This window comes from Apodemus sylvaticus, chromosome 1 (genome assembly GCF_947179515.1).
Source record: "Apodemus sylvaticus chromosome 1, mApoSyl1.1, whole genome shotgun sequence".
Classification (NCBI taxonomy): Eukaryota; Metazoa; Chordata; class Mammalia; order Rodentia; family Muridae; genus Apodemus; species Apodemus sylvaticus.
In genome coordinates, this window is record NC_067472.1 from 100,237,878 (window position 1) to 100,382,056 (window position 144,179).

Below are 144,179 nucleotides of genomic sequence, written 5' to 3' on the forward strand. Positions count from 1 at the left end.
TGGGTTGGCACCCCGATGGCCACCCGAACAGCCCAGGGCCTGGGTGCAGGCCAACGCTCGTCGGGCTCAGACCCCTGCGGTGTTGGCCTCGGATTATGTTTGTGTACCTCAGTCTGTCCGATCTCTGGAGTCCGAGATCAAGATGGAGGTGAGTCTCTCCTGACTGGCGGGAGGCCGCGTTCTGAAGTGGCTTCCGTGCAGCGAAAGGCACCGCACAACCGCAGCTGCTTGCTGCCCGGCTGGTCAGCGAAGGTCAGTGGTCGTGGGCGCAGGGCCTAACTGGACCCTGTGTCGCCTTGGTTCCACTGTTGATGGCCCTTCAGGTGGACCAGCCACTGCTGCACTGCTGCCGCCGCCGCCGCCCTTCTCTTTTGTCCGGAGGGATGTTTCTTACTGGGTTGCTCCCCCTGACTTGCTCAGCCTGGTTCTTATAGAACCCAAGAGCACCAGCCCAAAGGTGGTACCTCCCACAAAACTAGACTGCCGACGTTCTCCTTCTTTTAATTCGTGAAGTCTTAGCTCAAGCAATAGAGCAAGAGAAATAATAAAGATGAAAACAAGAAAGGACTATATATATAAACATGAATATATATATATATATATATATATATATATATATATATATATATATATCCCTCAGCATATCAGTATATACCAGAATAAATCCAAATCAACATATTGAAAAGATTTTTTTGAAAAGCATGTTCTTTTATTGAAAAAGGAAGTAAAAATATTTTATGATAAAATTGAAGATTTACATGGAAAATATTTCTGATAAAATAGAAGACATATATAGAAAACATGTTAAAATTGACAGTTTTCATGGAAAATTAAAGAGTAAAATGGTAGACATAAAAAAATACATTGCTAAATTAACTGAAAAAGGAAGTAGAAGCATTTTATGATAGAATTGAAGATTTGTATGGAATGTATTTCTAATAAAATTGTAGAAAACTGTAGAAAAACAGGTATAAAAATGATAGGCATAAAAGTATTCCTAAGTTAATTGAAAGTGGAATTACAACATTATCTGACAAAGTTGAAGATTTACATGAAAATATTTCTGATAAGATTGAAGAAATATATAGAAAAACATTTTAAATTCAAGATTGTCATGGAAAATTATACAGATAAAATGGTAGGCATAAAAATAATTCTAAGTTGAATGAAAGTGGATTTATAAACATTTTCAGGTAAAACTGAAGATTTACATGAAAAATATTTCAGATAAAATTCAAGCAATATATAGAAAAACACATTAAGATTGACTATTTCATGGAAAAATTATACAGATAAAATGGTAGGCATAAAAAATTCCTAAGCTGATTGAAAGTGGGATTATAAATATTTTCTGAAAAAATTGAAGATTTACATGGAAATTATTACTGATGAAATTGAAGAAATATATAGGAAAACTTATTAAAATTAAAGATTGTCATGGAAAATAATACAAATAAAATGGTAGACATAAAAAACATTACTAAATTAATTGAAAAAGGAATTACAAACATTTTCTGATAAAAATGAAGATTTACATGAAAAATATTTCTGTTAGTATATGTCTTTTTATTGGGAAATTGAGTCCATTGATGTTAAGAAATATTAAGGAATAGTGATTGTTGCTTCCTGTCATTTTTTATATTATTTTTGTTTGTGTGATTACTTTCTTTTGGGTTTGTTGGAAGAAGATGACTTTCTTGTTTTTTCTAGGGTGTAGTTTCCCTCCTTGTGTTGGCATTTTCCATCTATTATCCTTTGAAGGACTGGATTTGTGGACAGATATTGTGTAAATTTGGTTTTATCATTGTCTTGGTCAGGGTTTCTATTCCTGCACAAACATCATGACCAGGAAGCAAGTTGGGGAGGAAAGGGTTTATTGAGCTTACACTTCCAAGTTGCAGTTCATCACTAAAGGAAGTCAAGACTGGAACTCAAGCAGATCAGGAAGCAGGAGCTGATGCAGAGGCCAAGGAGGGATGTTTCTTATTGGTTTGCTTCCCCTGGCTTGCTCAGCCTGCTCTCTTATAGAACCCAAGAGCACCAGCCCAAAAGTGGTACCACCCACAAGGGGCCACCCACTTGATCACTAAATTGAGAAAATGCCCCACAACTGGATCTCATGGAGGCACTTCCCCAACTTAAGCGCCTTTCTCTGTGATAACAAAATAAATCAGGGCATTTTCAAACATGTTGGTGGAAAAACCAGATGTTTCCAATCCCAGCAGAAACATTTCTGGAATGCACTTCAGATCCCATCTGACAACATTCTTAGCTTGTTGGGAGGTGTTGGCCTGGTCATACATTCCATGAAAGATTACAGTCACATACACAAAGGCAAACAGCATTTGGCTCTTTGGGGGCTGTGAAATCCCAAGACTATTAGGTCTTGGGATATTATTGCAAGTCTCTACAGTTGTTGTGATTCATATCAATCAGCCTTGTAGATTCGCTAATGTTTACCATTAAACATTGTTTAAAATACTTAGATTTTCTTCTTTAAATTTCAGTTGACAGATACCTCCACGACACCAAACAAACCACAGGACTGATCAGAGACATTCAGTTTCATTTTTCAGTCAAACTACAATTCTCAGAAATGTTTTTCTTCCTTTCCCCTCCAACCTTCTCTCAAACAACAAGTAAATTTGGCAGTTCTCAGTCATGGGTCAGGAGTATACTGGTAATTAATCATTACTTTGGTAAGCTATTTTTTTCTAGGCATTTCTTATTTCTTCATTCTTTTCTCAGTTTCCAAATTTAAGGCTTATTTGAAAAATCCATGCAATGCTGTGATAAAGTACACAGGTTTAACAATATATTCCTTTTTTCTAGTTTAAACAAAAACAATTTAAAAGATTATTGAATCCTGAATGTTATTATTCATAGAGACTGCCATATTTTGTAATTTTATGAAGAAATAAATCTTTTCCCCTATGAATGAATACAAAATCAACAAACATATATTACAAAAACAGCTGCCTTAATTCTGTTTAAGAATTTTACATATAAACTACCATTGGAAACACAGTAATAATCTAGAAGAAAAATGTTTCATGTTCAACATTTCAAAGTATTTAAATCAATACAACAATATAATCTTTAGTTATCTTAAGGCTTTAGTGCTTAAAGTTTATTTCTTCTATGCCATTAATATGTATTAGATTAAAATATAATTTAATAAGTTATTTGTTTTATGTTATTTGGTTTGGCATCTCTGAATAGTATATCAAAATGTTTTTGAATACTACTGTTTTGGGATGCATACTATTGAGCTCAAAGATCAGATTTCAATTATTTTAAGCGCTTGATGACAGCAGCCTGGTATGGCTGTTCCCTGAGAGAGTCTACCAGCACCTGACTAATACAGATGCAGATACTCTTTGTTTTGTTTTTTGGATTTGGTTTTTTTTCGAGACAGGGTTTCTCTGTATAGCCCTGGCTATCCTGGAACTCACTCTGTAGACCAGGCTGGCCTCGAACTCAGAAATCCACCTGCCTCTGCCTCCCAGAGTGCAGATACTCACACCTAACCATTATATTGAGCCCAGGGACCCCAATGGTAGAGCTAAAGGAAGGACTAAAAGAACTGAAGGGAATTGCAACAGCATAGGAAGAACAATACCAACTAACCTGTTATTTTATATAGTAACTTATAATTAAAAATAATAATTTTCAGGGTTTTATTGAGAAAGATGAGACAGATTAGGAAAGATAGTATAATAGATACCGATGATATTAATTTATCAATATTAATTTCAAATGTTTATTCACCTAGAAAAATTTTCTAGTTAGGATAAAGTAGAGGTAACAGGAGTATTAAGAATAGAAAAGTTAGCCGGGTGGTGATGGCGCACGCCTGTAATCCCAGTACTCTGGGAGGCAGAGGCAGGCGGATTTCTGAGTTCTAGGCCAACCTGGTCTACAGAGTGAGTTCCAGGACAGCCAGGGCTATACAGAGAAACCCTGTCTCGACAAAAACAAATCCAAAAAACAAAACAAAACAAAAAAAGAATAGAAAAGTTAAGATTCATATAGTTACAAATAAAATCAAAAATTGATTTGCCTTGATCCTAATGTTAGCCTCAATTACCATATGTAAATAGAGTCACCTAAAGTACCAAAGACATGCAAATAAAACACACATGAATGGTTTCATTTTTCTGCTAAGATCACATTCACTATGAATACTCTTTTTTTTTCCTCAGCCTACCTGCTGATCGTGACCTCTGTCGTCTTACACCTGTGACATGGTTCACCAGCTCCCTTCTTGGTCTTCCTGCTGGTTTCCCTCTTCTAATACTCTTATACTGAGGAGTCTGGGCCACTGTTATGATGTTCATGTATTTATCGATTTGGGAGAGTTGTTTTTCCCACAGGATTCTATCCTTGGTTGCTTGTTTATATACTCTACTAGGTAAACTCACTCCAACCTAGACCTGTGTTTCTCCGAGGTTCTTCTAAGCCCTGGGATCACCTCTGGCTAAACATCCCTAGGAGAATCCCAGAATGCAACATGTCTGAAAATGATCTCACATTGTGACAGTTAATATTGATTATCAATCTCACAGCATCTAGGAGACAAAGAGACAAGTGTCTGGTCATGTCCAAGAGGGATTTCTAGATAAGGATACTTAAAGTAGGAGGACCCACCCTGAAGTGGGCGCCACTCTCCCATGGATGACCTCCTGGGTTGAATAAAAAGGAGAAAGCAAGGTGAGAACTAGCATTCTCTATCCTTTCCTGACCACAATTAAATGTGACCAACCACCTGGGACTCCTCCCAGCATGACTTCCTTGCAATGATGGGCTGTGCTCCATTGAGCTGTAAGGAGAACTAAAGCTTCCTCCCATAGAAGGTTTCTTCAGGATTCACAAAATGGAATGCAATTGGGAAGCATTCCTTCCTAACATCCTTGAAGACTTTACAGAGGAAGAGATGGGAAAGTTTAAATACCAACTGAAAAATATAACTCTTGCTAAAGACTACAGCCACATTAAATGAGGTACTCTACAGAAGGCTAACACAGCAGCATTACTTGCTGAAACACTGATCCAGCACTATGGAGAGGAATACTCCAAGACTGTGACCCATGATGTTCTGATAGCCATAAACCAACGAAATCTGGCAGAAATGATCATTTCAAAAATGGTAAAATGTGAGTCTTAAATGAATCCATCCCTCTTTTTACTAGACATGTTTAAGACACTTGCCAAAATCATCCTATCATAAATATTCCTAGAGATTTTGCCAGCATCACATATAAAGGGAGCTGTGTTTCTTGATGGTTTCAAACCAATAATCTTGGGCTAGTGAGTGAGCTCAGTAATCAAACACTTGCCACACAAGACTGAAAACCTAAATTCAATCCCTGGAATCCCTGTTAAGTAGAAAACAACAACAATGAGCTCCCTTAAATTGTCCGCCAATTTCCAGATGTACACATGACATAGATAACACATCATCATCAACATCACCACCATCATCTACTTAAAATAGTAATAATAAATCAGGTGAAATTCATATAATATAAGACAATATATTTTAAAAGAAACAATTTAATCCCATTTAGGAAATTCACAATATGGTTCATTACTCTAGAACACAGAACTCAGTAAGGAGGTTCTCCTGGCTCCTCACTCTCTACTCCTTCTAGATGTAGAAACCACTAATGATATATGTCTATGTACTTATACATTGTAGATATTTCATCCAAATAGAATGTGAGTATGATCTTTTGCTTTTTTTTAACTCTTCACTTTTGAGCTTCATTATTGCAGTGATAATTCATATTTTATAAGTGAATGATATTATTTGTATATATTTATAATACTTGATTTTTCCACTCCACTGCTAATGCATATTTAAGTTGCTACTACCTTTTGTCTACTGGGGATATTGCTATTATTAATATTCCCTTACAAGTACTTGCTAGAGTACCTAGTCTCTTGGGCATACATTTACAAGTGGAAATTCTAATATATATTATTTTACTACTGCTATGGCTCAATGACTCATAGAGGTAGAAGGAGGGAAGTGACTCCACAAAGCATGACTTCAATATATGCACAGTGGCACACATATTCCCCCTGACCATTAAGAGTAAATAAAATTTTTTTTTTAAAAAAAAAAGTTATATACATGGGGGGGGTGTTTAATGTTTAAAGGAAATATCAAATTTTTCTACAGAGGCTGAACCATTTTGGATTCCCTCTAGCTATGAACAAATTTTCAGATTTTTTTGCCACTCCTCTAGCATCTATTATTTTCCATTTTTTTTTTGATTGAAGGAATCTTATATGAAGTGTAAAGTAGTTCCTAATTGTAGTTTGATTTGCAATAGCATTTTTGGTACTTGACCACTTTTATAATCTTTTTGTTGTTGTTGTTTTGGACAATGTCTATTGAATTCTTTTGCCTATTTTTTTCCTTCCACCTAAGTGGGCATTTCATTTTCTTAAAGCCAATAGAGAATGCCTTACATGGGTAAGGAAAGACAGAGACACAATTTCACTAATGGGTTGTTTCAAGTTTTTGTTTGTTTGCCCTTAAGTTGTAAGATATTCTTAAATATTTAAAACATTAGCCCCTCATAAGATAGTTTGAAAATATTGTCTCTCTTCCCATATGTTGCCTTTTCACACTGTAATTCTGTTTCCTTTACTGTGCAGAGGCTTTTAATTTGAAGTAGGCTTATTTGACGATGATGGTAGTGGTGATGGTGATGATTGTCATTATTATTATTATTATTATTACTATTGTGTTTTTATGCCTCACACTCCAATCTCATGAGATTGTTACTCATATTTCCTAATCATTCCTATAAAAATAAAACATTCATGTATTTTCTTGGGTCATAACTGAGAAATATCAATGTTAAATTTATTTAGATTAAGCTGTTTGAGTCAAAAAGATTTATAGATAGGAAAAAGGTCTTTTATGCTTTATTAATTATAAAATTAATGAACATTATTTTACCCCTAAAGCTGAAACATCCATGGGAAAGTCTGGGAAAAAGCCAACAAGAGAAAACAAGACAATGAAATAAAGCCAGATGAAGCTGAATTGTCAAAGGTTTGTAATCAAATCTGGGCCAAGATTGTCTGTCTACTCTAGAAAAGAGTGAAATATCCAGACCATAAAGATGCCCAAAATCTCAGAAGTTTGTGGAAAACTGTATCCTACAATGTACCAGAGTCATTCTGTGTTGGTACCAATGTGCCTCCTAGGAGTCAGATCTGGAGGAGAACCAAGTCCTAAGGAAATCTAGCTTTCTGTTCATTTCTGAGTGCTTATATGCTTGGTGATAGATTTTCCTGAACCATTCTTCTCTAAAAATGGTTTATCCAAAGGATGAAGCTCAATTCAGTACTCAGTTAAAGGTTACTGAATAAAATCCCATTCATTTCCTTACTAATCCCAGGGTTTTATTCTGTACCTATGTTCACAATACCTTAATGTTACCTTAATGTATACAACTTTCATGCACGTTTGCCTTAGCTCTACTGTTTCTAGGAATCCTCACACTGTCGGAGAATAATCCAAATCCTTTAAGGATAATAATATGCAGAATATGTAATAAATATCTTCATTATAGTGGGTTTCTCTTAACTTCTCTCCAGATTCCATTTTATTCCCAAGAACGTTTTTTTAATCTGATACATCAGTTAAGTAGTCTTTCTTTCCCTTTGTGTCCCTGGAAAATCTAATTATTACTTTTTCTGTTACAAGTGCATTTTGAATTTGTTGTAATTATGACTTCACTTGCACAACAGTGTAGTCTGGTTAACCATATATTCATATATAGTTATATATAGTTTTATATATATATATATAGTTATATATATATATATATATATATATATCATATGTAAACATAACCATATTTAAAACTTTTAGTTTTAAGCCCTTCAATGCTAAGTTCTAAATTATGTTTCATCCCTTGATCAAACAAGTGCCCAACAGAAAATGAGCTAGATTTTCTAAATGATTAATATAGTCATTCATGCATAAATTATAAGCTTAAATAAGCCTTTTTATCATAGAGTGATAACAAATATTATCACTATTTCTGTTTGTTTCTAGAAGACTCAGAATTTAATTTTTTTCAATGAAACCCAGCGGATCTACTACTCATTGGGCAAAACCTCAAACAATCAATGATACAGAAGAAACAAATAAAAATCAATGCTTTAACGATTTGATCCAGCGGCTTAATCTAGAATGTTATTATGCCAAGAAGATGACCAAAGTCCATTTTCTTTTGATAAATAAGATCTCCTTCCTTGACATTCAACCTACAGCTGAGAGGGAGCTACCATATTGTTTTCTGGAGAAGCTATTGGCATTGGATTATAATTTAAGATTCCTTGTTTACAGAAAGACAATTTCTAATCTGTCCCAGGCAGTGACTATAGAGTCAGAAAGAAATTTGTCAAAGTTTGAAGGTTTTTTCATGACTAAGGAAGGACATTCAGCTCCAATACCAACTTGCATTCACCCAAAGGACATCCAAATGGCAATTTTCCACTGTGATGATGACTTCACAAGACAGTTTATCTTAACCAAACTTTCCATTTGTCAATTTGCTCTCCCATTTGGTGCCAAATCCACACAGTTCCCAAGTTGAAATCCCTCTTTGGTCTCTTGGACAAATCAGAAAAAGCTGGAAGGAGGTGGAAAAGTTAGGTTGGGAGACAAAAATTAAAAATTATGATAACCAACCAATTAGCTTACAGCCTACACACATTGTATCATTCATAAGAATTGGAAATTTTGTCTCTACATCTAAGTCACAGATTCTGAATTTACTCCTGAGTAAGGGCAAACATGACCATTTTTTTCATAATCATTTTGGGAAAAACAACAAAAACTGTCTGTTAATGGCAGGAATGGTGGAAATATGCTGGTTCTGTCCAGGAGGGAGAGCTGAGGACAGATTTGAAAACTGCATTGCCTTCACCAATCTCCATGGAAATGCTGAAATACATGAAAAGCAAGCTAAGTTCTTGCATGAGGTCTCCTCTGTCACTGTACTCCTCCTGTCAGCTTCAGAAAATGGTTCAGGAAGTGCTAAAATGAACACATCCATTTGGATTTGAGCTTAGTACAAGGAGACAAGGATGGATCAATTCGCATTCTTCTTCATGCTGACCTCCAGTTGAACCAGCACCATTTGTTGAAAAGGCTATCTTTTTTCCATTGGATGTTTTCAGCCCCTTTGTCGAGGATCAAGTGGCCATAGGTCTGTGGGTTCATTTCTGGATCTTCAATCCTGTTCCATTGATCTGCCTGCCTGTCACTGTACCAATACCATGCTGTTTTTAACACTATTGCTCGGTAATATTGCTTGAGGTCAGGGATACTGATTCCCCCAGAATTTCTTTTGTTGTTGAGAATAGTTTTAGCTATCCTGGGTCTTTTGTTATTCCAGATGAATTTGAGAATTGCTCTTTCTAACTCTATGAAGAATTGAGTTGGGATTTTGATGGGTATTGCATTGAATCTGTATATTGCTTTTGGCAAAATGGCCATTTTATCTATATTAATCCTGCCAATTCATGAGCATGGGAGGTTTTTCCATTTTTTGAGATCTTCCTCTATTTCCTTCTTCAGAGTCTTGAAGTTCTTGTCATATAGATCTTTCACAATTTTGGTAAGAGTCACCCCAAGGTACTTTATACTGTTTGTGGCTATTGTGAAGGGTGTCATTTCCCTAATTTCTTTCTCAGCCATGTTCATCACTGCCTTATTTGTAACAGTGAGAAACTGGAAACAACCTAGATGTCCCTCAACAGAAGAATGAAAAAAGAAAATGTGGAACACTTACATAAAGAAATATTACTCAGCTGTTTAAAACTTACATAATGATATATGCAGGTAAAAAATAGAACTAGAAAAAAATCATCCTAAGTATTCTCGGTCCAGAAAGACAAATGTAACATATACTCAATTATAAGTGGATGTTAGCTATTAAGTTAATGATAACCAGCTACAGTCCATAGAGCCACACAGGGTAAGGATACAGTAAAGTACTAATGGGTACAGATAGATTTTGTTTGGAAAGGGACATAGAATAGATACTTGTGGGTGGATGTGCTTGTGGACTGTAACAGGAGAATCAAGTCTGAAAGAGGAGGTGGAAAGCAGATGAAGGAAGGTATATGGGGAAAGATTGTTAAAATTAATGACCATTTGAGGAGCAGTATGGAAACCCAATTCAGTAGAAACTTCCTGAAATATGTTTATATGAAGGGAAAGTAAAGGAAATTACCAAATAATTAAGAGGCAAAGCCTCAACTGGGTATCTTTTGTCACAAAATGAAGCTTTCAGTAACAAGATTGGATGATACTGAATTGAGTTATGGGCCGAAGGGGTGCCATAAGAATCCCCAAACAACTCAAGCTGTTGCCAAGGCAACAATTCATTCTCCACGAACTAATACAGGTGAAGACAACCCCAATACAACTCATTGAATATGAAAAAGTCAGGCTAATGTCTGCATGGAGCGTTTAACACTACATTCTAGTGTCTTTGGCACAGGAAGGTATTCAGGAAGCTACCAAAAAAACGAAATGTAAACACCAAGCTACCCACAAACCCTTTGAGCCCAATGATGAGCACTCAGACATAGTTTATAGCCAATTGAAAAATCTTTATTTCAGGCAGCTGGGATCATGTTCTAGTATTTGGAGTTTGAGGTATGACTCTAAATGTCTGGAACCAGTTGTTTTTGTAGGAAAATCTATGTCCTGGTATCTCCTTCAGCAGCTTCATAGGAGAAGGAGGCTTCATGTAAGCAAGTAATATGACAGAAGTACTAACCTTTAGTTCCTACAAAATAGTTGGGTAATTTTCCATGGGATTCTCAATCAAGGAGATCAAACTGTAATTAAACTTTTAATGGCCTCAGAAATAATATACAATAGAGGAACTTTTCCACTGCTTTGCCCTGTCTCACGAGGACTTAAATTAAAACCAAATATTGCTGGTCTTTAAAAAAAATGCTGAGCCAGATATAGCTGTCACCTGGAGGCTCTGCTAGTGTGTGACAAATAGAGGGAAACACTCTCAGCCAGCCATTGAACTAAGCACAGGGTCCCCAATGGGGAAGCTAGAGAAAGGACCCAAGGAGCTGAAGGGGTTTGCAGCCCCATAGGAGGAAAAAAATGTGAGCCAACCAGTACTCCCAGAGTTCCCAGAGACAAAAACATCAACCAGAGAGTACACATGGTGTTACCCATGGCTCCAGATGCATAGGCAACAGAGGATGGCCTTGTTGGACATCAAAGGGAAGAGAGGCCTCTGGTCCTGGAAAGGCTCCATGCAGCAGTGTAGGGGAATACCAGGACAAGGAAGTGGAAAGGGGCTGATTGGGGAACAGGGGAAGGAGAGATGGCTTATGGGATATTCAGAAGGGAGGAACAAGGAGAGGGGAAATCATTTGAAATATAAATAAAGAATATATCTAATAAAAATTAAATTAAGAAAATGTAATGATAAAATGACACTTATATTCAAAGATCAGTGCTTTCCTCAGCCTTTGTCATCAAAGACACTTCAACCTGCTACAGTTGGGGAAAAATATGGAAACCTTCATCCAGACATGACTCAGAAAGAGACCTTGGAACACTCAACCTTAAACAGGATGTCTTTATCAAATTCCTCCCCTTTCATCTCAAGGAACATCAAGGAAGGGTCTAAGAACCAGAGAGGATGGACAACAAGAAAACAAGGCTTTCTAAATTCATATGATCAAAGCTCCTGTGACCTCACAGAGGCTAAGGCAGCATGCACAGGGCCTGCAGAAGTGTGCACCGGAACTTCTGAGTATATATTATAGTTTCTAGTTTAATTATAGTAACTAGTATAGTTAGTGCCATCACCTGGACTCTTTTTATTCTGTCTTTTCCAAATCCAATGTGATAGATTTTGTTTTATCATATTATATTTATTTTGACAAACCATTATTATCCCTTAGAAGTCTGTTCTTTTCTAGTATAACCAAAAGAGTGGACCCAGAAGAGAGGGAAGGTAGAGAGGAACTGTGAGGAGTGTTGGGGGATATAAACAGGAAATACTGTGTAGGAAAATAATCAATTCTCAATAAAAAGAAAATGAATAAAAATAATTTTGAAGCTTAAAATTTTCTTTGGCACTGCAACCAATGCATAGAAATTTAAAGTTATGGTTCAAAACCTTAGTTTTACAATTCACCAAAAGAAGTATCTCTTCATTCATTTAGATGTTTTTCATTTATGTTTGCAGTGTTTTTCAGTAGACTGAAGTCCAAAAGTAGCCTAATTCATATCATAACTTATGACAAAACTGTCAAAATTGGATAGGAAAAGACAGTGTTTTCAATAAATGGTGCCTGAAACTCTGTGTGCAATAAGAAGATTTACCATTTCATACCACAGGTAAAGGTTAAAGCAGAGTAGACCACGGGCTAAAGTTAAAAAGAATTAATAAATTGTTTTTTGAAAAGCCATGACAAAACATTTGAATTAAGGTAATTAGACAAGAAATGTTTAATATAAAAGTCCACTAGTTAGTTAATTAAAATTAAACAATGAAATAATTATTAAGTGGATCTCATTAAAATATTAAAGTTACTGTGGTAAGAAAAACAGTTAAGACAACGACATGTCCTTCCCCCTTCTTACCACACCCCCATCACTTTCCTGATCTGGCATTCCCCTACACCGGGTCATTGAGTCTTCATAGGATCAATGGCCTATGGATAGGAAAAGGGTTGCTCCATGTGTACTCTTTGGTTGGTGGTTTAGTCCCCGGGGTCTCTGGGGGTACTGGTTGGTACATATTATTGTTCCTCCAAGGAGCTGAAGAGGTTTGCAGCCCCACAAGTGGAACAATTACTATTTTTATAAATACACATATATAGTTTCAATGAACTTCTCTCACCAGGTCTGACAATACTCCCTCAACAAGTCAAATACTACCTGATAAACAAGTATGAAAAGTCCTATTTTGACTTGCTGAGCAAGGTTATTCATGAGACTCCCAAACTTACAGACTATTACTATATCCCTTGCATGTCCCCCAAAGATGGACTTACCCAAAGGTAAGTTCTTGTTGCTAAATATAGCATGTACTTCAGAAACAGGGTCCAGCAGCAAGCCCTGATCTGGAACTAACTTGAATGCACCCTCCCTGAGGATTAGCTTTCCTAGTACCAAAAGGCATCATGCAAGCTTCCAAATGAAAGAGGCAATCAACAGATTTGCCCAATTGTGATGACTGTGAACCACATCAACAACCACCTTGGTACAATAATCCTAAGAAGTGTTATGCATAAGAGGGGAAGAAGCTAGAATAAAAAAACAGAGAAAAAAAAACTAAAGAAGACAAAAAGAATAGCTGGGACCAGGAGATGTTGTGTAAACATTTATATCAAGAAAGTTGATTAAGAAGTGCACCACCATAAAACTATTTCCAGAGGGCAGGAGAGTACCCAAGGACAGAAAAGAACTAAGTTAGACAATTTTGTCAAAGGATATCTTAGACACAGCTGCCTATAGACTAATAACTACAGCCAAGGGGGAATAGTCTGGCTCCCAGAAGCTACAACCTTAACACCTCTGAGGAAGCAGTGTCTCCAGCCACAGATCTACCTTGCCAAGTCCACTCCTGAAGAAGGATACAGAACTGAAGTTTCTCTTTCTCCTTTCATCAGAGCTTCTGAGAAAGTCTTTAGTCAGTCTGTCTCCCCAAAGTTCAGTAAAGATCTCTTGATACACTTTCAAAGAAAATTGTTCTAGCTCCACTCACATAGATGTGGTGCTTTGAAATCACAACAAAAATAACACTAACAAAAAAAAAAAGATTGCTGGCATGAGCAAGTGTGATCGGCACGCTGCCATTAATTCTGCTTTATAGACATGAAAAGGTCAGGGATGTAGTTTTCTCTTCTCCTTCTTGTCCAGATGAGTAGTGTGGATAACTTTAGAGAAAGATATGAATTGAAAGTAGATAAGAAAGAGAGGTCCCAAGAAATTTCAGTCGTTACTGAGCTGAGACTTGTATGCTCTTATATCTGGGCTTAATCCAATCTCTCTTCCAAATTTCCATTAAAAAAAAAATCCTGCCCTGCAATGAATCTGAAGGGGCTGGGGCTAAGGGGATGCCTGAGAAGACCTCATAAGCAATGCAGGTCCACCACACAGCCCTCTTCCTAGGACCTCCCACATTTCTTGATGTATGGTCTGTCTTACTAGACTAGATGCACTTACAACCTTTACCCTAGCTTCCTTAAGCACCATTCTATGCCTACTCCCCATCCTGCACTCTCATGAGCTCCACTTGTATGCCTGAGTCTGCATTTTTAACTTCTGACCTTTTCAAAAAACTGGCCAAGAGAAGCATGAGTGAGGCAAGCTCCATCAAAGTGAGGCAGTCTCTGCTTGGAGCCTTAGATCCTAGCTGATGGCATTTAAAACCCTTTCACTGGTAGAAGTTAGGGGTTTGCTTGCATTTTCTGAAATACTTACCTAATAGTTACAAGGTTGTTAGGTCAAATGCAGAAGTGAACACAAATGACTTTTTAGGGGCTAAGACAAACCAAAGCAACTTGAGAGACATACAACATTCCAACTCTCCAAAATAGTTTGGTTCTAATCAGTCAGCCTGGTAGAAAGATTTATGTAGGTACATCCTCTTCTCCCCATAAACTTCCGTTAATAATTTCCTCCCATTTCTTTGGGCCAGTCCCCATCCTGTTACTAAACAGAGACATTCAGTTTCATTTCTCAGTCAAAGCCCATTTCTCAGAAGTGCCTATTTTTAACAAGTGAAAGGTGACTGTTCATTAGCTAGGTGTCTGTTGATATTTTTGCAAGCTATTTTTCCTTACATTTTCTTGTTTTTTCTATTTTTTTTTTCTTTGGCTGTTACTCCCCAAATTTATATACTGTTCAAAACTTTGAAGTAAGAAGACTTGATAACACAATCCTTTTTGATGTTCAGGGCTCTATGAAAGCTTAAGGAGTCCTCAACAATATTGTTTATAGAGGCTGACATCTTATGTGCCCTGAAGTCAGGAGGAAAGGAGAAAATGGATTTACTCCAGCTATCCCAGGATGGGATGAGCCCCAAAGGCCACTTTGGACAACAGCTGTGCAAATGGCCTGACCAAATGCTAGTAAAAAGCACATGGAATCTCTTCTCAGGGCAAGCCTTCCTTACCCTCTGTTAGATCTACACACCATGAAGGTGATTATTTGTTCTATAAACAAATATCTGAATTCATTTTTTTAATTTTTTTTATTTTTTATTTTATTTTTTATTTTCTATATTCTTTGTTTACATTCCAAATGATTTCCCCTTTACCAGTTCCCCCCTTCCCATAAGTCCCTCATAAGCGAAACAGAGCAGTGGGACGAAGAGCTGGTCAGAACAGTTTGAGTTCACACACTATTTTAGGCAAGTGTTGTTTGAGAACAGTATTGGTGTATTCTGCTTTTCTTGAGGACTGGGTTCTGTAGGGATATGAAAGGAATACTCAATACCAAAGGTGGGAGTGAGATATTGAGTTATCTCAGAATCAATATCAAGTCTGCTATCAAATTATAGATAGCTGGAAGCAGACCAAAATGAGGAAGGATGTAAGACAGGATGTGAACAAACTTTTTCTTGTTGTGCTCTCTCATACCTGGTAGAGAATGCTAACATCCAACCAGAAAATATGTCTATCAATGAGAGGAGATAGCAGAGGCACTAGAAGGAATTTTTCTCCTGTCTTGGGAGATGATCTCAGGCCTGGTGAGCAAAAAGGAGTGTCTGAGAGCCCCTTGGGTGACAGCTTGAGGGTGATTTGGAAAGCCTGTAGCAAGGAGGGGGAGAACAGAAAAAGCAAGGTGAGCTATTTCACATGGAACTTACCATATAATGTGCAAGTAAGAGCCTGTTCTTGAGCAGAAAAGAAAACATGATAGTTACTGAAAATGTACCTGAGTCTTTGAAAATGGCTCTTTTTTCTAGTTGAGAACGCTGTGATGAGGATAAATAGGCTAACATGAGACAAGGAATATGACATGTGCATTAGTAGAGGAGGACACTGACTATGGCTGTGTATTGGAAGGATATGAAGCAGGGGATAGTGCTTCCAGTCCAGCAATACCATCAGCTCCAGTGTTGCCTTTGGCTGTCTGCTCAGAAGTGCCGTGGGGGCCTCTGCAGTAGATGACAAAGGCAGGTTATAAGACCTTATAGTTTAATTTGCTTTTAATTAAATGAGCCTGCTCTGAGGTAAGAAAGCCTGACTTTTACCAAATTAAGACATGAGAGCAGAGAGTGTGGTGTGCATGATCATGGACAGTGTGGGCACTAACCTTTTGGCTTTAGACTGCTGGAATGTCAGTGAAGTCTGCCTGTTGTGAATTCAAATGTAGGCTTCTAAGATGGTGGTTTCTGTGACAATGACATAGCCTTCAGCTGGATGGAGTTTTCTTTAGGGTCTAGACTCTCTAAAACAGAAGAGGATATGGGATCTTTAAGCTTGAATCATAAAGGTTGGGGAGGTTAGGAGGGGCCTAGAGGGGATTATGAATAACTTGGTAAAGAATTTTAACTAAAACCCCAAATTTTGGGGTTCAAATACACACTTAACTCATTAGTCCCAAAAAGGAGAGAAGAGTGCATTTGATCTGGGAACAGGGGAAATATGTCCTTCTTTATACTTTCACAGATTTGATGTATGTTGACTGGAAAGGTGGAGTAAGGCTATGGTAAGATCATGGCGAAGCTATCTGATCCTTACAAGGGGGATGCCTGATATGATAGTTGATCTTAGTTGTCTACTTGTCTAAATATGGAATCACCTAAAATGTAAGCTACGGAGCACACATATGTGGGATTCTCTTGGTCAGATTATCTGAAGTTTGAAGGCCCACTCAAAACATGGTCAACACAACACAGATAAAAGAGAGATATAAAAAGGAAAATTTGCTTTTTGCCTTTTTATCTTCATGCTTGTGGGCAAGTTCATCTATTCTGCTGTCATTCTGCAATTCCCTCACTGTTATTAGAACCAGTTTCTTCAAGCATCCAGCATAAACTGAAGACTCTAGGAGTCATCTAAGCCTTCAGTACCAGATTGGGACTGCTGATATATATATATATATAGCATTGTAGAGTGAGCAACTACCTGATTCTTGGCCACTCTGGTATGAGACAGCAGTTTTGAACTATCCAGATAATGTCATATAAGCCAATATAACAAATCCTCATTCAATAGATATTTGTGCTATAGAATCTGTTCGTGCCTAATACAGCTGATAATACTGATCAAACAGGAAATTAAAGACAATAGAGTTTTACAGAGATGGCTCATGGGAGGGGATTCAGAAGAGGTCATTTGCATATTAAAGAAAAGTGCTGGAAGTAAGATTGCGGGTTAGCATGTGAAAGATGACCAAAGAAATAAGGGCCACCTGAAAATCCCTTTGGAAGTGTAATGCTTCTGCCAGAAATGAAGACTTTGTAAGGAGATTCTTCTGTCTCAATCTTTTTTATTATTAGATATATTCTTTACTTACATTTCAAATGATATCCCCTTTCCTGGTTCTCCTCCCCATACCCCCAGGTGAAAATGCCATAAGCCATTTCCCCCTGTCCCACAATCAACCCCCTACTGCTTCCCTGTCCTGGTATTTCCCTACACTGCTGCATGGAGCCTTTCCAGGACCAGGGGCCTCTCCTCCCTTTGATGTTCAACAAGGCCATCCTCTGCTGCCTATGCATCTGGACCCAGGTGTAACACCATGTGTACTATCTGGTTGATGGTTTTGTCCCTGGAAGCTCAGGGAGTACTGGGTGGCTCATATTCCTCCTATTGTTCCTCCTATGGCACTACAAACCCCTTCAGCAACTTGGGTCCTTTCTCTAGCTCCCCCATTGGGGACTCTGTGCTCAGTTCAATGGCTGGCTGAGAGTGTCCCCCTCTGTAGTGTATTTCTCATACACTAGCAGAACCTTCCAGGTGACAGCTATATCTGGCTCTAGTCAGCAAGTACTTGTGGGCATCAATAATAGTATCTGGGTTTTGAAACTGTATATGGAATGGAGCACTAGATGGGGGTAGTCTCTGGATGGTCTTTTCCTCAGACTCTGCTCCACACTTTGTCTCTCTATCTCCTTCTGTGGGTATCTTGTTCCCCCTTTCTAATAAGGACCAGAGTATCCATACTTTGTTCTTCCTTCTTCTTGGACATCTTTTGATATATGAATTGTGTCTTGGTTATTCTGAAATATCCATTTATCAATGAGTGCATACCATGTGTGTTCTTTTGTGAATGAGTCACCTCACTTAGGATGATATTTTCTGGTTCCACTCATTTGCCTAAGAATTTCATGAATTCATTGTTTTTAATAGCTGAGTAGTATTCCATTGGGTAAATATACCACATTTTCTGTATCCATTCCTCTGTGGAGGGACATCTGGGTTCTTTCTAACTTCTGTCTATTATAAATAGGGCTGCTATGAACATAGTGGAGCATGTGTCCTTATCACATGCTGGGGAATCCTCTGGGTATATGCCCAGGAGTGGTATAGCAAGAGTCTTCCAGTAGTAACATGCCCAGTTTTCTGAGGAACCACCAGACTGATTCCAGAGTGGTTGTACCAGCTTGCAATCCCACCAGCAGTATCTCAATCTTACTATCAGACTGCTGAAACAATTCAGACTGTTCACCAAAGAAATGGAAATTTCCACCAGCACACTCAGGCTGGAAAAAAAGGAATGTCAGCCAAAGGAAGAACATGTATTTTTGAGACTTCTCTCTGGTCAAATAAGTTGTCCAGCCACTCTGGAGATGAAGCCTAGATATTAATGGGTCAGTGGTAGGCAAAACTATACCTTGACTCAACTACTCACATGTGCTGATCTTTGTTTGCCCTCCATTTAACTCCGATAGCATTTCAAGATCCTGAAGATGGACTTGAGGGGCTTGCCGGGATCTCTTTGTACCTCTTCTCAAAGAGACCAAATTGGAAAGTCTCCTTTTTCTTCTTTCTTTTATTAGTAATGTTCTTTGAATTGGCTTGTTGATGATGGGTATGCAGACCTGGCTTAGAGCATAAGTTATGAACTTCAAATTTGATAACAAATGGACTAGCAAGATAAGAGGAGTAGATTTGTGGATGCGAGAGTCTGTTTAGAAGTGGAGAAATTGCATTTATGATCCAAACTTATGTGATATATATCATATTTATTCATATGTATCATATTTATATATCATATACTACATTTTTCTGTGATATGTGGAAACAGAAAAGAAAACCTGAGACAAAATCATAATTTCTAGAATGAGAGTGGAGGTGCAGAGATGTGAATGAGGGTAGAGAAAAGATGGGGGGTTGGTGAAGACAAAAGACATGAATGTATGGAAATAGTACAATGTGCCCCCTTAATTCTAATTTATAATAACCACTGGCAATTATAGATAAATATTTGAACAGTCAAAGAGAAAATAATAATTTAAGCATTTCATTGTCTTTGTATAAGTATTTTAATATTTAGTACAATTTTGATAAAGGAAATCTAATTTTTAAATTGCCAAAACGTATTTTAAATCTACCAAAGAAACTACATTTCAGTGCTATTTATATTTTGAATGCAAAATCTTTGTTTTCCAGTTACAACCTATTGTATTTTTTTTTAAAAACTAAGATATAGTGACCTACCGTCTCAAAGTCTCTATAACATTCCCAGATGCTTCACCAACATCAGCTTAAAATCTATTTACACTACTTAGAGATACCAAAGTTTTGGATTAGCTTGCCTTATCCAAATAACACAAAAGATAGCAATCTCAAATAATATTCACGACTCTTTTTTTTTTTTGCCTTTATTTTTTGTTATTGCTGTTGTTGTTGGGTTTGTTGTTGACGGTGGTGGTGGTGGTGGTGGTGGTGGTGGTGTGTGTGTGTGTGTATGTGTGTGTGTGTGTGTGTGAGAGAGAGAGAGAGAGAGAGAGAGAGAGAGAGAGAGAGAGAGAGAGGAACAGGGACAGGGAGAGAGAGAAAGAGAGAGAGACTCTCAGGTAGCTCTGGCTGTCCTGGAACTCATTCTGTAGACAATACTGGCCTCAAACCCACAGAGATATGCCTGCATTTACCTCCATGTGCTGGTATGAAAAGTGTGTGCCACTATGCCTGGCTCAAAAACATTTTATGTCTTTTTATTTTATTTCATTTTATTTTATTTAATCATTTTTTACAGTCCACATTTTATATCCCTCCTGGTCCAACCTCTGACTATTCCACATCCCAAACCTCCTCCCCCCTGTCTCCAGAAGGTTGTCTCCACCTCCCCATTCCCACCCTACCAGACCTCCCTTCTACTTGAGGTCCTCGTGTGTATAGAGAGTTAGGTGCATCTTCTCTGACTGAATCCAAACCAGGCAGTTGTCTGCTGTGTATGTCAGGGACCTCATATCAGCTGGTGTATGCTGCCTGGTTGGTGGCCCAATATCTGAGATATCTCAGGGGTCCAGGTTAGTTGAGACTGATGGTCCTCCTACAGGGTCTCCCTCTTCCTATGTTTCTTCCAGTCTTTCCCTAATTCAACCACAGGGGTCAGCTGCTTTTGTCCACTGGTTAGATATAAATACATGTATCTGACTCTTTGAGCTGCTTGTTGGGTCTTTCAGTGAGCAGTCATGATAGTCCCCATTTTGTGAGCACACAATAGCCTCAGCAATAGTGTCAGGTCTTGGGGCCTCCGCTTGAGCTGGATCCCACTTTGGGCCTGTCACTGGTCTAGCATTTTATGTTTTAAAAGCAGTTTTTCTTGCTTTTTTAAAAGTTGTTCTATGGTATTTTGTCCAGGAATTTTAAATATTCATATTTATGGCAAGAATTTTTTTAGAGAAGATATTGAATCTATACAAAAGTTAATAGTTTTCCACTCAGGAAGAAAGTGCAGTCTATCACACTAACACCAGCTAGGGTCCCATTTCCCTTGGTAACTATTAAATTTAAAGTTAGATATGATTATGTCTGTAAGACCTATAAAATTCTGATTTTTTTCATATTTAAATATATAGTAAAGTACTTCGTTTTCAAAGGTATAGTTATCTAGTCCCACCCACTTGCCGAAGAATTTCATGAATTCATTGTTTTTAATAGCTGAGTAGTATTCCATTGTGTAAATATATCACATTTTCTGTATCCATTCCTCCATTGAGGGATATCTGGGTTCTTTCTAGCTTCTGGCTATTATAAATATGGCTGCTATAAACATAGTGGAGAATGTGTCCTTATTAGTTGCTGGGGAATACTCTGGGTATATGCCCAGGAGTGGTATAGTGGGATCATCCAGTAGTATCATGCTCAGTTTTCTGAGGAACCGCCAGACTGATTTCCAGAGTGGTTGTACCAGCTTGCAATCCCACCAGCAGTGGAGGAGTGTTCCTCTTTCTCCACATCCTCACCAGCACCTGTTTTCTCCTGAGTTTTTGATCTTAGCCATTCTGACTGGTGTGAGGTGAAATCTCAGGTTTGTTTTGATTTGCATTTCCCTGATGACTAAGAATGTTGAACATTTCTTTAGGTACTTCTCATCCATTCGATATTACTCAAGTGAAAATTCTTTGTTTAGCTCTGTACCCCATTTTAATGGGGTTATTTGGCTCTCTAGAGTCTACCTTCTTGAGTTCTTTGTATATTTTGAATATTAGCCCTCTGTCAGATGTAGAGTTGGTAAAGATTTTTTCCCAATTTGTTGGTCTTCCTATACTCAAAGGATAAACAGGCTAAGAAAGAAATTAGGGAAATGACACCCTTCACAATAGCCACAAACAATATAAAGTATTTGGTGTGACTCTAACCAAACAAGTGAAAGATCTGTATGACAGGATCTTCAAGTCTTTGAAGAAGGAAATCCAAGAAGACCTCAGAAGATAAAAAAAATCTTCCATGCTCATGGATTGGCAGGATTAATAAAGTAAAAATGGCCATTTTGCCAAAAGCAATATACAGATTCAATGCAATCACCATAAAAATCCCAACTCAATTCTTATAGAGTTAGAGCAATTCTCAAATTCATCTGGTATAACAAAAGACCTAGGATAGCTAAAGCTATTCTCAACAGTAAAAGAACTACTGGGGAAATCAGTATCCCAGACCTCAAGCAGTACTACAGAGCAATCCTGTTAAAAACCGCATGTTGATGGTTCAGTGACAGGCAGGTAGAGCAATGGAATAAGACCCAGAAATGAACCCACACAATTATGGTCACTTGATCTTTGACAAAGGAGCTAAAACCATCCAGTGGAAAAAAGATAGTCTTTTCAACAAATGGTGCTGGTTCACTGGAGTTCAGCATGCAGAAGAATGCAAATCAATCCATTCTTATGTCCTTGTACTAAGCTCAAGTCCAAGTGGATCAAGGACCTCCACATAAAACCAGACACACTGGAACTAATAGAAAAGAAACTGGGGAAGAGCCTCGAGCACATGGGTACAAGGGAAAATTTCCTGAACAGAACACCAATGGCTTATGCTCTAAGATCAAGAATTGACAAATTGACCTCATAAAATTACAAAGTTTCTGTAAGGCAAAGGACACTGTCAAAAGGACAAAGCAGAAACCAACAAAATTCTAATTTCTAACTGAACTTCCCTTTAGTGGTATTAATAATATAAAGAACGTGAGAAAACACAGTTTTTGTTAAGAGAACATTTGAAAGGACATTCTTTTTCTACCTAAAATTTTTATTTCCTTTATTTTATTATTAATTTATTAATAATTTTCTGTTATTTTATACTTCATTTAATTCCTCACACTTAAATCTGAATTGGTAAAACAGATGAAGTGAGTAAGCACAATAAGAGCTATGAAATCCTCTAGCTATCAAAGATTAATCTTTTTTTAATTTATTGATATATTTATTTACATCTCAAATGATTTTCCCTTTTCTGGACCCCCACTCCCCAAAAGTCCCATCAGTCCCCTTCCCTCCCCGTTTTCCCACCCAACCCTTCCCACTTCCCTGTTCTGATTTTGTTCAATACTGCTTCACTGAGTCTTTCCAGAACCAGGGGCCACTCCTCCGTTCTTCTTGTACCTCATTTGATGTGTGGATTATGTTTTGGGTATTCCAGTTTTCTAGGTTAATATCCACTTATTAGTGAGTGCATACCATGATTCATCTTTTGAGTCTGGGTTACCTCACTTAGTATGATGTTCTCTAGCTCCATCCATTTGCCTAAGAATTTCATGAATTCATTGTTTCTAATGGTTGAATAGTACTCCATTGTGTATATATACCACATTTTTTGCATCCACTCTTCTGTTGAGGGATACCTGGGTTCTTTCCAGCATCTGGCAATTATAAATAGGGCTGCTATGAACATAGTAGAATATGTATCCTTATTACATGCTGGGGAATCCTCTGGGTATATGCCCAGGAGTGGTATAGCAGGATCTTCTGGAAGTGAGGTGCCCAGTTTTCGGAGGAACCGCCAGACTGATTTCCAGAGTGGTTGTACCAATTTGCAACCCCACCAGCAGTGGAGGAGTGTTCCTCTTTCTCCACATCCTCGACAACACCTGCTGTCCCCTGAATTTTTAATCTTAGCCATTCTGACTGGTGTAAGGTGAAATCTCAGGGTTGTTTTGATTTGCATTTCCCTAATGACTAATGAAGTTGAGCATTTTTTAAGATGCTTCTCCGCCATCCGAAGTTCTTCAGGTGAGAATTCTTTGTTTAACTCTGTACCCCATTTTTTAATAGGGTTGTTTGGTTTTCTTGAGTCTAACTTCTTGAGTTCTTTATATATATTGGATATTAGCCCTCTATCTGATATAGGATTGGTGAAGATCTTTTCCCAATTTGTTGGTTGCCGATCTGTCCTCTTGATGGTGTCCTTTGCCTTACAGAAACTCTGTAACCTTATGAGGTCCCATTTGTCAATTCTTGCTCTTAGAGCATACTCTATTGGTGTTCTGTTCATTCCATGTGAATCCCAGGGCTCAAATTCAGGTTATGAAGCTTGAGGGATGAAGCTTGAGGGAGTGTGTCTGAAGCTGAGCCATCTCACTTGCCTCTCTAATTTTTTTGGATAAAATCTAATGCTGTAAACCAAATGAAGGACAGGATACTCCTTCACTGTAAAGTAGTAGAAACTGAGAACTCTGATTGCAGCGGCCTCCAAACCAACCTATCATGCTACAACTACTGGGTGTATCAGGGACCAACAAGCAGAGAATTTCTGACTGTTCCTGAGTTTGAGCTTGGCTGGATCCCCTGCTGTTGATGTGACCTAATCACATGCTCACTTGGTGGACCTGAACACACCATTTTCTGCTACTTTCCTGAAGCCTGACTCTGTACATTGACTTGCCCACAGCTAGTTTTGGGTTCCTTATCCTACCAATACAGACTTGCATTTGTCACAGCCCATTTCTCAGACTTCTTGAACTCTTTCATTATAACTTCATTATATAAATTGCATATATGAAACGTTATTTATTATGTGTTGTATGATATGTGATATGAAGGTCAATATTTACCAGATAAAATTGAGATAAAAGACCCTGCATTTGCCATTCTCAGATTCACAAAATAGATGAGATTATCAGGCAAACAACAGCCATTAAAATTGGAGAACCTTGCCGGGCGTGGTGGCGCACGCCTGTAATCCCAGCACTTGGGAGGCAGAGGCAGGCGGATTTCTGAGTTCGAGGCCAGCCTGGTCTACAGAGTGAGCTCCAGGACTACACAGAGAAACCCTGTCTTGAAAAACCAAAAAAAAAAAAAAAAAAAAAAAAAAATTGGAGAACCTTGTGATTTTCTGTCACTCAATAAATTCTGACCCTGTGAAAAGACACAAATGTGTTTATCTGTTTCTAGAATGGTGTTCTCAGGATGAGGAACTTGCAGTCAGAAGCAGTGGCTGCCTTCCAGAGAAAGATTTACAAGTTGTCAAGTATTATATTAAGTCAGTATTCTTTAGAGGAGCAGAAACGATAGAGTGAATATATATTAGAGGGTAGTTTACATGATACAGTCTAGCTAATCCAATAATGGCTGTCTCGGATCACAGAAGCTAAGAATATGGTAAGTTGATCAATCCATAAGGGTCAACAGGCCCAATATGTTGCTGGGAGCCTGGAGGCCTGATAGCCTTTTCAGTTTATGTTAGGAGCCTGAAGAATCTGGTTCTAATATCAGCAAAGTAAGGCCACAGTGACAGCAACAGTAGAGCCAAACTTCCAACAGGAGTGAAGGCAGGCAGCTAAAAGCAAAACTTCCCTTCTCCCATATCCTCTTCTCTGGGCTGCCTCAGAACTTTGCTGCCCATATCTAGGGTAGGTCTTTCCAGTTCAAACATCTGATTAAGATAGACCCTCAGGAAAGTGCCCAGTCCTTCATGTGACCCTACAGGAGAGACTGGAGCTCAGATAATGGAAGGCATTGGACCACACCTTGACCAGACTGCTTAGTTATGCATTTCTTCCTTCTACTGAAAACTTTCTCTGACCACAAAAATAAACATTAGGGAGGATGGGCAGTCTCTGAATCTTCATGCTTTTTCCCAATGTGACCACACTGAATAAACCCTTTTCCTGCTTTTTGCTGTTAATTTGGCTTTTAGTGGTCTTACCAAGGACATGTCCCAGAATGTGTCCTGTTGGAGCACAAGCTGTGACCACAGGCCTGTTATCACCATTGCTGAAGATGCCTGGTTTTTTTTTTTTAAAAGCTCTGATTTCTGATTTAAAGCCCTACCCCCACTTGGCAGCTACTAAGATGAGCAGCTAGGCTGCTTTGGGTTTTGTTTTGTTTTGTTGGTTTTTTTCTCTAAAATTCTAATAAATCTTCCCAGACCATATTTAGCTACAAGAACTTACACAAGGGACCCAAGAAAGAAACGAAACCTCTGTGAACAGGAAGGAAAAGGGAGGTGCCTGATTCTGAGTGTGATTTCAGTCCCTGACCTCATAGAGCCCTATCTGAGCCTCAGCAGATGGGATGCAGCCTGGAAGGCTTGAGGAAGGTGCATGACCCCTCCAACTACTCTCTAGAACAACAATCTGAAGACGGGAACTGGACTTCAAGGACACAAGTAAGTGAACAGAGTGAAATGGGCAGACAGAAAAGTACAATAGACTTAGAAATTAGAGTAGAAAGAGAAAATATGAAAAGTAGGAACATTCGTGGATTGTGACATGATAAAGCCACAGATAGGAATTTAACATTTCCATGTTACTAGAACCTAAGGCTCACAGCAAAACCAGACTTTGGTCCATGCCACCTCCAAGAACTGACAACAAAACAGGATTTGTATCTTTAACCTGTGCTCTAATCAGAAAGCTAAATGCTAAAATCTGCCTTCTTTTGTTGGCTCTTTTAATTTCTCCTTAAAAGTCGTGCCTTTTGTTGGGATGGGTCAGGGGCTTGTTAACATGGCTTTCCTTGAAGGCATTGAAAACATTTCCTTCTGTGATGGTCCCAATCTTGTAGATGACATACTGGTTATAGTCAGATCTTTGAGATCTCACTCCTTGGCCTCTCAGATTAGGAAGGCAGCTGATTTACTGAGCTAGAAGAGTCTCAGAGACATCTTATTTTTCTCTGCTCCCTTGGTAATCTCTTGACCCAGGAGCAATGGACAAACTATTAATATTCCTTTTAGCCTCTATATTTTCATTGATTTGGGTCTTATTGAACAACCAGAGCTTCAGTTACAACAGTATTAGTGAATGAATAAAATTTGGTTCTATAACATTTAGATAAAGTTTGACAAATATTTTTAAACAAACCTTTATTCCTTTAAGACAGAGTTTCCTAATTAGAAACATATACAGCTATTTTAATAAAACACAAAATCCTTGCTCTTTAAGCAAATTTTTATGAACTATAATACTTTTACATTTACTCATGAGTGTGAGTGTGTGTGTGTGTGTGTGTGTGTGTGTGTGTGTGTGTGTGTTGGAATGTGGGTACCACATATATGTGGGGATCAGTTTCTTCTAGCATGTTAGTTCTGAGGCTCAAACTCAGTCCACTACTGCCTTTACCCACTGAGCTATCTCACTGACTCAGTATACTATTTTCAAGTTTTAAATTTTATAAACCATTATGTGATACACATAAACTTTCAGTTTTATGCAATCTCTTTCTTTTTATAAGAATGATCTTTTACATTAAAATCTACAAATCAAATGCCCTCTCATAAAATTATGCTTTTACTATTCTTACCAAAATATATTTTGTATTCATAACATTTTATATCTTTCATTTTACTTGATAGTACTTATTGTGTAATATATTTTTGAGCTGACAGAATTTAGAAAGCTCTTGCTTCCTAACAAGATTTCCATATTTCAAATAAATACACATGAAATTGTATTTAAACTCAGGCAAAACAAGTTAACAGAACTGGAGTCTGCTTTCTCTTTTCATCTTGTTTTTATCTTTCTGGTCTGAAATTGGTAGGATAAATTTAGGGAGAAAACTGTTTTGTTTTGTTTTGTTTTGTTTCTTTTAATGTGGGAAAATACATTCAGGTAGCAAATAGTTTTTACACATAAATGACACAGCTGTTGGTTAAAATTTGTCTTCAAGATGTACTACATTGTGTTAGCAACATTATATGAATAACCTTTTAAAAGCAGTCTTGCCTACGTATGAATCCTGCTGTTTGTGGGGTAGGATTGCTTCTGTAATTCCCAATATGAAAAGGAAAAATAACATTAAGATATTTTGCAAATGTATATGTATGTATAGTTATCATTTTTATGTATTACAACCTTGAAAATCTTACATTTATCATTTGCATATGAGGATTATTTTTTTAAAACAAATCCACTGTATTTAATCTAGTAAAAGTATTTATATGTATAGAAGTATATTTAACTAACATAAAACATAATTTTATGGTTTTTATTAGCCGTGACAGTTTTAAAAAATAAAATTTAATTTATTAATTCTTATGAATATGTTTACGGATGTTAAGATTTAGGTAGTCAATGTTTGAATTCATACCGTAATGAAATTTATTTAATGAATTAAAGAGTGCTGTTCTAAAAAACTAAGCCTTATGTAAAATAGTTTGGATGCTAATTTTCTCTTTTAAATATTTGCTTGAGGAGATCAGATACCATGTGAGGTACTTAAACCAATAGATTTTAAAATACCACTTCCCTGGGCTTATAGACATCAAGAGTACATAAGCAGCAGATGTATCTAATTTAGCAGTAGGTGTATAGATGTCATCTGTGATTTTCCTGTTCTCATAATCTTCTTTGAGTTCATTTTATAAAGAATCAGGTATATACCAAGCTTTTTAAAATATATGTGGATGTTAATATGAACATCTTCAGGGCCATATGCTGGGAAAAAAAACTTTTCCCCTGTGCCAATGTCTTTCCTCCTTGGTCAAAGATTAATAAATTCTATTTACATGGTATATTTTGGGCTCTATTATTTTTCATTGATTTTTAAAAGTCTTCATCAATGCTGTGTGTCATTCACTGACATATCTATTTATTAAGCCTTTATGTGTCAGTATTCTATTTTTCTTTTAATATTGGAATGGTTGTTCTGTTCCTTTTCTTCTTTCATATAAACTTCATTTGGTTGGTTATTTAGAGTTTTGTTAAGATTACAGTGAATCTATGATGATCAATCTGTAAAGAGCTACTGTGATAATTGATCTGCAGTGACTACATAAGTGGGTAGAAGATACCTAGAATGCTTGCACTGCAACTGAATGCCTGGGAAGAATTTTTCAGTTAGGGTTGACATGTGAGACAGTGAATAGTAAGGAAGAACCTGCCCTGATTAAGGGTGAAATTATCTCCAATGAAGAAGTGAGATGAAGCAAGATACACACTGCCTTTTTTTCCCAATGACTAATTCTATTGCTGTTGCCACCTGTTGACAGTAGAGTCCAAGTGTTCAACATGTACTCCATTTCAGCAACTCTTCAAGGCTTTATGCATTAAATTGCGAGTGCGAAGTCATGCCTCCTGGGTTGTGAACCTAGTTCTCAGCCACTGCAGCATGTCGTTGAGCATTGTACAATTGTCCCATTCGTACCACATGAGCCAATCTAATTAATCTATTTTTATAACTTAGATGTGTGTACATTCTGTTGACTCATTTCATCTAGAGATCCATAGGGCAATTAGAATTTTAACAGCATGAAATGTGGAGTATGGCTTCATTGTTTACATACTCTTCAATCTGTTCCATCAAAATTTTAGACATCTTCATATAAGCCTTGCACATGTTTTTTTTTAGATTTGCATTTAACTGCTTTAAATAGTAATGTGCTTCTAACTTGAAACACTATTCAATTATTTTTTTCTTTCTTTTTTTTTCTTTTTTTTATTTATTTTTTTTAATTTTTTTTATTCGATATAATTTATTTACATTTCAAATGATTTCCCCTTTTCTAGCCCCCCACTTCCCGAAAGTCCCGTAAGCCCCCTTCTCTTCCCCTGTCCTCCCACCCACCCCTTCCCACTTCCCCGTTCTGGTTCTAAGTGGGATGGAAGCATCCTCACTTGGACTTCCTACTTGTTAAAATTCTTATGGTCTGTGAGTTGTATCCTGAGTGCTGTATAAATTTTGGCTAATATGCACTTATCAGTGAAAGTCCTTTTATGTCTGAGTTACCTCAGTTAGGATAATATTTCCTAGTGCAGTCCATTTGCTTACAAAATTCATGATGCCCTCATTTTTAATAGCCTAATTGTATTTCACTATGTGAATGAACCACATTTTTCTATATCCATTATTCAGCTGAGGGACATCTAGGTTGCTTTCAACTTCTGGCTATTACAAATAAGGCTGCTATGAACATAGTGGAACATATATCCTTGTGGTGTGGTGGGGCATCTTTTGGGTATATGACCAGGAGTGGTATAGCTGAGTCTTCAGACATAACTATTTCTAATTTTCTGAGTAATCACCATGCCATATTGATTTCCAGAATGGTTGTACTAGTTTGTGATCCCAGCAGCAATGAAGGACTGTTCCTCTTTCTCCACATCCTTACCAGTACATGCTGTTACTCAAATTTTTGATCATAGCAATTTTGATTGGTGTGAGGTGAAATCACAGGTTTGATTTGATTTGTATTTCATTAAATACTAAGGGTGTTGAACATTTCTTTAAGTGTTTCTTGGTTATTAGAAACTTCCCTGCTGAGAATTCTCTGTTTAGCACTGTACCCCATTTTTTAACTGAGTTATTTGTTTTTTGTTAAGGTTAACTTCTTTTTTTTATTATTCGATATAATTTTTTATTTACATTTCAAATGATTTCCCCTTTTCTAGCCCTCCACTCCCCGAAAGTCTCGTAAGCCCCCTTCTCTCCCCCGTCCTCCCACCCACCCCTTCCCACTTCCCCGTTCTGGTTTTGCCGAATACTGCTTCACTGAGTCTTTCCAGAACAAGGGGCCACTCCTCCTTTCTTCTTGTACCTCATTTGATGTGTGGATTATGTTTTGGGTATTCCAGTTTTCTAGGTTAATATCCACTTATTAGTGAGTGCATACCATGATTCACCTTTTGAGTCTGGGTTGCCTCACTTAGTATGATGTTCTCTAGCTCCATCCATTTGCCTAAGAATTTCATAAATTCATTGTTTCTAATGGCTGATATTCAATTATTCTTTGTCGATATACAAAGAGTATTTTTTATTTTAATTTTATACCTGGAAATTTCTTATATTCATGTTAGTTCAAGGCAGTGTTTACTATTAACCCTTTAAGATTTTCTGCATAGTGAGTCATATTATCTATGAATGAAAGTAGTTTTATTTTTAGTTACTACTTTCCTATATATAGATTTTATTTGCTTTTATTACCTTATTTATTACCTACAAATTCAAGTTGGGTATTGAACAAGAGTGAAGAGAAAAATAACCCTTGCTTTGTTCCTAATCTTAACACAAAGACTCAGTTTCTCAATATTAAATATGATGTTACCTGTGTGTTTTTTTACATATGCCTTTTATAAAATTAAATGTTGTCCTCTCTTTTCCTATATGCTGAGATTTTTAAATCAGGATTAAGTGTTGGATTTGGTCAAAATGCTTTCTTATCTGATGGACATTACCATGTGATTTTCTTCTTTAGAGTACAGATATGAAATATGTTCATTGCTGTCCACCTATCAAGCCAGCTTGATATACCTAGATAAAGCCCACTTGGCCATGGTCAAAAATTCTATTCTGTGTGTGCGTGTGTGTGTGTGTGTGTGTGTGTGTGTGTGTGTGTGTGTGTGTGCTTTTTTATTCATTCTTTGTGAATTTCACATCATGTACCCCAATTCCACTCATCTCACCATCCCCTCATACCCACCTTCCACCCTTGCATCTGCACCCCCCAATAGAGAAAAAAATTCATTTTGAATGCTATTGTGTGTCACAGTGTATCCCACGGTAAAACCCTTTTGTTCACAATTCTTTGCTTGTAAATGTTTATTGCAATGAGCCATCCGGTTCAAGGCCTCTAGTTTCTGCTACTCTATCAATACTGAAACGTCACTGGGACTCTTCATCCTGATGTTGTCCTGGGTCATGGAGATTTGGGGGTTTTGGATCTATAAGACCAGCCCCTTCACTCACTCTAGCAGTTCATGAATGGGATAGACAGCAGGGTGGGCAAATTCATAGCCCTGGACCTGGGCCTGAAAGGTATCTAAGCTAGTCATCCAGCTGGCTCTCCTACTTTCACACCCTCAGGGCTTGCTCACCAGCAACATACCCCCCTACTCCCTACACCAGCTCTGCTCACCCCCCTGCAACCAGGACCAACTCTACCCTGATGCCCAAGTGAGATACAGGGCCTGCTCTCCCTAGTGTTGCTGCTTATGAGGAGTATGGCCAGTTCTCCCACTCTCTCTGGCATTAGAACCAGTTCTCTTGCCTACCATAGGTGGTTAGGGATGAGGGAAGAGAGGAGAGTGCCTCTCCCTCATCTATTCCACCTGCCAGCAGACAAGACTCTTCTTGGACCACTCACCTGCATTCATTCCTTTGGGGTTGCTCTTTGACACCTCTGCCACCAGGGTCAGCTTTTCTGTGCTGCCCAGGCAAGGTATTGGGTTATCTCTTCCAAATGCTGCAGCAGGTGAGGGGCAGGGCTAGCTGTTGGCTTTTTAAAACACAATCCCAATCATCTGATTTTATCAAATGAAGACTCAGGAGTTGGATGCTAGGGTGAAAGCATACTATCTCACAGAGGCACAGGAAGCACCCAGCGGACCTTTCTCCTCAAATGATGTACCAGGTGGAAAGAGCCCATTATCTGCCACAAGGTCTTAAAAACCCTTCTAACTGAACGTGCTCCCTTTCTGCTTCCTGTGCATCTGGCTATCTGTCCTCCTGACTTCCTCTCACTCTCTATGTTTAGTTTCTATATTAACTCCCTATCAACTGGTTGCTTGCTCTTGAACTATGGTTGACTTTATTTAATCTTGTTTACAATCAATAGTAAATTCTTGGATTAAAGATGTGTGCTAGGACTGAGTCACACCACAAATGAAAACAGAATTTTCCAGTATATAATCTCAGGGTTTACAGTGTGATCAAATATCCTGCAACAGCCAACTCCCTCTTGCTTTCCTGACCCCAGTGCCAGTTCTCCTGCATGCCATTGGTAGCAAAGGGTGAAGGTTAAGGAAGACATCTCTCCCTCATCCACACTGCTGCACAGCAGACAAGTTGCAGGGCCAGCGCACCCACACCCCTATCATCAGGTCCAGTTCTACTGTGCCCTTCAGGTGAGGGACAGTCTGCTCTCAAAAGTCCTGCAGCAGGAGAGGGGCAGGTCCAGATCTCCTGCTCTCATGACTCCATCAAGGCCATCTCTCCCACCCAGTGCTCGTGGTAAGGGCAAAAAGGGATCTCTCCCTCGCCAATGCCACCACCCACATAGCAAAGAAAAGACAGGGCCAGGTCTCCTACACTCACACCTTTGGGCCTGGCTTGCCCATGCCTCTACTACCAGGGTCAGCTTTTTTGTGCTACTCAGGCAAGGTGCATGGCCTACTCTCCCAAGTGCTGCAGCTGGTGAGGGGCAGGGACAGCTCTACTGCTCTCGTGACCCCAGGACCAGGCTTCCCACCTGTTAGTGGTGGTGAAAGAATAAAGAGGAGGAGAGTATCTCTCCCTCCTCTATACCACAGCATGGGAGATGTGTGGTAGGGCCAGCTTTCCCACATTTGTATCCTTGGGCCATCTCACTAGCAATTCTAGGGGCTCTCTGTTCTTTTGCCCTCAGAGCCAGCTCTCTCAAGATGCCCAGGTAAGGAATGCAGCCAGTTCTGCACAGCCCTCAAACCTCAAAATGACCCAGGAGGCAGCCCAGACCAGAGATGTCTACCTGGTCTTTGCTGCTGTAGGGCCATTAACCCAGTCATAGACCCTGGTGACAGACCAGGATAGGACCTTACCCTAGTCCCAGGTGGTATTACTGGTTACTCACATCAGGCTAGTCCTCGTTTCTCTCTTCACTGTGCCCAAATCCTTCTGTCTATTTTTCTCGTCCATTTCTCTACTACGTACTTGCTCCTCTCAGAGGCAGCCAAGGTCCCAGTGTCTGGGGTCTTCTCGGGAGTACTATGCCCTGTTTGTGAATTATAGCACCTGGCAAGGGTCATCTTGGGCATGGTCTGCTCGCCTCCAAGCACGCATAATGCCAGACTAGTGGTGATCTCAAGTGCTCTCTGCTCAGGCACCGTGGTGCCAGTCTGGTGGTTTTCTAGGACTTGCTCCTCACCCAGCCCACCCAAGTGGTCCCATGTGAGTCATCTGTCTCAGGCTCGCCCCTGCTTGGGGCCCACAATCCCAGGTGGGCTTCTTCTAGTCTCCACATTGCTCCCTTTGCTCTGGGCCTGTGAAGAGCTGGACTGGTGGGCATCTCAAGCTATTTTCAGGAAATGTTAGGCTACAGGTGATTCAGATGTTCCAAGGAGAGAACACTGAGTGGAGCATAGACATAGCCTCTTTCCTCTCTGCCACCTACACTGGCACACATGTGACACAGCAGTCATATTTACAATGCCTCTAGGAACAGAGTCTATTATGTATTGTTGAATTTCATATGATAATAATTGATTCTGAGAGATAAGAGATATTTGTTTGCAGATTTCCTGTTATATGATATCTCAATCATGATTTAGAAGGAAAGTTATGATGGCCTCTGAGAAGCAATTGAAAATTGTGATATGTTTTTATATTTTTAAAAATATATATTTTAAATTTAGTGTCATATCTTCTTATATATGTCATGTAATTCACTGCTGTAAACTAGGCCAAGTGTTTCTGGGTTTGAAATTTTACTCATGGTTGATTAATATGAAATATTATATAGGTTATTTCATATTATAATTTCATATTTTTCTTTGTTTGTTCTGCATATTAAACCTGGACCCTTGTGCATGCTGAGCACATGCCCCAAATCTGTGTTCATTGCCAACTGTATCCAATCCTTCTTCTAAGATCTTCATTCTTTTCTTCTATACTAACACAATTTAGCAAGATGAAATGGCAGGAATTAGGAATAGAGTAGGTGTAATTTTCATGGAAACTAATATAGAATAGCTAAAGAAATAATGTAACAAGTCTTGTCTAAGATATGATTTACAAAAAACCTAACACTTTAACATTTCAACCATTGCTTTGCTGATTGCCATACCATGGGGTTTATGGAGGATGAAGTGTTAAAAGCCCAGTCTATAGCACTGCACCTCACAGTGACTAGATACACTTGCTACCTTTAGTACAAATGTGGACAGTAATATGACAAAAATACTAATGAAAATACAAACTTCAACTTTAAAGGTAGGGATGAGAGGTTCCTTCAGACTTATAGACTTGAGACACTCATTCTATTGGCCAAAAAGTTAATGCTTACAAAAAGTAGGATTTTGACTGACTAAGTACCTGTTCTTCACACAGTCATGAACACAGCAGAGAAATTCCATGACAAGCCTCAGCTAAGAAGCAGAAGGAGGCATGATATCCAGGAGATGCTGACAGAAGTGGGACTGTCTGTTGACTACTGGATGCCTAAGCTTCAGGAAGACCTGGGTGTGACCTCTGTCCAGGCCTTACAATATTTAGACAACAGAGACCTCCAGAAGCTGAAGTCCCAGACACAACACATATGGGAGAAGAAGGCTCTGGAGAAGCTGCTTGAGCTCTCACAGACAAACGGTGTTGCAGAGCAGCAGGAGACTCCAGGGGAGATGATAAAGAACAGGCAGAGGCAGGCAGGACAGGCACTGCAGGCACTGAGAGCCTTGCAGTCAGAAGGGAAGCACAGAGAAGAAGAGGCAGTGAGGAGAGAAGAAGCAGACCTGAGGCGAGCAATGGGGATCCCTGAGGAGTGCTGGCCAGTGCCTGAAGTGCCCCTAAAAGTCATCACTGAAACTATGGAGAGACATCTCAGTCACATGGAACAGACCCTGTCTCACCGTGCAAACCTCTCAGATGGAGACCTGATAAGATGGGCATCTGGAGGGCTGGCCCTGCAGGGAGTTTATAAAACCAGCCACCAAAAGGACCTAGTGGCAAGGAGAGAAGAGCTTCTCAGGGTCCCCAAGGAATTCTTCCTCTTTGGACCTGAACAAGGAAAAAGGATGGAAGCTAAAGAATTCACATCTTCTCAAGAAGAATCCATGTTCACTGAAGCTATGGAGAAGCTGGGCTTTGGGGCAATGGTATCAACCAAGGATGGATTTAGTTCAGAATTTGGTATCAAGCAAAGCAAACATTCAGAATGGAAGGACACCCACCAGTCGTATTCAGAACATTCTTATTTCTGTTCAGCAAAATATAGCTATGTGCCCCTAGCCTCCTTCCACTTTCGAACTGATCAGCTCCAGCTCTCCACAGCTGCTCTCAAGGAATTGAAAATCATTGAAGAGCAACTGGAACACACTGAAAGACCAGACAGAATCCTCACATTGAGAAACAGGACTGAGAACTTCTTCAACAGATTTGGTTCTCATGCTAATCAAGGCCCTTTGCACCTTGGGGGAATCTACTGCTGGAAGGCCATTTCAGAGAGTTTCAAAAGTGACCAGCTGAATCATGTGAAGCAACAGGCAACAGAGACCTTAGATAGTTACATAAGGGGGAGCTACAATGGCTTTGGAGTTGAAGTTGGAGCGAGGATGAATACGTCAGATTCATATTCAGTAAGATCCTGCCAGAATGCAACTGATCAACAGTTCCAAAGCAATGTCCAAGTCTCTGTGGCACAGACAGGTGGACCAGCAGAAGCAAATGGAATTGTCCAGTGGACAGTTGGCCTTCTCACAAGCAACAAAACCTGGTCTGTCATTGACAAGGTACTTCACTTGGTGCCCATTTGGGACATCATCCTCAACAGCCACAGAAGTGATTTTAAGGACCCCTTTCAAGTGGCTAAATGTTTGAAAGACAACTATACTGCACTGACTGGCCTTTGTGCTCAGATACAAGATGAGGAATATGTGTACAGTACTGGGCAAAAAACTAGACTTTTTCAAAAGAATATGAAATCCCAAGGGGTTTCTGATTATGAGGGGAAACTGAAGACACTGATAAATTCCCTGAAAACACTGCATGAAAAAATTAAAAATTATGCCATTTGGATTTTTATGTTTTTCACAGACTGGCAATTGCAGAATTTTCTATTAAGCGTAGTCAATGTTCTGAAAAAGCCTGCCACATATATAACTCAATTTATTAATGTTCAGGTGTGTAGACTCAATGATGGGGGCTACAAAGCCCCCACTGCTTCTTTGCAGATGAAAAAACAGTTGCAATGGCTCTACCCTAATAAGAATCAGAATTATAACCAACAAAATCATGAAAACAACACAAAGGAAATGATAGAAGTGGGACCTTTCCTAGACTTACTCCAGCATCTAGGCCTAGCACATTTCTATCCAAAAAGGATGAGCAGAGCTGACTTCCATCTGATCTACAAGACAGCTGTACACAAGACCCAGCCAAGATCTGAACAGGAACTTCCTCACTATTTCTTACAAAAACTACTGATGTTGGATTGCAGGTTGAGAAAATTGACCTTCAAAGATGAAGAAAACCATGTCTCTAATAGTTCCTTCTGTCAGAAAAATGAGGCCTTTGACCCATATAAAGAATCCTTTGAAGACAGTGATGGCATCATGGAGTCATTAGCCAAAAAGTCACAGCCACACATTCACCCAATGGATATCCAGATGGCCATTTTGCATTGTGCAGATGATCTTACCAGGCAATATATTTTGTCTAAACTTTCCATTTGTCAATTTGCACTCCCCCTTGTGGTGCCAAATCCCAATACTTCTCAAATGGAATTCTTTCTCTGGTCACTCAGACAAATTAGGAAAAGTTGGCAAGAATCAAGTAAATCTCCACAGGACAAGAGCTACAGTCACAAGGATCAACAGATGTGTTGTGTCTCTACTCCCATTGTGTCCTTCATTAGAGTTGGGAATGGCCTCTCTGCTTCTAAATCTCAAATCATGAACTCTCTCCTCAGTAAACGTAAACATGATGTGTTTTTTCACAGACACTGCAGAGGAAGCAACAAACACTGTCTCCTGATGGAGGGAGTGCTGGAAATCTGCTGGTTCTGTCCTGGGGGGCAAGGAGAGGACATATTTGACAAATGTTTGACCTTCACCAATCTTCATGGAGATGCCAAGGAACATAGCCAACAACTCAGCTTCCTGCAAGATGTCTCTTCTCTCATTGTGGTCCTCATGTCAGCTTCTGATAACACTGAAGAAAACCAAAAGCTTGTCAGACACCTCTGTCAGTCATCAACACCTTTGATCTGTTTGATTGATGACAAAGGAAAGGCCATAGCAAATAATTCCGGTAAAAGAATGAGAATTGGCATCAAGAATAGAAATGAGGCAGAATTAACAGAGGAGCTCACCAATGCCATCAAACATTTTCTAGAACTCTCTAGCACTGCTCTCAGTTTAGAAGACTGTTCACAGAAAGCTCGAGAACAAGGATTCCTTATTGATGAAGACCAGAGAGACTGCAAGGAAGCCAAAGAAAAGGCTGAGATTATAATGGCTCTGCTAGCAGACTGGAAATTATCAAAGATAAAGAAAAATCTGCTTCCCCTTCAGGGAAAACTCTGGCATATTTGGTGTAAAAAAGACAAAGAACTCTATCATCTTAAAGAAAAGGGAAATCGCAGTATTGAACAACATAAAAGTGAGATTCATGCACAGAAACAAAAAATACGATATCAACAATTAGAAAAAGTCTTTCATCTCAATGATGTAATGCGTTCTTTCCTGGATATCCTTCAAGAATATGAAGAGGCTTCATTCAAATACTACTTCTTGCACTGGCTGAGTTGGTTTTTACACAATTTGACCATAGGACATTTGGTGAAATTACAGCAAGAACAAAGATCATTGTGGTCAATGGTACAAACAGAAAAACATAAGAAATGTAACAGCAACTCCTTGCAAGTCTGGCAAAATCAAATAGAAGCTATCTCCACAGAGATTGTCGCTTGTACATTTGGAATTGAGCATCTTCTCCGAGAAGTTGGCCAGATCTATGAAGCTCTGGAAGAAACTTCCTCCTCTAGAGATAGCCTTTTTCTCTCTCTCCCTGAGATTGCTGCAGACCTGATGATAGCTGGAGTTCCCATTGAGCTGATGGATGGGGATGCCTCATATGTGCCTTTAAAGTGGGTAGCAGCTATTTTTGACAAAATCTCAGAGAAAGTTGGAGACAGAAGGCTGTTTGTTCTCTCTGTCCTTGGCCTGCAGAGCTCAGGGAAGTCTACCCTGCTGAATGCCCTGTTTGGGCTGCAGTTCACAGTCAGTGCAGGCAGGTGTACCAAGGGGGCCTACATGCAGCTCCTCAAGGTGGAAGAGACATTCACAGAAGAACTTGGCGTTGACTTTGTGCTTGTTGTAGACACAGAAGGACTTCGGGCTCCAGAACTGAACAATAAATCACAGAAATGGGACAATGAGTTGGCAACCTTTGTGATTGGCCTTGGAAACTTGACTCTGATCAATATTTTTGGGGAGAATCCATCAGAGATTCAGGAAATCTTACAAATAGCCGTTCAAGCATTTCTGAGAATGAAACAAGTAAAAATCTCCCCCAGTTGCTTCTTTGTCCATCAGAATGTGGGGGAAATTACAGCAAAAGACCAAACTATGGAAGGACGAAGGAGGCTGGAGCAGAAACTGGATGATATGACAGCATTGGCTGCTGAGTTGGAAGAGTGCTCAAACATAACCCGCTTCAGTGATGTAATTAAGTTTGATGCCAATAGTCATGTCTACTACTTTGCTCACCTCTGGGAGGGGAATCCCCCAATGGCCCCTCCCAATCCTCAGTATAGCTACAATGTTCAGGAACTAAGGAGTAGGATTCTTTCAACTGCCCAGCAGGAATCTAGAGGAAGGATTTTGAAAATCTCAGATGTCAAATTCCGAGTTCAAGATCTGTGGAAAGCCCTTGTCAGTGAAAACTTCATTTTCAGTTTCAGGAACACCCAAGAGGTCATTGCCATGAGCAAGCTGGAAACCATGTATAATCACTGGACCTGGGAGCTGAGGAGTCATGTACTGGACTTACACAATCAGCTGAGCAATCAGATTCAAAATGGAAAAATTCTAATACTCACACCCAACTTACTAGAGGATCCAATTAGCAAGAAATATAAAACTATCAAACAAGAATTTGACAGATATTTTGAAGAAGACCCAGATAGTGAACTACAGGTACAATGGAAAGCAAATTTTGAACAGAAGCTACTAATCCTTAAAGATGCACTTATTTCAGAGACCACAAGGAAATGTAATGAACATATCAATCTTAAAAACAGTCAAGAAATACTAGATAATCAAAAGTCAAAATATGAAAATCAGTTATTAGAGAGGAGCCAAAAGTTAGCTTTAAGTGTGAAGGGTAAGGAATTAAGTGATGAACAGTTGCATGAGAAATTCAGTCAACTTTGGAAAGATTGGATCTACAATGTGTCTTTGAATGCCCCTTATGTCACAGAGCCTAACATTGATTTGGATGCTGAAAATATTCTTCTTGAACATTTCAAGAAGCAAAAAAATATCGTGGAAAGACTAAAAATAAAGTCTGGAGAAATATTTGAAATCAATTATGCAACGCATATCCAAATGAAAAAAAAATTTTGTATGATTAGCAGGAGTTTAGAAACATATCATAAAGAATCCATCAATAATACTACTAATAACATTAATTTAAAATGTAATGAAACAATTGAAAATATTTGGAAACAAAGTCGTGATTACAGTCAGAATTATTTTCATGAAATCTTGAATATCATAGAAAAGGAAGTGAACTCTCTGCCCTGTGCGATAGACTACACATTTACCAGAGACTACAGCATTGACTTAGCCTTGTGGTTATTCCAAAGAGCATCCAAGAGTTTCAAGGAAATGCACGAGGCATTCAAGAGTGTGAACGACCCTGTGAACTATCTGGAGAGAAAGAAAGATTATTTCTTTATGAGTTTTAAGATCTCCTGCCAGGGTGCCACCTCAATCACATCCTTTGTTGACTTCCTATGGCTCAAGCTCACTCCTGCTATTTCTGCCTCCATATGGAAAATGATGGGTCCTAAAATAGCTGGAGACATGCGAGCCACCTGCCCTGAATTCAATGGAAACAGGGCTAACCTGGAGAAACATATTCTCTACTCTCTAGCAGAAGAAGAAAATTTTGATAAATACTGGCAATACCTTCATCATCCAGAATCATTTTTCAGGAAATACATTAGAGATCACATTAGAAGATACTGTTCAGAAAAAGAAAGTGAAAAAATAAAAACTTTTTTAAACATAATTTTAGGTGACATCAAGAATACCATCCTGTCTGCCATTCATAAGTCCACAGCAGTAGCTAAAGATAAAGGCAGCACTGCATCTGGCTGGCTGGATTTGTTTTGTAACTTCCTAAAGTGCAACCTGATCTTCCCAAGAAGAGACCTGGTAAGCATTGAGCACCAGGAGATAACAGATACTGAGTTTCTGAAAGAAGCCATGAGTGCAGCTTTAGATCCTGCGATGAGGAAAGTAGAAGAGGACTGTTTAAGTAAGCCCATGGATGAAATTGTTCCTGACATTGAGAACATTCTCTCTGAACATCTCTGTGGCTGCTGGAAACAGTGTCCTTTTTGTCATGCAATTTGTACAAACACCATTCCCCAACATGCAGGAGACCATAGTGTGCCATTCCACCGTCCTCAGGCTGTCAGTGGTTGGCATTACTATGAAACAGACTACTTTGCCATTGATTGCTGTACTAGTTCAGTAGCAAGTGATCAAATATTTATGTTACATGACCTCAGAAAATTCCCGTACAAGAAATATCGAGAAGCAGGAGGTGATTTTGCGACATGGAGCATCACCCCAGACTCATCTACCCAGCCATATTGGAAATGGTTTGTCTGTCGTTTCAGATCACAGCTAGAAGAGAAATATGGCAAAAAATTTACAAAGATAGGTAGTATTCCAAACTTATGGACCAAAATAACAAAGCAAGAAGTCCTGGATGACTTAAAAAAATTATAATTGCCCCAAATAGAAGACTAGGCAGCTACAGAAATTTTCGCTTAACCAAGGGAACCTAATAGAGAATGCCGTGAAGGAGGAGCTGCAGTAGGCAGGTGAGCTTCCTTGAGATGGCCCACACTATTGGGTAATTTTCTTGCAGATAAATATAAAGATAAACTTTCATAAAATAAGATTGTTTAGATGAATTAATGATTTTATAAAATTCCTGATTTTATTTAAATAGTTTTATGGAGTTGGGGTAAATGATGGAAAGTTTAAGGAGATGTCTTAAGCTGTTTTAACAGATGGATACAAGAAAGTTAGAATTGAGAGCAGAATGTGCCCCCTCCCTTGTAGAATAGTGAGGACTACATAGGTTAGAAAAAGAGTTTTCATGCATTGCAAGTAAGTAATTGTGCTTGGAAGAAGAAAATAGGCTTGGGACAAGTTAATGCCCAAAACATTCATGCCATGTTGGGTATGAGTTCCTGGATTTTGTGATATAGAAATGTAGTCACAGGTTTTGGTGTGCACCATAAAAACGCAAGGTAATGAACAAAGAGTAAATAATTCTGAGTATAGAATAGAGAATAGATGATTAGCCAGTCTAGCTGAACAAAACTTCAAAAATAAGATGCAAGATAGTTTATTTGTTTCTTGGTAAATACAGATTGGTCATCATCTAACCATATGGAAACTTGTTACTGTAGACTTGGCTTGCTTAAATTTTGTTGATCAATGATAAAAAATTGGCTTTGGGATTACTATGGAGATAAAGATTGATGAGAGAAAAATGAGAAATGTTTATTAGGTATGAGGTTCAAAGGAAAAAAACACAATCAATAATCCTGTTGTAATTTCCTTTTATGGGATGATTTTATTCTGTTTTTTAAGAACATGGGTCTTGATGATGATTTTTAGAAAATTTGTAGCTTGTGACCATGATGTAACCTTTTTCTTATGTAGAGAACTTTGTCTTATATGGTGTTAAAAGGCTAAGAGAAAAGTAATGTTGTTGGAGCTCACGTGTTGGAGCTTGCTTCATCCACCAAGTGTGTGAGCTTGTGCCTGCTTTACATCTTCACCAACCCCACCTTCCCTCCTTGGATCAATGTTGTAGCTTGGCTTCAATATCCTAATAGCAATTTAGGTTGCATTATAAATGAAATAAGTAAAAATAAATTAGTTACTATTGCAAGACTTGAAGATTTTCTATTAAAATGATTTTCTCTCTGATTTGATATCTCCTGCATTATTCATATGTACTAAATATGTTGATGTTTTATTGTTTTGGCTTTCTTGCTTGTTTACTTTGATTTTGGTTGTTTTCTGGTTTTGTTCTTTTGGGAGTATATTCTCATGTGTTTCTTATTTTTTGCTTTTTTATTGCATGTTTGAGTTTTTGTTTGAAAGAAAGCCTGGCTGTAGCCAGGTGACTACAGAGGTGGAATGTAGTCAAAACACTAGGGGCCTAGCCACAGGTAACTGATAACCACACATCTCTCCTGCAGGGTGGAGAGAGTGGGGAGAGGGGTGCTATAGGGGCGGGGGGTGGGGGGAGGGACAGGAGGTGAGGCGTAACTGAACTCCTCCCATGCCAGTGGAAGCTCCACCTATAAAGTCAGCCACCACCCCCCAATCAGGTCTCCAGGGTTCAAAGTCATTGCTCTACCTGAAACCAGGCTGCCAACAAACTGTGAATAATCATAGAAGATAGATACAATTTTTCTAAAAAAGATTACCTATTTTAACCATAGCAGAATAGATGTTCCCATTTCAAAATGAGGAAAGAGTAAAGCAAAGCAAGCAGAAATCCAGATAAAATATCAAGTCATCATGTCCTGTAGCTCTACATCTAGTGTATAAAGTGTAGGTATATTTAGTCTCAAAGGACTTCAATGAATCCAACCCTCCAGCTTTGCTGCCTGCAACGTACAGTTCTTACTTATTCTACTCCCACTCTCTGTATGTGGCCCCCCTTGGCAAATATCTCATGCATCAGATGTCTTCAACATATTGGGAAGACGTATAAATGTTTTTGAGGAAGATTCACATCAATTCTTATACTGAATCCAAAAGATTGCACTCCCACCAACAAACAATAAAACTGTTCCCCTTTCTTTAAATCCTCACCAATATTTGTTGTGATTTGTATTTTGACTTCAGCCATTCTTACTGTCCTACAATTAAATCCAAAGTAGATTTATTTTACATTTCCCTGACATCTAAGGATATTGAATATTTTTAAACTATACTTTGGTCATTTCTATTTCTTCTTCTAAGAACTTTGTTTATCTCCATACTCCATTCTGTAATGGGGTAGTTTTCTTGGTATTTAGTGTATTAATGCTTTATGTATTCTAGGTAATAACCCTCTGTCAGATGCAAAATTGATGAAAACTTTTCCTTTCTTTCTTTTTACCATCATCATGGTGTATTTTTCTATCCAGAAGCTTTTTAGTTTCAAGAGGTCCTACTTGTCAATTTTTATCTTAATGTCTGTAATACCACAGTCCTTATTCAGAATGCCCTATCGTGTGCCTAAACATTGAAGTGCATTTTCTACTTTCTCCTCTGTAGAAATCATATTATCAAGTGGGGCTAATTAAATATTTTTCAACACACAAACTAGGGTCATATGGGAAACCCAGGAAAGAATTTCAGTTTGAGAATGGCCAGTTTCATATTGGTTTGTGGGTGTCTGACTATGGGACATTTTCTTAAATAATAATTGACAAAAATGGGCCAACCCACTGTTGTTATTGTCACTCCAGGACTAGAGATCCTAGATTAGACAAGAAAACAACTGAGCAAGCCATGAGAAAAAATGATAATAAGTAACAATCCTCCACAGTTTTGCTTCAGTTCTTCCTCTAAGTTCCTGCTTAATTTGCCCAGTAATGGACTGTAATGAGAAGCTGTAAGCCAAATAAACTGGTTCCTTTCCAAGTTGGATATATTCAATGTTTTATCACAGCAACAGAGAAGAAAACTAGGACACAGCTTTTATACTAAGGTTCTCCATCCATGAATGATTAAGTTTTTTGCCAGAGTCAGATAATGATATAGCTTATTTCTTCTAACTGGAATAATGAAAATGACCAGTAGTAAGTATCATTTGTTGAAGATGACATATTGTCTCCAATGATTATTTTTGGACTCTTTGTCAAGAATCAGGTGGCTAAAGGAGTGCAGACTTATATTTATGTTCTCAGGTCTATTACACTAATCGATGTGTCTGTTTTATGGTTGTACCATGCTATTCTTATTGCTAGTGCTCCATAGCATGACAAATACATGGAGATGAGAAAAAACAGAAGGTATGAAGGAGTTAAAATGATATGAAATAATGAGAAAGAAAGGCAAAGAAGAGAATATGGAAAAGAATAAATAATCCTAAAGCCCGTTGAAAACTGCATATAGAAACTGACTATTGAAAAAGCATCCAAAGAGACTTAAATATACACATATAAAATCAAGTAAAATTGGATTATGCTATAAAGGAGAGAGAACTTCCGTAAACAGCATAAGTTAAGGAACAGAAAACCCAGTGCCAGGTATGAGCTGACTAGTTTTGAAGTTGTTTGCCATTGGTTCCCCAGAACCCCTAAATATTAAAGACTATTGCCATTTATCTTGCTAATCATAGAGAACTTGATGGTAAGATGTCATTAGTGAGGGTGCTACATATTTGGGTCATCATTGTACAAAAAAGTCAAGCTGGTACTGACTTGGAAGCATAATTCTTGGTTAGCTTTCACAATATTAGAAGGTATTGTGCATGATATAAAGGGAGAAAAATAAAATAGCCTTATCCAGTAATGAACATAATGATCTATAATAAAAACTCTCTGGGCCCATCTAGTTTGCAAATGTACACAAACCCTGTGCTACAGCCAACCACACCCAATGACACAAATAGACAGCTTGACGCTCAGGACAATCCCAGGTTCACAGGAGGCTTAGACTCCTGTCAGAGACAACAAGTCCAGCTAACACCAGAGATAACCAGATGACTAAAGGCAAGAAAAAAAAACATAAGCCCAAGAACATATGCTGCTTGCCATCATCATAACACAGTTCTCCCACCACAGCAAGCCCTGGATACCACAACACACCTGAAAAGCAAGACTCTGATTTAAACTCTCACTTGAAGATGATGATAGAGGACTTTAAGGAGGATACAAATAACTTACTTTAAAAAGTACAAGAGAACACAGGGAAACAGGTAGAAGCCCTTAAAGAGGAAACACATAAATCGCTTTAAGAAATACAGAAAAACACAACCAAACAGTTAAAGGAATTGAAGAAAACTATCCAGTGATCCCAAAAAAGAAGCAAAAGTTTCAGTTGCCATTCTAAAATCCAATAAAATAGAATTTCAAACAAAAGTATCAAAAACATGAAGAAGGACACTTCATACTACTCACAAGAAAAATCTATAAAGATGAAATCTCAATTCTGAACATTGATGCCCCAAATGCTAGGGCACCCATATTCATACTAAAGCTCAAAGCACACATTGTACCTCACACAATAATAGTGGAAGATTTCAACACAGCACTCTCAGCAATGGACAGATCATGAAAACAGAAAGTAAACAGACACAGTGAAACTAACTGAAGTTACGGACCAAATGTATTTAACAGATATCTATTGAACATTTCATTCTAAAAATAAAAAATAAAACTTCTCAGCACCTCATGGTGCCTTCTCCAAACTTGAACATATAATTTGTCAGAAAACAAGCCTCAACAGATACAAGAAGATTGAAATAATCCCATGAATAATATCAGTAACCACAGACTAAGCATGGTCTTCAATAGCAACAAAAAACAACGGAAGACCCACATACACATGGAAGCTGAAAAACACTCTACTCAATGACAACATCAAATTAACAAAATCAGAAATGAAAATAGAGACAAAAACAACAGAAATGGAGGAAATTCAAAAAATTACCAGATCTTATCACAAAAGCCTATAATCTACAAAACTGAAAATTCTAAAATTGATTTTGTAGACAGATACCAAATACCAAAGTTAAATCAGGATCAAATAGACAATCTAAAGAGTCCCATAACCCCTAAAGAAATAAAAGCAGTCATTGAAAGTCACCCAGCCAAAAAAAAAGCACAGAACCAGATGATTTTAGTGCAGAATTCTATCAGACTTTCAAAGAAGACCTAACACCAATATTCTTCAAACTATTCCACAAAATAGAAAGAGAAAGAATGCTACCCAACTCATTCTGTGAAGCCACAATTGCACTGATACTAAAACCACACAAAGATTCAACAAAGAAAGAGAACTTCAGACCAATTTACCTTATGAATATCAGGGCAAAAAATGCTCAGTAAAATTCTTGCCAACCGAATCTAGAACACATCAAAACAATCATTCATCACAATCAAGTAGGCTTCATCCCAGGGATGCTGAGATGGTTCAATATACAGAAATCCTTCAATGTAATCCACTATATAAACAAACCCAAAGGAAAAAAACACATGGTTATTTCATTAGATGCTGAAAATGCATTTAACAAAATTCAGCATCCTTTCATGTTAAAAGACTTGGAAAGATCAGGAACACAAAGCCCATGCCTAAACATAGTAAAAGCAATATACAGCAAGCCAGTAGCCAACATCAAACTAAATGGAGAAAAACTTGAAGCAATCCCACTAAAATCAGGGACTAGACAAGGCTGCCCTCTCTCTGCATATCTATTCAATATAGTACTTGAAGTTCTAGCTAGAGCAATTAGATAACAAAAGGAGGTCAAAGGGATACAAATTGGAAAGGAAGAAGTCAAATTATCACTATTTGCAGATATATAGTATACTTAAGGGACCCAAAAAACTCCACCAGAGACCTCCTACAGCTGATAAACAACTTCAGCAAAGTGGACAGATATAAAATTAACTCAAGCAAATCAGTAGCCTTCCTATACTCAAACGATAAACAAGCTGAGAAAGAAATTAGGGAAATGACACCCTTCACAATAGCCACAAACAATATAAAGTATCTAGGTGTGACTCTAATCAAACAAGTGAAAGAACTATATGACAGGAGCTTCAAGTCTTTGAAGAAAGAAATCAAAGAAGACCTCAGAAGATGGAAAAATCTTCCATGCTCATGGATTGGCAGGATTAATATAGTAAAAATGGCCATCTTGCCAAAAGCAATATACAGATTCAATGCAATCCACATCAAAATTCCAACTCAATTCTTCATAGAGTTACAAAGAGCAATTTTCAAATTCATATAGAATAACAAAAAAACCAGGACAGCAAAAACTATTCTCAGCCATAAAAGAACTTCTGGTGGAATTAGTATCCTGGACCTCAAGCAGTACTACAGAGCAATAGTGTTTTAAAAAGAAAAAAGTGCATGGTATTAGTACAGTGACAGGCAGGTAGCTCAATGGAAGAGAATTGGAAACCGAGAAATGAACCCAAACACCTATGGTCACTTGATCTTTGACAAAGGAGCTAAAACCATCCAATGGAAAAAATATAGCCTTTTCAACAAATGGTGCTGGTTCAACTGGAGGTCAGCATGCAGAAGAATGCAAATTCATCCATTCTTATCTCCTTGTACTAAGTTCAACTCCAAGTGGATCAAGGACCTTCAAATAAAGCCAGACACACTGAAACTAATAGAAAAGAAACTGGGGAAGACCCTTGAGCACATGGGCACAGGCGAAATTTCCCTGAACAGAACACCAATAGCTTATGCTCTAAGATCAAGAATTGACAAATGGGACCTCATAAAATTACAAAGTTTCTGTAAGGCAAAGGACACAGTCAAAATGACAAAATGGCAACCAACAAATTGGGAAAAGATCTTTACCAACTCTACATCCAACAGAGGGCAAATATCCAACATATGTAAAGAATTCAAGAAGGTAGACTCCAGAGAGCCAAAGAACCCTATTAAAAAATGGGGTACGGAGCTAAAAAAGAATTTTCATCTGAGGAATATCGAATGGCTGAGAAGCACCTAAAGAAATATTCAACATCCTTAGTCATCAGGGAAATGCAAATCAAAACAACCCTGAGATTTCACTTCACACAGGTCAGAATGGCTAAGATCAAAAACTCAGGAAACAGCAGGTGCTGGAAAGGTTGTGGAGAAAGAGGAACACTCCTCCACTGATGGTGGGATTGCAAGCTAGTACAACCACTCTGGAAATCAGTTTGGCAGTTCCTCAGACAACTGGACATAATACTACCGGAGGACCCTGATATACCACTCCTGGGCATATACCCAGAGGATTCCCAAGCATGTAATAAGGACACATGCTCGACTATGTTCATACCAGCCCTATTTATAATAGCCAAAAGCTGAAAAGAACCCAGATGGCCCTCAACAGAGGAATGGATACAGAAAATATGGTATATATACACAATGGAGTACTATTCAGCCATTAAAAACAATGAATTCATGAAATTCTTAGACAAAAGGATGAAACTGGAAAATATCCTGAGTGAGGTAACCTAGTCGCAAAAGAACACACATCATATGCACTCACTGATAAGTGGATATTAACCCAGAAGCTTGGGATACCCAAGACACATTTCACATATCAAATGATGCTCCAGAAGAAGGAAGAACAAAGGATGGATAATTGGGTCCTTTGTAGAAAGGGGAACAAAGTACCCACAGAAGGAGATACAGAGACAAAAGGTGAAGCAGAGTCTAAAAGAAAGACTACCCAGAGACTACCCCACCTAGGGATCTATCCCATATACAGTTACAAAACCCAGACACGATTATCGATGCCCACAGTGCTTGCTGACTGGAGACGGATATAGCTGTCACCTGGGAGGCTCTGCTACTGCAAGAGAAATACAGAGGGAGCCTCTCTCAACCAACCATTGAACTGAGCACAGGTCCCCAATGGAGAAGCTAGAGAAAGAACCCAAGGAACTGAAGGGGTTTGCAGTGCCACAGGAGGAACAACAACATGAGTCACCCAGTACTCCCAGAGCTCCCAGGGACAAAACCATCAACCAAAGAGCCATGGAGTTACCCATGGCTCCAGACACAATGGCAGCAGAGGATGGACTTCTTAGACACCAAAGGGAGGAGAGGCCCTTGGTCCTGAAAAGACTTGATGTGGTAGTGTAGAGGAATACCAGGACAGGGACGCTGGGAAGGGCTGATTGGGGAAGGGGAGATGGCTTATGGGATTTTTCAGGGGAGGGGAGAACCAGGAAAGGTGACAACATTTGAAATGTAAATAAAGAATATATCTAATAAAAAAAAAACTGGGCATAATGCTACTGGAGGAGCGTGCTATACCACTCCTGCGCATATATACCCAGAATATTCTCCAGCTTCTAATAAGGACACATGCTCCACTATTTTCATATCAGCCTTATTTATAATAGCCAGAAGCTGGAAAGAACCCAGATGTCCCTCAACAGAGGAATGGATACAGAAACTGTGGTACATTTACACAAAGGAATACTACTCAGCTATTAAAAACAATGAATTCAACAAAGAATTTTCACCTAAAGAAATTCGGATGGCCGAGAGGCGCCTTAAGAAGTGCTCAACATCATTAGTCATTAGGGAAATGCAGATCAAAACAACCCTGAGATTTCACCTTACACCAGTCAGAATGGCTAAGATCAAAAACTCAGGAGACAGCAGGTGTTGGCAAGGATGTGGAGAAAGAGGAACACTCCTCCACTGCTGGTGGGGCTGTAAGATGGTACAACCACTGTGGAAATCAGTCTGGAGGTTCCTCAGAAAACTGGACATGACACTTCCAGAGGACCCTGCTATACCTCTCCTGGGCATATACCCAAAGGATTCCCTGGCATGCAATAAAGACACATGCTCCATTATGTTCATAGCAGCCTTATTTATAATAGCCAGAAGCTGGAAAGAACCCAGATGCCCCTCAAAGGAGGAATGGATACAGAAAATGTGGTATATTTACACAATGGAATACTACTCAGCAATTAGAAACAATGAATTCACAAAATTTTTAGGCAAATGGTTTGATCTGGAAAATATCATCCTAAGTGAGGTAACCCAATCACAAAAGAATACACATGGAATGCAATCTCTGATAAGTGGATATTAATTAGCCCAGAAGCCCTGAATACCCAAGGCACAAATTGCATAACAAATGACTCCCATGAAGAAGTATGGAGAGGGTCCTGATCCTGGAAAGGATTGATCTAGCATGGGAAGGGAATATAAGGACAGAGAAAAAGGAGGGAGGTGGTTGGAGAAGGGATGGAGAGAAGAAGGTTTATGGGACATATGGGGAGGGGGGGATCCGGGAAAGGAGAAATCGTTTGGAATGTAAACAAAGAATATAGAAAATAAAAATATTTAAAAAAAACAATGAATTCATGAAATTCTTAGGCAATTGGATGGAACTAGAAAATATCACCGTGAGTAAGGTTACCCAATCACAAAAGAACACATATGGTATGCACTTACTGATAAGTGGATATTAGCCCAGGAGCATGGAATACCCAAGATACAATTCACAGACAAAATGAAGGTCAAGAAGAAGGAAGAACAAAGTATGGATAATCTGGTCCTCCTTCCAAGGAGGAACAAAATACCCACAGGAGGAGATACAGAGACAAAGTATGGAGCAGAGACTGAGGGAAAGACCATCGAGAGGCTGCCCCACCTAGGGATCCATCCCATATATAGTTACTAAACCCAGACATTACTGTGGATGCCAACAAGTGCTTGCTGACAGGAGCCTAATATAGCTGTCACCTGGGAGGCTCTGCCAGTGCATGACAAATACAGAGGACACTCTCAGCCAAGCATTGAACTGAACACAGAGTCCCCAGTGGAGGAGCTAGAGAATGGACCCAAGGAGCTAAAGGGGTTTGCAGTGCCATAGGAGAAACAACAATATGAACCACCCAGTACCCCCAGAGCTCCCAGGGACTAAGTCATGAACCAAAGAGTACACATGGAGGGACCCACGGCTCCAGATGCATATGCAGCAGAGGATGGCCTTGTTGGACATCAAAGGGAGGAGAAGCCCTTGGTCCTGAGAAGGCTAGATGCCCCAGTATAGGGGAATGCCAGGACAGAGAAGCTGGAGTGGGTGGGTTGGTAAGCAGAGGGGGGCGAGGAATGGGTTAAGGGATTTTCAGGGGTGGGGGACAGGGAAAAGGAACCACATTTGAAATGTAAATAAAGAATATATCTAATTTAAAAACTCAGATTACACCAAATACTGTAAAGGACATAATATAACAAAGTATACAGAAAATGAAAAAAAAAAGAGTACACATGGAGGGACCCACACCTTCAGCTGTATATATAGAAAAGGTTGCCTTATCTGGCAACAATGGAAGGGGAGCCCTTTTGTCCTGTGGAGACTTGATGCCCCAGGGTAGGGGAATGCTAGGGTACTCAGACATGAGTGGGCAGACAGGTGGGCGAGCACCTTCATAGAGACAAGTAGACAAGGGAGTTGGTGGTTTTTGGAGGGGAAACTGGGAAGAGGGATAACATTTGAAATGCAAATAAATGAAATAGCCAATAAAAAATAAGAAAAAAGAATTGATAAATGGGACCTCATGAAACTGAAAAGCTTTTGTAAGTCAAAGGACATACTCAATAGAACAAATCAGCAACCTACAGATTGGGAAAACATCCTCACTAAACCCACATCCAATAAAGGGCTAATATCCAAAATATAGAAAGCACACCAAACATCTGAGTAGACAAATATACTTTGATCATCTTTATTATGACATTGGGATAACTGTTGGTACCAGGACCTTCGAAACCTGTGACATCACATAGGAGACAGGGGGACCTATACACCTGTTGCCAAGGCAACAGCCACCATATTTTCAGAATCCATTGGGCTCACCTTAACCTGCAACCACTTCACCATCCACGTATATATAAGAGAAGCACCACCCCCCTGCCCTCTTCTCTTTCCACCTTCATCTTTCCCCTTTCCCTTCTCATTAAACCTCACGTGGAACTATTTGACCTGGTGTGGTCTTTCTGGCGCTGCTGCTGCTGCCGCCACCGCCACAACCACTGTTGCCACTGCTGCCACCTGCCAACTCCAACAATAACAATATTAAATATAGAGTTACAACTTTTCTCAAAGATGCTAGTTTTATATATGCTTTATTATGTGGTAGATATCAACAGAGTCTTGTTCTAATAATTCATGTTTTATGGTTAGAGAATTTTAATGCACTTTTTTGTTTTGTGTTGTATTTCAAGAGGGTCTCTCTGAAGTCCTGGCTGTCTTGGAATTCAGTCTGTAGACCAAATTGGCCTCTAACTCACAGCGATCCACCTTCCTCAACCTCCCAAATGCTGTGATTAAAGGCATGCACCATCACTGCCCAAAATAACATTTTTGTGATTACTCTTCACAAGTTCAGTTTACTGTATGATATAATGATGGAGAAATAATAAAGTTATCACTATCCTCTGAGGGATCCCTGCAGGTGTTTGAGAGGGAAGCAATGTGTACAAAGAAATGAGAATGAAAACTTATTTGTCAGCCTAGAGGAGACTTTGGGGTGTCTACTGTACCCTCTGCAATCTGTATCATTCTGAGCTTGTGTGAATCCATTTGAGTTTGTGCTTTGTTCCTGCTCTGAATGGTGCTCACTGGTGCCCCTGAAACACCTCCTGTGGAGCTGCCAATACTTCCCATTTTACCGAAGGTAATGGAACTCCTCTCCAGAAGGCAAAAGAACCTGGAGATTTTAGTTAATACCTGTCAGGTTCCTATAGTTCAGTGATGAGAGACAGGATAAGAATAGAAATGGAGCAGTCACTACAGAAAGAATAATTGATTTAGCTTTGGTCCTTATGAGGGTGGTGACAGCAGGCAGAATTCTGAAAGGTATGGATCTAATCTTTATCTCTAAATATGCTGGGTACATTTAAAATTTTATAAAAAGAAAAGATATCAAGCACATAAGAACAAAAACTTTGGTGTTGACTCAATTGTTGAAGGATACTACCCAATATAGATGACTGAGGTTGTAAGTTGCCTTATTCTAACCATAATATTCACTTATATATTAATTCTGTTGTTGATTTGTGTGTTACTCTTTCTCCAAGGAAAACTTAAGAGAGTTAGAGACAGTAAGCTCAGTGTTAAAGGTGCTGTGACTCAGAACCCATGGAAGAGTTGAAGGTAAACACTAGCCTCACAAAGTTGTCCTATTCTTGGGTTCCAGACTGTGAACAAAAGGATGAGGTGCCTATTTATCATATCAAAGCAGACACTGGCCTACAAGTTCCCTCTGTGTCCCTCAGCTCCTACAAGTATAGGGCCCTCCTGCCTGGCTGGCTCACCCTGATCTCTCCAGCTGAGCTGCCCCATTTAACACAACCTATTTGGTTACCTGCCCACCCCCTTTTGCCTATTCTTTTGGGCTTCTTTGATGCTGCACCTGGTTCCTCTCACTCCATCAATTAAAAATATGCACCAAAAAGAAGCATAAAGAAAAGTGATAGATTGTTATATGTTTTATAAAAACACAACTGAAAGCAACCACATATGTGGTTCACAAGTCTGGAGTTTTTGTAGGGATAAAGCCATGATGTTTAGGGCCACAAATAAGGTGACTTTTATAGAGGGCATCTTTCTTTCCTTCCATGAGGTTTCTCAAGATGGGCTAATGTGGGTTCTTCTTAACATTATGACATCAACATAGTTGGATTTTTTTTCATGGCATCTCAGGTTCAAGATGGACTGGAAAACATCTGGGTGAAAGCTACAGGCCTTTCCTGTTCTAGCTCTGGGATCACCCACTTCCTCTTCCTACCACGTGCAGAGCCAGTCTGAATGCAATGTAGAATGAGACTATGTGCCCTATAAATGCTAGGAGTTATAAGCTATGAAAAGTAAAAGAATAACACTAAATCTACCACTTTGAAGAGGATCTAAACTGTATTCAAACTATAGTAATTGTAGCAATTCTCTACTAGCTACCATTTGCTGCCACACCAACTCCAGTGTCATCTGTGTGACATGACAGTATGTCATTAAGGCAGATGGGAGAAAAATGCCCCTTGGGGCTAGGCTCCCTGGAGGTCCCTGGCAGTGTGCCCACCTCTGGCCTAAGAAAGGGCCTTGATGTTCTCCAAGGATATGGCGCTTCCTGGGTTATGGGTTTTGTACTGTATCTTTCTTCGTCTCATTCGTAATTCTTTATACAGCACAATCCAAGCCTACAAGCTGGTTAATTGATAAAGGAGAACTTGGTATTCCGGTGGAAGAAAAAAGATGTGGCGATTACGCCTACCGCTTCCAGTCCTAAACTCAATGAACTCATCTTGAACCTTAGTGAAAGAAAGTCTTGGAAAGCTTTTTAATAGGGTCTGTCTTTATTACTAGCCTTAGTAAAGGTAATGATGAATAGTTTGTAGCAAGAAGAAAAACAATATAGAAAAGTATAGGACTACTGATGAGCTATTGCTTTATACAGGTACTTATGATAAGAAGGCAATAGATGGATAAAAAAATTGAAGGTTAGAAGGTCCTATAATTTTCTTGAGATTATGAACATAGATTAGCTTGAGCCAGACCACCATGGTGTTTGCTGTCCAAGGCAATAGAGAAGGTTCTTGTAATGTATATGTGTTCGTTTTTAAAGCATTTTGACTTTTGATGACAGAAGAAGGCTTTAAGCATACAAATTGGTCTGAAGGCCCAAGTTCTCCTGTTGATTATTAACACAACTTTAATAAGATAGAATCGAACACGATATGTCTGAGGTTTATGATCATAGTTTGCTTTTGATCACAGTTCACAGAGTAAAAGTTCCTGTGGGCATCATCTCATGTCTACTTGCTGTTCTAATTAAGATGGAAATGTACCTTGTTTAACAATTGTTTGAATATTTCTAGAGGTGTGCCAACCTCGATCTGTTCCTCAATGTATTATCAATATGCCGGACTAAAAAGTAAAGTTGCAGCAGATTCAAACCGCTCTCTGGTGTGTCTGTCTGTCATCTCGCTGCACCCGTGCCTTCCTGAATACCAAAGCCCTGATTTTCCCTCAGTCATGACTCCCCCGGCTGGGTCAGTCCGTGGCAGGTGGCGCCTTCAAACAGGGACTCTTTGGACAGGTAATCTTCCCCCCCCCTTTCTTTTTTCTTCAAGGTAACGGGTCAGCTCTTGCCAGGACGCTGCAGGTGAAGGATCACCGATTAAGTGCAAGTAATCTTGATATAACATGGAGCAATCTGGGTCAAAGAAGGAACGAATGTTCCTTTAGGTTTTTAAACATATGATGGCCAGTAGAGGTTTAAAGGTCGCAGAATGTACATTAAGGGACTTTTTTGAGTTCTTGAAAAAGGTGAGTCCTTGGTTCCCCGAGGGAGGCACCTTGACATTACCTGATTGGAAAAGAGTGGGTAAAGATATGAAGAAGTATGTTCAAAAGCACACAGAGAGAGAACTTCCTATGCATGCATATCCATTATGGTTACAGATGAGGGAATTATTAACAGATTCCACTGATTTTGAAGGCTTAGTTCATGAGACCTCGTCTGTTAAGGATGAAAAGGAAGCTAAGCCCATAAATGAGCCTGCTTGTAACTATGGTACAGGCTCTATGGAAAATTTGATAATATTTGATGATAAAGATATCAATGACAAGGATTTTGATGACTGGGACCTGTCTGAGGAAGCTGCTAACCATGGGCCTTTAGAAAATAGGGACCATTCTCATGGGAGAAATCCTCCTTTGACATCAAAGAAGGGAGCCCCTCGGCGATGCCCTTTAGCTTCTGTTGGATTTAGGGGAGCCATTGAGGAGGCTTGAAGGACAGGGGATGTAAGCTTCCTTTTTCCAGTAGTAGAAGGATTGGATGGAGAGGATCCCACCTGGGAGCCTCTGCCCTTAAAATTTTTAAAAAAACTACAAGCGGCTGTTAAGTCCTCTGGTCCCTCGACTCCATATACGATACAAGTTTCGGACATGGTGGCCAGCCATTGGCTGACCCCTCATGATTGGCATCAAACTGCTAAGGCAACTTTGAGTCCTGGAGATTATGTTCTCTGGAGGACTGAGTATGAAGATAGGTCTAGAACTACAATAGCACAGTTTCTTAGGAAAAGAGGCTCTAAGCCTGGAATGGATATGCTGCTAGAAACAGGTGCCTATGCTTCTCCTCAAGTTCAAGTAACCATCCCCAAGGATGTTTTAGAAGCAGTTACTTATAATGCTGTTCAAGCATAGAGGAAGTTGCCTCCTCCTGGGACCAAAGGGACTACCTTGTCTGGCATCAAACAAGCTAACGAGGAACCTTACCAGGACTTTGTTTCTCGGCTTGAAAAAGCTATAAATAGAATGATGCCTCCCTCAGAGGGTACTGAGATACTCCTTAAGCAATTAGCTTGGAAAAATGCTAATACTTTGTGTCAAGACCTCATAAGGCCCATCAGAAAAACAGGAACGGTGCAGGACTTTATAAAAGCCTGCATAGATGCCTCACCAGCCATAGTGCAAGGAATGGCCTACACTGCAGCTATGAAAGGTCAAAAGTTCAGCACCTATGTTAAGCAAGCATATAGAGGAGGAAGAGACTCCTCCAGCCCCACTTGTTATAAGTGTGGGGAAAAGGGACATATGCAAAGACAATGTCCTAGAGAAAACAATAGGGGTAATAAGAAAAGAGGACCTCCTCCAGGAGTGTGCTCTTGAAGTCAGAAAGGCAGACACTAGAGAAATGCATGCAAATCCAAGTTCCACAAGGATAGAACACCCCTTGCAGAGGAAAAGAGGGAAGAAAACTCAAAAAAATAGGTCAGGGGCAACCTCTCAGCCCCGGAATTAAAAGAGAGGACCAAGATGATGTTATTGAACAAGAATGTGCCCTTAACCCTGAGGCACCAGAATTTACTATTCATGATCTACCTAGAGCTACTCCAGGTAGTGCTGGGTTAGATCTAGCTTCCTGTGAGGATGTCATTTTGTCATCCTAGGAAGGAGTTACCTTGATCCCAACCTTAGTGATAGGGACATTGCCACAAGGAATAGTGGGACTTATAATTGGGCATAGTTCAAACTATAAAAAGAATTTTGAAGTATTGCCAGGAGTGACTGATGGAGACAGCACTGGAGACATAAAAGTGATGATAAGACCTTTGAGAGAAACAGTACAGATACATAAAGGATAAAGAGTAGCACAACTTATTTTGTTGCCATATCTTAAACTGCCTAACCCTGTGTTAAAATCAAAAAGGGGACAAGGACAGTTTGGATCCACTGATGTGGTAGCCTGGGTCCAAGATATTGGGGCCCAGAGGCCTTTTAAGATGGTAAAGATTAATGGAAGATTGCTTCGGGGTCTTTTAGACACTGGAGCTGATAGAACCTACATAGCAGGAAAAGACTGGCCTTCTTCTTGGCCTTGTCAGAGGACTTCCTCTTCCTTGCTAGGATTGGGAATGGCCTCGAATGTAGGTCAGAGCTCCAACCTCCTTAGATGGGAGTTGGAAGGTAAGACAGGAATGATTCAGCCTTATGTCATTCCTTCTCTTCCTTTTTCTTTATGGGGAAGAGACATTATGAAAGACATAGATTTAATATTGATATCATCTGATAATTTGAATGATCCGCATTTTTCATAGGGGCCACTGGGAGCTTGTTACATGCAGATAAAATAAGTTAGAAATCAGAGGAGCCTATGTGGCTCAATCAGTGGCCCCTGTCAGAAGAAAAAATACAGGCTATAGAACAATTGGTGCAAGAACAATTAGATAAAGGACATATTGAAGAAAGCACTAGCCCTTAGAATACACCAATCTTTGTTATAAAAAAAATCAGAAAAATAGAGATTGTTACAAGATCTGAGAGCAATTAATGCAACAATGATAGATATGGGTGCTCTGCAGCCAGGACTCCCCTCTCCTGTGGCAGTGCCTAAAGGTTAGAATATAATTATAATAGATTTACAAGATTGCTTCTTTACCATAAAATTACATCCTGAGGACTGTAAAGGGTTTGCATTTAGTGTACCATCAGTTAATTTTAAAAGGCCATATAGAAGATATCATTAGAATGTTTTCCCTCAGGGTATGAAAAATAGTCCTACATTATGTCAGAAGTTTCTAGATCAAGCTTTAGTTAAAGTTAGAGAACAATATTCAGATGCGTGCTTAATTCATTTCATAAATGATATATTGATAGCTCATCTTTCCAAAGGAATGACTGATCAGATTCTAGAATATACAATTGAACAATTGACAATATTTGGCCTGGTTATTGCTCCAAATAAAGTTCAAAAGAATAAACCTTTAAATTATTTAGGACAAATAATATATAATAAATTTATCAGTTCACAAAAGGTGTCTATAAGAATGGATAAATTACAAACATTAAATGATTTTCAAAAATTATTGGGGAATATTAATTGGATAAGACCTTATTTAAAAATCACAACTGGAGAATTAAGTCCTCTGTTTCAGCTATTACAAGGGGAAGCTGATCCAAAATCTCTTCGTGTTATGACACCAGAAGCTATTAAAGCTTTAGCTCTGGTAAAAGAGCAATTAAATAAAGCAAGAGTGAAACAAATTTCATATAATAGTGAAATTTAATTATATTTAGAACACCCTATACTCCCACTAGATGTCTATGGCAAACAGGGATTTTGGAATGGATTCATTTACCTCATATGCAACAAAAAGTACTGGCCTCCTACCCTTTTATGTGCTCACTCTTGATCTCTAAAGGAAGAATGAGGTCTAGAGAATTATTTGGGAAAGAAATATACAACATTATTCTCTATAATAAAAAACAGTTTAAAATGTTGCTTATAGAGGATAAAAACTGGAGAATATCTTTACAAGGGTACAGTGGTCAAATTAAATATCATTATCCCAGACATCCTTTAATAGAATTTTTAAAGAAACTGAGGTAATATTTCCTATTAAATGTTCTCTGCAGCCTTTGGAGTCTGCTTTATACATTTTTACAGATAGCTCCTCTAATAGAAAGTCTATGGTATACATACCTAGACATTCACCTCTGATAGAGGAAAAAATCCAGACTTCTACACAGCAAGCAAAAATTAGAGCGGTTATACTAGCTTTTAAAAATGTTACAGATAAATTTAATCTTTATACAGACTCTAAATATGTAGTAAACTTATTTCCAGCTCTGGAGACTGCTCTTCTGTCAGGGCACTCCCATGTCCTGGGTCTGCTCCAACAATTGCAGGGCCTGATTAGGGATCGAACAAAAAAATTTTACGTGGGACATATTAGAGGACATTCTAACTTGCCAGGTCCTCTTAGTAAAAGAAATTATATGGCCAATGCCCTTGCAAGAGTTATAAATATAGTAAAAGCAAAAGAGAGCCATTAACTACATCATCAAAATGCTCTCGCATTAAAGAAGATGTTTCACATCACAAGAGAACAGACTAGACAAATAATGAAGAATTATGACAATTGTCCTCAAATTTACCATCCCCCAAAGATGGGAATAAATCCCCGAGGCCTTAAAGCCTTAACATTATGGCAGATGGCTGTTACACATGTTCCGGAGTTTGGAAAACTAGCCTATGTTCATGTAACTGTAGATACTTACTCTCATATGATCTTTGCCTCAGCAAGAAGTGGTGAGACGATAAAAGATTTGATTCAAAGTTTCTTAACAATGGGGAAACCCATGAAAATTAAAACTGATAATGCTCTGGCTTATACATCAAAAGCCTTTACTTTATTTTTACAGGCGTAAAAAATCATACATGTCACTGAAATTCCCTATAACCCTCAGGGGCAGACTATTATTAAAAGATCACATCAAACTTTAAAAAATCAAATAACATGCCTTAGGGCTGCTAATAGTTATTTCTCTCCCCATCATTTATTGGGTCACTCTCCATTTGTCTTAAATCACTTGAACACTGATGAACAGGGGAATTCCCCCGCTTTAAAACACTGGGGAAGTTTAAATATAGAACAACTCCCCCGAGTCATATAGAAGGACCGGCACCTGGAAAGGGCCGGATGCTTTACCCCTCTGGAAGGGGGTATGCATGTGTGTTTCCACAGGGTGCTGACTCCCTAGTCTGGATCCCAGATCAGCTTGTGCGACCAGCGGCTGTCAAGGCGACAAAAAAACAAACAAACAAAAAAAAAAAAAACAAAAGCAAGAGAGACAGAGGATGAAAGCAAAACTACAAAAGCTTTCTCTGACTCCCAAGAAACTGCCAACATGGATCCAGCTAAAAAATTTGACAAGAGAAGCTATAACATTGGTGACTGCTCAACAGCAGTCACAGACTCTTGAATTTATTTTTCTGACAATGCTTTCTCTTCTGGCTGCCCGACCTACAGTTATGAGTAGAGAAAGTTATTGGGCTTATGTACCAAAGCCACCTCTTATACATCCTATAAGTTAGATAAGTCTAAATTACATAAAAGTTCTAATTAATGATACAGATCTCTATTAGGTGGTTTCCAGGACTACGAACAAAGGTTGAATAGCTCTACTTCCATAACTTTTGAGGGAAGGTCGGATTCTCTTCTGATTTGCCTAGCTTTTAAAGGCTCTCCTCCTTTTGGGTGCCTATCACTCAGCTATAGAACGCTTCTAACTGACACTCCTGATCCTACCACTAAAGGTAAAAATAAAAAAAAGGTTAATATGGCAAACACAGATTTCTACATTGGGGTCTGCTTCTTATAATGATACTTTTCAAAATGCTCCTTTTATGCCTTTGCCTGTCTGTACTAAAAAATTTAGAGATAAAAATCAATTTTGAGAAAATACCCTTACTGGTTTTCCAAAATGGTTAAAATATAGATTTCCTCGCTCAGCGGTAAAACATCATCCTTTGGGAACTCCTCTAGAAATTTGAGATTTCTCTATGTCATCTAAAACTTTTAATTATATTCAATACTTAAAAAATAATTCTAATAGATTTAATATATATACTCCATCTAAACTAAGAGAAAGAGTTCATCGATGGTTCAGTCCCAGATATGTAAAACCTATCTGGGTGGCTAGAGACCCAGACGATAACAAAATTACTATTCATCATGATATATTCAGATTGGCTGCTAATGCTAACATGATGTTATAAAAAAAAAAAAAAACTAAAGAGATTAGGTCCACTCCTCATGCTATAAGGGCTTATGTGGCCGATCCTTTTACATTATTATTAAGACATACTTCACAAATTAATATTACAAAAATAGGTCAATCCTATATGATTAATTGCTATACATACACACTTACAAATTGTGTAGATTCTGACATAAATAGACAGAAAACAGTTATGATTCTGATAAAGCGTCCTACATATGTCATGTTGCCAATAGTTAAAAGATAAATCATGATATAAAAATACAACTATACAGACTTTAAAAAAATTACAAAAATTAATAAGACCAAAAAGATTTATGGCTGCCCTTATCCTAGAGATCTCAACATTAATAGCTATACTCACTACATTTGCCATCTCTACTGCTGCCTTGGTTCAAAAAACACATACTACACAATTTGTCAATAATATAAATAAGAATATCTCATTGGCCTTGTCAAAACAAGCAATGATAGACAAAAAGTTAGAGTCAAAGATAAATGCTTTAGAAGAGGTGGTCTTAGCTTTAGGACAGGATATAATAAATATTAAGACCAGGATGGAGACTCGATGCCATGCTGCCTTTCTGTATATTTGTGTTACACCTTTACCTTATAATGCTACTGAGCAATGGGAAAAGGTAAAGAACCATTTACAGGGAGTTTGGGCAGATTCTGAGATTACTCATGACATAGAGATATTACAGAGGGATAGTACAACAATTAACAAAACACATCTAGATAATACTCAGCTTGACTCATTGGCTAAAGGACTAAAAGCAGGAATCAAGTCTTTGAATCCTCTAGATTGGGTACAATATTTTGTCTTAATTGGAATATTGATGTTCATGATTATTATGGTCGTGCTGTTATTTCCTTGCCTTTTCAGACTTGTGCTGAAGGCCATTTACTCAGTGAAGCGAGATCTAACAGAGTTGCGTCTTAAAAACAAAAAACTGGGAACTGCCACACCAACTCCAGTGTCCTCTGTGTGACATGACAGTATGTCATTCAGGCAGACAGGAGAAAAATGCCCCTCGGGACTAGGCTCCCTGGAGGTCCCTGGCAGTGTGCCCACCTCTGGCCTTAAGAAAGGGCCTTGATGTTCTCTAAGGATATTGCACTTCCTGGGTTATGGGTTTTGCACTGTGTCTTTCTTCTTCCCATTCGTAATTCTTTATACAGCACGATCCCAGCCTACAAGCTGGTTAATTGACAAAGGAGAACTTGGTATTCCAGTGGAAGGAAAAAGAGAATGTGGCGATTATGCCTACCACTTCCAGTCCTAAACTCAATGAACTCATCTTGAACCTTAGTGAAAGAAAGTTTTGGAATGCTTTTTAATAGGGTCCGTCTTTATTACTAGCCTTAGTAAAGGTAATGATGAATAGTTTGTAGCAAGAAGAAAAACAATATAAAAAAGTATAGGACTACTGATGAGCTATTGCTTTATACAGGTATGATAAGAAGGTAATAGATGGATAAAAAACATTGAAGGTTAGAAGGTCCTATAATTTTCTTGAGATTATGGACATAGATTAGCTTGAGCCAGACCACCATGGTGTTTGCTGTCCAAGGCAGTAGAGAAGGCTCTTGTAATGTATATGTGTTCATTTTTAAAGCATTTTGACTTTTGATGACAGAAGAAGGCTTTAAGCATACAAATTGGTCTGAAGGCCCAAGTTCTCCTGTTGATTATTAACACAACTTTAGTAAGTAACCACAACAAGTTAGAATCGAACACTATATGTCTGAGGTTCATGATCATAGTTTGCTTTTGATCACAGTTCACAGAGTAAAAGTTCCTGTGGGCATCATCTCATGTCTACTTGCTGTTCTAATTAAGATGGAAATGTACCTTGTTTAACAATTGTTTGAATGTTTCTAGAGGTGTGCCAACCTCTATCTGTTCCTCAATGTATTATAAATATGCCTGACTAAAAAGTAAAGTTGCAGCAGATTCAAACCGCTCTCTGGTGTGTCTGTCTGTTATCTCGCTGCACCTGTGCCTTCCTGAATACCAAAGCCCTGATTTTCCCTCGGTTGTGACTCCCCCAGCTGGGTCAGTCCATGGCAATTTGCTAGTACATTTTATGTTTTAGAGGCTATTTTAAACTATATGTAGGTAATTTATTTTATCCTCACAGTATTCCTAAGAGATAGATATTATCATAGATATCATTTTGGATGAGAAAATAAAGGCATAGAAAGCTTCAATTACTTGGCTAAATTCAGGAAGGAGGCCAGGACAGAGCAGCACTAGGATTCATATTAAAATTTTTTCTTTCTCCGCACCCTCTCCAACACCTGCTGTCTCCTGAATTTTTAATCTTAGCCGTTCTGACTGGTGTAAGATGAAATCTTAGGGTTGTTTTGATTTGCATTTCCCTAATGACTAATGAAGTGGAGCATTTTTTAAGATGCTTCTCCGCCATCCGAAGTTCTTCAGGTGAGAATTCTTTGTTTAACTCTGTACCCCATTTTTTAATAGGGTTGTTCGGTTTTCTGGAGTCTAACTTCTTGAGTTCTTTATATATATTGGATATTAGCCCTCTATCTGATGTAGGGTTGGTGAAGATCTTTTCCCAATTTGTTGGTTGCCGATCTGTCCTCTTGACGGTGTCCTTTGCCTTACAGAAACTCTGTAACCTTATGAGGTCCCATTTGTCAATTCTTGCTCTTAGAGCATACGCTATTGGTGTTCTGTTCAGAAACTTTCTCCCTGTACCGATGTCCTCAAGGGTCTTCCCCAGTTTCTTTTCTATTAGCTTCAGAGTGTCTGGCTTTATGTGGAGGTCCTTGATCCATTTGGATTTGAGCTTAGTACAAGGAGACAAGGATGGATCAATTCACATTCTTCTGCATGCTGACCTCCAGTTGAACCAGCACCATTTGTTGAAAAGGCTATCTTTTTTCCATTGGATGTTTTCAGCCTCTTTGTCGAGGATCAAGTGGCCATAGGTGTGTGGGTTCATTTCTGGATCTTCAATCCTGTTCCATTGATCCTCCTGCCTGTCACTGTACCAATACCATGCAGTTTTTAACACTATTGCTCTGTAGTATTGCTTGAGGTCAGGGATACTGATTCCCCCAGATTTTCTTTTGTTGCTGAGAATAGTTTTAGCTATCCTGGGTTTTTTGTTGTTCCAGATGAATTTGATAATTGCTCTTTCTAACTCTGTGAAGAATTGAGTTGGGATTTTGATGGGTATTGCATTGAATCTGTATAGTGCTTTAGGCAAAATGGCCATTTTAACTGCTGGTGGGGTTGCAAATTGGTACAACCACTCTGGAAAGCAGTCTGGCGGTTCCTCCGAAAACTGGGCACCTCACTTCCAGAAGATCCTGCTATACCACTCCTGGGCATATACCCAGAGGATTCCCCACCATGTAATAAGGATACATGCTCTACTATGTTCATAGCAGCCCTATTTATAATTGCCAGATGCTGGAAAGAACCCAGGTATCCCTCAACAGAAGAGTGGATACAAAAAATGTGGTATATCTACACAATGGAGTACTATTCAGCCATTAGAAACAATGAATTCATGAAATTCTTAGGCAAATGGATGGAGCTAGAGAACATCATACTAAGTGAGGTAACCCAGACTCAAAAGGTGAATCATGGTATGCACTCACTAATAAGTGGTTATTAACCTAGAAAACTGGAATACCCAAAACATAATCCACACATCAAATGAGATACAAGAAGAAAGCAGGAGTGGTCCCTGGTTCTGGAAAGACTCAGTGAAACAGTATTTGGCAAAACCAGAACGGGGAACTGGGAAGGGGTGGGAGGGAGGACAGGGGAAGAGAAGGGGGCTTACGGGACTTTCGGGGAGTGGGGGGGGGCTAGAAAAGGGGAAATCATTTGAAATGTAAATAAATTATATCAAATAAAAAAAAAGACAAAAAAAAAAAAGTAAAAAAAAAAAAAAAAAAAAAATTTTTTTCACCTGAGTTCAAACTCAATTTTTTTCCTAACACTTACTATCTTTGAGATATTTTTATACTGCTCAGAGGAGCAACAAATGTAGTGCTCTGACCATTTAAGTGTTTAGTACGTACTCGCAGAGTCATGGCTGGCACATGGGAGAGTTTTGAGGTACTTCCTTATTACTTTTATTCATTTACTTATATATTTATTTACACTTCATATTTTATTTCCCTCAACCAGCGTCTACCCTCCAACTATTCCACATTCCATACTTTCTCCCACCCCCACCCAACCTGATCTCTACACTCCCTGGAGCCTCCAGTCTCTTGAAGGTTAAGTGCATCAACTCTGAATAAACACAGATCCAGCAGTCCTCTACTGTATGTGTGTTGGGGGCCTCTCATCAGCTAGTGTACGCTGTCTGTTTGGTAGTCCAGTGTTTGCGAGATCTTAGGGTCCAATTTAATTGAGACTGCTAGTCCTCCTACATGATTGCCCCTCTGCTCAGCATCTTTCAGCATTCCCTACATCAACAGCAGGGGTCAGATGCTTCTGTCCATTGGTTGGGTGCAAATAGCTGCATCTGACTTTTTCAGCTGCTTGATGGGTTTTCTGGAGGGCAGTCAAGCTAGGTCCTGTTATGTAAACCCTCCATAGCCTTAATAATAGTGTCAGGCCTTGGGGCCACCCCTTGAGCTACATTTCACTTTGGGCCTGTCACTGGACCTGTTTTTCCTCAGGCTCTTCTCCATTTCCATCCATGTAATTCTTTCATACAGGAACAATTATGGATCAGAGTTATGACTGTGGGATGGCCTCCCTCTCCCTCATTTGATGCCCTGTCTTCCTGCTGGAGGTGGGCTCTATAAGCTCCCTCTCCCTACTGTCAGGCATTTCATCTAAGGTCTCTCCCTTTGAGTCCTGAGAGTCTCTAACTTCCCAAGTCTCTGGCGCATTCTGGAGGGTCCCTCCAACCTCTTATCTCCTGAGGTTGCCTGTTTCCATTCTTTCTGCTGGCCCTCAGACACAAAAGGACATGTGTGGTATGTACTCACTAATAAGTGGATATTAGCCAAGAAAAAAATGTACAGGGTACCTAAGATACAATCCATAGAACTCACAAAGGTTAACAAGCTGAAGTGCATAAGTGAGGATGGCTCAGTCCCACTTGGGAGGGAGAAAAAAGTAATCACAAGTGGGAAGGGAAGGAGGGACGGGGTGGGGGGGTACAGTGGAAGGGCGAGGGGAACCTGATCTCATATTGGGTAAGGGAGAAGAGGTACTTCCTTATATTAATTGTGAATGCAAGCTAATGTGTTTTAAAATAGCAAGATGAGTCAATCAACTTCATATACTTTCAACAAGTCTCTAAGAACATCATTGTTTCTTTGACCCAAACATTTGATAATTTTTTCCTTGCTTTTTTCTTTTGGGGGGTGGGGTATGTACATGTGTGTGTCTGTGGCCATTTTCATGTCTGTGTTTGAGTCCATGTACCAACAGAGGCCAGAAAATACATTGGATCCCTTGGATTTGGAATTACAAGCAGTTGTGAATCTCCCAAATTGGGTACTAGGAGCCAAACACAAGTCCAATTTAAAAGTAGGAAGTGCTCTTAACCCTGAAGCAACTCTCTAGGCCCACATTTGATAAATTTGCATAGTCATGATTTTTAGATTTTTTTATCTAGCATAACAACAACAGTATTGTTGGCTTAGTCCAGACCTCTTTGAAGAGACTAAAGACCTAGGAATCATTAGAAGTCATGATCAGGAGTCCCTTCTGATCCTTCTTCCCCTCCCACCACCGAAAGCCCTTTCTGCTGGGGCAGAACCTTGCCAGGTCTGCTGCAGTGAAGATTCCATCTCCTAATACTTCCCAGAGAACCAGCCACTCAGGGCAGTTGAACCAGCCACTCAAGGCAGTAGCGAGAAAAGGAATCACAGGAGTACATATACACAGGTTTGCAGGACAGATAAGTCAAAATCAGAGACAAGAAGACCAGCTAACACCAGAGAAGACTAGATGACAAAAGACAAATGCAAGATCATTACCAACAGAAACCAAGGCAACATGGCACCATCAGAACACAGTTCTCCAACAAGAGCAAATACTGGATACCCCAACACACCAGAATAGCAAGAACTAGATTTAAAATCACATCTCATAATGCTAATAGAGGACTTCAAGAAGGACATAAATAACTCCCTTAAAGAAATACAAGAGACAATATAGAAGCTCTTAAAGAAGAAACACAAAAATCCCTTAAAGAAATACGGGACAGCATGGATCAACAGGTAGAAGCCCTTAAAGATGACACACAAAAATCCTTTAAAGAATTACAGGAAAACACAAAGAAACAAGAAAAGGACCTGAACAAAAATATCCAGGATCTAAAAATTAGAGTGAAAACAATAAAGAAATCACAAAGTGAGACATGTGTGGAGATAGAAAACCTTAAGAATTCAAGAGTCATAGATGAAAGCATCAACAACAGAATACAAGAGATAGAAGAAAGAAGCTCAGGTGCTAAAGATACCATAGAAAACATTGACACAACAGTCAAAGAAAATGCAAAATGCAAAAAAGCTTGTAACCCAAAACTGCCACACCAACTCCAGTGTAGTCTGTGTGACATGACAGTATGTCATTAAGGCAGACAGGAGAAAAAATGCCCCTTGGGTCTAGGCTCCCTGGAGGTCCCTGGCAGTGTGCCCACCTCTGGCCTTAAGAAAGGGCCTTGATGTTCTCTAAGGATATTGTGCTTCCTGGGTTATGGGTTCTGCACTATGTCTTTCTTCTTCCTATTCTTAATTCTTTATACAGCACGATCCAAGCCTACAAGCTGGTTAATTGATAAAAGAGAACTTGGTATTCCGGTGGAAGGAAAAAGAGTATGTAGCGATTACGCCTACCGCTTCCAGTTCTAAACTCAATGAACTCATATTGAACCTTAGTGAAAGAAAGCCTTGGAATGCTTTTTAACAGGGTCCATCTTTATTACTAGCCTTAGTAAAGGTAATGATGAATAGTTTGTAGCAAGAAGAAAAACAATATGAAAAAGTATAGGACTACTGATGAGCTATTGCTTTATACAGGTACTTATGATAAGAAGGCAATAGATGGATAAAAAACATTGAAGGTTAGAAGGTCCTATAACTTTCTTGAGATTATGGACATAGATTAGCTTGAGCCAAACCACCATGGTGTTTGCTGTCCAAGGCAGTAGAGAAGACTCTTGCAATGTATATGTGTTCATTTTTAAAGCATTTTGACTTTTGATGACAGAAGAAGGCTTTAAGCATACAAATTGGTCTGAAGGCCCAAGTTCTCCTGTTGATTATTAACACAACTTTAATAAGTAACCACAAGTTAGAATCGAACACTATATGTCTGAGGTTCATGATCATAGTTTGCTTTTGATCACAGAGTAAGAGTTCCTGTGGGCATCATCTCATGTCTACTTGCTGTTCTAATTAAGATGGAAATGTACCTTGTTTAGCAATTGTTTGAGTGTTTCTGGAAGTGTGCCAACCTCTATCTGTTCCTCAATGTATTATAAATATGCCTGACTAAAAAGTAAAGTTGCAGCAGATTCAAACCGCTCTCTGGTGTGTCTGTCTGTCATCTCGCTGCACCTGTGCCTTTCTGAATACCAAAGCCCTGATTTTCCCTCGGTTGTGACTCCCCCGGCTGGGTCAGTCCGTGGCAGGTGGCGCCTTCGAACAGGGACTCTTTGGACAGGTAATCTTTCCCCCCTTTCTTTTTTCTTCCAGGTAACGGGTCAGCTCTTGCCAGGACGCTGCAGGTGAAGGATCACCGGTTAAGTGCAAGTAATCTTGATATAACATGGGGCAATCTGAGTCAAAGAAGGAACGAATGTTCCTCTCAGTTTTTAAACATATGATGGCCAGTAGAGGTTTAAAGGTCTCAGATACTTTGTGTCAAGTCCTCATAAGGCCCATCAGAAAAACAGAAACAGTGCAGGACTTTATAAAAGCCTGCATAGATGCCTCACCAGCCATAGTGCAAGGAATGGCCTACGCTGCAGCTATGAAAGTTCAGAAATTCAGCACCTATGTTAAGCAAACATACGGAGGAGGGAGAGACTCCTCTGTACCCACTTGTTATAAGTGTGGAAAGGAAGGACATATGCAAAGACAGTGTCCTGGAGAAAACAATGGGGGTAACAAGAAAAGAGGACCTCCTCCAGGAGTGTGCCCTCAATGCCAGAAAGGCAAGCATTGGAAAAAAAGATGTAAATCCAAGTTCCACTAGGATGGAACACCCCTTATTAATAAAAAAAAAGACAAAAAACAAAAAAAGGAACAAACAAAAACAAACAAGCAAACAAAAAACTAGGTCGGGCTACCTCTCAGCCCCGGAATTAAAAGAGAGGACCAAGATGATGTTATTGAACAAGAATGTGCCCTTAACCCTGAGGCACCAGAATTTACTATTCATGATCTACCTAGAGCTACTCCAGGTAGTGCTGGGTTAGATCTAGCTTCCTGTGAGGATGTCATTTTGTCATCCTGGGAAGGAGTTACCTTGATTCCAACCTCAGTGATAGGGACATTACCACAAGGAATAGGGACTTATAAATGGGCGTAGTTCAAACTATAAAAAGAATTTTGAAGTATTGCCAGGAGTGACTGATGGAGACAGCACTGGAGACATAAAAGTAATGATAAGACCTTTGAGAGAGACAGTACATATACATAAAGGACAGAGAATAGCACAACTTCTTTTGTTGCCATATCTTAAACTGCCTAACCCTGTGTTAAAAGTAAACTGGGGACAAGGACAGTTTGGATCCACTAATGTGGTAGCCTGGGTCCAAGATATTGGGGCCCAGAGGCCTTTTAAGATGGTAAAGATTAATGGAAGAGAAATTAAATAAAGCAAGAATGAAACAAATTCTATATAATAAAGAATGGGATTTAATCATATTTAGAACAATTCCCCCCGAGTCATGAGGAAGGACCTGATGACCAGCACCTGGAAAGGGCCGGATGCTTTAATTTCCTCTGGGAGGGGATATGCTTATGTGTTCCCACAGGATGCTGACTCCCAAGTCTGGATCCCAGATTGGCTTGTGCGACCGGTGGCTGGTGCGACAAAGAAAATAAAAACAGGAGAGATGGAAAACTAAAGTGAAACTACAAAAGCTTTTACTGGCTCCCAGGAGACTGCCTATGTGGACTCAGCTAAAGAATCTGACAAGAGAAGCTATAGAGTTGGTGACTGCTCAACAGCAGTCACAGACTCTTGAATTTATTTTTCTGGCAATGCTTTCTCTTCTTGCTGCTCGACCTACAGTTGTGAGTGGAGAAAGTTATTGGGATTATGTACCAAAGCCACCTCTTATACATCCTGTAGGTTGGATGAGTCTGGATTACATAAAAGTTCTGATTAATGATACAGATCTGTTAGGTGGTTTCCAGGACTATGAACAAAGGTTGAATAGCTCTACTTCCATAACTTTTGAGGGAAGATCGGATTCTCTTCTGATTTGCCTAGCGTTTAAAGGCTCTCCTCCTTTTGGGTGCCTATCACTCAGCTATAGAACACTTCTTACTGACGCTCCTGATCCTAGCACTAAAGGTAAAAGTAAAAAAAGGTTAATATGACAAACACAGATTTCTACATTGGGGTCTGCTTCTTATAATACTTTTCAAAATGCTCCTTTTATGCCTTTGCCTGTCTGTACTGAAAAATTTAGAGATAAGACTCAATTTTGGGAAAATACCCTTACTGGTTATCCAAAATGGTTAGAATGTGGATTTCCTCGCTCAGAGGTAAAACGTAATCCTTTGGGAACTCCTCTAGAAATTTGGGATTTCTCTAAGTCATCTGGAACTTTTGATTATATTCAATACTTAAAAAATAATTCTAATAGATTTAATATATATACTCCATCTAAGCTAGGAGAAAGAATTCATCGATGGTTCAGTCCCAGATATGTAGAACCTATCTGGGTGGCTAGAGACCCAGATGATAACAGAATTACTATTCATCATGATATATTTAGATTGGCTGCTAGTGCTAACATGATATTGCAAAAGAAACCAAAAGAGATTAGGTCCACTCCTTGTGCTATAGGGGCTTATGTGGCCTATCCTTTTGCATTATTATTAGGACATGCTTCACAAATTAATATTACAAAGATAGGTCAATCCTATATGATTAATTGCTATGCATGCAGACTTACTAATTGTGTGGATTCTGGCATAAATAGACAGACAACAGTTATGATTCTGGTGAAGCGTCCTGCATATGTCATGTTGCCAGTAGATTTAAGTGGATGAATCATGGTATGAAAATACAGCTATACAGACTTTAAAGAAATTGCAAGAATTAATAAGACCAAAAAGATTTGTGGCTGCCCTTATCATAGGGATCTCAGCATTCATAGCCATACTCACTACATTTGCCATCTCTACTGCTGCCTTGATTCAGGAAATGCATACTGCACAATTTGTCAATGATATAAATAAGAATATCTCATTGGCCTTGTCAAAACAATCAATGATAAACAAAAAGTTAGAGTCAAAGATAAATGCTTTAGAAGAGGTGGTCTTAGCTTTAGGGCAGGATATAGTAAATATTAAGACCAAGATGGAGACTCCATGCCATGCTGCCTTTCTGTATATTTGTGTAACACCTTTACCTTATAATGCTACTGAGCAATGGGAAAAGGTGAAGAATCATTAACAGGGAGTTTGGGCAGATTCTGAGATTACTCATGACATGGAGATATTGCAGAGGGATATTGCAACAATTAGCAAAGCACATCTAAATAATACTCAGCTTGACTCATTGGCTAAAGGACTGGAAACAGGAATTAAGTCTTTGAATCCTCTAGATTGGGTAAAATATTTTGTCTTAATTGGAATATTGATGTTCATGATTATTATGGTCGTGCTGTTATTTCTTTGCCTTTTCAGACTTGTGTTGAAGTCCATTTACTCGGTGAAGCGAGATGTAACAGAGTTGCGTCTTAAAAACAAAAACCCTGGAACTGCCACACCAACTCCAGTGTCGTCTGTGTGACATGACAGTATGTCATTAAGGCAGACGGGAGAAAAATGCCCCTTGGGGCTAGGCTCCCTGGAGGTCCCTGGCAGTGTGCCCACCTCTGGCCTTAAGAAAGGGCCTTGATGTTCTCTAAGGATATTGTGCTTCCTGGGTTATGGGTTCTGCACTGTGTCTTTCTTCTTCCTATTCTTAATTTTTTATACAGCACGATCCCAGCCTACAAGCTGGTTAATTGATAAAAGAGAACTTGGTATTCCGGTGGAAGGAAAAAGAGTATGTAGCGATTACGCCTACCGCTTCCAGTCCTAAACTCAATGAACTCATATTGAACCTTAGTGAAAGAAAGCCTTGGAATGCTTTTTAACAGGGTCCGTCTTTATTACTAGCCTTAGTAAAGGTAATGATGAATAGTTTGTAGCAAGAAGAAAAACAATATGAAAAAGTATAGGACTACTGATGAGCCATTGCTTTATACAGGTACTTATGATAAGAAGGCAATAGATGGATAAAAAATATTGAAGATTAGAAGGTCTTATAACTTTCTTGAGATTATGAACATAGATTAGCTTGAGCCAGACCACCATGGTATTTGCTGTCCAAGGCAGTAGAGAAGGCTCTTGCAATGTATATGTGTTCATTTTTAAAGCATTTTGACTTTTGATGACAGAAGAAGGCTTTAAGCATACGAATTGGTCTGAAGGCCCAAGTTCTCTATTGATTATTAACACAACTTTAATAAGTAACCACAAGTTAGAATCGAACACTATATGTCTGAGGTTCATGATCATAGTTTGCTTTTGATCATGGTTCACAGAGTAAGAGTTCCTGTGGGCATCATCTCATGTCTACTTGCTGTTCTAATTAAGATGGAAATGTACCTTGTTTAGCAATTGTTTGAGTGTTTCTGGAGGTGTGCCAACCTTGATCTGTTCCTCAATGTATTATAAATATGCCTGACTAAAAAGTAAAGTTGCAGCAGATTCAAACCTCTCTCTGGTGTGTCTGTCTGTCATCTCGCTGCACTTGTGCCTTTCTGAATACCAAAGCCCTGAATTTCCCTCGGTTGTGACTCCCCGGCTGGGTCAGTCCTTGGCACAAAACAACCAGGAACTCCAGGACACAATGAGAAGGCCTAAGGATTAGAGGTATAGAAGAGAGCAAGAATTTACAACTTAAAGGACCAGCAAATATCTTCAACAAAATTATAGAAGAAAATTTCCCTAAAGAAAAAGATGCCCATGAACATACAAGAAGCCTACAGAACTCCAAACAGACTGGACCAGAACAGAAACTCCTCCCGATACATAATAATCAAAATACCAAATGTACTAAACAAAAAAAAAAAGAATATTAAAAGCAGTAAGGAAAAAAGGTCAAGTAACATATAAAGGCAGACCTATCAGAATTACAGCAGACTTCTCACCAGAAACTATGAAGGCTAGAAGACCCTGCACAGATGTCACACAGACCCTAAGAGAACATAAATGTAAATCCAGGCTATTATACCCAGCAAAAATCTCAATTACCATAGATGGAGAGAACAAAATATTCCATGACAAAACCAAATTTATACAATATCTTTCCACAAACACAGTGCTTCAAAGGATAATGGGTAGAAAATACCAATAAAAGGCTGGAAACTAAACCGTAGAAAAAACAATAAAGTAATCTTCTTTCAAGAAACACAAAAGAAGAGAGCCACACAAACAGAATTCCACCTTTAACAATGAAAATAACAGGAAGCAACAATCACCTTTCCCTATTATTTCTTAACAGCAATGGTCTCAATTCCCCACATAGACTAACAGACTAGATACGTAAACAGGATCTAACATTTTGCTGCACACAAGAAACTCACCTCAGTGACAAAGACACTCATTACCTAAGAGTCAAAGGTTGGAAAACAATTTCCAAACAAATGGTCCCAAGACACAAGGTGGAGTGTCCATACTTATATCGAATAAAATCGACTTTCAGCCAAAAGTTGTCAAAAAAATAAAATAAAGGACAGTTCATACTTATCAAAGGAAAAATCTACCAAGATGAACTCTCAATTCAGAACATCTATGCTCCAAATGCAAGGGCACCCACATTCATAAAAGAAACTTGGCTAAAGGTCAAATCACACATTGTACCCCACATAATTATAGTGGAGGACTTCAACACCCCACTCTCAACAATGGACAAATCATGGAAACAGAAACTAAGTAGAGACACAGTGAAACTAACTAAAGTTATGGACCAAATGGATCTAACAGATATTTATAGAACATTCCATCCACAAGCAAAAGAATATACCTTCTTCTCAGCACCTCATGGTACCTTCTCCAAAATTGACCATATAAGTGGTTACAAAACAGGCCTCAACAGATACAGGAATGTTGAAATAACTCCATGCACCCTATCACATCACAATGCCCTAAGGCTGGTCTTGAGTTCAAAAAAAAAAAAAAAACCAGAAAACACACATACACATGGATGTTGAATAGTGCTCTACTTAATGATAGCTTGGTCAAGGAAGAAATAAAGAAATTAAAAACTTTTTAGAATTTAATGAAAATAAGAACACATCATACCAAAACTTATGGAACATACTGAAAGCAGAGCTAAGAGGAAAGCTCACAGCTCTAAGTACCTCCAAAAAGAAATTGGAGAGAGCTTACATGAGCAGCTTGACAACACATGTGAAAGCTCTAAAACAAAAAGAAACAAATACAACCAAGAGGAGTAGACAGAAGGAAATAATCAAATTCAGGGCTGAAATCAACCAAATAGAAACAAAAAGAACCATACAAATAATCAACAAAACCAAGAGCTGGTTCTTTGAGAAAATCAATAAGATAGATAAATCCTTAGCCAGACTAACCAAAGGGCTCAGAGGCACTACCCAAATTAATAAAATCAGAAATGAAAAGGGAGACATAACAACAGAAACTGTGGAAATTCAAAAAGTCATCAGATCCTACTACAAGAGTTTCTACTCAACAAAATAGGAAAATCTGGATGAAATGGACAACTTTCTAGATACATACCAGGTGCCATCATTAAAACAGGATCAGATAACAACCACTCTGGCAATCAGTCTGGCTGTTCCTCAGAAAACTGGGCACAACACTTCAGAAGGACCCTACTATACCATTCCTGGGCAAATACCCACATGATTCCCCAGCATGTAATACATGCTCCACTGTGTTCATAGCAGCCCTATTTATAATAGCCAGAAGCTGGAAAGAACCCAGATGTCCCTCAACAGAGGAATGGATAAAAAAAATGTGGTATATATACACAATGGAGTGCTATTCAGCCATTAGAAACAATGAATTCATGAAATTCTTAGACAAATGGATGGAGCTGGAGAACATCATACTAAGTGAGGTAACCCAGTCTCAAAAGAACACTCATGGTATGCCCTCACTGATAAGCAGTTATTAGCCTAGAAGCTTGGAATACCCAAGACACAAACCACATATCAAATGATGCCCAAGAAGAAGGAAGGAGTGGCCCCTGGTTCTGGAAAGACTCAGTGCAGCAGTGTAGGGGAATACCAGAACAGCAAAGTGGGAAGGGGTGGATTGGGGAATAGGGGGAGAGGGAAGAGGGCTTATGGGACTTTCGGGGAGGGGGGATCCAGGAAAGGGGAAATCATTTGAAATGTAAATAAGGAATATATCAAATAAAAAAAATGATCAGATAAACCATCTAACTAGTCCCATAAGTCCTGAGGAAATAGAGGGAGTTGTTAATAGTCTCCCAACAAAAAACATAAATAAATAAAAAAAAACAGGACCAGATGGATTTAGTGGGGAATTCAAGCAGACCTTCAAAGAAGAGCTAATACCAATACTCTTTAAACTATTCCACAAAATAGAAACTCAAGGAACACTACCCCATTCAATCTATGAAGCCACAATAACACTTATACTTAAACCAACAAAAGACCAAACAAGGAAAGAGAACTTCAGACCAATTTCCCTTATGAATATCAATGCAAAAATTCTCAACAAAATTCTGGCCAATTGAATCCAAGAATGCATCAAAATGATAATCCACCACCATCAGGCAGGCTTCATCCCAGGTATGCAAGAATGGTTCAATATACAGAAATCCATCAATGTAATCCAATACATAAACAAACTCAAAGAAAAAAACCACATGGTCATTTCATTAGATGCTGAAAAAGCTTTTGGCAAAATTCAGCATCCCTTCATGATAAAAGTCTTGGAGAGACCAGGAATTCAAGGCTCATACCTAAACCTATACCTAGTGAAAGCAATATACTGTAAACTGGTAGCCAACATCAAACTAAATGAAGAGAAACTTGAAGTAATCCCACTAAAATTGGGGACAAGACAAGGCTGCCCACTCTCTCCCTATCTATTCAATATAGTACTTGAAGTCCTAGCCAAAACAATTAGGCAATGTCCAAGTATACACATTTGAAGGGAAGAAGTCGAAGTATCACTATTTGCAAATGATATTATCATATACTTAACCCCAAAAATTGCACCAGGGAACTCCTAAACCTGGTAAACAACTTCAGCAAAGGGGCTGAGCATAAAATTAACTCAAACAAATCAGTAGCCTTCTTCTACTCAGATGATAGACAGGCTGAGGCAGAAATTAGGGAAATGACACCCTTCACATTAGCCACAAATAATATTACATACCTTAGTGTGACTCTAACCAAGCAAGTGAAAGATCTGTATGACAAGAACTTCAAGACTCTGAAAAAGAAATCATAGAAGATCTCAGAAGATGGACGGATCTCCCATGCTCATGGATTGGCAGGATTAATATGGTAAAATGGCCATCTTACCAAAAGCAATCTACAGCAACCCCCATCAAAATTTCAAATCAATTCTTCATAGAGCTAGAAAGAGCAATCTACAAATTCATCTGGAATAACAACCCAGGATAGTAAAAACTATTCTCCAAAACAAATTATCTACTTGGAGAATCATCATCCCTGACCTCAAACTCTATTATAGAGATAAAAACTGCATGGTATTGGTACAGAAACAGGCAGGAATTTCCATGGAATAGAATTGAAGAGCCAGATATGAGCCCATACACCTATGGTCACTTGATATTTGACAAAGGAGCTAAAAACACAGTGGAAAAAAGAAAGCATTTTTAACAAATGGTGCTAGATCAACTGGAGGTCAGCATGCAGAAAAATGCAAATCAACCCATTCTTATCTCCTTGTACTAAGCTCAAGTCCAAGTGGATCAAGGACCTCCACATAAAACCAGATACACTGAAGCTTATAGGAGAAAGTGGGGAAGAACCTTGAACACATGGGCACAGGGGAAGATTTCCTGAATAGAACACCAATGGTTTAAACTCTAAGAACAAGAATCGACAGATAGGACCTCATAAAACTGAAAAGCTTCTGTAAGGCAAAGGACACTGTCAATGGTATAAAACAGCAACAAACAGATTGGAAAAATATCTTTACCAATCCTACATCCGATAGAGGGCTAATATCCAATATATACAAAGAACTCGAGAAGGTAGACTCCAGAGTGTCAAATAACCCTATTAAAAAATGGGATACATGCTAAACAGGGAATTTTCAACTGAGGAAACTTGAATGGCTCTGAAGCACCTAGAGAAATGTTCACCATCCTTAATTATCAGCGAAATGAAAATCAAAACAACCCTGAGATTCTACCTCACACTTTGTGTTCATGCAAGTTGTAACTGCTTCTTGGCATTGGGGATTTCCAAGGAAAGCTTCTTTATGCTGGCCAAAACCTGTGAGTGATATGTTTGTTTGATCGTCAGATTTTAGAACCTCCTGGCATCTTATACATTCAGGGAGGGCTTGGTGTTCCCTTTTCAATCATAAGCAGTCATTCCACATTTTTACATTGTGTTTTTCAATTTCCACCCAAAGAGAAATAAACACCAAGGAGTAGATTCAGTTTTTAGCTATTCTATAAGATTCTTCTTCACTATAAAACTCTCTGTCTTATGACTCAGCAGTCAATGACTCTGCAATATCATTGTTTAGGGCTTTACAGTTCTAGCAAACCCAATATAAAAGTTTGAATGTTTTGTTTCTTAATCTGGAAGAGCTTTTCTTATCTAACATAGTCACGATACAGAAAAAAAAAATCTTTAACTTGTATTTTTCCTTTGCAAGGACTATTTTATTAATAGAGAAACTACTTTGCCCCCTTTCCCTCACATTCCTCATGCTTCCTTCAACACATTTTTTCTCCTACTCCTGTCTTTAGTGTTTCTTTCATAAATGAACCCTGGGGGCTAGACTCCAGCCAGTGTCTCTAATACCAGTCATATGGAACATAAGTCTTCATTCACTCTTCTCAGGTAAATGTCATAAGCCTGGGTTTAGAAAGATTGAATTAAATATTAGTTAAGAATACCTTAAAAACAGTTCAAGAAGGCCAGCAAGATGGTTCAGCAGATAAAGGCATTTGCAACCCAATATGCCGAGTTCTTTTCCCAGAACCCATGCGACAGAAGAGAACTGATTCCTACAGTTGTTGTCCTCTTCACTTCCACAGTGTGCTGTGCTTGCATACACGCACATACATACACACACAAACACACATATGCACATTTACAATAAGTAAATGTAAACTAATATTTTTAAAGAGCCTAAAATTTCAAAACAAGGCCAGCTCCAAGTAATCAGTAAAACAGATGTTTCTATTGAATAAACTTTATTTGATCTTAATTCTAAATAGTGTTGTTAAAATGCCATGTAATGGAGAAATATATTTGTAGAATGAAAAAACCATAACTCTGGTATTGAACAATGCTAAGATATACTATTGGACTGTGATGTATTGTTTTCTTTCTTTCTCTTTTTATTACTTTTAATTTTTTACAGTCCAGTCATTACCCCACTCCTCATCCACCCTCATACAGTTCCTCATCCCATTCCTCCTCCCACCATCTCTAAGAGGATTCCCCCTCCCACCAGGCCTCCCTACTCCCTGGGCCTCAAGCCTATGGAGGATTAGGTATATCTTCACAAACTGAGGCAAGACCAGGCAGTCATCTGCTGCACATGTGTCAGGGGCTCAGACAAGCTGATGGTTAGTGGTTCAGTGTCTGAGAGATCTCAGGGATCCAGGGTAGTTGAGACTGCTGGTCTTCCTATGGGGTCACCTTCCTCCTCAACTTATTCCAGCCTTTCCCTAATTCAACTGCAGGAGTCCCCAGCTTCAGTCCAATAGGTGGGTGTAAGTATATGCATTGGTCTCAGTCAGCTACTTGTTAGGATCTTGGAGGACAGCCATGCTAGGCTCCTATCTGTAAGCACACCATAGCATCAGTAATAGTGCCAGGCCTTAGAGCCTCCCCTTGATATGGATCTCAGTTTGGACCGTTCACTGGATCTCCTTTGCCTCAGTCTCCATTTTTGTCTATGCAGTTTTTAGACAGGATCAATTCTGGGTCAGAGTTTTTGACTATGGGATGGCAACCTCATACCTTCACTTGATGCCCTTTCTACTAAAGGTGGACTCTGCAAGTTCCTTCTCCCCACTATAGGGCATTTCATTTAAGGTGCCTCCCTTTGAGTCCTGAGAGTCTCTCACCCCCCCCCTCCTCTGGTACTTTCTAGAGGGTCCCGCCACCTCCCACCCCCTGTGATTGCATATTTCCTTTCATTCTACTGGTCCTCAGGGCTTCCCTCCTGTTGCCCCCACCAATACCTGATCACGTTCCCCTTTTGCCCTCATCCTCCCCTCTCCCACATAGGTCCCTCCCTCCCTCTGCCCCCTCTCTTGCATTCTTCTCCCTCCCAAGTGGTATTGAAACATACTCACTTGAGCCATTCAGCTTGTAAACCGTCTTGAGTCCTGTGGATTGTATCCTGGGTATTCAGTATTTCTTGACTAATATCAACTTATTAGTAAAGACATATCATCCATGTCTTTTTGAGTCTGAGTTACCTCACTCAGGATGATACTTTCTAGGTCCATCCACTTGCCTGCAAAAGTCATGATGTCCTCATTCTTAATAGCTCAATAGTATTCTATTGTGTAAATGAACCACATTTTCTGTGTCCATTCTTCTATTATGGGACAGCTGGGTTGTTTCCAGCTTCTGACTATCACAGGTAAGGCTGCTATGAACACAGTGAACACTGTGGTATGGTGGGTCATCTTTTGGATATATGCCCAAGAGTGGTATAGCTGTGTCTTCAGGATGATATATTTCCAGTTTTCTGAGGAACCTCCAGATTGATTTCCAGAGTGGTTGTATCAGTTTGCAATCCCACCAGGAATGGAGGAGTGTTCCTTTCTCCACATCCTCACCAACATGTGCTGTCACCTGAAGTTTTGATCTTAGCCATTCTGATTGGTGTAAGATAGAATCTTGGTGTTGATTTGATTTGAATTTCCCTGATCACTAAGGACTTTGAACATTTCTTTAAGTGCTTCTCGGCCATTCCAGATTCCTTTATTGTAAATTCATTGTTTAGCTCTATATCCCATTTTTGATTAGGTTGTTTTGGTTTTTTAGAGGTTAGCTCCTACCATGGGAAAGCATCAGAAAGGCTAACTTTTCAGTTGTTCTCTGTTTCCAACTTCACTGTACATATTATGAAACTCTCTGAATGGTTCCTTTGAATGAAGCCTTTTTCTACAACCATGAGGTGAGGTCTAATTCAACCCCTTGTGCCTCCTGATGGCAAAGAGGAGGTGGGAGAAATATGGGAAACCATTTCATAATCAAAATCAGCAAAAGTCTTTCTTGAAGAAGCTTTTTCTCACATCCAACTTCTAATTATTTCATTACTTGGTATACATAAGCATTTATGGACTCATTAGTCACCACAAGTCCAGTTGGATTTTTCCATTCACTTTCTATGGAGGTCTTATATGATAATTATATGATACATATATGATACCCTCACACTGAAATACCATATGTACTGTTTAAGGCATTGGCCAAAATAAATAAAACATTTAAAGTAAAAATCCTATAACATTACAACAAGCACATAATACTGAGAGTCTAATAAATGTAAAACATTTGATATTCTAGAACTACTGTGATGAACAGGAGACAACTTTTCCTTTAAAGAAAATACTGTCTAAAGGCCAAAACAGATACACCCAGGAACAAGAAAGGTATAGTATGATAAGCTCTCGATTAAGCAAGCTGAGAATGCTTTGGCAGATCAGAAAAGTACCCAACCCACTGGGAATCGTGTGGGAGGCTTCTCAGAGATTGTGTTGGTTGGCTGAGTTCTAAATGATGAGCAACTGCCATGTGTAGAATGGGGCAAGAACAATTCAGAAAAGAAAAATCCAAAATATGAATTTGTAAAGCAAACTAAAGAACTTGAAAGAAGTATCATTGGACAAAAGTGAATATATAGTTGGTTGGCAGGATATGAATGGTGATGGCAGCAAAAGCCTCTCCTCAAACTCCTTTTTCTCAGGTACTCAGTCACAACAATGAGAAAAGTAACTAACACACTGTAAGAAAAACAGCAGCTACAACTTCCTGAGCACTTAACAGGCAATAACTATCTCAATAACAATCATCGTTGCTTTATTCAATTCTCAAAATGATTCTAGGAGACAATATAGTTCTGACTCCCATTTCAAAAACAAGAATAAAAAATATATTAAAAACAAAAGAATGAAAAACAAGAATACAGAGATTCTGATAGATCAAGTAATCTGTCCAATTAGCATTGATAACACTGGATTTAAACATGGATCAGTATGAATCTAATCCATGTTCTTAGTATCTTTATCCCTAGGGACGATCTTAAATACCAATATTGAAAATAACTTAATAGACAACAAGATAAAGCTGACAATGCTTAAAGCCAGAATTAAGCAAATGCATTGGTCTCATCTTCCTGTTAGCAACAAGTAGGTAGGAGTGGACTGGAAGAGCCTGTGGGGCTGCTATTTTAACAGCTTTCATTACTTAGTCTTTTATCAGTTCACAAATGGGCCCAGAAAAGCAGTTCTACTTGTTAGACAAATCTTCTCTGAATCTTCTCTTCTCTGGTCTGACTGAACTGGAAGAAGACCCAGGCTTCAAATTGGTGAGAATTCTCTTCCCTCGGGGATCCGCCGTGAGGTGACCTTTCCTTCACACCAAAAACAGGACTAGAAAATACATAGCTAAGAGAGGTCTGTGATCAAACTTTCTTATTCTTCTATCGTATGCAGAAAGTCTTCTTGGCCCTGGTCTCTGCTTCCCTTCTCTATCTATCCCCTCTTCTCCTTCCCCCCCATTCTCCCCAGATTCTCCTTCAACCTCCCACTTCTGAGTGTATCTCATCTTCATTCTCCATTGCTCTTCTGCCATCTCTCTTCATCTCTTTGTCTTGTAGTTCAACCAGGACCTTTCTTAAACATACAGCTTTGAGTCTTTGTTCTTTGCTCAAACTTTGGAACTTTAAGAGAAAGTCTCTATGGAGTACTCCAAAGCTGACCTGGTAATATGGATGGCATGTAGAGACCAAAGGACCACAGGAGGGCCAAAGTACATCTGCATTATGTCAGTCTGAGCTCAGGGAAGAATAGATGCTGTAAGTCAGAGATGTCTTTGGATCATCTCAGGGACTGGGTCAGACATCTGGCTGAGACACTAGTAACTGGACCTGGTACTAGTTCTCCTGGAACCGGTTGTGGAACTCTCGACAGGAGAAAACATTTGAGCCGTAGTTCTCATGGCAATTTTTCTGTTTTGTTTTCTTTCATTCATTTTCGTACCTATAGTTTCCTGGTAGCCCAGACAATGATCTTAAACAAGAATAATGGGTATGAAACCACGCCCTTGAGATGGGCCACTAACATGACCTTATCTCCAGGGAAACCAATGCTTTACTTTTCAAATCGTTTACAAAATCAGCATGATAGATAAAACTTTCCCAACAACAAAATTTCATATAGCTACTCATATGTCATTGGAGGTGGGTTTTGGTATATGGTAAAGAAAGCCTTAATTAGAAAGAATTAAAATAGTGTGAATTTATGCTTTGAAGATTTATAAAAAATCAGGCATTAGATGTTAAGCAGTAATGACTCATAGGGGCTAGAAAGTAGGCTCAGCGGTTAAGAACACTGACCATAAAGATTTATTAACCTGTTCCTGGGAATATGCCACTAGCCTTGGATGATCATCCTATTGAATATATCCTTCCAGAATTGTTATATTTTTTTATGATGACACTACCTGGTCTGTTTGTGATTCACTGAGCACATAGTTTCAGAGTTGTAATGCTTGGATGATTTCTGTGCCTTACTGTGCCAAGTGACTCTTGTTGTTATTCACAATTGTTTTGCTGGATATGGTTTTCTAAGAGTTGTTTCATGTTTGATTTAATGTATAGAATCCCCTGCTTGAGAGCTGCAAAATACACTCAGATTCAAACTACCTCTGTGTTTGTTTCTGTTTGTCACCATCGAATCCTTACCCACCTGGACTTTAAGAACCCTCATCCCAGGGATGCCCATTCCTGGCTGGGGTGGTCTGTGGCAGAGTATTTCAGCTAATGTCGTCCCTATAGAGTCCTAGGAGCCTCTTGCTTTCCTGACATCTGGGACTTTCTGGTGGCTACTCCCAGTTCCCCATCCCCCATTGCTACACACCTCTGTTCAATTTCCTGACCCTCCATACATCTTCCCCCAACTCCTGCCATACCTGATCCTGCCTTTTCCCCCTCCCCCTTTTCTCTACCTCCCAAGTCCCTCCCACCCTCTACCTCCCATGATTATTTTATTCCTCCTTCTAAGAAAGAATGACACATCCACACTTGATACTTTGTAAATATTCTGCTCTGAAAAGATACCAAACTAGCCATTTGATCAGTGCTTTGGATATTTTAATGGACTTTTGAAACTTGTAACTCTAAGTCACTTCAAATTTCCTACCACTGGCTGATTCAAGTCATACTTATCTCCAGAGAATGGAGATAGTTACAAGTTCCCACTTCTTTTTTGATATTTATCAAATATGAAAACACTATATTTTTGTACTTGGCAGCTGTTAAGATCATCTCACAGTCTAATGAACTTTGGCTCTGCATATACACAATCCTTGATTTGGCAATCACTCTCAATACACTTTCCATGAATCATGGATGATGCTTTACTTTTTATAGGGTTTACCTGTCATCTGTATGTTGATGATTCCCTATTCTAAACCTTCAGCCTATAAAATTCTCTCAGAGAAATGAACGTGGTTATCTGGGAAGAGAGATGTTCAATCGAGAAAATGCCTCCATAGGTAAGACTGTGGGGCATTTTTTTTTATTTATGATTGATGTGGGAGAGGCCAGAGTTCTGAGAGTTGTGCCACTCCTAGGTAGGTAGAAAGGCTGAGCAAACCATGAAGAACAAGCAGTGCTCTTCCATGGCCTGTGCTTTAAGTCCTGCTTCCAGGTTCCTGCTTCAAGTTATTGCCCTCAATTCCCTACATGCTGGGCTATAAGCCTAGGATAAGCCCTTTCCTCACCAAATTGCTTTTGGTTGAGGTGTCCATCACAACAATAAAAAAATAAAACATCCTACAGTTCTGCCTACTATATCACTCTAGAATTTTTCACTTTGCATTCCCTCCAAAATCATCAATTCCACTTTTCAATAACTATACCTAAACTTGAATTCAGTCATTACTTATTGTCCTTGCTAAAATCTCAGTCTAACTCAGCATCTTTACACCATTACAGCAGTTTCTTATCACTGTTATTCTCATGTTTAAAGTACCCTAATTGCTTCCTGTGGTAAGTAAAGCAAAACCTAAAATCTGTATCATGACCTTTAAAGATGCTACAAGAATCACAACTCTCTTTCATCTTCCTGATCCTATTTTTCAGTTTTCCTCACACTACATTAACTCTTATTCCATCCCAAAACTATGATACTAGCTTCTATTTTTGTAATTTCACTAATTTTTTTCCTATTCTTAAAAGGTAGTTCTTCTATTTCTTCACACTGTATCAGCCTTCTTTGTCTTATTTCAGGTCAAATCTTAACTAACCATAGGATCAGAGAACTTGTTTTCTTAAACAGTCTCATAACTAAACCACATCATTCTTCTATAACCTTACTAATGGAAATAATCATATTTATATTGTCTCTTTAAAGCTTTTTTCATATTTCCACCAACATCCTACCCTGCTCTAGAATACAAGCATTTTCTAGAATGAGATTTTTGTGTCTATTTTCATGGTTGAAAATCCCACATATATATCTTTGCATGATATACACTGAATGCTAAACAATCACTTTGATGTTACATTTGAAAATGAAATCCAATATCAAAAGCAATAAAACATGTTATATATATATGAAAGAGGACATATACTATGTGTGTCATTCCTTTTTTCTTGCTATTACCCTGTTTTCTTATCCCCCAACCATCCTTCCAGATCCTTTCACTCATTGTGATAGTCATCTTTCTACTTCTGTTCTTAAATATATATATATATTTATCCATATTTATACTTGTGAGGAAAAAATGATATTTGTCTTCATTCATTTGGTTTAATGTGTTTAACTTGATGATCTCCAGTTATATACAATTTTTCACATATGTAATCTGAATTTTCTTTAGAGGTTAAAAAAAATTGTGTGTGTGTGTGTGTGTGTGTGTGTGTGTGTGTGTTATTTCATGAACTGTTGAAGTTACCTTCAGAATGTACTTGCCATGGAACTGGTTTTCCTATGTGGCTTTTGATATTGTAGCCATTTGCACGATACTATTTCTACTAATTTCTACTGATCCAATAGCACAAGATCTTTCCATTTTCTAGTGTACTTAATTTCTTTGTTATTTTAAAGTTTTCATTATAAAGGCCATTTGTCTCTTAATATGGGTTTATTACTACATATTTTATTGTTTTGCTATGGTAGTAATGGAGGAGGGTTTTTGTTGGGTTTTTTTTTGTTTTTGTTTTTGTTTGTTTGTTTTTGGTTGTTTTTTTTTTTTTTTTTTTTTTTGGTCCTGATTTGGTCTCAGCAAGTTCACTACTGTTATATAGAAAAAAGAAAGAAAGAAAGAAAGAAAGAAAGAAAGAAAGAAAGAAAGAAAGAAAGAAAGAAAGAAAGAAAGAAAGAAAGAAAGAAAAACTATGTATTTTTTCATTTTGGGGGGGGTTGTTTTATTTTTTTTTTTAGAATAAGACATTTTATTCCAGAAACTAGTAAAAGAAATGCAAAGCAGGCTGAAGTAGAAAGGGCGAATACATTTAAAGCAGGAAACGGTGAAAAGAAAAACTGTACAGTTTCTCAACCAAGCAAAACTCAGATGATTTAAATGATCAATAAAACAGGTTAGCAAATACTAAGAAAAGGCTTGGAGCATGGTAAGAGGGCTAGAGAGATAGTTCCAGTAGGTAAGAGCACTGGCTGTTCTTCCATTCAGTCCCCAGCAACTACATGGTGGCTCACCATCTGTAATGGAATCTGATTCCCTCTTTGATTGTGCATGAGAACAGAGCACTCACATACATTAAATAAATAAATCTTCTTTTTTTTTATTGGATGTATTCTTTATTTACATTTCAAATGATCTCCCCTTTCCTGGATGCTGCCTCCCCTAAAGTTCCATAAGTCCTCTTCTCTCCCCCTGTTCTCCAATCAATCCTTCCCGCTTTCCTGTCCTGGTATTCCCCTACACTGCTGTACTGAGCCTGTCCCTGGACCTTCTGTTCCTCTGGCTCCTCACCATTTCCATCCCTGTAATTCTTTGAGAAAGGAACAATTATGGGTCAATTATGACTGTGGGATGGTCCCCCTCTCCCTCATTTGATGCCCTGTCTTTCTGCTGGAGGTAGACTCTATAAGTTCCCTCTCCCTAGTTTCAGCCATTTCATCTAAGGTCCTTCCCTTTTAGTTCTTGAGTCTCTCACCTCCCAGGTCTCTGGTGAATTCTGGGGGGTCCCCCCCAACCTCCTATCTCCCAAGGTTACCTGCTTCCATTCTTTCTGCTGACCCTCAGTGCTTCAGTCCTTTTCCCTCCCCCAATGTCAGATCAGGTTCCCCTCTCCCTCCTCCCTGCACCTCCCCTCTTCCCAGCCCAGTCTACTCTCCCTCCCAGGCTCCTCCCTCCCTCCTCACTTGTGATTGCTTTCTTCTCCCTCCCAAGTGGGACTGAGGTGGCCTCACTCTAGAACTTCAGCTTGTTGGACTTTTTGAGTTTTGTGAACTGTATCTCCTCGGGTATTCTGTACTTTTTTTTTTTTTGCTAATATCCACTTATTAATGAGAACATACCATACATATCCTTTTGGGCATGAGTTACCTCATTCAGGATGATATTTTCTAGTTCCATCCACTAGCCTGCAAAGCTCAGGATGTCCTCATTCTTTTATTTTTTTATGTGTGTGTGTGTGTGTGTGTGTCTGTGTGTGTGTGTGTGTGTGTGTGCTTTTTGATTATATTTTGTTTTTGTTGTTTTGTCTTGCCATGATTTTTATTTTAGTTTTTTTAATATTTTTATTTTTTTATATTCTTTGTTTACATTCCAAATGATTTCCCCTTTCCTGGATCCCCCCTCCCCATATGGCCCATAAACCTTCTTCTCTCCATCCCTTCTCCAATCACCTCCCTCCTTTTTCTCTGTCCTTATATACCATTCCCATGCTAGATCAATCCTTTCCAGGATCAGGACCCTCTCCATACTTCTTCATGGGAGTCATTCGTTATACAGTTTGTGCCTTGGGTATTCAGGGCTTCTGGGCTAATTAATATCCACTTATCAGAGATTGCATTCCATGTGTATTCTTTTGTGATTGGGTTACCTCACTTAGGATGATATTTTCCAGATAAAACTATTTGCCTAAAAATTTTGTGAATTCATTGTTTCTAATTGCTGAACAGTATTCCATTGTGTAAATATACCACATTTTCTGTATCCATTCCTCCTTTTAGGGGTGTCTGGGTTCTTTCCAGCTTCTGGCTATTATAAATAAGGCTGCTATGAACATAATGGAGCATGTGTCTTTATTGCATGCCAGGGAATCCTTTGGGTATATGCCCAGGAGAGGTATAGCAGGGTCCTCTGGAAGTGTCATGTCCAGTTTTCTGAGGAACCTCCAGACTGATTTCCACAGTGCTTGTACCATCTTACAGCCCTACCAGCAGTTGAGGAGTGTTCCTCGTTCTCCACATCCTAGCAACAACTGCTGTCTCCTGAGTTTTTTACTTTAGCCATTCTGACTGGTGTAAGGTGAAATCTCAGGGTTGTTTTGATCTGCATTTCCCTAATGACTAATGATGTTGAGCACTTCTTAAGGTACCTCTCGGCCATCCGGATTTCTTCAGGTGAAAGTTCTATGTTAAGCTCTGTACCCCATTTTTAATAGGGTTATTTGGTTCCCTGGGGTCTAACTTCTTGAGTTCTTTGTATATATTGGATATTAGCCCTCTATCAGATGTGGGGTTGGTGAATATCCTTTCCCAATTTGATGGTTGCCGTTTTGTCATTTTAACAGTGTCCCTTGCCTTACAGAAACTTTGTAATTTTATGAGGTCCCATTTGTCAATTCTTGATCTTAAAGCATAAGCTATTGGTGATCTGTTCAGGAAGTTTTCCCCTGTGCCCATGTCCTCAAGGGTCTTCCCCAGTTTCTTTTCTATTAGTTTCAGTGTGTCTGGTTTTACAGGGAGGTCCTTGATCCACTTGGAGTGAAGTTTAGTACGTGGAGATAAGAATGGATCAATGCACATTCTTCTGCATGCTGACCTCCAATTGATCCAAAACCATTTGTTGAAAAGGCTATCTTTTTTCCACTGGATGTTTTTGGCTCCTTTGTCAAAGATCAAGTGACCATAGGTGTGTGGATTCATTTCTGGATCTTCAATTCTATTCCATTGGTCGACTTGTCTGTCACTGTGCCAATACCATGCAGTTTTTAACACTATTGCTCTGTAGTATTGCTTGATGTCAGGGATACTGATTCCCCCAGAATTTCTTTTGTTGTTGAGAATAGTTTTAGCTATCCTGGGTTTCTTGTAATTCCAGATGAATTTGAGAATTGCTTTTTCTAACTCTGTGAAGAACTGAGTTGGGGTTTTGATGGGGATTGCATTGAATCTGTAGATTGCTTTTGGCAAGATGGCCATTTTAACTATATTAATCCTGCCGATCCACGAGCATGGCAGATTTTTTCATTTTCTGAGGTCTTCTTCGATTTCCTTCTTCAGAGACCTGAAGTTCTTGTCATATAGATCTTTCACTTGTTTGGTTAGAGTCACACCATACTTTATATTGTTTGTGGCTATTGTGAAGGGTGTCATTTCTCTAACTTCTTTCTCAGCCTGCTTATCCTTTGAGTATAGGAAGGCAACTGATATGCTTGAGTTGATTTTATAACCAGCCACTTTGCTGAAGTTGTTTTTCAGCTGTAGGAGTTCTCTGGTGGAGGTTTTTGGGTCACTAGAGTAGACTATCATGTCATCTGCAAATAGTGATACTTTGACTTCTTCCTTTCCAATTTGTATCCCCTTGACCTCCTTATGTTGTCTAATTGCTCTAGCTAGAACTTCAAGTACTATATTGAAAAGATATGGAGAGAGAGGACAGCCTTGTCTAGTCCCTGATTTTAGTGGGATTGTTTCAAGTTTCTCTCCATTTAGTTTGATGTTGGCTACTGGTTTGCTGTATATTGCTTTAACGATGTTTAGGTATGGGCCTTGAATTCCTGTTCTTTCCAATACTTTTAGCATGAAAGGATGCTGGATTTTGACAAATGCTTTTTCTGCATCTAATGAGATGATCATACGGTTTTTTTTTCTTTGAGTTTGTTTATGTAGTGGATAGCATTGATGGATTTCCTTATATTGAACCATCCCTGCATCCCTGGGATGAAGCCTACTTGATCATGGTGGATGATCGTTTTGATGTGTTCTTGGATTCGGTTGGCAAGAATTTTATTAAGTATTTTTGCATCAATATTCATAAGAGAAATTGGCCTGGAGTTCTCTTTCTTGGTTGGATCTTTGTGTGGTTTTGGTATCAGCGTAATTGTGGCTTCATAGAACGAGTTGGGTAGAGTTCCTTCTGTTTCTATTTTGTGGAATAGTTTAAAGAGTATTGGTGTTAGGTCTTCTATGAACGTCTGATAGAACTCTGCACTGAAGCCATCTGGTCCCGTGCTTTTTTTTGGTTGGGAGACTTTCTATGACCACTTTTATTTCTTTAGGGGTTATGGGACTGTTTAGTTGATCTATTTGTTCCTGATTTAGTTTTGGTGTCGGATATCTGTCCATTTGGTGTCCATAACTGTCCATTTCCTCCAGATTCTCCAGTTGTGTTGAGTATAGGCTTTTGTAGTAGGATCTAATGATTTTTTTTAATTTCCTCAGTTTCTGTTGTTATATCTCCCTTTTCATTTCTAAGTTTGTTAATCTGGATACTGTCTCTGTGCCCTTTGGTTAGACAGGCTAAGGGTTTATCTATCTTTTGATTTTTTCAAAGAACCGGCTCCTGGTTTTGTTGATTTTTGTATGGTTCTCTTTGTTTCTACTTGATTGATTTCGGCCCTGAGTTTGATGATTTCCTGTCTTCTACTCCTCCTGGGTGAAATAGCTTATTTTTGTTCCAGGGCTTTCAGGTGTGTCATTAAGCTGTTAGTGTATGCTCTCTCCATTTTCTTTTTGGAGGCACTCAGGGCTATGAGTTTTCCTCTTAGCACTGCTTTCACTGTGTCCCATAGATTTGGGTATGTTTTGTCTTCATTTTCATTGTGTTCTAAAAAGTCTTTAATTTCTTTCTTTATTTCTTCCTTGACCAAGGTATCATTGAGTAGAATATTGTTCAGTTTCCACGTGTATGTGGGTTTTCTGTTGTTGTTGTTGCTATTGAAGACCACTTTTACTCCATAGTGATCTGATAGGAAGCATTGGATTAGTTCAATCTTCTTATATTTGTTGAGGTCTGTCTTGTGACCCATTATATGGTCGATTTTGGAGAAGGTACCATGAGGTGCTGAGGAAAAAAGTATATTCTTTTGCTTTAAGATAGAATATTCTATATATATCTGTTAAATCTAATTGGTCCAAAGCTTCAATTAGTTTCATTGTGTCCCTGTTTAGTTTCTGTTTTCCTGATCGGTCCATTGAGGAAAGTGCAGTGTTGAAGTCACCCACAAATATTATGTTACGTGCAATATGTGCTTTGAGCTTTAATAAAGTTTCTTTTATGAAAGAGGGTGCCCTTGCATTTGGAGCATAGATGTTCAGGATTGAGAGTTCTTCTTGTTGTATTTTTCCTTTGACCAGCAAGAACTGTCCCTCAGAGTCTCTTTTGATGACTTTGGGTTTAAAGTCAATTTTATCTGATATTAAAATGGCTACTCCAGCTTGTTTCCTGAGGCCATTTGCTTGTAAAATTGTCTTCCAGCCTTTTACTCTAAGGTAGTGTTTGTCTTTGACCCTGAGGTGTGTTTCCTGTATGAAGCAAAATGTAGGGTCTTGTTTACCTATCCAGTCAGTTAGTCTATGTCTTTTTATTGGGGCATTGAGTCCATTGAAGTTAAGAGATATTAAGGAACAGTGATTGTTACTTCCTGTCATTTTTGACGTTATTTTTTAAATTTGATTGGTTAACTTCTTTTGGGTTTGATGAAAGGTTACTATCTTGCTTTTTCCAGGGTGAAGTTTCCCTCCTTGTATTGGTGTTTTCCTCCTATTATCCTTTGTAGGGCTGGGTTTGTGGATAGATATTGGGTAAACTTGGTTTTGTCATGGAATATCTTAGTTTCTCCATCTATGGTGATTGAGAGTTTTGCTGGATATAGTAGTTTTGGCTGGCATTTGTGTTCTCTTAGAGTCTGCATGAGATCTGCCCAGGATCTTCTAGCCTTCATAGTCTCAGGTGAAAAGTCTGCTGTGATTCTGATAGGTCTTCCTTTATATGTTATTTGGCCTTTTTCTCTTACTGCCTTTAATATTCTTTCTTTGTTTAGTACATTTGGTGTTTTGATTATTTTGTGACAGGAAGTATTTCTGTTCTGGTCCAGTCTGTTTGGATTTCTGTAGGCTTCTTGTATATTCATGGGCATCTCTCTCTTTAGGTTAGGGAAGTTTTCTTCCATAATTTTATTGAAGATATTTGCTGGCCCTTTAAGTTGTAAATCTTCACTCTCATCTATGCCTATAATCCTTAGGTTTGGTCTTCTCAGTGTGTCCTGGATTTCCTGGATATTTTGGGTTACAAGCTTTTTGCATTTTGCATTTTCTTTAACTGTTGAGTCCATGGTTTCTATGGTGTCTTCAGCATCTGAGATTCTTTCGTCTATCTCTTGTATTCTGTTGTTGATATTTGCATCTATGTCCCCTGATTTCTTCCCAAGGCTTTCTATCTCCAAAGTTGTCTCCCTTTGAGTTTTCTTAGTTGTTTCTACTTCTGATTTTAGATCCTAGATGGTTTTGCTTAGCTCCTTCACTTGCTTGTTTGTGCTTTCCTGTAATTCTTTAAGAGCTTTTTGTGTTTCCTCTTTCATAACCTCAGCCTGTTGATCAAAGTTCTCCTGTATTTCTTTAAGTGTTTTTTGTGTTTCCTCATTATTGGTTTTTGTATTCTCCTTGATTTCTTTCAATGATTTTTGTGTTTCCCTTGCAAGGGCTTCTAACTTTTGTTCCATTTTCTCTTGAATTTCTTTAAGTATGTCCTTCATGTGTTCCTGTACCAGCATCATGACCAGTGATTTTAAATCCAAATCTTGTTTTACTGGTGTGATGGGGTATCCAGGACATGCTGGTAAAGGAGAATTGGGTTCAGATGTTGCCATATTGCCTTGATTTCTGTTAGTGACATTCCTGCATTTGCCTTTTACCATCTAGTTCTCACTGGTGTTAGTTGGTCTTGTCAATGCTGGACTCACCAGTGCAAGCTGCACCTTCCCAAGTGGCCCCTGGTGCACAGCTTACCTCCTGCACTGCCTGGAGACAGGGTACTGTTGCCCAGGCTGTTCAGATCCCAAAGCAGACACCTGAAGGCTCCTGCTGGGGCCTGCTGGATTCACCAGAGCACACTGACTTCTCCACGCTGGCCACCCGGAAGCCCCTCTTGCCTCTTGCAGGACCTGGAAATGTGGTGTTACTGCCCAGGCTGATCTGGATCCAGAAGCGGAGAGATCTGAGGGCTCCCGCCAGAGGCCTCAGGACTGGAACCTAAGCTCCATGCCACCCCGGAGCAAGCTGTGCGCTCCCAGACTGCCTCTGGGTGCACACCAGGTCTCCCGCACTTCCTGGAGACAGAGTGCTAAGGTCCAGGCTGTTCAGATCCCAAAGCAGGCACCTGAAGGCTCCTGCTGGGGCCCGCTGGATTCTGGATGTCCTCATTCTTAATAGCTGAATAGTATTCCATTGTGTAAATGAAACACATTTTCTGTATCTATTCTTTTGTCGTGGGACATTGAGGTTGTTTCTAGTTTCTGGCTATCACAAATAAGGCCACTATGAACAAGTGTCCCTATGGCATGGTGGAGCATCTTTTCGGTATAGTTCCAAGAGTGGTATAGCTGGGTCTTCAGTATGATCAATTTCCAATTTTCTGAGGAAAGCTCAGATTGATTTCCAGAGTGCTTGTACCAGTTTTCAATCCCACCAGCAACGAAGGAGTGTTCCTCTTTTTCCACATCCTTTCCAAAATGTATTGTCACCTGAGGTTTTAATCTTAGCAATTCTGATTGGTGTAAGGCAGAATCTCAGTGTTGTTTTGATTTGCATTTCTCTGATCACTAAGGGCTTTGAACATTTTTAGGTGCTTCACAGCCATTCAAGACTCCTAAGTTATGAAATTTCAGTTTAGTTCTATACCCCATATTTTGATTGGGTTGTTTGGTTTTTGGGTGATTAACTTCTTGAGTTCTTTATAAATTTTGGATATTAGCCCTCTATCAGATGTGGGGTTAGTGAAGAGTTTTTCCCATTCTGCAGGTTGCCGATTTGTCTTATTGACTATGCCCTTTGCCTTACAGACACTTTCGAGTTTTATAAAATCCCATTTATCAATTCTTGATCATAGAGAAAGAGCAATTGGAGTTCTGTTTAAGAAGGTTCCTCCTGTGATAATGACTTCAAGGCTCTTTCCCACTTTCTCTTCCATTAGATTCAGTGTATCTGGTTTTATGTTGAGGCTCTTGATCCACTTGGACTTGAGCTTTGTGCAAGGTGACAAATATGGGTCTACTTTCATTTTTCTACATACAGACAGCCAGTTAGACCAGCACCACTTATTGAAGATGCTTTCTTTTTCCACTGTATATTTTTGGCTTCTTTGTCAAAGATCAAGTATCTGTAAGTGTGTGGTTTGATTTCTGGGTCTCCAATTCTATTCCATTGATCAACATTTCGGTTTCTATACCAATACCATGCAGTTTTTATCACTATTGCTCTCTAGTAAAGCTTGAGGTCATCGATGGTGATTCCCCAGCCATTCTTTTATTGTTAAGAATTGTTTTCACTATTTTGGTTTTTTTGCCTTTCCAGATGAATTTAAGAATTGTTAGTCCGTGTCTATAAAGAATTGTGTTGGAATTTTGAAGGGGATTGCATTGGATCTATAGATTGCCGTTGGTAGGATGGCCATTTTTACTATATCAGTTCTGCCAATCCATGAACAAGGGAGATATCTCCATTTTCTGAGATCTTCTTCAAATTTGTTCTTGGGAGATTTTAACTTATTGTCATACAGATCTTTCACTTGTTTGGTTAGAATTACCCTAAGAAATTTTATATTATTTATGGCTATTGTGAAGAGAGTTGTTTCCCTAATTTCTTTCTCAAGCTGTTTATCATTTGTATAAAGGAAGGCCACTGATTTATTTGGGCTAATTTTATATCCAGCCACTTTGCTGAAATTGTTTATCACCTGGAGAAGTTCTCTGGTAGAATTTTTGGGGCCACTTATGTATATTATCATATCATCTGCAAATAGTGATGCCTTTATTTCTTCTTTGCCAATTTGTAACCCCTTGATCTCTTTTTGTTGTCTTATTGTACTAGCTAGCACTTTGAGTACTATATTGAATAGATATGGGGAGAGTGAGAATCCTTGTCTTATCCCCAATTTCAGTGGGATTGCTTCAAGTATGTCTACATTTAATTTGATATTGGCTGTTGGTTTGTAGTAAATTGCCTTTATTATGTTTAGGTATGGGCCTTGAATTCCTGATCTTGCCAATACTTTTAACATGAAGGGATGTTGTATTTTGTCAAATTCTTTTTCTGCATCTAAGGAGATAATCTTGTGATTTTTTTCTTTGAGTTTGTTTATATAATGGATTACGTTCATGGATTTTCCTATATTGAACCAACCTTGCATCCCTAGGATGAAGCCTACTTGATCATTGTGAGTGATAGTTTTGATGTGTTCTTGGATTCGGCTTGCAAGAATTTTATTGAGTATTTTTGCATTGATAATCATAAGTGAGACTGGCCTGAAGTTCTCTTTTTTGGCTGGATGCTTGTGTGGTTTAGATATCAGAGTAATTGTGGCTTCATAGAATGAGTTAGGCAGTGTTCCTTCTCTTTGTATTTTGTGAAATAGTTTGAGGGAAATTGGTATCAGACCTTCTTTGAAGGTATGGTAGAATTTTGCACTAAATCCATCTGGCCCTGGGCTTTTTTTGGTTGCGAGATTTTTAGTGATTTCTTGTATTTCCTGGTGTGATATAAGCCTGTTTAGATAGTTTACCTGCTCTTGATTTAACTTTGGTATATGGCATCTGTCTAGAAAATCATCCATTTCTTCTAGATTTTCCATTTTTGATAAGTATAGCCTTTTTTTAGTAGGATCTGATTTTTTTTGAATCTCCTTCTTTTCTTTTGTTATATCTCCCTTTTCGTTTCTGATTTTGTTAATTTGGATACTGCCTCTCGTCCCTTTAGTTTGGCTAGCAGGTTATCTATTTTGCTGATTCTCTCAAAGAACCAGCTTCTGGTTTTGTTGATTCTTTGTATTGTTTTCTTTGTTTCTGTTTGGTGGATTTTGGCCCTTATTTTCACTATTTCCTGCCTTCTACACCTCTTGGATGAGTTTGCTTCTTTTTGTTCTAGAGATTTCAGGTGTGCTGTTAAGTTGTTAGTGTAAGATCTCTCTAGTTTCTTTGCCAGAGCACTTAATGCTATGAACTTTCCTGTTAGCACTGCTTTCATTGTGTGCCATAAGTTTGGGTATGATATGTCAATATTTTCATTAAATTCCAGGAAATCTTTAATTACTTTCTTTATTTCTTCCCTTATCATTGAGTAGAGAGTTGTTCAGTTTCCACGTGTATGTGGCCTTTCTGTTGTTTTTGTTCTTATTAAAGACCAGTGTTAGGCCATAGTGATCTGATAGGATGCATGGGATTATTTCAATCTTCTTGTATCAGTCCAGGGTTGTTTTGTGACCCATTATATGGCCAATTTTGGAGAAGGTACAATGGGGCACTGAGAAGAATGTGTATTCTTTTGTTTTAGGATGAAATGTTCTGTAGATATCTGGGAAATCCATTTGGTTCATAACCTCTCTTAGTTTCACTGTGTCTCTATTTAGTTTCTGTTTCAATGACCTGGCAATGGTGTAAATGGAGTGTTGAAATCTCCCATTATTATTGTGTGGGGTTCAATGTGTGTTTTGAGCTTTAGTAAAGTTTCTTTTATGGATATGAGTGTTTTGCATTTGGGGCATAGATGTTCAGAATTGAGAGATCATCTTGGTGGATTATCCCCTTCATAAATATGAAGTTTCCTTTATTACACTTGATAACTTTTTGTTGAAAATCTACTTTATTAGGTATTAAGATGGCAACTCTTGCTTGCTTCCTGGGACCATTGCTTGGAAGAACTTTTTCCATCCTTTTACCCTGAGATAGTCTGTCTTTGTTATTGAAGTATGTTTCTTGTACACAGCAAAATGCTGGATCTTGTTTGCATATCCATTCTGTTAGCTTATGTCTTTTTACAGGTGAGTTGAGTCCATTAATATTGAGAGATATTATGTGTCCTGATATGTTTGTTTTTGTAGGTGGCTTTTTGTGCTTGTGGTCCTCTCCTTTTGGCTTTGTTGTGAGATGCTTAATATCTTATCCTTTCCTTGGTACAGGTAGCTTCCTTGTGTTGGAGTTTTCCTTCTGGGATCCTCTGTAAGGCTGGATTGGTAGATAGATATCTTTTGAATTTAGTTTCATCATGGAATATTTTTATTTCTCCATCTGTGTTGATTGCGAATTTTGCTGGGTATAGTAGCCTGGTCTGGCATTTGTGTTCTCTCTCAGAGTCTGAATGACCTCTGACCGGGCTCTTCTGGCTTTCATAGTCTCTGTTGAGAAGTCTGGTGTAATTCTGATAGGTCTACCACTGTATGTCACTTGATCCTTTTCCCTTGCAGTTTTTAATATTCTTTCTTTGTTCTGTGTGTTTAGTATTTTGATTATTATATGACAAGAGGTTTTTCTTTTCTGGTCCCATTTATTTGGTGCTCTCTAAGCTTCTTGTACCTTTATGGCTATCTCTTTCCTTTGGTTGGGGAAGTTTTCTTCTATGATTTTGTTGAAGACATTTTTATGTCCTTTGAGCTTGGAATCTTCGTTCTCCTCTATTCATATTATTCTTAGATTTGGTCTTTTCAGTGTGTCCTGAATTTTCTGGATGCTTTCGGTAAGGAGTTTTTTATGTTTTGAATTTTCTTTGACAGTTGTGTCAATCTCTTCTACAGTATCTTCTACACCTGAGATTCTTCTATCTCTTGTATTCTGTTGGTGATACTTGCATCTGAAGTTCCTGACCTCTTTCTTAGGTTTTCCATTTCCATATTTGCCTCCATTTGTGTCTTCTTTATTATTTCTACTTCCACTTTTAGGTCTTGGATCTCTTTATTCAATTCCCTCACCAGTTTACCTGTTTTTCCTGTATTTCTTTCAGTGAGTTATTGATATCCTCCTTAAGGGTCTCTATTATCTTCATGAGATAGGATTTAAGGACAGTTCCTGATTTTCAGGTGTATTCATGTACTCGGGGCTTACTGTGGTAGGAGAACTGGGTTCTGATGTTGCCACTGTATTTTGACATCTGTTGCTTATGGTCTTGTGCTTGCCTTTCACCATCTGGATACCAATGGTGTTTGTTGGTCTGGGTGACTGTCTGGAGACTGCCTCTTTTGTCCCTGGGTTGTTTCGGGTCTCTGGGTAGGTCTGTAGCCTTGGCTGTATCAGACCAAGTATGGAGCCTTCCAACTGGGGGCTCTCCACAGGGGCAGAGAAGCTGCTGATCTGTTGATCTGGCTACAGTAGATCTCCTGGGAGGCATTCAGACCATTGGGTCTTCAGTGGACCAACCAAGCTGTTATCCAACTGCTCCGCAGCTGATCCTCAACTGCTCTGAGTGCTCCTGGTCCTCAACTATTCTGAGTGCTGCTGGTCCTCTGGGATGAGTCAGGATATAGTGTCTTCAAGGGAGCAGACTAGCTAGGAGTCTGCCCCAGCAGGAAGGATCTGGCAGAAGGGCAGAAGTAGTAAAAGGGTAGTGGTATTCGAAAGGCAGGGGTTTTGGTGGATGATGGGTCCTGAGTTCACTGGGCTGCCAGAGCACCTCTGGGAATCCAGAGGGAGGTTAAGGGGTTCTTACCAACTGCTCTGAGGGCAGGAGGTCCTCTTGGATGGGTCAGATATTGTGTCTTCAAGGGAGCAGACTAACTAAGCATCTGCCTCAACAGGAAGGTTCAAGTGGAAGGGGTTCTCATCCCACTCTTGCCCGTTTTCTCTTCAGTGTGACAAATCTGAATTTTCTTTCCTCGTGGCCTACATCATTAGCCTTTTACTCACACTGTTTAATTAGCTCCAGCCTATCATGCTGCCACAGATGAACAGCTAGTAAGAGTAGTACACTTTTCCCCAGTATCATCCTACAGACTATGGCCCAGGCTGCCTTCAATATTTCTGATCTAGCTAACTACATCTCTCTTTTAAAATTTCATCAAAGAGAAGATATCTTTCCCAACTTTTTGACCACTATCTCACAACATTATGTCTTATCAGGTACATATTATCCAGAGTATATAGAAGTACTGTAGAGAGAGAAGCTTGATTTCAATACCAAGCCACCTTGGTAACCTTAGTGATAATAGGGAAATTTCATCTTTTAACTTGTCTGTGAAGAGCTTTACCTCAGCCATATTCATCCAGCTTGGTGTCACTTGATGCCACAAAGAATTACCTTGTGATTATTTAAAAGATACATCAATTTCTTCTAAATTATTAATACAATAATATAGAAGGCATTATAGCAGTTTATTGTATATTCTAAGTACCCTACACTTAGGATAAGTGGTCCATCTCTTCTTTTTCTGATTTATTACTATAAGTTTTGTGCAATGTCTGACATTAAAAGGTTTATTTATACTCTTTTGGCCTTTTGGATAAAGAAAAAATCTTAAAGATACCATTAATAATTATGTTTATGAACACACTCTGACAGTGAAGTATCATGAAGAGATTATTAAGATGCACTTTTGAAAACAGTGGCCTGGAAATCAATGCCAACTTTTTAACTAATTTCTGCTGAGGGGTTCCTGTGTTAACACTAGAGTATTTAGTGTAGTCAATGACTGTTAGAAGGAATGAAGGAAGAGAGGGGGAAAGACAGAAGGATGAAGGGAGGAAGAACGCAGAAATAGTCAGTGGAGAACATTGTAGAATGTAGTGTTTGTTATCCTACTTTATGCTCCAAGCAGACTGTGCTACCAGCCCTAGCCAGGTTCCCTCGGATGTGTGGATGAAAGACACACACACACACAAACACACACGCACACACAAACACACACACACACACACACACTACTTATTTTTCAACCTGCTTTATTGGCTCAATTGTTAGGTGTTTCTAATCTGCTGCAGCTTGCCCTTCCCAATATTCTTAGCTCATCACCCTAAATCTGCCCTTTAGTCACTCAGTTACCTTTTCTTTGTTCAGAAAGCCAAAACTGCCCTCCGCTAAGATGCATTTCTAATCTCCTACCTGGGGAAGCAGCTTATGGCCCTCCATCTGAGATCTCAGATTGATCATCTGAGAATATGATCAATAGGCTGATCATATTGTCACCTTTTCTCCCTCCAAAGCATGGTGAAATCTCCCTTTCTCTTCCTCCATCTCTCAGCCTGCCTGTAGGAACCTGGAAGTCCGGCCTCTTTCTTTCTGCCCAGCAATTGACCACTGGTATCTTTATTGCTCTATCAAGAACCAATTGAGAAACAGGACCTTAGCATGAGAACCACCTCCCTACAGAAAATAGTAGCTTGAATAAGGTCATTTTACACAGTGAAGTTCCAGTCTAACCCAGATGATATTTTGGAAGCTCTTGGAACTGGAAGGAAATAGCTTTAATGAAGAACAGATTTTATCATCAGAAAACATTACTTACAAAAATCCCTGCAAGCAAGTTTTTCAAATTATATAGTAAAAGTTGGAATGAACAACTTGATGTAATAAGATATTAGATTAAAGAAAAGTACAAATTAGAATTCAACTATCCAGGTCATACTACATAGTGCAAAAGAAGACAAATTGGGGGCAAAGATGGTAATATAAAGTTTAGCATTACAGTGAGGAAATGTGAACCTTTTTTTGAAACATGCTAAGAAATTAATTTCTAATTAAAAATATCATTTAATGTATAAATAAATATTCCACAATTCATATTTTAGCCAGGTGTGTAAGTTCATGCATTTAATCACAGCACTTGGGAGGCAAAGGCAAGTAAAACTCTGTGAGGTCCAGTCCAGCCTGGTCTGCAAAGTGAGTCCAGGACAGCCAAGGCTGTTACACAGAGAAAAACCTATCTTAGAAAAACTACAAAAAAAATAGTTTAAGTGCTTTTGAATAATCAAAAATATAAGTGCACTATCTTATGTTTGATATACACTTAAAATAACTGTCTGATAACATATTAAACAGTGGTGGAGGCTTCAAAGGAGACTCGAAGAGATAATTCATGTCATCTGTCTTCTTGTGTAAATGAGTAGCTTTTCCTTAATAATGTGAGAGCAGATTCTTCCCACGAACCATCTACTTGTAAGAATTTTCAAGGAATTGGGGATATGCCTCAATGGGTAAAGTACTTACTGTGCAAGCATGAAGACCTGAGTTCAGATTCACAGAACCCTTGTCAAAGCAGTGCATAGTAGCACACATATATAAGATCCTCAGTGATGCTTTGCGAAGATGGGACACCAAGACAGAAGAATCCTCAGAGGTTTGTAGGCCAGCTTGATGGCTTGATGTGCACAACAGCAAATGCTGCCCCTGCCTGCTTCTCCCCTAGTGTAGCCAAGCCAGTTGCACCCTTGTGGGCTAAAAGGAGTGAAACTTAACCAGACATGGTGGGAGCAGTGTAGGATCTTGGTCAACAACGTGTGTGTGTGTGTGTGTGTGTGTGTGTGTGTGTGTGTGTGTGTAATAAACACACCCTGGACCAGCTTTGGAGAAATGGTTCCTTTATTGGGGGGAGATTTATGCCCATAGTGAGGTGGCCAGGGTCTCTGTGGCAAGGTTTTTGTGACTGTATATCATTGGTCAGAGCAGAGGTGTTGGGAGACGCTTCATCTACACACCCAGGAGCTGTAGGGTAGGGTGAGGACTGAAGAACCTTGTAAGGCCAATCAAGGAGTTAAGCATAACAACTGTCAGCATAATAATTGTTAGGGAGGTTGATAGTGGGCAGCCAACCACAGCCAGGGCGAGAGTGGGAAGGTAGCCAGTTCCTGCTACCTTCATCTCAGGTGGAGATTGAAGCTCCCTTTACCCTTCCTTGGTAATCCTGGGCCATCACAGTCCCACAAACACACACTAAGAATCCTGGTTCAAACAATGAGGAAGGCAAGGCCCAATACCTGAAATTATACTCTAACCTCCATTGCAAGAGCATACACAGACATACCATACACAGATTTTTAAGAACAAAATGAAGGATGGAGATATGTCTCAGTGGTTGAGAGGACTATTTGCTATTCCAGAGAACCTGAGTTCAGTTCCCAGGAAGCTCATGGTGGGAATTCCAGTTACAGGGAATCCAACAGCCTTTTCTGGCTTCTGCAGGCATTAGGCATGCATGTGGTGTGCCGATATACATACAAACAAAACACCATAAGCATAAAAGAATTTTACAAAAAATTTTAAAGAATTTTTGGAAGTTCGAATTTCAGGGATACAAGGATGGTTCAACAAATACAATATAACATAGACCTAAAAAGGAATCCCATGATCACTTTAATGGATGCAGAAAGTCTATGATGATAGTTAACATTCCTTCGTAATAAAAGTCCTAAAAACACTAGAGTATACCTCAAGGTAAATGTCTTGCTTGTTTTTCTGTTATGAAAAGACACTATGACCAAGGCAATTTTTTTAAAAAAGCATTTAAGTGTGAACTTGCTTAAGGTTCAGCAGATTAGTCCATGATCATCATAGCATGGAGCACAGCAGGCAGGCAGGCATGGCACAGGAGCAGTAGCTAAGAGCTTCCATGTTGGGAACAACAACCACAAGGAAGACAGAAAGCTAACTGAAAATGGCACTGGTTTTTGAAATTTCAAAGCACACATGCAGTGACTGTTATCCTCTAAAAAAGACCACACCACCAACTGTGGGGAAAAAATATTCAAATATGCAAGGCCAAGAGAACTGTTTTTACTCACACACAACAGTAAGATAGGCTTCATGTAACAGACTTCTATTCAATGTCATGTGAAATGGGAAGCTTATAAATGACTTCCTTAAAAATCAAGAACAAAACTAGACTGCCGACGTTCTCCTTCTTTAATTTGTGAAGTCTTAGCTCAAGCAATAGAGCAAGAGAAATGATAAAGATGAAAACAAGAAAGGACTATATATATAAACATGAATATATATATATATATATATTCCCTCAGCATATCAGTATATACCAGAATAAATCCAAATCAACATATTGAAAAGATTTTTTTGAAAAGCATGTTCTTTTATTGAAAAAGGAAGTAAAAATATTTTATGATAAAATTGAAGATTTACATGGAAAATATTTCTGATAAAATAGAAGAGATATATAGAAAACATGTTAAAATTGACAGTTTTCATGGAAAATTAAAGAGTAAAATGGTAGACATAAAAAATACATTGCTAAATTAACTGAAAAAGGAAGTAGAAGCATTTTATGATAGAATTGAAGATTTGTATGGAAAGTATTTCTGATAAAATTGTAGAAAACTGTAGAAAAACAGGTTAAAATTGAAGATTATCATGGAAAAATTTATATAGATATAAGAATGATTGGCATAAAAGTATTCCTAAGTTAATTGAAAGTGGAATTACAAACATTATCTGACAAAGTTGAAGATTTACATGAAAATATTTCTGATAAGATTGAAGAAATATATAGAAAAACATTTTAAATTGAAGATTGTCATGGAAAATTATACAGATAAAATGGTAGGCATAAAAATAATTCTAAGTTGATTGAAAGTGGATTTATAAACATTTTCAGGTAAAACTAAAGATTTACATGGAAAATATTTCTGATAAAATTCAAGCAATATATAGAAAAACACGTTAAGATTGACTATTTCATGGAAAAATTATACAGATAAAATGGTAGACATAAAAATATCCCTAAGCTGATTGAAAGTGGGATTATAAATATTTTCTGAAAAAATTGAAGATATACATGGAAATTATTTCTGATGAAATTGAAGAAATATATAGGAAAACTTATTAAAATTAAAGATTGTCATGGAAAATAATACAAATAAAATGGTAGACATAAAAACATTACTAAATTAATTGAAAGAGGAATTACAAACATTTTCTGATAAAAATGAAGATTTACATGAAAAATATTTCTGTTAGTATATGTCTTTTTATTGGGAAATTTGAGTCCATTGATGTTAAGAGATATTAAGGAATAGTGATTGTTGCTTCCTGTCATTTCTTATGTTATTTTTGTTTGTGTGGTTACTTTCTTTTGGGTTTGTTGGAAGAAGATTACTTTCTTGTTTTTTCTAGGGTGTAGTTTCCCTCCTTGTGTTGGCATTTTCCATCTATTATCCTTTGAAGGGCTGGATTTGTGGACAGATATTGTGTAAATTTGGTTTTATCATTGTCTTAGTCAGGGTTTCTATTCCTGCACAAACATCATGACCAGGAAGCAAGTTGGGGAGGAAAGGGTTTATTGAGCTTACACTTCCACGTTGCAGTTCATCACTAAAGGAAGTCAAGACTGGAACTCAAGCAGGTCAGGAAGCAGGAGCTGATGCAGAGGCCATGGAGGGATGTTTCTTATTGGCTTGCTTCTCCTGGCTTGCTCAGCCTGCTCTCTTATAGAACCCAAGAGCACCAGCCCAAAAGTGGTACCACCCACAAGGGGCCACCCACTTGATCACTAATTGAGAAAATGCCCCACAACTGGATCTCAGGGAGGTACTTCCCCAACTGAAGCTCCTTTCTCTGTGATAACTCCAATCTGTGTCAAGTTGACACACAAAGCCAGCCAGTACAATTGACCCCTTGTCAACTTGACACACAAACACATCACTATTAAGCCTCAACCCTTACTTTCTTATTCATCCCCAAGATCTAAATTACTTTAAAAGTCCCACAGTCTTTACATATTAAAAGTTCAATCACCTTAAAATGTCCAATATCTTTAAAATTCAGTCTTTTAACTGTGGGCTCCACTAAAATACTTTCTTCCTTCAAGAGGGAAACATATCAGAGCACAGTCACAACCAAAAGCAAAACTCAAACTCCAATGGTTCAATGTCTGGGATCCAACTCACAGTCTTCTGGGCTCCTCCAAGGGTGTGGGTCACTTCTCCAGCTCTGCCCTTTGTAGCACACACCTTATTTTCTAGGTTCCAGCTGCCTGTACTCCACTGCTGCTGCTATTCTTGGTGGTCATCTCATGGCATTGGCATCTCCAAAACACTGCTGACTTCTACTGTAATTAGGTTTCACCAATAGCCTCTCACAGGCTATCTTCATGGTGACAAGCCTCTGCTCCTATGCATGACTCCTTCAAGTCCTGGGCCATCAATTGCAACTGAGGCTGCACCTTCACCAATGGCCTTCCGTGGCCTCTCACTGTGCCAAGAGCCTCAGCTGCTCTTCATGACCCCTTCATGCCTTCAAAACCAGTACCATCTAGGTGACTCTTACACAGTACCAAGTCCAGCCACAGCACAAAATACAACTGTGGCTATCTCTGGAACACACTCTCTGTGCTCTCAGAAAACACTTCCAAGAAGATTTCATCTCAGTGATGCTGGTCTCTTCTTAATCACCACTAATTTCTTAGCTCCAACTAACCAGCATCAATAGTCCCAGTAACACAAAGGTTTGCTTTAGTGGTTCTGGTATCTTGTTACTCACAGCTGATTCTTCAGCCCCAGCTAACCAAAACCACAGAATCTTCACAATCAAAACATGGCCACTGTAAAAGTCTTTAATCTTCCCTCTAAAATTTCACAAGCCAGGCCTCCATCTTTTGCACTGTTCTTAAAATTGTCTTTCAAGTTCCTACAGAACTTTCCACAGAGCTCTTAATATTCTAATGACTTTTCTAGCTCAAAGTTCCAAAGTCCTTCCACGGTCCTCCCCAAAACATGGTCAGGTTGTCACAGGAATACCCCACTACGCTGGTACCAATTTGTCTTAGTCAGGGTTTCTATTCCTGCACAAACATCATGACCAAGAAGCAAGTTGGGGAGGAAAGGGTTTATTGAGCTTACACTTCCACGTTGCAGTTCATCACTAAAGGAAGTCAGGACTGGAACTCAAGCAGGTCAGGAAGCAGGAGTTGATGCAGAGGCCATGGAGGGATGTTTCTTACTTGGTTGCTTCCCCTGACTTGCTCAGCCTGCTTTCTTATAGAACCCAAGAGCACCAGCCCAAAGGTGGTACCACCCACAAGGGACCCTCCCCACTTGATCACTAATTGAGAAAATGCCCCACAACTGGATCTCATGAAGGCACTTCCCTAACTGAAGCTCCTTTCTCTGTGATAACTCCAACCTATGTGAAGTTGACACACAAAACCAGCCAGTACATTTATGAAATATCTTGGTTTCTCCATCTATGGTGACTGAGAGTTTTGCTGGGTGTAGTAGTCTGGGCTGGCATTTGTGTTCTTTTGGGGTCTATATGAGATCTACTCAGGATCTTCTAGCTTTCATGGACTCTGGTGAGAAGTCTGGTATAATTCTGATAGGTCTACCTTTATAAGTTACTTGCCTTTTCCCCTTACTGCTTTTAATATTCTTTCTTTGTTTAGTGCATTTGGTGTTTTGATTATTATGTTCCTGGAGGACTTTCTGGTCTGGTCCAGTCAGTTTGGAGTTCTGTAGGCTTCTTGTATGTTCATGGGCATCTCTTTCTTTAGGTTAGGGAAGTCTTCTTCTCTAATTTTGTTGAAGATATTTACTAGCTCTTTAAGTTGTAAATCTTTGCTCACTTCTTTACCTATAATCCTTAGGTTTGGTCTTCTCATTGTGTCCTAAATTTCCTGGATGTTTTGGGTTATAAGATTTTTGCATTTTACATTTTCTTTGACTATTGAGTCAATATTTTCTATTGTATCTTCAGTACCTGAGATTCTTTCTTCTATCTCTTGCATTCTGTTATGGTGCTTGCATCTATGACTCCTGATTTCTTCCCAAGGTTTTCTATCTCCAGAGTTGTCTCCTTTTGTGACTTCCTCATTGTTTCTACTTCCACTTTTAGATCCTGGATGGTTTTGTTCAGTTCCTTCTATTGATTGTTGTATTTTCCTGTAATTCTTTAAGGGATTTTTGTGTTTCCTCTTTAAGGGCTTTTACCTGTTGACACATTTTCTCCTGTATTTCTTTAAGGGAGTAATTTAAATCCTTCTTGAAGCCCTCTATCACCATCATAAGATACAATTTTAAATCCAACTCTTGCTTTTCTGGTGTGTGGGGATATCCAGGACTTGCTGTGGTGGCAGAACTGGGTTCTGATGTTGCCAAGTAGTCTTGGTTTCTGTTAGTAGGGTTCTTGTGCTTGCCTTTTGCCATCTGGCTATCTCTTGTGTGAGTTGGTCTTACTGTCTCTGGCTGGAGCTTGTCCCTCCTGTGGGCCTGTAAGCCTGTGTCTGTACTACTGGGAGACCAACTCTCTTCTGGTCTGTGCACAGAAGGCTGAGGAGCCACCCAACTCCCCAGTGCAAATGGTGGCAGGAAGACTTCCATCCCAGATGCCCCACTGATCTTATGCCCTGTGTGCTCCTAGCTGTTCCCCTCCAGAGAGAAGGTGGAGACCACACCTCTGTGCTCAGAAGTGAAAGAGCTGCTGGGAGATTACTCTCTCCTGGTGGGCCTTGCACAGAAGGTTGTAGAGCTGCCCAGCTCCCCGATGCAAATGGCTGGAAAGATATTTTTGTATCCATAGATATAGAACCAACCTAGACATCTACCAATAGATGAATAGATTAAGAAAATGTGGTACATGTATATAATAGAGTTTCAGTTATGAGAAGCATTCAATTATGTGATTTGCAAGAAAATGGATAGAACTAAGTACCATTGTAGTAAATGAAATAAGGCAGACCTAGACAAATAAAGCATAGTTTGTCTCATGTATTCATAAATATATAGGACATAAATGGGAGGGAAGAAAGAAGAGGGGTAAAGAGGAAGAACAATAGTGCATGCTTTTTCTCATATGCATTAACTAGATTTAATGAGACAGATAGTAGATACATACATACATAGATAGATAGATAGATAGATATCATAAAACCAGAGGGAAATTATTGAGAAGAGGGAGATCAATAACAAGGGAGGTAGAAATGTGAATATGTATAAAACACAATGATTTATATGTATGTTAATGTTATACTAAAACCTGTTATTTTATATAGTAACATAATTAAAAATAATAATTTTCAGGGTTTTATTGAGAAAGATGAGACAGATTAGGAAAGATAGTATAATAGATACTGATGATATTAATTTATCAATATTAATTTCAAATGTTTATTCACCTAGAAAAATTTTCTAGTTAGGATAAAGTAGAGGTAACAGGAGTATTAAGAATAGAAAAGTTAGCTGGGCGGTGATGGCGCACGCCTGTAATCCCAGTACTCTGGGAGACAGAGGCAGGCAGATTTCTGAGTTCGAGGCCAACCTGGTCTACAGAGTGAGTTCCAAGACAGCCAGGGCTATACAGAGAAACCCTGTCTCAACAAAAACAAATCCAAAAAACAAAACAAAACAAAAAAAGAATAGAAAAGTTAAGATTCATATAGTTACAAATAAAATCAAAAATTGATTTGCCTTAATCCTAATGTTGGCCTCAATTACCATATGTAAATAGAGTCACCTAAAGTACCAAAGACATGCAAATAAAACACACATGAATGGTTTCATTTTTCTGCTAAGGTCACATTCACTATGAATACTCTTTTTTTTTTCTCAGCCTACCTGGAAACAATGTCTACTTTTCTTCCCTTTTCATCATAACACAAACCTCTGTAAGACCCATCCAATTCCCCCACAGACATTATCTAATACTCTGAAGAATTTTAGTGGTAGAGCAAAGTAGTGTGGAATAGGGAAGGAAAACAAGAAGCTTTGAATTCTTGAGAAATACATTTTGTGTATATGTGATGGAATAAGTTGAGCTCTCACAGAAAGGAAGTTCATAATAATAAACAACTCTGACCAGGAGTAGTGCCACATGCCTTAGTATCCATGATATTATTTTGAGCTACATTATTGCAGTGATAATCCATATTTTATAAATGAATGATATTATTTGTATATATTTATAATACTTAGGCACATTCCTTAGTGTAAGAATCTGGGGCACATTTTCTGAGCATCTGCAAGTCAATCTGATCTCACATTGTGACAGTTAATATTGATTATCAATCTCACAGCATCTAGGAGACAAAGAGACAAGTGTCTGGTAGTGTCCAAGAGAGATTTCTAGATAAGGATACTTAAAGTAGGAGGACCGACCCTGAAGTGGGCGCCACTCTCCCATGGATGGCCTCCTGGGTTGAATAAAAAGGAGAAAGCAAGGTGAGAACTAGCATTCTCTATCCTTTCCTGACCACAATTAAATGTGACCAACCACCTGGAACTCCTCCCAGCATGACTTCCTTGCAATGATGGGCTGTGCTCCATTGAGCTGTAAGGAGAACTAAAGCTTCCTCCCATAGAAGGTTTCTGCCAGGTGGTTTGTCATAGCACAAGCAGACTAATAAGCATCTCTACTTCTCTTTTTCTGACCTACCTTCAAAATATGTCATAATTTCAGTCATTCCTGGGGTTAACTACAGTGATCTTTCCATCTCAGGTCAGTAACTGCTGGTCTTTCATTTCTTCAGGATTCACAAAATGGAATGCAATTGGGAAGCATTCCTTCCTAACATCCTTGAAGACCTTACAGAGGAAGAGATGGGAAAGTTTAAATACCAACTGAAAAATATAACTCTTGCTAAAGACTACAGCCACATTAAACGAGGTACTCTGCAGAAGGCTAACACCGCAGCATTACTTGCTGAAACACTGATCCAGCACTATGGAGAGGAATACTCCAAGACTGTGACCCATGATGTTCTGATAGCCATAAACCAACGAAATCTGGCAGAAATGATCATTTCAAAAATGGTAAAATGTGAGTCTTAAATGAATCCATCCCTCTTTTTACTAGACATGTTTAAGACACTCGCAAAAATCATCCTATCATAAATATTTCTAGAGATTTTGCCAGCATCACATATAAAGGGAGCTGTGTTTCTTGATGGTTTCAAACCAATAATCTTGGGCTAGTGAGTGAGCTCAGTAATCAAACACTTGCCACACAAGACTGAAAACCTAAATTCGATCCCTGGAATCCCTGTTAAGTAGAAAACAACAACAATGAGCTCCCTTAAATTGTCCGCCAATTTCCAGATGTACACATGACATAGATAACACATCATCATCAACATCACCACCATCATCTACTTAAAATAGTAATAATAAATCAGGTGAAATTCATATAATATAAGACAATATATTTTAAAAGAAACAATTTAATCCCATTTAGGAAATTCACAATATGGTTCATTACTCTAGAACACAGAACTCAGTAAGGAGGTTCTCCTGGCTCCTCACTCTCTACTCCTTCTAGATTGTAGAAACCAGTAATGATATATGTCTATGTACTTATACATTGTAGATATTTCATCCAAATAGAATGTGAGTATAATCTTTTGCTTTTTTTAACTCTTCACTTTTGAGCTTCATTATTGCAGTGATAATTCATATTTTATAAGTGAATGATATTATTTGTATATATTTATAATACTTGATTTTTCCACTCCACTGCTAATGCATATTTAAGTTGCTACTACCTTTTGTCTACTGGGGATATTGCTATTATTAATATGCCCTTACAAGTACTTGCTAAAGTACCTAGTCTCTTGGGCATACATTTACAAGTGGAAATTCTAATATATACTTTTTTACTACTGCTATGGCTCAATGACTCATAGAGGTAGAAGGAGGGAAGTGACTCCACAAAGCATGACTTCAATATATGCACAGTGGTACACATATTCCCCCTGACCATTAAGAGTAAATAAATTTTTTTAAAAAAAAAAGTTATATACATGGGGGGGGGGTGTTTAATGTTTAAAGGAAATATCAAATTTTTCTACAGAAGCTGAACCATTTTGGATTCCCTCTAGCTATGAACAAATTTTCAGATTTTTTTGCCACTCCTCTAGCATCTATTATTTTTCATTTTTTTTTTGATTGGAGGAATCTTATATGAAGTGTAAAGTAGTTCCTAATTGTAGTTTGATTTGCAATAGCATTTTTGGTACTTGGCCACTTTTATAATCTTTTTGTTGTTGTTGTTTTGGACAATGTCTATTGAATTCTTTTGCCTATTTTTTTCCTTCCACCTAAGTGGGCATTTCATTTTCTTAAAGCCAATAGAGAATGCCTTACATGGGTAAGGAAAGACAGAGACACAATTTCACGAATGGGTTGTTTCAAGTTTTTGTTTGTTTGCCCTTAAGTTGTAAGATATTCTTAAATATTTAAAACATTAGCCCCTCATAAGATAGTTTGAAAATATTGTCTCTCTTCCCATATGTTGCCTTTTCACTCTGGAATTCTGTTTCCTTTACTGTGCAGAGGCTTTTCATTTGAAGTAGGCTTATTTGACGATGATGGTAGCGGTGATGGTGATGATTGTCATTATTATTATTATTATTATTATTATTACTATTGTGTTTTTATGCCTCACACCCCAATCTCATGAGATTGTTACTCATATTTCCTAATCATTCCTATAAAAATAAAACATTCATGTATTTTCTTGAGTCATAACTGAGAAATATTAATGTTAAATTTATTTAGATTAAGCTGTTTGAGTCAAAAAGATTTATAGATAGGAAAAAGGTCTTTTATGCTTTATTAATTATAAAATTAATGAACATTATTTTACCCCTAAAGCTGAAACATCCATGGGAAAGTCTGGGAAAAAGCCAAACAAGAGAAAACAAGACAATGAAACAAAACCAGATGAAGCTAAATTGTCAAAGGTTTGTAATCATATCTGGGGCAAGTATGTCTGTCTACTCTAGAAAAGAGTGAAATATCCAGACCATAAAGATGCCCAAAATCTCAGAAGTTTGTGGAAAACTGTATCCTACAATGTACCAGAGTCATTCTGTGTTGGTACCAATGTGCCTCCTAGGAGTCAGATCTGGAGGAGAACCAAGTCCTAAGGAAATCTAGCTTTCTGTTCATTTCTGAGTGCTTATATGCTTGGTGATAGATTTTCCTGAACCATTCTTCTCTAAAAATGGTTTATCCAAAGGATGAAGCTCAATTCAGTACTCAGTTAAACGTTACTGAATAAAATCCCATTCATTTCCTTACTAATCCCAGGGTTTTATTCTGTACCTATGTTCACGATACCTTAATGTTACCTTAATGTATACAACTTTCATGCATGTTTGCCTTAGCTCTACTGTTTCTAGGAATCCTCACACTGTCGGAGAATAATCCAAATCCTTTAAGGATAATAATATGCAGAATATATAATAAATATCTTCATTATAGTGGGTTTCTCTTAACTTCTCTCCAGATTCCATTTTACTCCCAAGAACATTTTTTTAATCTGATACATCAGTTAAGTAGTCTTTCTTTCCCTTTGTGTCCCTGGAAAATCTAATTATTACTTTTTGTGTTACAAGTGCATTTTGAATTTGTTGTAATTATGACTTCACTTGCACAACAGTGTAGTCTGGTTAACCATATATTCATATATAGTTATATATATACATATACATATACATATACATATACATATACATATACATATACATATACATATACATATATACATATATATATATAACATATGTAAACATAACCATATTTAAAACTTTTAGTTTTAAGCCCTTCAATGCTAAGTTCTAAATTATGTTTCATCCCTTGATCAAACAAGTGCCCAACAGAAAATGAGCTAGATTTTCTAAATGATTAATATAGTCATTCATGCATAAATTATAAGCTTAAATAAGCCTTTTTATCATAGAGTGGTAACAAATATTATCACTATTTCTGTTTGTTTCTAGAAGATTCAGAATTTAATTTTTTCAATGAAACCCAGCGGATCTACTACTCATTGGGCAAAACCTCAAACAATCAACGATACAGAAGAAACAAATAAAAATCAATGCTTTAACGACTTGATCCAGCGGCTTAATCTAGAATGTTATTATGCCAAGAAGATGACCAAAGTCCATTTTCTTTTGATAAAGAAGATCTCCTTCCTTGACATTCAACCTACAGCTGAGCGGGAGCTACCATATTGTTTTCTGGAGAAGCTATTGGCATTGGATTATAATTTAAGATTCCTTGTTTACAGAAAGACAATTTCTAATCTGTCCCAGGCAGTAACTATAGAGTCAGAAAGAAATTTGTCAAAGTTTGAAGGTTTTTTCATGATTAAGGAAGGACATTCAGCTCCAATACCAACTTGCATTCACCCAATGGACATCCAAATGGCAATTTTCCACTGTGCTGATGACTTCACAAGACAGTTTATCTTAACCAAACTTTCCATTTGTCAATTTGCTCTCCCATTTTTGGTGCCAAATCCACACAGTTCCCAAGTTGAAATCCCTCTTTGGTCTCTTGGACAAATCAGAAAAAGCTGGAAGGAGGTGGAAAAGTTAGGTTGGGAGACAAAAATTAAAAATTATGATAACCAACCAATTAGCTTACAGCCTACACACATTGTATCATTCATAAGAATTGGAAATTTTGTCTCTACATCTAAGTCACAGATTCTGAATTTCCTCCTGAGTAAGGGCAAACATGACCATTTTTTTCATAATTATTTTGGGAAAAACAACAAAAACTGTCTGTTAATGGCAGGAATGGTGGAAATATGCTGGTTCTGTCCAGGTGGGAGAGCTGAGGACAGATTTGAAAACTGCATTGCCTTCACCAATCTCCATGGAAATGCTGAAATACATGAAAAGCAAGCTAAGTTCTTGCATGAGGTCTCCTCTGTCACTGTACTCCTCCTGTCAGCTTCAGAAAATGGTTCAGGAAGTGCTAAAATGAACACATCTACTTTACATAAATTTTGGAATCCACACAAACCTCTCATTTGTCTGTTTGAAAATGTAGAAAATATTCTGGATGAGAAGTATGCTCCAAACAAGGTAAGAATTGGCATCAAAAATCTAAACAAGGTAGAATTAGCTGATAAAATCACAGCTACATTAGCACAGCTACTGAAAGAGTCTGCATCCCCATGCAGTTTGAATAACTGTGCCAACATTGCTAGGAATTATGGATTCATCATTGATGAAGACCAGAGACACTTGAAGGAAGCAGGAAGAAAAGCAAACAGCATTGTAGATCTCTTAAGAAAAGTGAAATTATCTCAGATTAAAGAAAACCTACTGCCTCTTCAGGGACAGCTATGGCATGATTGGTGCAAGAAGGACCAGGAATTCTACCAACTTAGAGAAAAGGGGAACAAGAATATTGAACAGTACAAGAATGAAATTGAAAAGGAAAAGCAGAATATACGTTGGGAACAATATCACAAAGTAGTTCATCTTAATGGCCTGATGGAGTCATTCCTTCAAAGTCTCCAGTCACACCCAGAAACTCACACTGAGCTCTACTTTCTACAGAGACTGAGTCTGTTAATAGAGGAACTAACCAAGACAGACTTAGAAAACCTCCACCAGAGGCACCATTTTCTGCTGACTCAGGTGCAAACAGAGAAGCTGAAGCAATCAAAGACAGGCTCCATCAGACGCTGGGAGGCTGATCTAGAAGCTATTTCCAGAGAAATCTGTGATTCTACCCTGGCACCTGAGCATCTTCTGAGGGAGTTAGGCCAGATATATGAAGCTCTAGAAGAAACTTCTTCCCAAACAAATCCACTGTATCTGTCTGTTCCCCAAATAGCTGCTGATCTGATGGTATCTGGAGTCCCTATTGAGCTGATGGATGGGGATGCTTCTTATGTGCCCTTGAAGTGGGTAGCAGCTGTTTTTGACAAGGTCTCTGAGAAACTCGGAGACAAAAAGGTATTTGTTCTCTCAGTCCTTGGCCTGCAGAACTCAGGGAAGTCCACTCTGCTGCATGCCATGTTCGGGCTGCAGTTCAGCCTCGGTACTAGGAAGTATAACCAAGGGGCCTACATGCAGCTCCTGAAGGTAGAAGAGATATTCAGAGAAGAGGTGGGCTTTGACTTTTTGCTTGTTGTAGACTCAGAAGGCCTAAAGGCTCTACAGCCCATGAACAAAGCACGGAGTAAGGAAAATGAGCTGGCAACTTTTATCACTGCACTTGGGAATTTAACTCTAGTCAATATTTGGGGACCAAACCTATCAGAAATACAAGATGTCCTGCAAATAGCTGTTCATGCCTTTCTCAGGATGAAACAACTGAATACCACCCCAGGTTGCCTATTTGTTCATCAGAACACAGAAGAAACCATAGATACAAATCAAAGTTTGGCCAAGCGACAGCAGCTACAAGAGAAATTGGATGGAATGGCACTTGCTGCAGCTCGATGTGAACAGTGCTCAGATGTACACTGTTTCAGTGACGTCATTAAGTTTGACATCAGAACCCACATCCATTATTTTGCTCATCTGTGGGAAGGTTATCCCCCAATGGCCCCTCCCAATCCCTGCTATAGCCATAATGTCCAGCAGCTAAAAAGCAGGATTCTTAAGTTTGCCAAGGAAGAATCCAAAGAAAGTATTCTGAAGATATCAGAATTTAAAGTTCGAATATGGGATTTATGGAAGGCCTTGGTGAAGGAGAACTTCATCTTCAGATTCAAGAATACCCAGGAAGTTGTGGCTGTGGCTAAACTGGAGACCACATACAATGCTTGGACCTGGGAACTGAGAAACTATGTGCTGGACTTGCAGAATCAGCTAATCAAACAGATTTGGAATGAGTTAGCTCAGGAGATCCCAAGAAGTTCAGTTGAATGTCAAGTTGTAAGAAAATATGAAGCCATTAAGCAAGAACTTGAAAAATATTTTCGAGAAGACCAAGATAGAGATACATTGGCTCCATGGAGAAGAAAATTTGAAGATGATTTAAAGACTCTTAAAAAGGAACTTGTGGTTGAAACCATCAGAAAATGTGAGGATGTAATAAATGGAAAGAAGATTCAAGACCTTATAAAGGTGCAAAAAGGAAAAATTGAGCATAAGTTACAAGAAAAATTCAGAGAACTCTCCATGTCTGGCAAGAGCACCGTGTTACATGAGAAGGAACTAAGAGATATGTTCCACAAAATCTGGTCAGAGAATATCTCCACTGTGCTGCCTCCCTCACTCCCAATTGCTGATGATCCTAATGTTGATGTTGACCTTGAGAACATTCTTCTGGAGCATTTTAAACAGCAGCCTCACATTGTCAGTAAAATCAGATACCGTGATACAAAGAAACCATTTTCTATCAACTATTCCAAACATGTTATTACTTCTCAAAAATCACAAGTAAATGCACCTTCTGTGGAGGATTTTGAAAAAGACATCATAATGAATACAACCACTCAAATTATGAAAGTAGTTAAGGAAACCATAAATATAAGAGAACAGAGCAGCCAAGGGTACAGCTCTAGTTACTTCCATGAAATTCTCCAAGTGATTGACACTCAGACAGCAGCTGCAACTCAAGGACTGACATTTGTGCTAAGCAATAGATACAAACTAGAGCTTGCCCTAGAGCTATTTCAAGAGGCAGCAAGCAGTTTTAAAAGGATGTGTGCTGCATTCAAAAGGGCAAATAACCCTGTCCTGTATCTAGAGGGCCAAAAAGAGGAAATTTTTAATAATTTTAAATTATCCTGCCAAAACTGCTCAAACATCCATTGATTTCCCCAATGCAGAATTTCTCTTGCATTAATACAGTGAAGTAGTATAAATATTCAAAACACTTGAGAGTTCCTTGTCAGTTTTCTTGTCATCTGTTGCATTCTCTTCTGTGGTGAGCATTTTTGTATCTCAGACAATTACATCCAACCAATTAAACAGAGATTGGATTTTTTTCCTAGGAGTTTAGAATCATCCTATAAGTATTCTCCAAACTACTATTTTACCAAAAGTTCCAGTTAAGAGTTTATTAAAATATACAAAATATGCTACTCAGTTTTTCAATTAAGCATTATATCAAGCAATACGAAAGTATAGGGCAAATATAAATCATAATAAAAGCAAAGAGGCAGCAAAGACGGCTCAGAAGTTAAGAAGACCCAAGATCAGTTCCTACAACTCATATCATGTAGCATAAAACCACCTGTAATTTCTACTGCAGAAGATCCAATGCACTCTTCTGGCCTCCACAGGGGCACACACACATACACACACACACACACACACACACACACACACACACACACACACACACGCATACACATACACATACACATAGACACACACACTCAAAAAAATAGTAAATCTGAAACCTTTGAAATTCTAAACCTTGTGTGGTGGTCCACCCCGTTAATACTAGCACTTAGGAGTCGGAGGGAAGCAACTCTGAGTTCAACACCAGCCTGTTCTACATAGCAAATTCCAGGACAGCCAGAGTTACATAAAGAGATTCTGTCAATAAATAAATAAATAAATAAATAAATAAATAAATAAATAAATGTAAACTTAGTTTAATCTTAAATTAATTCTTTCCAATAGGAGAGAATGGGCCTAACCGTATTAGAGACTTGATGTACCAGGGTAGGTGGATACTCTGTGGGGCTTTCACCCTCTCAGAGGACAAGAGAGAGGTGAATAGATGGAGGGGCTGTGTGAGGGAGACCAAGAAGAGGGAGTCAGTGATTAGAACATAAAGTGAATAAATAAATTAATTAATGAAAAAATAAAATTTAAAAACTATTTGGGTTTTTTTAACTAAAAATTTGTAACTATGCATGTATAGAACTACTTTTTTCTCGTTTTACTTAAGCCTCAGTTAAAACCCTGCTATGAGGCAGGGATTTGGGTAGGGCTGGAGTTAAAGAACAATAAAGGACATAGTTTCTGGGTGTTACCCAAAGCCAAGGACAGCTCAACTAATAAAACTCTTGTGTTATACTTTACTGCCATCTTGTGGTCATTTCTTTTTATTTATTTTTTAATTTCTTTTTTAGAGTCTTAAATTTTCTTTTTTTTTCTAACTAGATATTTTCTTTATTTACATTTCAAATGTTATCCCCTTTCCTCATTTGTCCTCTGAAAACCCCCTGTCCCATACCCCCTCCTCCTTCTCACTAACTCATTCACTCCTGCTTCCCTAACCTGGCACTCCCATACACTGAGGCAAAGAGACTTCACAGGTACAAGGGCCTCTCCTCTCATTGATGTCTGACACGGCCATCCTCTGCTACATATGTGTCTGGAGTCATGGGACCCTCCATGTGTACTCTGGTTTGCTTAGTCTCTGGGAGCACTGGGGGTACTGAGTGATTCATATTGTTGTTCCTCCTATGGGGCTGCAAACCCCTTCAGCTCCTTGGGTCCTCACCTTCTAGAGAGCTCCTCCATTGGGGACCCTGTGCTCAGTCCAATGGTTAGCTGAGATCATCTACCTCTGTGTTTGTCATGCACTGGCAGAGCCTCTCAGGAGACAGCTATATCAGGCTAATGTTAGCAAGCACTTGTTGGCATCCAGAGTAGTTCCTGGGTTTGGTAACTGTATATGGGATGGATCCCCAGGTGGGGCAGTCTCTAGATAGCCTTTATCCCATATATACAAAGAATGCAGGAAGTTAGACTCCAGAGAACCAAATAACCCTATTAAAAAGAATTCTCAACTGATGAATACCGAATGGCCGAGAAGCACCTAAAGAAATGTTCAACATCCTCAGTCATCAGGGAAATGCAAATCAAAAAAAACCCTGAGATTTCACCTTACACCAGGTAAATTGGCTAAGATCCAAAATCAGGTAACAGCAAATGCTGGTGAGAATGTAGAGAAAAAGAAATTCTCCTCCATTGCTGGTGAGATTGCAAGCTGATACAGCCACTCTGGAAATCAGTTTGGCAGTTCCTCAGAAAACTGGACATAGTTATTATCATAAGACCCAACTATACCACTCCTGGGCATATACTCAGAAGATGCTCCAACATGTAATAAGGACACAGGCTCCACTATGTTCACAGCAGCCTTATTTATAATAGCCAGAAGCTGAAAAGAACCCAGATGTTCCTCAACAGAAGAATGAATACAGAAAAATGTGGCACATTTACACAATGGAGTACTACTCAGCTATTAAAAACAATGAATTTATGAAGTTATTAGACAAATGGATGAAACTAGAAAATATCATCCTGAGTGAGGTAACCCAATCACAAATGAACACACATGGTATGCACTCACTGATAAGTGGATATTAGCCCAGAAGCATGGAATATCCAAGATAAAATTCACTGACCACATGAAGCTCAAGAAGGAAAAACAAAGTGTGGATACTTCAGTCCTTCTTAGAATGGGGATCAAAATACCCCTGGGAGAAAATACAGAGACAAAGTGTGGAGCAGAGACTAAAGGAAAGGCCATCTAGAGACTGCCCCACCTGGGGATCCACCCCATATACAGATACCAAACCTAGACACTATTGTGGAAGTCAACAAGTGCTTGCTGACAGGAGCCCGATATCACTGTCTCCTGAGAGGCTCTGCCAGTTCATGACAAATACAGAGGTGGATGCTCTCAACCAACCATTGGACTGAGTACAGAGTCCACAATGGCGAAGCTAGAAAGGACCCAAGAATCTGAAGGGGTTTGCAGCTCCATAGGAGGAAAAACAATATGAACCAGCCAGTAATCCCAGTGCACCCACAGACTAAGCCACCAACCAAGAGTACACATGGAAGGAACCATGACTCCAACCACATATGTAGCAGAGGATGGCCTTGTCAGACATCAATGAGATGAGAGGCCCTTGGACCTGTTGTGGCTCCTTGCCCCAGTGTGGGGGAATGCTAGGACAGGGAAACGGGAGTGAGTGAGCAGAGGGAAAGGGTATGGCACAGGGGCTTTTCGAGAAATGTAAATAAAGAAAATATATAATTTTAAAAAGAAATAGAGAGAGTAAGAAACAAAGCTAAACTATGCTCAATCCCAAGACTTTTAAACAGCTTCACCAGTCATCAAGAATCCCTTCAGCTCCACCATTTTCCATTCTTCTCCTCACCACCAAGAGAGAAACGTCCGGCTCTGCCCACATCCCTGCCTTGCCCTTCAGCTCTCAGCCACAAGTGGAGAACACTGAAGTGTGCCATGAGAAGCAAGCCAGTTAGCAGCATGCCTCATGGCCCCTGCATCGGCTCCTACCTCCGAGTCCCTGCATTGTTTTGAGTTCCTGCCTTGATGCTGCTTAGTGATGTAGATGAATAAGCAGCATTTCCTACCAAAGCTGCTTTTGTTCATCATGTTTCATCTCAACAATAGAAACCCTGACTAAGACAACCTATAAGAAGCAATACCACTCTTCCACAGAAACTGATCCTGCTCACAGCTCCTACCATGCTACTGACTTGCTATGACATTAATCTCTTCTAATAAATCTCTTCAAAAAGAAAGGAAGGAAGAGGGGAGTAAGAGAGGGAGGCAGGGAGAGAAGACAGGCAGAAAGATAGAAAGAAAGAGAGAGAGAGAGAGAGAGAGAGAGAGAGAGAGAGAGAGAGAGAGAGAGAGAGAGAGAAGGAAGGAAGGAAGGAAGGAAGGAAGGAAGGAAGGAAGGAAGGAAGGAAGGAAGGAAGGAAGGAAGGAAGGAAGGAAGGAAGGAAGGAAGGAAGGAAGGAAAGAAGGAAAGAAGGAAAGAAGGAAAGAAGGAAAGAAGGAAAGAAGGAAAGAAGGAAAGAAGGAAAGAAGGAAAGAAAGAAAGAAAGAAAGAAAGAAAGAAAGAAAGAAAGAAAGAAAGAAAGAAAGAAAGAAAGAAAGAAAGAAAGAAAGAAAGAAAGAAAGAAAGAAAGAAAGAAAGAAAGGGGAGAGAGAGAAAATCCTTAATCCTGGCACACAGGCAGGGTAGGTCTTTGTGACTTCAAGGCAGCAGTGTTAGAGAAACCTTGCCTCAAGATAAATCTTAAAAATTCAAATAATGCAGTCCACCAGTGTCCCCTTGAAGTCCAAACCTGAAACCTTTCAGATATAAGTTGACATCATTCATGACTAATTTTAAAAATTAAGAAAAATTTTTGTGCAGAGGCCTCATTTGGATATTAATGTTCAATTTTTGAATTATTGCTATATGTCAAATAAATTATTTCCAAGAATTATTTATCAACCTATCTGAAAAGACAGAAGTGTTCATTGTATTTTCTAAGATTTATATATGAAAATGATGTCTATAGTTCACTCTACGTTATTCATTTTCTTTCAGCAAAACTGTCTTAAAAGAAAGCACTGCAAATGGTCAACATCTGTGAATTACTAGAATTACTGGTGTTAAAGCAGTGAATTTAGGATCAGTCACATAAAAGTAAAAAAGTGGAAGTAAAAAGCTCATACTCATAAGGAAGACATACTTTGACTTTTGAGCACAGCACTAAACTGCTAGTAATTCACATGAAAAGATAAGCACTTTTTTTCCTACTCTGGTGAAAATAACTGCCTCTCAGAATTCTTATCTAATTCAAACTTAAAGCCATTGAAGCAAATTAAATTGCTCTATATGCCTTCTGGTGGGTAATTTTTAACCTAGAGACCTATAATCACATATTCCTCTCATATCATACATAACAACATTCAGAAAATGTCTAGTGTGTTTTAGATAGACAGAAAAATAAACTTCATTTCTGATTTAAATTTTTCTCACTAATTTTTAAGATATTTTCAAATTTTTCCTTTTCCAAAGAACCAGTTTTCTATCACTAAAGAAGGGTCAGAGAAAGCTATAATAAAAAGATTTAAAGCAGGCATGGCGTCTGCAGACAAGCAAAGCTGCTCCGCCCTTTAGAGGGATTTTATGTTCTATTTGTTTTACTGTTAAATTTTAATGATCTTTGATCCACCATAATTATTGCATAGCAATACGTATTTTTTAAGGATCTAAAATGCTACCAAAACAATAAAATGAGGCACATTCTTACGTCGCTGCACAAAGACATCAAAAAAAATTTTTTTTAAATGAACATTGCTCTTTCAAAAGTTCCTTGGAAAGGAAAATAGGGGGAATTTTTTTAAACAAATATGTAAAACATTTAGCAATCTAGGAAGAAAATCTTGTTCTGTTTAACAGAAAAGGTAGTTGAGGTAGGCTCACTGAATTCATTTTGTACCCAGCACATTTAAATGGAATCTCTAAGCTCTGTTTATGTTTGTCTGTATGTGACATACAAGTGTCATTTCCTTACCCAGTTACATAGTTGTCAAAATTAAATTGTAAAAGCTCTAATTTACTGACATAGACAAAAACAAATGAATAAAAATATATGAATGAAATGTTGCTTCAGAAAATTAAGAACTATGAATCTAATGCAGCCTGCCTCCCCATTCATGTGTTTAGACATGATGTCCAGCGTGACAATATCATAAGGCAGTGGAACTTTAAGGGGAGGGCCTACTGTAAGGTCCTAATGTCACTAGAATTAAGAGGTGGTTTTTCATGTCACCCGTAGTAACTCTAGTATGAAGATTGTTCTACAAGGAGTAAGCTTGGTCCCATTAGATGAGACATGACCACCATGGTTGACATGACAGGATACCAGAACTGAGCTGATACAGGCACAAAAGCGCGGAGTGAATAAACCTCTCCCCTTGATAAAGTTACCTGTGCCACATAGAGCAAATACTGAAAAAAATTCAAAACACGAGTTCACAGGACTTACTTAATCTTTAGGAAAATAAGAATATGGGTGATTCCATTAAAGCAGAAATGTCTCAAGAGTTTTCACCATTAAATGTGACACACTTAATATATGACTTCCCATGCTGTGATTACCACTAAAATATAAAATTGTCAGCAAGAAGGATAATATAAAACAGAAACATATTGTTTATTGTCTCATCTTCATGAGCAAACCAAGTGTGTTGAAATGGGAATGTAGCCCAGTGGTAGAATATTTTTCAAGCATACACAAGATCATGAAAAAAATAAATAAATAAAGCTATTATATTGTATTATTTGGAAAAATTAAAAGTATTGAAGGTGAAGCTTAAGGAATGCTATAACAACATTTTTAACTCCAAAATCTTCAAAAACCTAAACTTCTGCTCTTTAGTCTAATAAAGAGATGGAGATATTATTTGAGACTTCTAGTAAACATGTCTGTGCAATGACAAGCTGACAGTGAGAGAATCATGCTTCTGGAAGTTATGATTCAACGACTGTGATTGCTGAGTGCTGACATGGCACTTCACAGTTCCTTGGAAGCCACTATGCATGATAAGTTTAGATCACTAAGGATGAGCTGAAGAGTTGGCTCAGAGATTAGGAGCACTTGTAGTTCTTTCAAAAGACCTGGGTTCAGTTTTTAGCACCTGTATGGTGGCTCAAACCCATCTGTAACTCCAGTCTCGGGAGGTGTGATGTTCTCTTTTGATCTCTACAGGTACACATGTAGTGCACACATATTCATGCAAACAAAACACATAAAATAATAAAATAGGTTAATATTTTTAAAATTAGATTATTATTAACCTAATTGTTACAGGTAACTAAAATTATTTTGGATACTAAGAAAAGTATATATGCAAACTTCCAAGAAAATTATGATTTTGTAAGGAGAAACTATAAACTATAAGGATGTTTTGTTTTGTTTTGCTAAAAGTAAAAAGGGCAATTTGTTGTTAAGTAAGTAAGTCGTTTGTTGGTAAAAAGTAAGTCATTGTCTGAAAATGAATAAGATAAAAAGTAAAGAACAAAAAAACTGAGTGACAGAAAAACTGAAGAAAATTTGTAGAAGATGAATCATATCAAAGGTACTTTATGCATGACAGCCAAATTTTATGCGTTGTGTTAAAAAAAAACTTTTGAGTAAGTTTTCAGAACATAAAATCAATAACATTTTTATATGTTAACAGTGAATCAGATCCATAACATTTCTATATGTTAGCAGTGAATAATTTAGTGGGGAGTAGGGCAATAATTTTATTTATAGTAGCCTTCACAGAATTAAATGTCTGCAAATAAATTTATGCAAATAAGTAAAAATCTTCACAATAAAAACTATAAAACACCAATTAATGACATTAAAAAATATACACACATGGAAAGGTAGCCTCTACTCATGGATTGGAAGAAATAATATTATTAAGATGTCTATCCTAACCATAGTAATCTATAGAATAAATGCAAACCCTGCGAAAATAGCAACATCTTTCTTTACAGAATTAGAAAGAACAATCTTGAAAATTACATGGAGCCACAAAAACTACTCATCAAGAAAGCATAAAAGAAAGCATAAAATCTTCTCATTTTTGACAAGGAAAACAGACCTAGAGGGAATTTCATTGAGTGAAATAAGTCAAAGCAGAGAAGAAATGGCCCTGCATGATCTCCGTCTTAAGAGGAATCTTGAAAGATTGACCTCATAAAAATCAGTGTGGCGATTCCTCAGAAAATTAGACATAATACTACCAGCTATACCACTCCTGGGCATATACCCAGAAAGTGCTCCTACATGTAATAAGGATACATGTTCCACTATGTTCATAGCTGCCTTATTTATAATAGCCAGAAGCTGGAAAGAATCCCTCAATAGAGGAATGGATACAGAAACTGTGGTATACATACACAGTGGAGAACTATTCAGCCATTAAAAACAATGAATTCATGAAATTCTTAGGCAAATTGATGGAACTAGAAAGTGTCATCCTGAGAGAGGTAACCCAGTCACAAAAGAACGCACATGGTATGCAGTCACTAATAAGCGGATTCACCCAGCACAGGAAGCTCAAGAAGAATGAGGACTTAAGAGAGGGTGCTATGGTTCCTCTGAGAAAGGGAACAAAATGCTCACAGGAGCAACAAGGGAGGCAATGTGTGGAGCAGAGTCTGAAGTAAAGGCCACCCATCGAGTGCCCTACCTGGGGATTCATCCTATAAATACTCAGCAAACCCCAACACTACATCAACCTTTCAGGTGATGGAATTAAAGGTATGTACAACTATGCTGCACTGAATCAAATTTTGTTTTGTCTTCTTTAGAGTCCAACTCTTCCCTTGTTTTGTTTTGTTTTTTCACAATTTTTTTATTCACATTATATCCCAATCACAGCTCCTCCTCCTCCTTCTCCTCCCAGTCCTACCCTTAAAGGGGAAGTTTCACTTTGGGTACCACCCCACTCCAGAGCATCTAGTCCCAGCAGGACTAAGCAACTCTTCTCCCACGAAGTTCCCACCTGGGAGTCCAGATCGGGAAAGGGGAACCAATGGCAAGCAACAGAGTCAGAGATAGCCCATGCTCCAATTGTTAGGTGACCCACATGAAGACCAAGCTGTACATCTGCTACAAATGGGGGGTGAGAGGCAGCCACTGCATACTCTTTAGTTGATGGTTCAGACTCTGTGACACCCAATGGACCCAGGTTAGTAGGTCTTCTTGTAGTGTCCTCCACCACTCCAGCTCTCTCAATTCTTTGTTCCCTACTCTTCCACAACACCCCCCCAAGCTCTGCCTGAAGTTTGTCTATGGGGCTCTACATCTGTTTTCATCCCCTGATGGATGAAACAATTTCAGGAAACAGTTCCTGTTTGCAAACACAGCAGAGTATCATTAGTAGTGTTGGGTTGGCTCTCTCCCATGGGATGGGTCTCAAGTTGAACCAGTCATTAGTTGACCATTCCCTCAGAATCTGCCATCTTTATCCCTGCATATCTTGTAAGCAGAACAAATTTTAGGTTAAGGGGTTCGTGGGTATGTTGATGTCCCTCTCCTTCCACTGGAAGTCCTGTCCAACTACAAGAGATGGCCACATCATTCTATATATACTCTGATGATAGCAATCTCAGGTAGAGTTACCCCATAGATTCCTATAGTTTTCCCCATCCCAGATCTCCAGCTAGTCCCAGAGATGCCTCTCATCACCCTCACCCCCAGACCTCTTACACCACCACCACCGCCCCCCCCCACCTTACACCTCCTCATACCCAATACCTGCTCACTATTCCCATACTCCACCTTAGCAACTCTCCACCCAGTTCCCTCTCTCCATCTACCTCTGATGACTATTTTGTTTCCCTGTCTGGGTGACATTCACACATCATCCCTTGAGCCCTCCTTATTACCCAGTTTCTTTGGGTCTGTGGATTATAGAATGGCTATCCTGCACTTCATGGCTAATGTGCAATTATGAGTACATACTACACACATGCTACATCCCTACTGCTGTTTCCCCTAACTTCATTCCTCCCACAACCCCCATTTCCCATCTCCCCCCACCCAGATCCACTACTCCTCTGCTTCTCTTAAAAGAAAAAAGTGGGCCTCTCCAGGGTATCAAGTGCATATTGCATTACAAATTACAATAAGGCTAGATAGAAACCCTCATATCAAGGCTGAATGAGGTGACCTATAGGAGGAAAAGAACCCTGAGCACAGGCAAAATTGTCAGAGAACCCCCATATTCCCACTGTTAGGAGTCCCCAAGAACAACCCATATAACCATAATATGTATGCAGAGTATCTAGCTCAAACCCAGGCAGGCTCCATGATTGCCACTTCAGTCTCTATGAGTCCCTACGAGCCCTGCTTAGTTGGTTCTGTGGGCTATATTCTTACAGTGTCCTCAACCCCTTTGTTTCCTAGAATCCTTCCTCCTCTTCTTATGTAGGGTTGCTCTGGTTTCACATAGTATTTAGCTGTGTGTCTCTTCATCTGTTCCCATCATTGCCGCATGATGGCTCTATGATGATGATTGGCTAGGCACTGCTATATGACTATAGCAGAATATTATTAAGAATCATTATATTGACTTTTTTGACAGTTGTATCTGGTCATTATATTGACTTTTTTGACAGTTGTATCTGGTTCTGTGCTGGGTCTATGGGATGTCCAGCATTGGGTTTCTGGCCCTACAGGCAGTGTCAGACCTTGTCTCCCTCTCATGGTGTGGGTTTCAAGTTGGGCCACTCATTGGTTGGGCCACAAAGTTCTGTGCCACCATTGGCCCCAGCACATCTTCTAGACAGGACATATTATAAGTCAAAGGTTTTATGGCTGGGTTGATGTCCCAGTATTACTGCTAGAAGCCTTGCTTGGTTGTAGAAGATAGGGGTGTCTGGCTTTGTCCATTACTAGGAGACATCATTATGGTCACTATCATAGATTCCAGGGAATTTCCACTGTACCCTGTTTCTACATTGATCCCTGAAATGTCCTACAATGCCAGCTGTCTTTCAAAGTACTCTTTTCCTCATTCCTCCACACCCAACCTGAAACCGCCTGTTCCCATCCCCACTTGCCCCACAGTCCCTACCAAAATCTATTCTATTTCCCTTTCCCAAGAAGACCCATGTGTCTTTACTTGAGCCCTTCTTATTGCTTAGCTTCCCTAGGCCTGTTTATTGTAGCATGGTTATCCTTTACTTAATAGCTGATGCCCATTTATAAGTGAGTATATACCAAGTTTGTCTTTCTGGGCCCAGGTTATCTCACTCAGAATGATTTTTTTTTTCTATTTCCATCCTGTTGCCTGAAAATTTCAAATTGTCATTGTTTTTATCAGCTTAGTGACAGTCCATTGTGTAAATGTACCACATCTTCTTTATCCATTCTTCAGTTGAGAGACACCTAGATTGTTTTGAGTTTCAGACACAGATGCTATGAACATAGATTGTTAAGCAAGTATCCTTGTATTCTAAGGGGAGATATTTCTATCAAAGCTATTAGACTACTCAAACAATGGGCTCCAGAGAATTGGAATGTTCCCTGGAATCTCCTGCTGAGGCCCTGGTGCCAGTCAAAGGAGGAGTAACTTATGAAACTAGCATTCAGGACAGGCAGGAACAGAGGCAATGACAGGTTAGTGATAGGTGGGACTATTCCTTAACCACGAGGCTTAGTTGTGAACGCTAATGCCTTCTATCTAAACCTAAACTCACTAAAGGTATGAAAAGGTGAACTTAAGGAAGTTACTGGATATCTTTGTCCTTTTTCCCAATGTGGCCCATTGAATGTCTTCTTCTTTTACTTTTCACTATTAATTTGGCTTTTTCAAGTTACAGGCATAGACAAGGATATTCTGGAAGACATTGTAACAGTTTGGGAAATAATTATAAGATTTATCTCCATTAAGTTAAAAAGCTTCTGCATAGCAGAGGAAACAATAAAACAGAATAAATAAAGTCTAGATCTGGAAAATCATTCAGCACGTAAAAGCACTTACTTGGAAGCTTGACAACATGAGTTTGTTTCCCCCAAAATCCATGTGAAAACAAGACACAGTTCTGTTTTTGTGTCTTTATATTCCTAGTATCCCTATGGCAAGATGGGAGTAGGAGATAAGAGAATACCTCAAAAGGTCACTAAGGTCAACTAAGTCTCTATGCATCACAGTATAAGAGAGAGAAATGGAGAGAGGAAGGAGAAAAAGAGAGGGGGGTAGGGGAGAGAGAGAAAATCTAAAACAAGGTAGGAGGCCAGGAATGGCCCTCAAGATTGACCTCTGACCTCCAGACGTGTATTAAAAATAAGCATTTTGACAGGAGCCTTCGGGTCACCATTTGCACCAGGGAGCCAGGCAACTCCACAGCCTTCTGTGCACAGTCTGCCAAGAGAGAGTGATCTCCCAGCAGTGCCACCACTTCTGAGTACAGGGGTGAGATCTCCACTTTCTCTCTAATATCTCTCTGGAGAGAAATAGCTAGGAGCTCACAGGGTATACAATCAGTGAATCACCAGGGACAGGAGCCTTCCAATCACCATTTGCACCAGGGACCCAGGTGACTGCACATTTTTCTGTGCATAGACCCTGCCAGAAGAGAGTTGATCTCACAGGGGTACACAGGCTTACAGGCCCACAGGAGGGACAAGATCCAGCCAGAGACAGCAAGACAAACTAACAACAGAAATAACCAGATGGCAAAAGACAAGCACAAGAACCCTACCAGCAGAAACCAAGGCTACTTGCAACATCAGAACCCAGTTCTCCCACCATAGCAAGTCCCAAATACCCCAAAACACTGAAAAAGCAAGAGTTGGATTTAAAATTGCATCTCATGATGATGATGGAGGATTTTAAGAACATAAATAACTCCCTTAAAAAAATAGAGGAGAACACAGGTAAACATGTAGAAGTCCTTAAAGAATTACAAGAAAAAAACAACAAAACAGATGAAGGAACTGAGCAAAACCATCCAGGATATAAAAATAGAAGTTGAAACAATAAAGAAATCACAAAATGAGACAACATTGGAGTTGGAAAACCTAGGAAGAAATCAGGACTCATAGATGCAAGCATCAACAAAAGAATACAGGAAATAGAAGAGAGAACCCCATGTACAGAAGATACTACAGAAAACATAGGCACAACAGTCATAGAAAATGTAAAATACAAAAAAACTCCTGAACCAAAACATCCAGGAAATCCAGGACACAATGAGAAGACCAAACCTGTGGATAATAAAGATAGAAGAGAGCCAAGACTCCTATCTTAAAGGGCCAGTAAATATCTTCAACAAAATTATAGAAAAAAAAACTTCCCTGACTTAAAGAAAGAGATACCCATGGACATACAAGAAGCCTATAGAACTCCAAATAGATTGAAGCAGAAAAGAAATTCATCCTGTCGCCTAATAATCAAAACACCAAATACACTAAACAAAGAAAGAATACTAAAAGCAGTATGGGAAAAAAAATCAAGTAACAAATAAAGGCAGACCTATCAGAATTACACCAGACTTCTAACCAGAGACAATGAAAGCTAGAAGATCCTGGGCAGATCTCATACAGACTCTAAGAGAACACAAATGCCAGCCCAGACTACTATACCCAGCAAAACTTTCAATCACCATAGATGGAGAAGTCAAGATATTCCCTGACAAAACCAAATTTACACAATATCGTTCCACAAATCCAGACCTTCAATGGATAATAAAAGGAAAGCACCAACACAAGGAGGGAAACCACACCCTAGAAAAAGCAAGAAAGTAATCTTCCATTAACAAACCAATAAGAAGACTACCACATAAACATAACTCACCTTTAACAATAATACTAGGAACCAACAATCACTTTTCCTTAATATCTCTTAAAATCAAATGATTCAATTCCCCAATAAAAAGACATAGACTAATAGACTAGATATGTAAATAGGACCCAACATTTTGCTGCATACAAGAAACCCACCTCAGTGACAAAGACAGACACTACCTTAAAGTAAAAGGATGGAAAACAATTTTCCAAGCAAATGGTCCCAAGAAACAAGCTGGAGTAGCCATTCTAATATCGAATAAAATCAACTTTCAAGAAAAAGTTATCAAAAAAGATAAAGAAGAACACTTCATACTCATCAAAGGAAAAATATACCAAGATGACATCTATATCCTGAATATCTATGCCCCAAATGCAAGGGTGCCCACATTCATAAAAGAAGCTTTACTGAAACTCAATGCATACATTGCACCTCATACAATAATAGGAGGAGACTTCAACACCCCACTCTCATCAATGGACAGATCATGGAAACATACTAAAAAGAGAAACAGTGAAACTAACAGAAGCTATGAACCAAATCAATTTAACAGATATCTATAAAATATTTTATCCTAAAACAAAAGAATATAACTTCTTCTCAGCACCTCATGGTACCTTCTCCAAAATTTACCATATAATTGGTCACAAAACACACCTCAACAGATACAAGAAGATTGAAATAATCCCATGCATCCTATCAGATCATCACAGATTAAGGCTGATCTTCAAAAGCAATAGAAATCCCACACACACATGGAAGCTGAACAACTCTACTCAATGATAACTTGGTCAAGGAAGAAATAAAGAAAGAAATTATAGACTTTTAAGAATTTAATGAAAATGAATGCACAACATACCCAAACCTATGAGACACAAGAAATCAGTCCTAAGAAAAAACTCATAGCTCTGAGTACCTGCAAAAAGACACTAGAGAGAGTATACACTAGCAGCTTCACAGCACATCTGAAAGCTCTAGAACAAAAAGATGCAAATACACTCAAAAGGAATAGACGGCAGGAAATAATCAAACTCAGGGCTGAAAACAAACAAATAGAAACAAAAATAACTATACAAAGAATCAACAAAGCCAGGAGGTAGTTCTTTGAGAAAATCAACAAGATATATGAACCCTTAGCCAGACTAACCAGAGGGCACAGAGGCACTACCCAAATTAATAAAATCAGAAATGAAAATGGAGACATAACAACAGAAACTGTGGAAATTCAAAAAAACCATCAGATCCTACTACAAGAGCTTCTACTCAACAAAATTTGAAAATATTGATGAAATGAACAATTTTCTAGATACATACCAGGAGACAACGTTAAAACAGGATAAGGTAAACCATCTAAATTGTCTCATAAGTCCTGAGGAAATAGAAGTTATTAATAGTCACCCATCAAAAAAAAAAAAAAAAAAGTTCAGGACCAGATGGACTTAGTGGGGAATTCTATAAGATCTTCAAAGAAGAGCTAATACCAACACTCTGCATGAAATAGAAATTAAAGGAACACTACCCAACTCACTCTATGAAGCCACAATAATGCTAATACCTAAACCAAACAAAGACCAAACAAGGAAAGAAGACTTCAGAGCAATCTCCTATATGAACATTGATGCAAATACTCAACAAAATTCTGACCAACACTTGAAGGCATGGGCACAGGGGAAATTTTCCTGAACAAAACACCAATAGCTTATGCACTAAGATCAAGAATTGACATATGGAACCTCATAAAATAACTGAGTTTCTGTAAGGCAAAGGACATTGTCAAAAGAACAAAATGGCAACCAACAAATTAGGAAAAGATTTTCACCAACCCTATATAAAACAAAGGGCTTATATCCAAGATATACAAAGAACTCAAGAAGGTAGACTCCAGAGAGCCAAATAACCCTTTTAAAAATTGGGGTACAGAGATTAACAAAGAATTTTCACCTGAGGAATGTCAAATGGCTGAGAAGCACTTAAAGAAATGATCAACATCTTTAGTCATCAGGGAAATGCAACTCAAAACAACCCTGAGATTTCATCTCACACCATCCAGAATGGCTAAGTTCAAACACTCAGGAAAAAACAGGTACTGGCAAGGATGTGGAGAAAGAAGAATATGCCTCCACTGCTGATGGGGTTATAAGCTGGTACAATCACTCTGGAAATCAGTCTGGAAGTTCCTCAGAAAACTGGGCATGATACTACTGGAGGACCCCACTATACCACTTCTTGGCATATACCCGAGGATTCCCCAGCATGTAATAAGGATACATGTTCCACTATATCCATGGCAGCCCTATTTATTATAGCCAGAAGCTGGAAAGAATACATATGTCCCTCAACAGAGTAATGGATACAGAAAATGTGATATATATATATATATATATATATATATATATATATATATATATATACATACATACACACACATACACAATGGACTACTATTCAGCCATTAAAAACAATGAATTCATGAAATTCTTAGACAAATGGACGGAATTGGAGAATATCATCCTAAGTGAGGTAACCCAATGACAAAAGAACATTTATGGTATGCACTCACTGATAAGTGGATATTAGCCTAGAAGCTTGAAATACCCAAGACACAATTCACATATCAAATAAAACCCAAGAAGGAGGAAGGAGAGGCCCCTGGTCCTGGAAAGGCTCAGTGCAACAGTGTAGGGGAATACCAGGACAGGGAAGCAGGAAGGGGTGGATTGGGGGACAGGGTGAGGGAAGAGGGCTTATGGGACTTTCAGGGACAGGGAATCCAGGAAAGGGGAAATCATTTGAAATGTAAATGAAGAATATATTAAATAAAAATAATAATAACAATAAAAATTCTGGCCAACCGAATCCAAGAATGCATCAAAACGATAATTCACCACGATCAAGTAGGCATCATCCGAGGGATGCAGGGATGTTTCAATATATGGAAATCTATCAATGTAATCCACTACATAAACAAACCCAAAGGAAAAAAAAACACATAGTCATTTCATTAGATGTTTAAAAAGATTTTGACAAAATTCAGCATCCCTTCATGATAAAAGTCTTTTAGAGATCAGGAATTCAAAGTCCATACCTAAACATAGTGAAAGGAATATACTGAAAACTTGTAGCTAACATCAAACTAAATGGAGAAAAACTTGAAGCAATCCCACTAAAATCAAGGATGAGACAAGACTGCCCACTCTCTCCCTATCTATTCAATATAGTACTTGAAGTCCTAGCCAAAGCAATCAGACAACAAAAGGTCAAAAGTGTGAAAATTGGAAAGAAAGAAGACAAATTATCACTCTTTGCAGATGATATATATGATAGTATAATATAACAACCCCAAAGCTTCCACCAGACAGCTCCTAAAGCTGATAAACAACTTCAGCAAAGTGGCTGGATATAAAATTAACTCAAACAAATCAGTAGCCTTCCTCTACTCAAAGTATAAACAAGCTGAGAAAGAAATTAAAGAAATGACACCCCTCACAATAGTCACAAATAATATTACATACCTTGGTGGGACTCTAGCCAAACAAGTGAAAGATCAGTATGACAAGAACTTCAGGTCTGTAAAGAAGGAAATCAAAAAAGACCTCAGAAAATGGAAAAATCTTCCATGTTCGTGGATTGGCAGGAATAATATGGTTAAAATGGCCATCTTACCAAAAGCAATATACAGATTCAATGCAATCCCCATCAAAATCCCAACTCAGTTCTTCATAGAGTTAGAAAAAGCAATTCTTAAATTCATCTGGAATAACAAAAAACCCAGGATAGCTAAAACTATTCTCAAAAGTAAAAGAATTTCTGGGGGAATCAGTATCCCTGACCTCAAGGAGTACTACAGAGCAATAGTATTAAAAACTACATGGTATTGGTACAGTGACAGGGAGGTAGATCAATGGAATAGGATTGAAGACCCAGAAATGAACTCACACACCTATGGTCACTTGATCTTCCACAAAGGAGCTGAAAACATCCAGTGGAAAAAAAGATAGCCTTTTCAACAAATGGTGTTGGTTCAATTGGAGGTCAGCATTCAGAAGAATGAGAATTGATCCATTCTTATCTCCTTGTACTAAGCTCAACTCCAAGTGGATCAAGGACCTCCACATAAAACCAGACACACTGAAACTAATAGAAAAGAAAGTGGGGAAGACCCTGAGGACATGGGCACAGGGGAAAAGTTCCTGAACAGAACACCAATAGCGGCAGCACCACATCTCCAAGTCCTGCAAGAGGCTAGCTGGGCTTCCGGGCGGCCAGCTGGGAGAAGTCAGTGTGCTCCAGTGAATCCAGCGGGCCCCAGCGGGAGCCTTCGGGTGCCTGCTTTGGGATCTGAACAGCCGGGGCAGCAGCACCCTGTCTACAAGCAGTGCAGGAGGTAAGCTGTGCACCAGAGGCCAACTCGGAAGGGGCAGCTTGCACTGGTGAGTCCAGCACTGACAAGACAAACTAACATCAGTGAGAACTAGATGGCAAAAGGCAAACGCAGGAACGTCACTAACAGAAATCAAGGCAATATGGCAACATCTGAACCCAATTCTCCTCTACCAGCATGTCCTGGATACCCCAACACACCAGTAAAACAAGATTTGGATTTAAAATCACTGGTCATGATGCTGGTACAGGAACACATGAAGGACATACTTAAAGAAATTCAGGAGAAAATGGATCAAAAGTTAGAAGCCCTTGCAAGGGAAACACAAAAATCATTGAAAGAAATCCAGGAGAATACAAAAGCCAACAATGAGGAAACGCAAAAAACACTTAAAGAAATACAGGAGAACTTTGGTCAACAGGCTGAGGTCATGAAAGAGGAAACACAAAAATCTCTTAAAGAATTACAGGAAAGCACAAACAAGAAAGTGAAGGAGCTAAGCAAAACCATCCAGGATCTAAAATCAGAAGTAGAAACAACTAAGAAAACTCAAAGGGAGACAACTTTGGAGATAGAAAGCCTTGGGAAGAAATCAGGGGACAGAGATGCAAATATCAACAACAGAATACAAGAGATAGAAGAAAGAATCTCAGATGCTGAAGATTCCATAGAAACCATGGACTCGACAGTTAAAGAAAATGCAAAATGCAAAAAGCTTGTAACCCAAAATATCCAGGAAATCCAGGACACAATGAGAAGACCAAACCTAAGGATTATAGGCATAGATGAGAGTGAAGATTTACAACTTAAAGGGCCAGCAAATATCTTCAATAAAATTATGGAAGAAAACTTCCCTAACCTAAAGAGAGAGATGCCCATGAATATACAAGAAGCCTACAGAACTCCAAACAGACTGGACCAGAACAGAAATACCTCCTGTCACATAATAATCAAAAGCCCAACTGTACTAAACAAAGAAAGAATATTAAAGGCAGTATAAGAAAAAGGCCAAGTAACATATAAAGGAAAACCTATCAGAATCATACCAGACTTCTCACCAGAGACTATGAAAGCTAGAAGAACCTGGGCAGATCTCATGCAACTCTAAGAGACCACACATGCCATACAAAACTACTATATCTAGTAAAACTCTCAATCACCATAAATGGAGAAACCAAGATATTCCATGACAAAACCAAGTTTAACCAATATCTTTCCACAAACCCAACCCTACAAAGGATAATAGGAGGAAAACACCAATACAAGGAGGGAAACTTCACCTGGAAAAAGCAAGATAGTAACCTTCTTTCATCAACCCAAAAGAAGATAACCAATCAAATATAAAAAAAAAAAATAACATCAAAAATGACAGGAAGTAATAATCACTATTCCTTAATATCTCTTAACATCAATGAACTCAATTTCCCAATAAAAAGACATAGACTAACAGACTGGATATGGAAACAGGACCCTACATTTTGCTGTATTCAGGAAACAAACCTCAGTGTCAAAGACAAACACTACCTTAGAGTAAAAGGCTGGAAGACAATTTTACAAGCAAATGTTCTCAGGAAACAAGCCAGAGTTGCCATTCTAATATCAGATAAAACTGACTTTCAACCTAAAGTCACCAAAAGAGACACAGATGGATACTTCTTGCTGGTCAAAGGAAAAATACACCAAGAAGAACTCTCAATCCTGAACATCTATGCTACAAATGCAAGGGCACCCTCATTCATAAAATAAACTTTACTTAAGCATAAAGCACACATTGCACCTGACACAATAACTTCAACACTGCACTTTCCTCAATGGACCAATCAGGAAAACAGAAACTAAACAGGGACACAGTGAAACTAATTGAAGCTTTGGACCAATTAGATTTAACAGATATATATAGAACATTTCATCCTAAAGCAAAAGAATATACCTTTTCTCAGCACCTCATAATACCTTCTCCAAAATCGATCATAAAATTGGTCACAAGACAGACCTCAACAAATATAAGAAGATCAAAATAATCCCATGCTTCCTATCACTATGGAGTAAAAGTGGTCTTCGGTAGCAAGAAAAATAACAGAAAGCCCACATACACGTGGAAACTGAACAGTACTCTACTCAATGATACCTTGGTCAAGGAAGAAAGAAAGAAAAATTAAAGACTTTTTAGAATTTAATGAATTAATCAAGTAGAAACAAAGAGAACCATACAAAGAATCAACAAAACCAGGAGCTGGTTCTATGAGAAAATCAACAAGATAGATAAATCCTTAGCCAGACTAACCAAAGGGCACAGAGACAGTATCCAGATTAACAAAATTAGAAATGAAAAGGGAGATACAACAACAGAAACTGAGGAAATTCAAAAAATCATCAGATCCTACTACAAAAGCCTATACTCAACACAACTGGAGAATCTGGAAGAAATGGACAGTTTCCTAGACAGGTATCAAACACCAAAATTAAATCAGGATCAAATAGATCATCTAAACAGTCCCATAACCCCTAAAGAAATAAAAGGGGTCATAGAAAGTCTCCCAACCAAAAAACGCATGGGACCAGATGGCTTCAGTGCAGAATTCTATCAGACATTCAAAGAAGAACTAACACCAATACTCTTCAAACTATTCCACAAAATAGAAACAGAAGGAACACTACCCAACTTGTTCTACGAAGCCACAATTATGCTGATATCAAAACCACACAAAGATCCAACAAAGAAAGAGAACTTCAGGCCAATTTCCCTTATGAATATCGATGCAAAAATACTAAATAAAATTCCTGCCAACCGAATCCAAGAACACATCAAAACGATCATCCACCATGATCAAGTAGGCTTCATGCCAGGGATGCAGGATGTTGCAATATAAGGAAATGCAACAATGTAATCCACTACATAAACAAACTCAAAAAAAAAAAAAAAAAACCACATGATCCTTTCATTAGATGTTGAAAAAGCATTTGACAAAGTTCAGCATCCCTTCATGCTAAAAGTCTTGGAAAGAACAGGAATTCAAGGCCCATACCTAAAAATAATAAAACCAATATACAGCAAACCGGCAGCCAACATGAAACTAAATGGAGAGAAACTTGAAGCAATCCCACTAAAATCAGGGCCTAAACAAGGCTGCCCTCTCTCTCCATATCTTTTCAATATAGTACTTGAAGTTCTAGCTAGAGCAATTAGAAAACATAAGGAGGTCAAAGGGATACAAATTGGAAAGGAAGAAATCAAATTATCACTATTTGCAGATGATATGATAGTATACTTAAGTGACCCAAAAAACTCTACCAGAGAACTCATACAGTTCATTAAAAAAAAAAGAACTTCAGCAAAGTGGCTGGTTATAAAATCAACTCAAGCAAATCAGTTGCCTTCCTATACTCAAAGGATAAGCAGGCTGAGAAAGAAGTTAGGGAAATGACACCCTTCACAATAGCCACAAACAATATAAAGTAACTTGGTGTGACTCCAACCAAACAAATAAAAGATCTGTATGAGAAGAACTTCAGGTCTCTGAAGAAGGAAATTGAAGAAGACCTCAGAAAATGGAAAAATCTTTCATGCTCGTGGATTGGCAGGATTAATATAGTTAAAATGGCCATCTTGCCAAAAGCAATATAGAGATTCATTGCAATCCCCCATCAAAATCCCAACTCAGTTCTTCATAGAGTTAAAAAGACCAATTCTCAAATTCATCTGCAATAACAAAAAACCCAGGAAAGCTAAAACTATTCTCAACAGTAAAAGAACTTCTAGGGGAAATCAATATCCCCAACCTCAAGCAATACTACAGAGCAATAGTGTTAAAAACTGTATGGTATTGACACGGTGACGGGCAAGTGGACCAATGGAATAGAATTAAAGACCCAGAAAAGAATCCACACACCTATGGTCACTTGATCTTCGGCAAAGGAGTGGAAAACATCCAGTGGAAAAAAGATAGCCTTTTCAACAAATAGTGTTGGTTCAATTGGAGGTCAACATGCAGAAGAACGCAAATTGATCCATTCTTATCTCCTTGTACTAAGCTCAACTCCAAGTGGATCAAGGACCCCCATGTAAAACCAGACACACTGAAACTAATAGAAAATAAACTGGGGAAAACCCTTGAGGACATGGGCACAGGGGAAAAGTTCCTGAATAGAACACCAATAGCTTATGCTCTAAGATCAAGAATTGACAAATGGGACCTCATAAAATTACAAAGTTTCTGTAAAGCAAAGGACACTGTCAAAAGGACAAAACAGCAACCAACAAATTGGGAAAAGATATTCACCAACCCTACATCCTACAACCCTACATAAAGAGCTAATATCCAATATATACAAAGAACTCAAGAAGTTAGACCGCAGGGAACCAAATAACCCTATTAAAAAATGGGGATCTAAACAAAGAATTTTCACCTGAAGAAATTCGGATGGCCAAGAAGCACCTTAAGAAATGCTCAACATCATTAATCATTAGGGAAATGCAAATCAAAACAACCCTGAGATTTTACCTCACACCAGTCAGAATGGCTAAGGTTAAAAACTCGGGAGACAGCAGGTGTTGCTAGGATGTGGAGAAAGAGCAACACTCCTCTACTGCTGGTGGGATTGCAAGATGGTGCAACCACTATGGAAATCAGTCTGGCATTTCCTCAGAAAACTGGACATGACACTTATGTAGGACCCTGCTATACCTCTCCTCGGCATATACCCAGAATATTCCCAGGCATGCAATAAGGACACATGCTCCATTATGTTCATAGCAGCCTTATTTATAATAGCCAGAAGCTGGAAAGAACCCAGATGTCCCTCAGTGGAGGAATGGATACAGAAAATGTGGTATGTTTACACAATGAAATACTACTCAGCATTTACAAACAATGAATTCATGAAATTTTTAAACAAATGGTTGGAACTGGAAAACATCATCCTAAATGAGGTAACCAATCTCAAAAGAATACACATGGAATGCAATCACTGATAAGTGGATATTAATTCGTCTAAAAGCTCTGAATACCCAAGACACAATTAGCATATCAAATGACTCCCATGAAGAAGTTAGGAGAGGGCCCTGATCCTGGAAAGGCTTGATCCAGCATTGTAAGGAAGTACCAGGACAAGAAAAAGGAGGGAGGTGTTTGGAGAATGGGTGGAGAAAAGAAGGCTTATGGGACATATGGAGAGGGGGGACCTGAGAAAGGGGAAAGCATTTGGAATGCAAACAAAGCATATAGAAAATTAAAAAAAGAAAGAATAAAAAAAGAGAAATGTTTAACATCATTAGTCATTAGGGAAATGTAAATCAAAACAACCCTAAGATTTCACTTACAACAGTCAGAATGGCTAAGATTAAAATCTCAGGAGACAGCAGGTGCTAGTAAGGATGTGGAGAAAGAGGAACACTCTTCCACTGCTGGTGGGAATACAAGTTGGTACCACCACTCCGGAAATCAGTCTGGCAGTACCTCAGAAAACTGGGCATGACAGTTCCATAGGACCCTGCTATAACAGTCCTGGGCATATACTCAGAGGATTCCCAGGCATGCAATAAGGACACATGTTCCATTATGTTCATAGCAGCCTTATTTATAATAGCCAGAAGCTGGAAAGAACCCAGATGTCCCTCAATGGAGGAATGGATACAGAAAATGTGGTATATTTACACAATCAAATACTACTCAGCAATTAAAAACAATGAATTCATAAAATTCATAGGCAAATGGTTGGAACTGGAAAATATCATCCTAAGTGAGGTAACTCATTCACAAAAGAACACATATGGGATGCAGTCACTGATAACTGGATATTAGCCCAGAAGCTCAGAATACCCAAAACACAGTCCACATATCAAATCATTCCCAAGAAGAAAGGAGAGGGCTCTGGTCCTGGAAAGGCTTGATACAGCATTGTAGAGGATTGCCAAGACAGAGGCGTGGGAGGGGATTGATTGGGGAACAGGTGGAGGGAAGAGGACCTAAGGATCTTAGGAGGAGGGGGAAACCAGGAAAGGGAAAATCATTTGGAATGTAAACAAAGAATATAGGAAAAAAAGAAAAAAGAAAAATAAGAATATGTGGCATATTTACACAATGGAATACTACTCAGCAATTAAAAACAATGAATTCATGAAATTCTTAGGCAAATGGTTGGAACTGCAAAATATCATCCTAAGTGAGGTAACTCATTCACAAAAGAACACACATGGAATTCAGTCACTGATAAGTGGATATTAGCCCAGAAGCTTTGAATACTCAAGACACAGCTCACATATCAAATCATTCCCAAGAAGAAGGAAGGAGAGGTCCCTGGTCCTGGAAAGGCTTGATGCAGCATTGTAGGGGATTACCAGGACATAGACTTGGAAGGGGGTTGATTGGGGAATGGGCAGAGGGAAGAGGGCTTAATGGGACTTATGGGGAGGCGGGAGCCAGGAAAGGGAAAATCATATGGAATGTAAACAAAGAATATAGAAAGTTAGAAAAAAAAAAAGAGATTCTCAACTGAGGAATCAGGAATGAGTCTGAAGCACCTAAAGAAATGTTCAGCATCCTTAGTTATCAGGGAAATGCAAATCAAAACAACCATGAGAGTCCACCTCACACCAGTCAGAATGGCTAAGATGAAAAACCCAGGGGACAGCAGATGTTGGCAAGGATATGGAGAAAGAGGAACACTTCTCCATTACTGGTGGGATTGCAAGCTGGTAAAACCACTCTGGAAAGCAGAATTCCAGAAACTCAATTTGGCGGTCCCTCAGAAAATTAGACATAGTACTACCTAAGGACCCAGCTATATCATTTCTGGGTATATACCCAGAAGATGCTCCAACATGTAATAAGGACACATGCTCCACTATGTTCATAGCAGCCTTATTTATAATAGCTAGAAGCTGGAAAGAACCCAGATGTCCTTCAACAGAGGAATGGATACAGAAATATATATACACACACACACAATGGAGTACTATTCAGCTATTAAAACCAATGAATCAATGAAATTCTTAGGCAAATAGATGGAACTAGAAAGTGTCATCCTGAGGGAGGTAACCCAATCACAAAAGAACACACATGGTATGCACTCAGTGATAAGTGGATATTAGTCCAAAAGCTCAAAATAAACAAGTTGCAACTCACAGACCACAAGAAGCTCAAGAAGAATGAAGAATGAAGTGGGGGTGCTTTGGTTCCTCTGAGAAAAGGAACAAAATACTCACAGGAGCAATTAATAGAGACAAAGTGTGGAGCAGAGACTGAAGGAAAGGCAACACAGAGACTGCGCTACCTGGGGATTCATCCTATAAACAGTCACCAAACCCCAACACTATTATGGATGACAAGAAGTACATACCTAAAGGAGCCTGTTATGGTCTCTGGAGGGGGCCTGCCAGAGCTTTACACATACAGAGGCAGATGCTAGCAGCAAACCATCCGACTGAGCATGGGGTTTCCAATGGAGGAGTTGGAGGGTAGACTGGAGGAGCTGAAGGGGTTTGTAGCACCCTGGGAAAAACAATGATGTTGGCCACCCAGACACCCCAGGGCTCCCAGGGACTAAACCATCAACCAAGAGGTACATAGAGTTCCAGACAAAAGCATGGCAGAGGAATGCCTTGTTGGGCATCAGTGGGAGGGTAGATGGGAGTGGATCAGGTAGATGGGCATATACTTGGAGGAAGGGGGTAGAGAAAAGGAATGGGGGTTTTCTTGGAGGTAGAAAACACAGAAAATTTTTAGATTTTAAATGTAAATGAAGAATGATTCAATAAAAAATAATTTTTATTAAAAAAAGAAAAGGGAGACATAACAACAGAAACTGAGGAAATCTAAAAAAAATCATCAGATCCTACTACAAAAGCCTTTATTCAACAAAACTAGAAAATCTGGATAAAATGGACAATTTCCTAGACAGATACCAAATATCAAAGTTAAATCAGGATCAGATAGACCATCTAAACAGTCTCATAACCCCTAAAGAAAGAGAAGCAGTCATTGAAAGTCTCCCAACCAAAAAAAGCACAGGACCAGATGGCTTTAGTGCAGAATTCTATCAGACCTTCAAAGAAGTCCTAACACCAATACTCTTCAAACTATTCCACAAAATAGAAACAGAAGGAACACTACCAAACTTGTTCTATGAAGCCACAATTATTCTGATACCTAAACTACACAAAGACCCTACAAAGAAGGAGAACTTCAGAAAGTTTCCCTTATGAATATCGATGCAAAAATACTCAATAAAATTCTTCCAAACCAAATCCAAGAACACATCAAAATGATCATCCACCATGATCTTCATCCTAGGAATGCAGGGATAATTCAATATACAGAAATCCATCAACACAATCTACTACATAAACGAACTCAAAGGATAAAACCACATGATCATCTCATTAGATGCTGAAAAAGTATTTGACAAAATCCAACACCCCTTCATGATAAAAGTCTTAGAAAGACTAGGAATTCAAGGCCCATACCTAAACATAGCAAAAGCAATATACAGCAAACCAGTTGCCAACATCAAACTAAACAGAGAGAAATTCAAAGAAATCCCACTGAAATCAGGGACTAGACAAGGCTGTGCACTCTCTCCATACCTATTCAATATAGTACTCAAAGTCCGAGCCAGAGCAATTAGACAAAAAAAAGAAGGAGGAGGAGGAGGAGGAGGAGGAGGAGGAGGAGGAGGAGGAGGAGGAGGAGGAGGAGGAGGAGGAAGAAGAAGGAAGAAGAAGGAGGAGGAGGAGGAGGAGGAGGAGGAGGAGGAGGAGGAGGAGGAAGAAGAAGAAGAAGAAGAAGAAGAAGAAGAAGAAGAAGAAGAAGAAGAAGAAGAAGAAGAAGAAGAAGAAGAAGAAGAAGAAGAAGAAGAAGAAGAAGAAGAAGAAGAAGAAGAAGTCAAAAGGATACAATTTGGAAAGAAAAAAGTCAAAATATCATTATTTGCACATGATATGATAGTATACTTAAGTGACCCCAAAAATTCTACCAGAGAACTCCTAAACCCGATAAACAACCTCAGCAAAGTAGTTGAATATGAAATTAGCTCAAACAAGTCAGTAGCCTTCCTCTACGCAAAGGATAAACAGTCTGAGAAAGAAATTAGAAAAACAACTCCCTGCACAAAAGTCACAAATAATATAAAATACCTTGGTGTGATTCTAACTAAACAAGTGAAAGATCTATATGACAAGAACTTCAAGTCTCTGAAGAAAGAAATCGAAGATCTCACATGTTCATGGATTGACAGGATTAATACAGTAAAAATGGCTCCCGGACGGTGGTGGTGCCCACCTTTAATCCCAACACTTGGGAGGCAGAGGCAGGTGGATTTCTGAGTTCGAGACCAGCGTCTACAGAGTGAGTTCCAGGACAGCCAGGACTACACAGAGAAACCCTGTCTCAGAAAAAAAAAAAAATGGCCTCGAAAGCAATTTATAAATTCAATGCAATCCCCATCAAAATTCCAACTCAGTTCTTCATAGAGTTAGGAAGAGCAATTTGCAAATTCATCTGGAATAACAAAAAACCCAGGATATCGAAAATTATTCTCAACAATAAAAGAGCTTCTGG

General features: G+C 38.8%; 2 protein-coding genes and 1 pseudogene across 4 annotated transcripts; 2 read left to right on the forward strand and 1 right to left on the reverse strand.

Moving 5' to 3' along the window:
* Window positions 1-5,068: 5,068 nt before the first annotated feature.
* LOC127663687 (interferon-induced very large GTPase 1-like) lies at window positions 5,069-118,209 on the forward strand. 3 transcript variants are annotated; one of them, XM_052155319.1, is made up of 4 exons: window positions 80,247-81,735; window positions 109,940-110,229; window positions 112,062-112,150; window positions 113,192-118,209. In XM_052155319.1, exons 2-4 carry the CDS (start codon window positions 109,950-109,952, stop codon window positions 116,981-116,983), a joined length of 4,161 nt encoding a protein of 1,386 aa, XP_052011279.1. In that variant the 5' UTR covers window positions 80,247-81,735; window positions 109,940-109,949; the 3' UTR covers window positions 116,984-118,209. The 3 variants fall into 3 exon arrangements, with proteins under 3 accessions (XP_052011299.1, XP_052011279.1, XP_052011288.1); XM_052155339.1 differs by lacking the exons at window positions 80,247-81,735; window positions 109,940-110,229 and adding an exon at window positions 5,069-5,149; XM_052155328.1 differs by lacking the exon at window positions 80,247-81,735 and having other exon boundaries at window positions 110,142-110,222.
* On the forward strand, window positions 25,943-42,793 carry LOC127663678 (interferon-induced very large GTPase 1-like). Its single transcript, XM_052155315.1, has 2 exons — window positions 25,943-26,091; window positions 34,944-42,793. Exon 2 carries the CDS (start codon window positions 34,946-34,948, stop codon window positions 41,573-41,575), a length of 6,630 nt encoding a protein of 2,209 aa, XP_052011275.1. The 5' UTR covers window positions 25,943-26,091; window positions 34,944-34,945; the 3' UTR covers window positions 41,576-42,793.
* Window positions 33,922-34,060, reverse strand: LOC127676566 (uncharacterized; annotated as a pseudogene).
* Window positions 118,210-144,179: the final 25,970 nt, after the last annotated feature.

Excerpts from the sequence above, each read along its gene's own strand:
- LOC127663678 (XM_052155315.1), top strand. The coding sequence starts at position 34,946 with ATGAACACAGCAGAGAAATTCCATGACAAGCCTCAGCTAAGAAGCAGA.
- LOC127663687 (XM_052155319.1), top strand. The coding sequence starts at position 109,950 with ATGGAATGCAATTGGGAAGCATTCCTTCCTAACATCCTTGAAGACCTT. Across the intron at positions 110,230-112,061 it reads CATTTCAAAAATGGTAAAAT|CTGAAACATCCATGGGAAAG; the intron begins GTGAGTCTTAAA and ends TTACCCCTAAAG. Across the intron at positions 112,151-113,191 it reads ATGAAGCTAAATTGTCAAAG|AAGATTCAGAATTTAATTTT; the intron begins GTTTGTAATCAT and ends GTTTGTTTCTAG.